General features: G+C 36.0%; 13 protein-coding genes across 42 annotated transcripts; 7 read left to right on the forward strand and 6 right to left on the reverse strand.

The window, feature by feature from the left end:
* Positions 1–10,471: 10,471 nt before the first annotated feature.
* LOC109012334 (probable beta-1,3-galactosyltransferase 14) lies at positions 10,472–14,610 on the reverse strand. Its single transcript, XM_018993914.2, has 7 exons — positions 13,984–14,610; positions 12,788–12,940; positions 12,625–12,707; positions 12,409–12,508; positions 11,836–11,949; positions 11,474–11,616; positions 10,472–10,864 (listed from the first exon to the last, which is right to left on the reverse strand). Exons 1-7 carry the CDS (start codon positions 14,355–14,357, stop codon positions 10,779–10,781), a joined length of 1,053 nt encoding a protein of 350 aa, XP_018849459.1. The 5' UTR covers positions 14,358–14,610; the 3' UTR covers positions 10,472–10,778.
* An 869-nt stretch (positions 14,611–15,479) lies between these two features.
* Positions 15,480–37,736, reverse strand: LOC109012343 (increased DNA methylation 1). Of its 5 annotated transcripts, none has more exons than XM_035687462.1 (12): positions 37,677–37,736; positions 37,412–37,546; positions 28,068–28,110; positions 27,743–27,861; positions 24,315–27,653; positions 21,801–21,924; positions 21,237–21,319; positions 19,549–19,790; positions 18,272–18,358; positions 17,437–17,536; positions 16,398–16,599; positions 15,480–16,300 (listed from the first exon to the last, which is right to left on the reverse strand). In XM_035687462.1, the coding sequence occupies exons 5-12, from the start codon at positions 27,279–27,281 to the stop codon at positions 15,537–15,539; spliced, it is 4,569 nt and encodes a 1,522-aa protein (XP_035543355.1). In that variant the 5' UTR covers positions 27,282–27,653; positions 27,743–27,861; positions 28,068–28,110; positions 37,412–37,546; positions 37,677–37,736; the 3' UTR covers positions 15,480–15,536. The 5 variants fall into 5 exon arrangements, with proteins under 5 accessions (XP_035543355.1, XP_035543358.1, XP_018849488.2 ...); XM_035687465.1 differs by lacking the exon at positions 37,677–37,736 and having other exon boundaries at positions 24,315–26,950; positions 27,122–27,653; positions 37,412–37,640; XM_018993943.2 differs by lacking the exons at positions 28,068–28,110; positions 37,677–37,736 and having other exon boundaries at positions 37,412–37,640.
* Positions 37,737–41,245: 3,509 nt separating this feature from the next.
* LOC109012368 (protein DJ-1 homolog B-like) lies at positions 41,246–46,243 on the forward strand. The gene is made up of 8 exons (XM_018993963.2): positions 41,246–41,417; positions 41,497–41,697; positions 42,984–43,133; positions 43,255–43,437; positions 44,048–44,128; positions 45,127–45,327; positions 45,402–45,542; positions 45,857–46,243. The coding sequence occupies exons 1-8, from the start codon at positions 41,295–41,297 to the stop codon at positions 46,061–46,063; spliced, it is 1,287 nt and encodes a 428-aa protein (XP_018849508.1). The 5' UTR covers positions 41,246–41,294; the 3' UTR covers positions 46,064–46,243.
* A 5,323-nt stretch (positions 46,244–51,566) lies between these two features.
* LOC109012384 (cold-responsive protein kinase 1-like) lies at positions 51,567–62,413 on the forward strand. Of its 6 annotated transcripts, none has more exons than XM_035685521.1 (8): positions 51,567–51,728; positions 51,803–51,896; positions 52,436–52,534; positions 59,167–59,273; positions 59,525–59,735; positions 59,844–60,081; positions 60,196–60,346; positions 61,658–62,413. In XM_035685521.1, the coding sequence occupies exons 2-8, from the start codon at positions 51,866–51,868 to the stop codon at positions 62,048–62,050; spliced, it is 1,230 nt and encodes a 409-aa protein (XP_035541414.1). In that variant the 5' UTR covers positions 51,567–51,728; positions 51,803–51,865; the 3' UTR covers positions 62,051–62,413. The 6 variants fall into 6 exon arrangements, with proteins under 6 accessions (XP_035541414.1, XP_018849531.1, XP_018849539.1 ...); XM_018993986.2 differs by having other exon boundaries at positions 51,568–51,728; positions 59,158–59,273; XM_018993994.2 differs by having other exon boundaries at positions 51,568–51,728; positions 51,825–51,896; positions 59,158–59,273.
* A 348-nt stretch (positions 62,414–62,761) lies between these two features.
* LOC109012373 (ABC transporter G family member 10) lies at positions 62,762–65,026 on the reverse strand. The gene has a single exon (XM_018993975.2). It carries the CDS (start codon positions 64,765–64,767, stop codon positions 62,935–62,937), a length of 1,833 nt encoding a protein of 610 aa, XP_018849520.1. The 5' UTR covers positions 64,768–65,026; the 3' UTR covers positions 62,762–62,934.
* An 8,647-nt stretch (positions 65,027–73,673) lies between these two features.
* LOC109012406 (multiple organellar RNA editing factor 8, chloroplastic/mitochondrial) lies at positions 73,674–76,672 on the forward strand. Its single transcript, XM_018994024.2, has 4 exons — positions 73,674–74,137; positions 74,892–74,989; positions 75,094–75,159; positions 75,568–76,672. The coding sequence occupies exons 1-4, from the start codon at positions 73,752–73,754 to the stop codon at positions 76,353–76,355; spliced, it is 1,338 nt and encodes a 445-aa protein (XP_018849569.1). The 5' UTR covers positions 73,674–73,751; the 3' UTR covers positions 76,356–76,672.
* A 961-nt stretch (positions 76,673–77,633) lies between these two features.
* On the reverse strand, positions 77,634–82,492 carry LOC109012412. Of its 5 annotated transcripts, XR_001999442.2 has the most exons (7): positions 82,261–82,492; positions 81,608–81,999; positions 81,442–81,494; positions 81,032–81,069; positions 79,377–79,950; positions 78,411–78,703; positions 77,634–77,871 (listed from the first exon to the last, which is right to left on the reverse strand). XR_001999442.2 is itself a non-coding variant. In XM_018994053.2 (6 exons), the coding sequence occupies exons 1-6, from the start codon at positions 82,327–82,329 to the stop codon at positions 78,476–78,478; spliced, it is 1,302 nt and encodes a 433-aa protein (XP_018849598.1). In that variant the 5' UTR covers positions 82,330–82,492; the 3' UTR covers positions 78,369–78,475. The 5 variants fall into 5 exon arrangements, 4 of the variants coding, with proteins under 4 accessions (XP_018849598.1, XP_018849590.1, XP_018849579.1 ...); XM_018994053.2 differs by lacking the exon at positions 77,634–77,871 and having other exon boundaries at positions 78,369–78,703; positions 82,313–82,492; XM_018994045.2 differs by lacking the exon at positions 77,634–77,871 and having other exon boundaries at positions 78,369–78,703; positions 82,276–82,492.
* A 10,268-nt stretch (positions 82,493–92,760) lies between these two features.
* LOC118343679 (UBP1-associated protein 2C-like) lies at positions 92,761–98,952 on the forward strand. 4 transcript variants are annotated; one of them, XM_018994164.2, is made up of 3 exons: positions 92,761–94,211; positions 96,318–96,357; positions 96,478–98,952. In XM_018994164.2, exon 1 carries the CDS (start codon positions 92,885–92,887, stop codon positions 94,208–94,210), a length of 1,326 nt encoding a protein of 441 aa, XP_018849709.1. In that variant the 5' UTR covers positions 92,761–92,884; the 3' UTR covers position 94,211; positions 96,318–96,357; positions 96,478–98,952. The 4 variants fall into 4 exon arrangements, with proteins under 4 accessions (XP_018849709.1, XP_018849701.1, XP_018849716.1 ...); XM_018994156.2 differs by having other exon boundaries at positions 96,323–96,357; XM_018994171.2 differs by lacking the exon at positions 96,318–96,357 and having other exon boundaries at positions 96,478–96,794.
* A 1,069-nt stretch (positions 98,953–100,021) lies between these two features.
* LOC109012455 lies at positions 100,022–105,584 on the forward strand. Of its 6 annotated transcripts, none has more exons than XM_035687583.1 (7): positions 100,023–100,203; positions 100,339–100,398; positions 101,256–101,355; positions 101,610–102,549; positions 102,639–102,716; positions 103,024–103,178; positions 105,107–105,584. In XM_035687583.1, exons 3-7 carry the CDS (start codon positions 101,263–101,265, stop codon positions 105,293–105,295), a joined length of 1,455 nt encoding a protein of 484 aa, XP_035543476.1. In that variant the 5' UTR covers positions 100,023–100,203; positions 100,339–100,398; positions 101,256–101,262; the 3' UTR covers positions 105,296–105,584. The 6 variants fall into 6 exon arrangements, with proteins under 6 accessions (XP_018849668.1, XP_035543476.1, XP_018849641.1 ...); XM_018994096.2 differs by having other exon boundaries at positions 100,030–100,222; XM_018994141.2 differs by having other exon boundaries at positions 100,030–100,222; positions 101,256–101,334.
* Positions 105,585–105,647: 63 nt separating this feature from the next.
* Positions 105,648–108,301, reverse strand: LOC109012508 (protein trichome birefringence-like 31). The gene is made up of 5 exons (XM_018994210.2): positions 107,656–108,301; positions 107,351–107,522; positions 107,063–107,262; positions 106,422–106,568; positions 105,648–106,115 (listed from the first exon to the last, which is right to left on the reverse strand). The coding sequence occupies exons 1-5, from the start codon at positions 108,027–108,029 to the stop codon at positions 105,764–105,766; spliced, it is 1,245 nt and encodes a 414-aa protein (XP_018849755.1). The 5' UTR covers positions 108,030–108,301; the 3' UTR covers positions 105,648–105,763.
* Positions 108,302–108,524: 223 nt separating this feature from the next.
* Positions 108,525–114,947, forward strand: LOC109012517 (tRNA dimethylallyltransferase 9). 2 transcript variants are annotated; one of them, XR_004800892.1, is made up of 12 exons: positions 108,525–108,950; positions 109,537–109,590; positions 110,868–110,910; positions 111,219–111,327; positions 111,482–111,680; positions 112,066–112,288; positions 112,637–112,731; positions 113,539–113,633; positions 113,726–113,801; positions 114,228–114,367; positions 114,448–114,591; positions 114,682–114,947. XR_004800892.1 is itself a non-coding variant. In XM_018994225.2 (11 exons), the coding sequence occupies exons 1-11, from the start codon at positions 108,696–108,698 to the stop codon at positions 114,530–114,532; spliced, it is 1,374 nt and encodes a 457-aa protein (XP_018849770.1). In that variant the 5' UTR covers positions 108,525–108,695; the 3' UTR covers positions 114,533–114,947. The 2 variants fall into 2 exon arrangements, 1 of the variants encoding a protein (XP_018849770.1); XM_018994225.2 differs by having other exon boundaries at positions 114,448–114,947.
* Positions 114,948–120,477: 5,530 nt separating this feature from the next.
* On the forward strand, positions 120,478–124,282 carry LOC109012566 (malate dehydrogenase, mitochondrial). The gene is made up of 7 exons (XM_018994273.2): positions 120,478–120,952; positions 121,355–121,528; positions 121,903–122,071; positions 122,414–122,475; positions 122,614–122,735; positions 123,357–123,474; positions 123,855–124,282. The coding sequence occupies exons 1-7, from the start codon at positions 120,710–120,712 to the stop codon at positions 123,993–123,995; spliced, it is 1,029 nt and encodes a 342-aa protein (XP_018849818.1). The 5' UTR covers positions 120,478–120,709; the 3' UTR covers positions 123,996–124,282.
* Positions 124,283–125,119: 837 nt separating this feature from the next.
* On the reverse strand, positions 125,120–129,335 carry LOC109012533 (transcription factor GTE4-like). Of its 8 annotated transcripts, none has more exons than XR_001999471.2 (6): positions 127,422–129,335; positions 127,283–127,328; positions 127,053–127,166; positions 126,852–126,920; positions 126,102–126,673; positions 125,120–125,450 (listed from the first exon to the last, which is right to left on the reverse strand). XR_001999471.2 is itself a non-coding variant. In XM_018994263.2 (5 exons), the coding sequence occupies exons 1-4, from the start codon at positions 128,967–128,969 to the stop codon at positions 126,874–126,876; spliced, it is 1,725 nt and encodes a 574-aa protein (XP_018849808.2). In that variant the 5' UTR covers positions 128,970–129,335; the 3' UTR covers positions 125,120–125,450; positions 126,852–126,873. The 8 variants fall into 8 exon arrangements, 6 of the variants coding, with proteins under 6 accessions (XP_018849808.2, XP_035543372.1, XP_018849782.2 ...); XR_001999469.2 differs by having other exon boundaries at positions 126,847–126,920; XM_018994263.2 differs by lacking the exon at positions 126,102–126,673 and having other exon boundaries at positions 127,053–127,136.
* Between the last annotated feature and the right edge of the window lie 12,432 nt (positions 129,336–141,767).

The following is a 141,767-nucleotide window of genomic DNA, read 5'->3' on the forward strand; positions in this document are numbered from 1 at the left end:
GGAGGGGGGAGGATGGCGACAGTAGAGAAGGAGGGGGAGGCCGCAACGCATGCATTGCAGAGGCAGTATCCAGTGCACAGTGCTCAGAGGCGGCGAGGAGAAGCGGAAGAATGATGACCAGGCCATCCAATCATGCCAGGTAAGCAAAAAATCCCTCTTTTTTTTTTTGTGGGGGAATCCGGTACAGTCTGGTGCACCCTAGGCTAGAAAGAAGTAAGAACAACAGAGCAGTCACCAGCGGTGTGGGGTTGTAGAACGACAAATGTATGTAGGGGGCACGTGTTGGTCTCGTGGAGGTGGGATAAAAAAGGCCAGATAATGTGAATGTGACGTGGCAACACGCAAGGCCAGAATGTGTGTGTATATATGTATTATTATAATATTATTATTATTGAAGAGTGTGGACCACCGATTGTTCCATAAAATGAATACTAAGCTAAAAAACAACCGACACCGCAAGAAAAAATCATAAGAGATAAAAAAGAATCCATAGTTTTTATATCTTTGTCTTCTAAAATATTTATTTTCTATATATATATATATATATATATATATGTGTGTGTGTGTTTCATGTCCCAAGCTAGTCCGAGTCCAAGATCAATGTGTGCCAAATGGTTTCTAATTGCTTGAGCCTAATTTCTTCTATATTTTTTTTTTAAAAAATTGATAAATGAGATATTAAATATCATGGGATAAATTCTATTTTTAATGGAATCAACGAGTTAATTATGTATTTCAATTTTTTTTATATGAGAAAATTATGAAACCGAAACTCGGATAACCGGCCGGATCAGGTCAGGAAAAAATCTAACCCGAATGAAAAGGTCTATTTACACACTCTAAGATTATAAATATAATTTCTTATTTATATTTATTCAATTGGTTATTGTTAACCTATTTGTGCAAAAATAATTACAAATTGTCACGTCACTAGAATGAGATAAGTACTATAAATTATGTTATTATTTATAATCAAGATTCAAGACAAGCACAAACGTGTACATGATCGTGTAAATAATATAACATGCAAGAACAGAGGTATGCATGCATGGTTTCCTAATATGACGGCTCGATCACATGCATATATATTATTTTCGTGAAAATCTCTTTGGTTTCTTTGCATTTGTACATGCAATTAAAGTTTGGTACTTTTTTTTATATATGGTTTCTCTTTGCAATGTCAACATTTGAGTTCCTTTTTTTTATTATTTTTTTTGGATCGTTATGGCAATTAATGCTAGTGAATTTGTCAATGCCTTGGATTAGATGCCTTGTGTGTAACCTTTAATAGTACTATTTTTCTGATCGGCCACCACGCACCTATACTTGCAACTAGTATAATAGTGTTAATTAAATCGGATATAATCATGAATTGTAGGATTTTTTTAAGACAATGAGTAAATATATGATTTATATAAAAAAAAAATGTTAATTGAATAGATAAAAGTAATCGATTGAGTTTTTAATTTTTAATTTTTTTTATTTAATAATTAAAGAAGTAAATATTACTGAATTGATTTGTATTTTTTATTTTTTAAAATATTTAAAATTGTATAAAAATTATTAGAAAAGGAAAAAAAATAAAACATTACATTTGCTTATCGGTACACTTTTTTTGTTAAATATCGATCTGTCTCAAAAAAATTAATTTTTTAATGATAAATCTTACTTTTTAAAAAATATATATAAGAAATTTATACAATTTATAATTATTGTATCTAAGATTATTCTAATTAATTTGACCCATTCATTACTATTATTAATTTTGTGCATTTATGATTTTAAATTAGCTATCAGAATTAGGTGCTTTTACTGCTACTAGTGGTGATAAACGTGCAAAGCACGTTTGCCACATCTATCAAATTAAAAAATAAAATAAAATATAACTTTGAATATTAAAATATTTTAATCTATAAAAATAAAATTATTATTTATTTATGTTCATCATTTATTATGAAATTTAAATTATATTAAAAATTCAAATTAATTAGATAATTTTTTTTCTTAAAAATGTACAGTAAAATTTTATTATTTATTTAATGATAAAAAATTAGTATTTTAATTATCTATTTTATGTTAGTTTAAATCAATATTTAAACTTCTATCGTTAGATTAAATCTGAAAATTAAAGATGAAGAGTTGTAATTTAAAACCTATAAATCAATATTTTTCCCCACCTTTCATTTCTCTCTCTCTTTCATTCCCCACGCACAATTGTGGTATTACGTCGCACATTGACATTCACACAGACGAACCTAAAAAGAAACAAAAAAACAAAACAAACATGAAAAAAAAAAAAAAAACCTCTTTACTGTTCATAACAGTAATGAACAGTATATGAATATGCGAAAAAAAAAACCACACAGCTTATTTACTGTTCATTACTGTTGATTAACAGTAATATGATAGCCTCTTTTAAGATATCGACAATATATATATATATATATAAATTGAAGTTAATTTTAAGTGTATGATAGAATATTTATATTTTAATTATCTATTTTATGTTAGTTTAAATCAATATTTAAACTTCTACCGTTAGATTAAATCTGAAGATTAAAAATGATATATCACTTTTAGTATTACTCTATAAAAGTCTAAATAACTTAAATAAAAATCTAAAAAATACTTATCACACAAATTTGATCCAATCAATTCAATTATATATACTTGCTTTTACAAATTCTAATATAATCACTAAAAATTCAAGAATTATAAATAACAATTACATAACAATTCGACTATAAAGCAAGCATTTGACAGAAGTAATAATTTATTTTACTCTTTAGATAAATACAAAAAAAAGTCTATTTAAAGAGAAAGAGATAATATAAACATTTGCGGAAAAAAACATGCGAAAAAAAAAAAACTTTACACTGTTCATTATTGTTGATGAACGGTAATAAAGGTAATATAAACAATTGTAAAAAAAAAACTCTACACTGTTCATTACTGTTGATGAACAGTAACATCAACAGTAATGAACAGTACCTGCATAGCCACTTTTAAGTTATAGCGCAAGGCGCAGATTTATGACAGTTGTCATCTTTATAGGTATGGAACAGTTAGCCATGAAATGGTTCCGGTGTTAATTAGTAGGCTAGATTTATGATATTTATAAGTCAATTGTGTAAATATATTGGTTTTATCTTTAAATTACTTCGATTGATATAGTATTTCTCATATTTCCATCTAAGAAATATTATTTTATATATTAAACAAATAAAATTCTCCCGAGAAAGCACCTCCTATTATTCTATGATCTATTTGTTCTCTTGAAAAAGGAGAAAAACATATAAGATAATATATGATGCTGCTTTATTGATTTGAAAAATGATTTATATAATTTTAAAGTATGCAAATTATATACACTTCATTTAAAAAAATATGAGACCCACATAAAAGAAATTAAATTTCCTCATAATGATTTCAGTCTTTTTAGACTACATTTCCTAGAGAGAAATTATTTGTACACATCTCAAATAGACATGTCTCATACAAGTCATTGTAAAAAAATATATCCCGTAAAAAAAACACTTCTTTTTTAGTATGACCTATTTTTTTACAAAGTGATTGTATGATATTTGTCTATTTGATATTTGTATCTGCCATTACTTTTTTCTATAACTATTATATCTAATATTACTATCTGTTATCATAATAATACTTTTAGAAATAGGAGTGATAATATAGGTTGGCTTGTTAAGACATGATTTATTAACGGGTCACATACAGGTCAACAAGTTCAACCCGTTAAAGTTTTTACTCAAAATTACAATTATATTCTTTTTAACCTAAAAACAAAAATACCCTAACCCTATTTTGTATTTCATAATTATCTCTCTCTCACTTATCAATTGAGTTAGTTCTCACGAGTCATGACTGCCTTCCACACTTCTTCTGAATTGTAATTTTGATATTTTTATTGTTTAGATTGTAATTTTAGACTTACATAGTTAGTTTTTTATTTTTTAGAAATATTATGATTTTAAATTTTATGTGAAATTATGTTAATCGATCAAATTGATTATTTGGGTCAATTCAATTCATTTACATAAATGGGTTGAAACTAGTTAAACGGATCGTGTTGTGTTGATATATTTTTAATTAATTCATAACGGGTCGGATCATGTCATGTCGATCCATTATTTTAATGTGTCGTGTTAGGGTTGGAAAATCTAACCCGTTAAACTTAACGATTCATGTTCGGATTGATCCATATCGTATAATATTCACGACTTGATACGACACGAATACGATTTATTAACACGATTTGTCTTACCTCATCGTGGGTAGAAGAATTGAAGTATCAACGTCATTAGTCAGGATGGTTAAATAAAACAAAGGAAAAACAAAAAACCACGAGAGGTCAGAACTCATGGTTTATGAAAAATTCAACATTGTTTGGTAGTGGAAATGCTCGGTTCTTCATGATTTTATTCTGGCCTAATCTGACCTCAAAAGTCAAGGCCATGCATGCTTTTCTTGGTCCCTTTCAAACTGTCCAAATTAGTTAATCCAACCCTTAATTCTTGGATAATCTGCTGCCCTTTTTAGTGACCAACTATTTTGTGTAAGTTAACCCTACGAAGCCTTAGAATCCCCATAATTCTCAATCAAATCACTTGGCATCAAAAAATGATGCCATTTCAATGCTTAAACTCACAACCGAATAATAATCATAATAATAAAAGTGTAAAACATCTTTAACTTTTGACCAATCACCTAAACTGATTTCGATTTCTAAAGCATATACATATATATATATATATAGTACTGAAATGAAAATCTCCTCCAAGAGTTTTCTTTTTTCTTTTCTCGAGGAAAAATAAAACACTGTTTGGAGTTATGATTCCTTGGAGTCTTTAGTTCTGAGATCACTCCACAATATTTATCCTCTGATCCATAATTACTAATAATATAAAAAATAGTACTATCTTACCTCTAAGGCTTATTTTATTTTTACAGATGAAATGAGATGATAATTTAAAGATAAATAAAATATCGTTATAATATATTTTTTTAATATTATTTTAATTTTAGTATTTGAAAAAATTGTATTATTTATTTTATTTTATATGAAATTTAGAAAAATTATAATAATTAGATAAGGTGAATAATTTTGTAAAAGTGAATGAGTCCTACGTTAATTATGATTTATTTTCTGCCTCATGGTGTGCTGTAGTTTAAGGGAAGGAAGGTCTAGGAATCAAATCCCTGGGTTTGGATACAAAAACTTCATATTTTATCTTATTTTATCTCATCTCATCATTACAATTTTTTCAAATTCTCATATAAAAATATATTAATCAATTCAATTTTTTTAAATTTTAAAATAAAATAATACTAAAATATAATATCTAATAATATTTTATTCAATTACTATTCAAAATATATCAATTCATCTCATCTTAATTGTATATTCAAACCCAACCAATGTCTTATCTCCTGTTAGAAGCATCTTCTTTTTTATCTGGGTACACGCGTATGCTACCTTTCCAAGCTGCTTCTTTTTTGGTAAAGAAGATAACGAAATGGTAATCAAGTTATCACTGCAAATGGTGTGGGTGCATGGTTGGATGGATGAAATGATCAAGCGAATCAATCGGTAGAAAGGAAGAAAGCAATGTCAATTCCCTGCATGCTTGATTTACACTTGATCACAAACATGCATGTTTATTCAAATATATCCTCGAAAATTAAGCCCTTGTAAAACGCCTGTAAAGAGTAATCTTGCCCACAGATCAAAGACGACCGAGTACCTTAGAAATATGATATAAAATAATATGTCCACCTATGATAGATATTTCGCAATTTCCAATGGTCTAACCTGCCATGTGAGAGTGATGATGAGGAAGTGCGCTGCTTAGAATGTCTCGGACAAGAGTGTTGAGAGTATAGTTGCATATATGTATATTTCCTAGGGAGTTTTATTGCAGACCCTATAATCATGGGGGTCAGAACATGCATGTTCATCACATGAGTGAGAGAGAGAGAGAGAGAGAGAGAGAGAGAGAGAGTAATGTCTTACAATTAAGGGGAAGGAGCGATTGATTTTCCTCATGGGTTCTGGCTATTAAAATTTGTCCTAGTCCGTGGATATAGTCAGTCAAAAGCTTGTTTATCCCTATTTTTCTGTACCTTACTCTCATTGGTCATTTTTGTTTTTTCATTCTTATTGTCAAAATGCAGATCCAACCCCAGAAAGTTTAACCTTGTGTTACAAATTTTGGGTGATTCTTACAGAAACTGTCAGTGCAGAGCCAAAAAGGAGGTCACCTCAGCTGTTGTGGCAGTTGTGCCTCTCTCTCTCTCTCTCTCTCTCTCTCTCAAATGTTTGTGGATAAAGGACTTTGTCCTAGAGCTGCAAGGGCACGTGATGGTCATGTGGTAATGGAAGAGAAACCATGATTTATTTTGGGGGAGGGACTTTAGCAGTGTGGATTTGGAATCCTTTTAATTCTACACCTTTTATATCTGTCTAATCGGCATCTCCATTTCTTGACAGTGTTTTATTTTTGAGAATTTATATCTCACAGGATGAGATAGAGAGAGTTCTAACATCATATCTGCAGTGAAAATACAAACTATTTAGGAGGGTCTGTACAAGGAAACTATTATCATGTAAACAAAGCAACAAAAAAGGAGAAACATGAGTATATTTCCAGCTGGAATTTCCTAAAATACTCTCATCTCCTATCCTTATCTCACAGGACCTGCTTCTCGTATCCACCTTTTATTGAAATTAGGCCTATGCTTATGCTGTTCTGCAAGTTCTGTAATTTCTCCATGGCCCATTTGGCTGCCAACACCAATATTTTGATCTTATTCTTCTTTCAATTATACTGCAGCCAAAGTTTATTGAGCTAAATGTTGCACTTCCGGTGCTACTGCATGCAAAGTTGCAGGCCAGTTCCTATCTTGTCCACTTCATATTCAGTAGGGGAGAGTGCCTATATGGCTTTGAATGTTTTCATCTTGTGCTTTTCTATTGTTTCTGCATATGCAACTGCACCAATGAAGCAAGAATTAGGAACCATAGAAATCTGATTAGATCATCCAATATTTCAAGTAACAATGGCTTTTATTGCCTAGTGTGTACTGCAGAAAACCTCCCTCTGGGATGATAATTTTTGGGGAAATTATCATTTGCAGAGCTGTTTATCGTTTTCACAATAATTGGGCCATCTCGATCATTATTCACCAGGAACATCCAACAGTGGAGGCAAGAATAATTGGCGACTTTAAAAAGCACTCCATAGGCAAAAAAGAGAGTAAGGTACTGAAATTATATAAAGACCAATAATACCTCCAATTTTGCTGTCGCACAGACCATTGAAACCACTAATATCACTAAAGTTATAAATACAAGAACATGTCAATTTCCACGAAAACTAAATCCACGTGAGAGAGATAATGCTAGAGTACTAGAAACTAGAATGTCTGCATGTGATGATCCTCAAATTGTAAGAGCACATTGATTGAAATACCAGACACAGTAATCATAGTGTCAGACAGCAGACCCGCTTGAAGGGTTAGTTTATAGATTGGTGTAGAAAGCAAGACACCAAACATGTAGGTTTTAATGCCTCATCACACGCACCACACACAAGCAAAGGAGGGCATCAATCCAACAAAAAAAAAAAAAAAAAAATCATTATATATGGTTATAAATTATCTGAGTTATTATTGTAACTTGTAAGAATATTGATAGTTGGTAAACCGAAAAAAAAAATCATATGCAGAACATATGAATATGCCAGAATGGTACATTAAACCAAGGGCACCTTGGATTCCTGCTCTAACAGCGAAAGGGTTGAGGAGTTCCTCTCATGCATCGGCTGCTGTTTTTTTGTCCTGAACTTATATGTTTCAGTCACCGTCTATGTCATTTTTTTATTATTATTTCTATACAGATCCTTTCTGAGAAAGTTTTGCTGACTTTGAATTAAAAATTGATTCTGTCTAAGCAAGAGATCAGTGAAAAAAGCATGTCAGGGCACTGCTATTGTCAAACCTTTGTTACAAGGAATAAGACAGAATTTACATCTGTTAAGATAATCAAGGATATCGTAAGAGTCTTTAGTCATTGAGAGGGGAGAAAAAAGAGGAGCTCCAAAGGCATGCGATGCCCATTAAAGTTATTGGGAGGTGAAACAATGATATTGGAGACTTTTTGTAGTTTAAAGTGTGAACAAATTTAGAAAGCTTCTCTCTCTCTCTCTCTCTTTCTCTCATTCTGCAGATGAGGCTTGAAATGGCTCAAAGTTGTAACTTTTTTTCAGACACTTTATTATAAAACGGAGACGGGTAAGATCAGTGGTTCTTTTACAACCACGTCTTTGCCTCATTGGCTCCCATGGGCCATAAGCTGCCCCTGCTTATTTGAAAATAGAAACATCCTTCACCTTGCTTCCGGAATTTTATAGCCAGACTGCATTTATTGCTTTCTGTACACCTTAAGAACTCAATAACATTAGCAAAGAAAATGTAATTTCCATAACAATAAAATCATGAAAAATCATGTGAACCTACTCTGCTAAAGCTAATTAAAGTAGTTCCCACTAACAGAAAGTTTAAAATGGCTCTAATCAATTAAAAAAGCCTACATTTTTTGCTGGCAAGTCCTTTCTCAGAAATATACAGTACGTGAAAGAGGCTACATCTGCATTTATGTCTATCAACAAACCTGGGGCTCTGAAGGCAGTCAAAATATATATATAAGGCATCCGATGACTGCTTTTCTAGTACTCATGATCTTAAGTCGTTTTCATGATCCAGTTTGTTTCTCAAAAACTGAACCCTCCAGTCCTCATGTTAATGGTTCTCTTGGATTTGGGTTCATAATCCGAAAGAGTTTAACCTTAAACAACAGACTTTGCCCCAAATACATACATGGAAAATCTTTAGAGGACCAGAATGGGGTTTAGGTCAAAATTTACCCAAGTTGGTACTCCATAACCCAACATTTTACACCGGCAAGAATGTTTCATGTTCCCCAATGATTGGTTGGAAAAGTATTAGATGGGCCCTGCCTGATTGCTTTTTGTTGGGCAAATCAAAGGGCCTATCATTAAAAAGGCCTTATTGCCCACTTTCTTCCCTTGAGCAGCACTCTTTTCCTCAACTACTACTACTATTCCATGAATGATTTAGGAATAACTAGAATATCATAACCTCATTTGGAGAAGAAAGTTGAAAACTTCACTTCAACTACACTCTTCTCAAACACGCAAATATAATTAGTCATGGATGATTAGATTTTGATTCCAGGGACGTAGGTCCAATCCTTTTTCAAATGTGACGACTCTTTCTAATAAATTTTCATCATGGCGTGTGCGACTTTGTCCGAGATTTCTCACTTGGCCGTCAAACAGTTCAAGAATTTTCATGCTGATCCATCAGTTTCCAACTCTTCCATTTACATGTCTGTTTCAGAAGACGCCAACAACTCTTCAACAGATCTTTTGCAATGCATGAGATGGAATTTTTTTTCCCTTCCCATTATCTAGGTAAAAACATCCAATGATGATTCAATAAAACAACAATTTTTGTACTAAAAAGGAAAAAAATCTGATAAAGCATTTCCTTGTTTTAAATGCATCGTGTATGAAGGGGACCATGAGATGGGGGGGTTGGGATCGACGCAGACATGAATCTTAATAAAAAAAGAACGTCTTTTCTTGTGTTCATCAGGGAATCCAAAGCATGTCAACCACACGCATTTAACATAGCAAGGATCACTAGCAAGCATGTCAACCACATGCATTGACATATCAGGATAGTATGCATGGCACTCATGGACTGGCAGACATTATGGAATTCAAAATGGATAGAGACAAGGACTGGATCACATTCACAATCACAATCACATTGGGCTTTACGATAGGTAAAGGAGACCTAACTTCTTCTTCTTTTTTCTCTTTTGCCTTTTCTGTCTCTTAACTTCTGACGTCCTATTTGAAGATGTAGTTTGATTTAAATGTCCTAATTTTATGTTCAGCCCGGAACCCAGCAAGGTCCTATTGGGCTTAACCTAGCATCAGTATGAGTAGTGGGGTTCATCTACCTGGGCCTGGCAAATATCTTGGTATTTGCATGTCATTATTTAAAAATAAAAAATATATATATATAAAAATTATGGACCATCAAGTCATTAATCTGAATTGTCAATTGAGATTACAGAACCATATATTAAGATGAGGCTAATCCAAAAATGATTTACACAACCTTACCTGGTTCACTGCTAATGTATGTTCAGATGTTCTTAAGAATATAGATAATATGAATCACAGCAAAACAACAGATTGAAACAATATCATTGAAGCATAAAACTGCTGCACGTCTATGTTCAAGAATCAACACCACCACACATACATACACAATTTATATAGTCGCATTGCTGATACACCATTATATCTTCCAGTCTGTAAGGGAAAGCGAATTTGAGGTAATTGATGAGAGCTGCAGAAAATTTAAAAGAATAATATTTGATTAAAGAAATGAGAGTTTATATGTGTTAACACATCTCTAATGACTACCTCTCTTCCTCCACTCTATAACCTTGATCCTCACGGAAGAGAGTCTAAAGCTGTATAGTACCATATTCTATTTTCTTTTATCATCTAGTAAGGGTGGATTACAAAAACAAAACAAAACAAGAAGGCGGAAAGAATAACATCAAGTGGTGGCAGGAACTTATAGGAGAGCAATTCTTCAATGTACCATCTCAATTGATTGGCTTTCAGTGGAAAAAAAAATAAATTCATGCACGAATGCTACTCATCGGATGCCATGGTTGGGCTATTTGAGCAGCTCTCCTTTTGATGAAGTTCTAGTAGTTTCTTTTCTGGATTACAGAGCCCTGCGGGAAGAGCGATGTTATGAAATATATATTCTCCTCCCACAGTAAACATACACTGATAAATTAAGCAATAACCAAGCACTATTCGATAATTTTATCCTATTATTTGTCATAGATTTCATAATGTTTGCTGCAGCATGTGATATATGAAATTGTATAGTCCTGTGACACGTGTACTTGGGCTGTGCCTACTTATATCAATAAAATCCTTGTTTTACTAATAAAAAAAGCATGAATATATGAACAAAATATTGATTTTACAGCATAGACTCGTATATGTGTCATTAATTTATCAAACAAAAGGTTGCCCAAATTTTCCAGCCATTCTTTGCAATGCCTCCTGCTGTTGTTGTTATTATTACTACATTTTTTTTTTTTTTATGGCATGGAACCTCACAGAGGCAAGGCCCTTCGAACACATTCTTCGAAAGTAAACCCCAGATACACGATCCCACCTGCCAGATCTGTGTATTCTTAGTGTGAATTGAACCTATGATGTCCGAGTCTATGGCTGATCCCAATCCCATCTTTTGATCACTAGCCTATATCATTACTACTACCTGCAGTTACTTCTATTGTTTAATTATTTGGGCATGAAGAAACACCAACCTGAACACTTGGGAATATCCCATACAGCAATAGACTTTTCTGTACACTCTGGTTCACACAGTGCTTGATTGTTCTCATGATTGACATTCATTGCAAGCATCCATGCACCAATTGTAACATCCTCATTGCTGAACATCCTAAAACTGTACCGTTGAACAAGATGGGATCCGTTGCATAAAAGATGAAGATTCTGAAATTGGAAAAAGAAAAAAAGAACAATACACTTTCCACCCTCTACCAACATCCGTTTGGGATGCAATTTGTAGAGCACCTGTTAGTTGGAGGGTGAAAAGTGTATTTTCCCCAAGGAAATGAAATGAAAAGAAAGCATGGCAACAACATCAGCAAAGGAAAAAACTTACCTATTGTTTCTAAGAGCAACCAAACTTGCAACAACATCAGCGGAAAGAGCATATATTGGGCCATAAGCATGAAGAAAGTACTCCTTTCCAAGCAAATGGGATAGTGGCTCGTACCTGCATTAGTTTAACTGATTTGATCACATCCTTAATTATCCAAAAGATAGAGAAAAAAGGAAAGGTTCTAATAGATGCAGCATAAAATGTTTTGATAGAAAGATGTAAAATATGAATTATTGACTATTTGGCCTCTGCAATTTAGCTCATAGCATTTCACAGATAGACTGGTACAAACTTAGCAGAGCAAAGTCATAGATTGGCATAATTAAGCTAATATCGTAAGAATGTTTCAACCCTTTTCTTAAACAGAGCAGAATAATCTAGTTGCTATTGCGGCTGATCTCTCTCTCTCTCTCTCTCTCTCTCTCTCTCTCACATGCGTGCATGTTGGGGAGTGGGGTGGGGGGTTTTCCATAACACAACAACAAGATATTAGCAAACGAAAGCAAAAGGGTAGTTAACAATCACCCAGACATAATGAAATCTTGGACCTCAAATGAAGAAAAAAGGACTAACCATTTTAGTTTAGGGTCAGTGAAAACAGGTCCCTTTTTCATGCACCCGATGTAAGTCTGAGAATGAGTGCGCTCTTTTGCCAAGAGCAGTGAGAGGCGATCTGAAAGTTAATGGGAAGTGATTAAAGGAATGCAGAAGAAAATCAGGTAAAGTAAATACCAGAATATATATATATATATATATATATTTTGAGAAAAGCCTTGCCAAGTTTGTCACCTGGCCTCAAATATATGTCATCATCCGCTTTAACATAAAATTCAGAATCAAAAAGTGCATATGCAGCTTTAAAGAAAGCTAACCTGCAATGAAACAAAGAAGAGTTTGACTTCACAGTAACAAACTAAAACTGTGGAAGAGATGTATTATTGTTTGCACTAACGTTTTGTATGGGAGCTTACTATACTCCTCTTCAATATCCAATTGCAAGAAATCATCATATTCTGCTACCTCCTTCTTGAGTTCTAACATTTTCGATTTATCATTGGTTCTACCAATGACAAACCTGAAAGCCAAACCGGTTGCTTCTTCCAAGCTGCAAGCCATATTCCAATCCCATGAATAGAACAATACATGAATAACATTATTAATGCCTGAAGCAGATGACAGGTATTAAGTACTTAACTATAATTTCCAAGCTAATTTATATTCACTCTACAAGAGCTAATAATCAAAATCAATAAATAGGGGGAGAAAAGGCAGCATGTTTGAATGTAAGCCCAGGCTTTGGAATAACAAATATTTCTAGTTAAAAAAGAAATGACCACCGCGTTCCTTTTAAAAATCATAGTCTACATAGATTTCTCTTTTGACGCTTAACTTTCTCCATTACTTATCACTGGCTGATCAGTCCAGATTCTCAATTTAAGCCCCACTTACTTCAGAATGATGTCACCATTCTTTTCTACATGGAACTCACTCCTTTAAACTACCACTACTCCAAAAAATGCTCCTAACTGGGCCAGCGGGAGCTTTCCCAATCTGCTAAAGTGCCCATTGACTTGGCTCACTGTAAGTAAAATATAATGGATCATTGTGAACATCAAACAATTACAGCTACATTACGTGTTGCTTGCTCCAAAATGCTGCTTCTGGAAAGTTTATTTCGATTAATAGATTAAAAAATGGTTTCTAAACTCACCGAAAGATAAAAATACACCAACGTTTTTTGCTCCTTTCCAATAACACTAAAAAAATTTAAACTTTACCTCATAGAACCACACACAAAAATGATCCATTCATTCATTCCAGTTGTTATTGGTTTCTTCATGCTTTGCTGCCTAACCATTTATCCATCATTTCCTCATCAAGCGGGTCTAAATTTTCATTATTTTGATTACAGAGCTCTAGAAAATATCTGTTTTATTACAAAGCGTGTCACAGAAAAAGTTCATAGTAATAATATTTTGAAGTTGAAATAATCAGTGGAATACTAGCTGGAATAACAGCACCTGGGTAACAATCAATAAGGCAGAGTTCCCCTACATATGTACGTACGTGCATGTATTGATGTTTACATATATTTAAATTGAGGAAAGTATCAACGAATAGAGTGAAAAAAAAAAAAGAGATCGATACCGTTGAAGCCCTTGGTGATCGGACGGCATCCAAGTCTGACGCAAGGACCGCCTCCGGCCCACGGATCCGAACCCTGTCTGAATGCCCACGAACCCCATAACCCGATGTCTCTTCGGATCCCCACCACTTGAGGCCCCTCCAAAGCCGTTCCCATTCCCATCGCCTCCGACTCGCTCCCAAACCACTCGGACCGATCTCGGCTCGGCGTTTGAGCATTTGTACGAAACGCGACTCGAGCTGAGGATTGCGGCGAAACCAAATACGAACCCGGAGATTCCGATCAGTAGGCAGGAGGCGAGGATAAGGACCGTAGATCTGCGCGGCGAAGGCGATTGGCGATGCTGAGCGTGGAGGAATTTAGGCGAAGAAGGCATGCTGGTAAAACAATAAAAATGAGCAACAACCCTAGACTATGAGAGGCCTAGGGTTCTGGGGTTCGTACGGAAATATTGTTATGGAGATCTAGATTCATGGCAAAGCAATTCAAAAACCCATCGGTCATCAGCGAGTGGCAGTGTCGGTCGATCGGAGAAGAGGGCTTGGTGTCGTGCTTCAGTTAGTGACAGTTAGCTACTATAATGGGTATGGACCCGGATCTTCCTCGCCCGTATTGTTTTCGGATTGGGTCCGTATTCGAGTTTGTCTCTAAATTAAATTCGCTTTTTAATAACAACACAAACTTCATTTAGCTAATGTGTCATTAGAGTGAGTTGACATTTTAGAGAACTTTTTTTTTTTTTTTTTTTTGAAAATTTAAAGAGTTCAATTGCTCTAAACCTGATTACTGTTGTGCATCTTCTCCTTTTATCTAGTTTTGATTTTATCTTTATTTATTTAAAATTTTCTGTCTAATATCCAAGACCAAAAAAAAAAGAAAAAGGATCTTCTAACATTAGTAGATTGTTAGATGGAATTTTCTGTCTAGTTTTTGGTACTATTTTCTGTCTAATTTTTTATCTAATTTTCTGTCTAATATACTCAGAATATCTCATTATTATTTATTATTTTATTAATATTTTTCACCTATTTTTCACTACTATAAATTACTATTCAATATTCTATCATTACTTTTTCATTATTTTTTTACTTCTATTCATAGAATAACTCACTACCCAAATGCAACCTTTTTTTTTTTTTTGTTTAATTCACCACCTAACTTTCATTGTCTTCTTTTCTTTCTTCTATTTGAAGACTGCGGTTACCTAAATAAGATTTTGATTTTGCACCAAACTTAGCCTCATGATTTTGTTTACTTAATTCATTGTATATTTCCAACTTCTATTCCACAATGGAAAAACTTAATGATTAGATTTAAAACTCCACCTAAAATTAGATTTAAAACTTTGCTTTCATTGCCATTTCCAGATGGCACCTAGACAGACACCTTTTAATTTCTGGGTGTCTTTAAATCTTTGGTTTTCCTTATTTTTTTCCCTGATTTATAGCAGGCTTTTCTAAAGGCCTTTCTCATGCCTCCTCCTCCCCTTATAATTTATTTATTTTTCTGACCCTCAGAGAATCTTTCCAACATATAATTTATTTCAAATTTTCTTTCAACTCATACTTTTCTGCTGCTGCTGCTGCTGCTGTAGGTCCAAATAAATCTGTGTTTCATCATACATTCCTGAGAATACAATACCAGAAACTATTTTAGGCTGGCTATCCTCTAATATTGTTGGGACCCCTCCACAGGACAGCTCTGAAAATTGGTCCTGCAAAGTTCCTACTTGGTTTTCACCCATTTGCATTTTATGGCCTTCTGTATACCTGATACCCCATTCAGCACCACCTTCATCTGCCCAACAGTTTCCATCAGATTGCTTCTCACAGCAAGCGATTTCCATTTCGTGACCATCTTCAGATTCCTGCAGAGTTGCATCCAAAAGTCCAATTTTTATTTCATTGCCAACTTCAATCGCACAGCAGGTTCCATCAGATTGCTGTACCAATTTGACTTCTGCTTTGGCAACAACTTTGAATTCCTGCAAATTGTAGCCTTCCACAAGTTCAATGTCTATTTCAGCACCAACTTGGTTTATGGATTCAATCGTTGCCTCTCCTTTGGAATGGACAACTACTTTGGTTGATTCTTCCATTCCTACTGACAATTTATCTACTTGTACCAAATCACCATCAATGATTGCCACTTGACTGTCACCTTTACATCCTTGTGAATACCTGTCGTCGAGGATTATTGATTCAGCATTAACTAGGTTCGTGCAGGAGTTACCATCAGACTGCTGTAGGGACTCTGTCATGGTCTCTCCTTTGGAACAAGCATCTACTTTATAATCCGAGGGTAAATTGTCACCTGGTCCTTTACAATCCAAAAACTGAATTAAGCTCTCAGAAAATTTAAAAAGCTAGAACATGGACTTATAAATTTTAAAAAAAAAAACAGTGAAAACACTCACCATAATGTCTATCTGCCATACGATTTTCATACAAGTGTTTTTTGAGAAAAATTGTCCCAGGAAAAACCATCAAGTTGATCTTATTCAGATTTTTCTTTTCATTGTCCTCCAAAAGTTTGAAGCCAAAACCCTCAGTCCATGTCTCCACTACATCTGGAATGGCAGCTATCACAAGCTTTTCCACCTTGAAAGATATTAGCATCTGGAGCCACCATGCCATGGTGGGGAAAGAAAACATTGAAGCGATAAGAAAATCTTGATACGAAGAAATGTTGGGGAATGGAGAATTTTAGTGCTGGTGGTCTATAACATGTTGTGCAGAACATTATAGATTGTATGTTCGAGTCATTAATCAACAGACCAAGGCCATATGGAAGATGTTTCCGATTTGCATCACGTGGTGTGTGTGGCAGGAGCGCAATGAACGGACGTTCGAGAACAAAGAGAGATCGATGGAGGAACTTAAAGCTTTCTTCTTTAGAACTCTTTGTACTTGGGCCCTTGCCGTTAATTTTAATGGCCAAGATTTCCATAATTTCCTTGTATCTATTGCTCCCACGTAGTTAGGGCATTCTTTGTACTGAACATGGCTTTGCCTATTCTTTTATTAATATACTTTTACTTATTAAAAAAGAAATGTTCCAGTCATACACACTACCAAAATATGGTGGAATAATGAAACATAGAGTAGCAACAAAGTTCACTGAAACAAGAGAAGGAAGAAAGGAATGCTTTATAATTCACTATGCAGCAAAGCCAAGAAATGAATGCTGCTTAAAAGAAATAGCTCCCTTATGGAAAGAGAAGAAGGAATATAAATTAAGAGAAAAAGATTCATATCTATATTTCTTAACAAAAATAAAATAAAATAAAGAAAAAATGAGCTATAATTCAAGATTCAAACAAATACTAAAAGCATTTTATCCAAACAAAACTCAAGCAAACCTCACTTCAGGTAACTTTTGGCAACAGATAAAAGCTGATTACTTCAAAAACTGACCACATTTTAATTGTCACTCTACAGACTTTTACGGTTTACCTCTTCAATAGCAGCCATAAGGCGTCGGCACATTCCCTGGCGACGGTATTGGCTGCAAGTTGCAATAAGAGGCATCTCTGCAACTGTAGTTCCATGCACCCTGTAACAGATAAAGATCTCAAAAAAGGAACATTAACTAACAGTAAACTGGAAGTACACAGGACGCTCCCAAAAAGTAAGATCTCAAAAGTGGAAACTTCATAATGATATTGACTTTACCTAACTAAAGGGATAAAGGAAAGCTAAAAAGAACACGAGAAGAATCTATATATATCATGCCAAACCATGACAGCGAATCCTCAAGAATTCATCAGGAAAAGGCTATTTTAAACATTCTTTCAGTGGACATTGTAGAAGTGAATAAAATTTTATTAAGAACAGAAAAGATAGTAAATAAATACGTCAGGTGCATTAAAACATTGCTAACCAAAAATTTGATAGCTGTACAGATCTGGCGTAAATAAATAGTAGCTGAATATCCAAATGTTAAAGGGTGTGATTGAAGCATATAAAAGATTCAAATCTAGCAGAGTCAGCCCCCTTTGCTCCAATTTCTTTTCAAAAATGGGATAAAAAAAAAAAAAATTACCCACTAACGTAAACTAATTAAAACCAATGGCACAGTTGGCATCACATAACATGCACGTTTTCTTTGTATCTTAAACAATAGCATATTGTCAGTTAGGATCTTCATTTTGTCATCAATGTTGAAGAGCATAGAGCACTGTCAAATAATAAATCCAAAATCAAACAATATAGAACAACCAAGACTGAGATAAGTATTAGGTATACGATTGAGAAAATATGCTCACAGGCAAATAAATTTCCATACTACCTGATGCATGCTACAGAAATAAGCACATCATCTTTCTCCAAGACCACTGAGTAAAACCCATAAAAATTTAGACGTGCAAAATCTGACCTGAAAATTGCAGAGAAAAAAACATATAATTCAATTGTACCTTCTCTAACACCAGATTTCAGAAAATTTCGAAACATACAAACATTAAATCTTGCTCATAATAGGCTGAATATCATGTCATTAATTTACATAAAGAGACACGCATCTCATATTGATATCCACAACAACCATAACTATTAAGCACCCTCCTGCATTAACATGTCATATCAAATACTTTAATGTTTATACTTTATTATTTATTAGTCACGTCTGTTATCTGGGGTCCTCGACAAAACAATAAGCAATGTAATAACAATTTAGATGTTAATTTGATGGAAACAAAATATACTAAATAACGGCCCAAAAAATGGAAATGTACCTGTGTTAAACACAACGCAAATAAGGACTCAATTTTGTAAAGCAATAATTTGTTGAGCATTTCCCAATATGAAAGATCCTCACAAGTTTCACAATGCCAAATTCCCCAGAGAAAAAAAACACAAAATCAAAATCACAACTGCCTAGGGAAACATCACTATTGATACAAGATGAAAACCCTGGTAAGAAACAAATTAGGAAGCAATTGATTAGAGTCAGCATTCGAGATGCTAAACAGATTGTAGTTGTGCCTTAGAGTCAGTCTTTGAGATGCAAACCAGTTGGCATTCTAGTGCTACCAGTGAGAGAAGAAGTTTAGAGATCTTTTCCTCTGTGTTTATGTTTGTGTTTGTAGGGCAAAATCAACCTCTACTTAATATCAAGAATCTTTCTTCCTCTATCAAGTTTCTTGGATTTCTTGAGATATGGTAGCATTTCCATATATGGAAGTGTTTCTCCTTTGATCAACCTACAATTGGGTTGCAACTACAACCTTTTTCTTCCTCTCTTTCCTTTAGGGAAGCTTTATAAGGAACTAACAATAATGGGGTCACCTTAATTGAAGCAAGTTGCGATATATTTTATTAAAGTGGCACTTAAAAATCAACCAGGAATAAGAATGGAACTAATAACCCAAATAGCTGACATCGATAAAACGTATTCTGTCCCATTTAATGTAATTTTTAGCAAATTGTATATAATTAACGCATCGGCATGAATATTCAATGACACTGCAATAGAAAGAGGGGGGGAAGGGGAAGAGGGGAAGGGAGAAAAATAAGATAAAAGGAGGAGATGGAAAACTGTAAAAAGGAGACTCAGAAGTGGCTTACGCCCAATTGTACAAAACTTGGGGTATCATGTCTATGCCTGTCCTTGGATCCACCATGGACAGAAAGCATTCCTCCACAATTGTAAGAGCAACAGCTAATCTTGAATTGCATTCTGCCTTCAGTGCAAAACGTTGGGTAGAATGAACCTTTTGGTCATCATGAATGCATCTAAGGAGTATCCATGAAAAACCATCAGCAATATGATTGACGAGCCCAACACGAGACTGGAGACCTGAGTAAACCTGCGCATTCCAGTGAACAAAGTTCTTAAATGAGATAATATTAATAAGATTTATAGTAAAAATTTTATGATAGACATACGGTAGATCTAGGCACAGAAGCTTAATTGCCATCCATTTCCAGCAGCCAAACCAATAGTGTTGGTCACTGGTAATCTCAAACCAATTGTTCAGGTGTCAATTGGTTTTTCGGTTAAGGAAGATGTTGGTTTTGAGGGCTGTGAGCCGCACCGCCATGTGAGATCTGAGGTTTGGGGACTTTAGCAGCAGCAATCTAGTGTTTAGGGTGTGAGCAACATTCAAATCACAGATGACACCATCCTTTTCTGCGATGCTGATGCTAGAGATTCTTAACAACAGATCCATACTTCTATGCCTAAAAGTTCTTTAGGATTTGAAGGTGAATTTGGGAAGAGAGACCCATTGGGGGATCTTGACAGTTTGGAAGAGCTGGCTGGTCTTCTGCAATCCATGATGCGCTTCAGTGTACCTTAGGGGATCTTTTTTTAATGCTGCCTCAATTTGGAATTCTAATATTGAAAGGATGGAGAGGCGCTAGGAGGGTTGGAAGAAATTTCTGTATGACTTCAGGAGGTAGGATTACCCTTAATATGCACTCCCTAGTTTAGCCACTTATCTCTAGCCATCATTCACTATCCCCTCACATGTACCAAATCAGCTAAACAAGTTTTGCAGTGAGATTCTTAATGGGGGAGGATAGGTGAAGAATTTAGTTTTCATTTGGTGGTTTGAAATCAGGTATGCTCCGCCTATGATATAGAGGGTTGGAGTGAGAAATAACTAGATTCAACCAAGTCTCCTTGCAAAAGGCTGTGGCATTAGGAAGAAAATCACTTTTTGATAGCTGTAATCAAGAAAGAAATCATGGAGAAGCTTGGGGTGCTTTGGATATAGTAAGGAGACCTCAAGGATGCAGTCTTCGCATTGGATAAGGGTGGATTGGGAGAGGATTTTGGGTTTCATAACACGTGGTTGAAGATGGTAGAATGGGGCATTTCTGCAAAAATGAGGTTTTTTGCGGTGTTAACTTGTAATTCTAGAGAGGAATTATGTGTACTTGTGTGTATAGAGTTCCACCATCTCCAACAAAACTTTTGTTACCTTTCATTTTTTAAAAAAGAAAATAAGACACAACAAGTCTCACTAATTAAAGAAGACTAGTTCATGCTTCAATCTATTATTAAAAAGATTACTTATAAAAAAATATTATTAAATTGATGAGGGTTCAACTAAACAAAACCGAAAGGATTGCACATGAAAGTATCACAAGCTTTTTACGAGAACAATGCATCAAACTCATAGCCAATCCTTACTTCACCAACACGATTAACATACCTGAGAAGATCAATAATTCCTTCATTTGCTAAATTCAACAGATTTTTTTTTTTTAAATCAAAATTTAGAAAGTTCCCAAAAGATGCCAAGTACCTTCTCACAGCTTCCACCACAAAACCAAGTGTCCGCTACTACTCCCTCATATACAAACCTTCCTTTCATGCATGCCTCATGATCTGTTCAGAAAAATTAATCTCCTGTAAATTTGACGTCAAGTTTCACGCGCACGCGCACACACAAGCATATTGGGTAAATAATCATCAGGTATGTCAGGCAACCATATTTCCTGGAAAAGAAACATAAATAAAGCATGGCTGAAAAAAGGATAAAAACCTGCAACTACTCTACAGGCTCCTCACTAACTATAAACCGAGGAATTGATGTAAAACTGAGATTAGCAAAGACAAGGTCCTGGATATAATAAAAGAAATGGGGAGGTTGATAATGATGGCAATTAACCATTGGTTTTTCCCCCCATAATACTATTTAAAACAATTAAACAATATAGCAATCCATATGCTGAACTAAATATTCATATACTGTCATGCTACAAGTTATTGATTCCAAATTAAAAATTTAAACCCTCCACATTATCGAGAAAATGTCTTTTCTCAGTCAAACAAATAAGGGAAGAAAGAACTGGGGCTGGTTGGTTACATTTATGCTCGCACTGTGAGCATTTTAATGCATCAGAAGAACCTGAAGCCTCTTTATCATTAATCAATTCTCCACATATCCGACAGGTGCAACTCGGGCAGTACCAGCTGCCTTCAGGGAGCTCCTGAAGTACAAAGGAAAAATTAGATCATTCATTTACAGACCGAATAGAAACAACCTAGAACTCCTAAAGAATCACACCCAACACAAACCTGTTTAAGGTAAATTGTGAGGTAATGAGATTCAATTATTTCCTTGCAGACATTATACTACTAAGAGCCTAAGACGTCTTATTTAAGGGAGTAAATAAAAAGATATCACCACCTTTCTCCCCAAGCAAGAGAACAATCAGATAGCAGTCAAAATACAGTACGTAAAAATATCACACATTCTAGAGCAACACAAAAGTACTGTAATGATAGGCAAGTTGGTGGAAATAATTTCTTTCCTAAGATCAATTAGCAGGAATTCAAGTTTACATGCACACATGTGCCTCTGTGCGTGTGTGTGAGAGAGAGAGAGAGAGAGAGAGGTCCATACTCCATACATTGAAGAAGAAAGTATTTATCAAAAGCAGGCTGAACTGTTTATTTTTTATGAGGAATCCCAGAGACAGTAAATGCAACATGTCTAGTAGGCTGAATTATTTTAGAAAAGCTATATATTTTTAAAAGGACTAAATAGGACACAAGCATAGGAGATCAGAAGAAGGATACTAACCAAAATATGCCAAAACAGATCGATGTTTGAAAGACCAATTACTCAATTAGATAAATTTGGATAACATGAAGGGCAATGTTTTAGCAAGAATGATCAGGCGAATCCGAAATAATCATGGAACAAGCTGGATGGATTAACAAAGACAAAATAAAAACCACCATAAAATAGGGACCTTTTGGTAGAACATATCTACTACCCACACAACAACCTTCAGCCAAACTAAACAATAGGGACCTCCACAACTCACTCTATCTCATTTCAATCTCTCATTTTTTTCTTATAAGTAATAAGAGATTTTATTGAAAACGAATGTATAGGCGATTTCAATCTCTCTTAACTGACAAAAAAAAAAATTTACTAATTTTGGATGGGAAATAAAAGCCTTTCATTGGCTTGAATGGGTTCTTAGAATCGGTCCCTGTTTTTAGAGAAAAAATTTATCTTCTATTTGAAAAATTTTTGTTTGCATCTTTTGACATTCATTAAGGAAAAAGACTAAAAGAAATATACCTAGCCCTTTCCAAAATGAAAATCATAAACAAAAAGCGTACGAATAATAACAACTAGCAACACATAGCACAATATTATGTAACAAATTTTCCGTGTACTTGGGCTATGCCTATTCATATTAATATATTATAATCGTTTACCTATAAAAAAAAATATTATGTAACAAATTTTAATGGACAACTTTTTCAATGCAACCTCCTATTCTGATGCAAAACAAAGTTAATGAGACAAATTTTCAAACCTTACTTATATAACTTCTAAAATAAACGTTTCATAGAAGAATTTCCTAGTTTGATGAAATAATGCCATTATCTACTGGTTAATCAGATAATGAGAAAAACCTATTCGGATCTGATCAATAATATTTTAACGGTTTTGCTTTTGATTTTCATTATGGGACCATGTATTTTGAGCATGTCCATTATGCATTTGTCCACCACCCCTGCACTCCAACTCTTCACAGGACCTGCCTTACATAACTCTAATTCTCTTTTGATGATATTGCACTACTCTGATCTTACACTTTGTTTGAAGTAAGAGTCAAATCTATTACAGGGTATGCAAACCATGCATAAAGCATCTATACTAACAGCCCATTACTTTGTTAGTAACTAGGCATTTTACACTTTCATTAAAAATACAGTCATCTCCATTTCATACAATAAAATCACAATTTCCAAACATGAACTTAGGATCCTGTGGCAGTTACACGTATCTGGATCAGTGGCTCCTACTCCCTACTTAACTTGGAAAGCAATGCAGATCAAAAGCTGGAGCATTAAGGACTCATGAGCCTATATGTCTATCCCATCTAATTCAAAAACTAATCAATTTGCATATGTCAGCCAGTTTTTCCTGAGGGCAGAAATGTACGTAAAATTCATGCCTATGTTAAAGACTGATCAGAATATACCACTATTGATGGAAATATAATAGCCTCGTCAAGGAAATCTATGCTTCCAGAAGCTCTGAATCCTAGACAAGATAGTCTCCAAACTTTTACTCTTACAACTTAAGGGCATCTAACAAAAACCGTCCTTTATTTGCAGTGAACAAACTGCAAATGATATTTACATAGATGTTGTCAACTAACAGATATCCAACACGGGCAGAAGCATATAGATTTGCCACATTATACTGGAGGCATCTGGAGGCATTAAAAGCATAGAATCGTTCCTGCAATGTTTGCAAATCATTGCATGAAAAAGAAGAGGAACAGAAGAAGCAGATAAAAATGAAGAAAATCAAACCAGTGTAAAACACACAACACTCAAACTGACAAACCTCTGTAGCCAAACAAGCCTGATGAAAAGTAGAGGGGCAGTAATCACAGCATATTAACACGCCTCCATCACCACACAACCCACATGAATCATCATTCTGATCATCCTCATCCCCTTTCACCAACTGAGTGCCATTTTTCCTGATCTTGTATTCAGTGGACCAGGCTTGAAGCTGGCATAATGTGTAGGGCTTACCAGACTTAATGAATAGATTCAAGCAGGGGCGGTTCAGTTTGAAACCTGCATGGATCTTGAACTCAGAGATCGTGAGCACGTTACTGCAACATTTACAAATAATACCATCCCTGGTAACAGGACCATCTTTAATAACAGAATCATCCTTGGAGTTCCGATACTGGATCACATCATTGAGAGATATGACTCCAGCATCGATCAACCATGATAAGACTGTTCTTGCTCCAGAATACGACTTTCCATCTGTAAACTGCTTCCCTCTGCTACCCATGCTTCTTGGAAGCAATCTGCAACAACCCTTTTGGCTTTTAAGCTTTCTTAGAGCTCTTGATTTGCAGGCTTTCTTTTCAGAAGAATGCTGAGCAGTGCTTGGGTAGAAATCCTTGTTTTTTATTATGGCTGAAACCAATAGGTCATCATCTTCAATTTGGCAAGGTTTCTTTTTTCCCGATCTAGAACCATTATGATCACGACACATTTTCTTCACCCTTGAGCATTTTTTCTTGATTTGATGCTGGCAAGAGCCTAAAGATGAGGAGTTATTGCGACTTCCTTTATTTCTTGCATTCGCAGGAGTAACTGCAATGAGGATCTCCTGGACCTCTTTCAACTCTGACCGAGTCCCTTGTTCTTTGATATTCGGCATGCCGACCGCGTCAGTAGAAGTTGTACCTACAATGTCACTTTGGTATAATGTGCTCAGTTTGATTTCTGAGATCTTTCTAGACTTCCTGTGTGTCTTCCTTTTCCTAATAATATCTACTGAAGAAAATGTATCCACCATTTTGAACTTTGAAGCTTCAGAGCACTTCTCGCGTTCACGTTCACTATGTTCAGATTGCTGATCTGCCTCCAAATCCTGTGAGTGATACAGATGATCATTTGTGCAGTTTGGATGGTCAACCAATGATCCCTGCAGATGACTTTCCAGCTTATCAGTATTTTTGCCTACTAGACATTTATTTTTCTCCTCCAAAGAGTCCCTTGGCACATACTCTGCAACTTCTTTAGGTGTGTCCACATTGTGGTCAGAAGCCTGTTTATCAGAGCTTGGCAAATTTGTATTACTATCCGGATAAGGGGTAATGGCTCCAGACCCTCTGAGCTCATCACTACTGTTTGTGGAAGTAACAAAAACATTGCAAAGACAACAACCCAAATGGAAAAATGTGCTATCAGACGCACAACCTTGTAAAGAAGTTAAACCCAGACTGCTTATTTTGTTCCCAGATATTCCACTACATTGATTTTCCATCCCCTTAATGGTATCCACTAAACACGTACTATCAGCCCCATAAGCAGATACGCCTGTCAGAAATTCCACTGCCCCGTTATTTTTCTGCCCGGAGACTTTTTTATGGCAGGCATGGTAGTTCCCCTTAAACTCTGTCAATGCATCTTCAGCTGACACCTGTCTCTGTGGAAAATGATGTTCAACACTGCTTGTCAAGACCAAAACAGCATCAGTTTTCTCCTTCTTATCAATCACTAAACGTTTAGTCACTTTAACTACCTCTCCCTTTCTCAATGCACCAATCTTTCTATCAATAAACACAACAGTCACGAAGGGATTTAAAAGCCTCCACCTCTGAACCAATGTGCTAGTAGTTTCTGAATGATTCGTCTCTCGTTCTATATTCATCAATACATCAGAAAGATCCGAATAGAAGTGACTAAAATCAACCCATTCCTTACCATCATCTTCCTGCATAAAAATACACCTATCTTCGAATAAAAGCTCGCCACATAACCTCCAAACTTTAGGGAATTCACGAATCAGCTTTCCCTTTGGTGTTAGATAGACTGACTCCATATATCGCCTACTAGGTCTTTTACGCCTCTCAATACGCCATCCTGCTGCCCCAAGCAGGTGAATGACATAGTACTGGAGAAGAGGACGAGGATCCTTTACAGGGTCAGTCTTCAGATACAAATTCGATCCATCCATTTTTGGAGATTCCAATAGCTTTGTTCTTTCCACAGTAAGTTGCGATCCAGACTGCTCTGCAACGGTGACAGATGGGCTTGAAAACAATAAACTGGTCACAAAGCTTTCCTGGGAAACAGGTGAAGCGATGGCTTCACTAGAAACCACTTCTTTTCCATCATTCCCATTTATGCCCAGAATTTTACACTTTAGAACGTCTTTGTTGCTCGCAACACCCAGTCTGTCAATTTCTAAATGTTGCCTCAACAGATGGCAACTAGATGTGACACCATGACTTGATGATTCAACAACACAGACTGTTATTGTTTCGCCAACAGAGTCTCTAGATGGGCAGAACATGTTTGTAACAATTTCTCTTGGAACCACTGATGAATTCTGAATCTTTCCTGAACCAGGTATATGTTTAGGCTGTTCATTCACTGAAAACTTCATTCGCTTAGCACTCACATCCTCATCATTCCACTTGACCAAAGTAAATCCGTCCACAGGACACCCTGGAGCAAAGTTGTCTCTACAATCTTCAGATACATTATTTTTTTTTTGATAAGTGAAATGGTTTTCAGATACATTATAAATATCCTCTGAGTGTATATTTTTGGTGGAAGAATGCCTCGTTACAGCTGATTTTTCACTGTTAGAAGAAAGTGATGTGTCTGTGTTCATACCAGATTCACACTCAAAGTTAGTAGCTCCAGCAACAAGGCACCTCGTACTAGTGTGGTCAGTGTCACTACCAATGACGGCCTCTCTGAAAACAGGGCACTCATCATCTGATCCCTCAAAGTCATCATTACACAACTCCTCAATTTCTTGGCAAAGTGACATCTCTACCAATTGATTGAATTCCACTTCATCTACTCTAAAGTCTAAATACAAGTAACATCACAAAAGGAAAGTCTTCCACATTGTAAATTAATGTTGTAAAAAATTACAAGAGCTCTTCACTAATAAATTGATTTAAAAGAAATCAATGAAGTCCATCTCCTTGATTGTTGATCAAACTCCCAGTCAATCCATATGAAATCATTTCAACCAGCTTTTGGCAAGCTGAATCCAGTAATTGCAACTAAGTCTGCATGAAGAAAGAAAAGAATTAATAAAAAATTTAAAAAATGCAGCTAGTGTGACAAAACAGTAAATCTATAGCTTGCATTGAATGTCCGTCTTAATAACAGCATCGGAAAATCATTACAGAATCTGCAAGAAGAACAAGTACCACAGGAATTAGAACGAAACAGGTCCGGTGTAATCAAACTCTTATGCAAACTTTAAATCTTTAAACTTACAGCAGCAGAGAGACAAACAGACTAAAATCATCCACAAAATTACATAAGAACTCTTATCGTTGCAGCAAAAATTTAGAGACCAAAAGCACAAGACATGAGTCCCTTGAAACTGCCAAAACCTGCATTACATGCAACACAATAGAGTCCAAAATGTCTTGTTAAAAGACAACAAAACCAAGAATACAAGTGATCTAGTGATAATGAATGAGTCTCCCTCGGCCAAAACTGGAAATAACCCTCAGATTAGCTTCCTAACAGTGCATACTTTGATATATGGCAAGAAATATAAGAAACTCTACTTCTGGTGTCAGCATGAAATATATACCTATCAGACTGAAACTTTGCTGCCAAGAAATCACTTCATACTTCTGCCAATGACATCAATAAACACCAATGCAAACAAAGCAGGTATTCAATAAATTTATGTGTCGAGTAATGATTTCCTATGCTTATACCACACCAGATTCTGAAATCACCAACAAAGTTCAAGCATGAATGAAATTTGTACCGTAAATCAACACCAGACAAAAAACACAAAAAAAAAAAAACAATAATCTTCTGCAAAAAATAATGGCAGATTAACAACCACCACTATTTAACTTACCGTCTTTGCAGATGAAAACCCACCAAATCAATACAGGAATTAAACACTTCTGATTCCAAATGATCCAAAATATACTACATACAACAATTTTACATAAAAAACAAAATCATTAAAATTTAAAAATAATGCTAACCTTCACATCCATGTTCTGATCAACATTTAAAGGACACAAGAGCACACATTTAGAATAAGGGTCAAAGCGTTCAAGCTTAATGGGTTTTGCTGATGTGTGTGCATAAGTGTGTGCGAGAGAGAGAGAGAGAGAGAGAGACAATCAGCCAGCGTCCACGAGTCAAGAGAGATGTGGAAACCCCAGTAAGGCTTGCTCCTAAGTACAACAGCACCATTTTGACTCTCTCTCTCTCTCTCTCTAGAACCCACGCCCTCTTGTCTACCTCCATCTGACTCTCCCCATGTGTGTGTGTGTGTGTGTCATCTTATTTGTACTCTCTTCCCTCTATCTCCACTTGGCATTCTCTTTTAGCATTATTCTGTAGCACTTCAGTGTTTTTGGGTATTTGGAAATTGATTTTTGCTAAGAAATAAAGTAAAATTGAAGGGAAAAGATTTTAAAAAGAAAGAAGAATTTTGCAGACTAAGTTCAAGGATTAGTCAAACTCCACTACTAATACTTTACTGAATGACTTTATAGAGTGCGCCTTTTTAGAAAAGCATCGCTTCAGTTCTTCTTGTTTTGGGTGTTGGGTGCAGAGGCAGAATAGAGAGAGACAGATTTCTCATTTACCATATGGAGACAACAAACAGTAACGTCTAGAAAGAAAAGGTAGCTGCCAATTCATGGTTTTAATGGTATGGTTGTAAACCATGATACATGTTTCCTCCTCAACTACCCCATATTATTGGATTACAAAATACTGGAATAAACTTATAAGGACATGCTTATTACTTTTTAAAGATTCGCATGCTACAACCACCATTTATTGTACATTAAAAAATTCCAAAAATATGAGTAGTAACAAGAAACAACTACAATAAATCTACTCCCTGTGAATTTTATATCCAGATCTACTAAACAAATTAAGTTACTTGTATTCAGCAAAATTAGGAGGCAATGGGGGGTGACCGTATGTTGTGGATTCCCATGGGGAGAAAAAAGTTCTGTTAAATCTTTTTACAAGTCCTTGACAGTTCAACAGCCCACATTATTTCCGTGGAAGAGCATTTGGAAGGTTTTAGTCCTGTCTAAAGTTGCGTTTTTTACTTGGACAGCTGCACTTGGGAAGATTTTAACAGTTGATAATCTAAGGAAGTGCAGTATGGTGGTCACGGAGTGGTGTTACATGTGTAAAAGGAATGGGGAATCAATAGATCATTTGCTCTTACATTGTGAGATGGCTGGGGAGTTATGGGCTGGTATCCTTAGTAGAGCCGGGCTGAGTTAGGTAATGCCTAAGAGTGTGGTGGAACTACTAGCGTGCTGGAATAGGAGACATAATAGCGCTCAACTGGCAGCAATGTGGCAAATGATACCTTTGTGCTTAATGTGGTGTTTATGGTCGGAAAGGAATGATGGGTGCTTTAACAACAAGAAGCGTGCAGTGGGGAAATCTGGAATTTATTTGTTTTCTCTCTTTTACAGTGGTTTTCTGCTATTGTATTGAAGGGTGGGAAGGTTCATGAGTTTCTTTCTTCTTTCCAACTTACTAGATTGTAATTAGGTGTCTCATTTTGTATACTTCTTGCGTACTTCGACATTGCCTAGTTTCAATCTATTCAGTAAAGATTCTTACTTATCAAAAAAAAAAAAAAACAAATTAAGTGTCATAGAGAAGGGAGAAGTATAAAAATGTACAGGCAGTGATAGTGAAATGTTACCAACAGTTAAGGATGACCATCACCTTTCACTCCTCACATGAAAAAGCATACCTCAAACTCAGGAAAAATTTGAAAACATATTTAGTTTGATACATTCTACTAGAGCTGCATTCCCCATATAAACCCATCCATAAAGAGGGATGCAGGAGGCCTGGACGGTGCTCCCAAGCACAATAGCATCATTGGCTCCCTCTCTCTCTCCCCACTATCTCCCCTCCCCCCTTCTCTCTCTAATAACTCTTCATTTATGTTCTTCCCTCTAACTCTACGCATATTTACATGACTTTTGTGAACTCTTTTCCTCTTTCTCTATCTCCACTTATTTCTCCTCAAGTCTCTGTCTCTTCCACCCTTTCGTTCAATGGACATAAAACAGACTAGAACTCACTACACTTTGCATGAAACGAGGAGATATGTACAGTTGTAAGGTTTGAAGTAAACAAGAATTCAAAGACACCATAGCTGTCACAATGCCTCGTATGCGCCACGTATGATTGAGAGAGGAAGTTACCCGATGAACTAAGCACACACTATTTTCTCTCACATTTTTAATAGTATGGCTCACTTTTATTTTTGTGGGGAGATAGTGAACTAAAAAGAAGATTTGAAATGGTAAAAAGAATGATGGAAAGTATAATTTACTTTTAAGCATGTAGCGACAAAAACTAATAACAAACACAATCAGTAATTCTGCCAATTTATCGGTTTCAACTGTATTGTCGCAATATGCAAGACATGTCACTCTATTAATGGTTTCTACTGGTTCCTCTTCACCTTGCACTTGTAACAGGATTATTTATAGGAGAACAGAGTTTTTGGAAAAGCTTATCACACTTTCCATTTCTGTTATCTACAACTACCATCCATATGTAACAATATATACGATTGAGAAGAATATTTGTATAATGGATAGTATTTTGTATTGAATCAGATCTGTAAAATGACAGGGATAATGCTCTCTTCGAGGGGAAGCTCCTCCAAACAGCGTGAACAGTAAAATCTTCTAGAATAGTCTCTCTACTCCCCACAACAGACTCATATACTAATAAAATGAAAGTACTATAATGTCCTTAATATAATTGGGCCCAAGGCCACTTGAAAACTAACTAAATGTCTAATAAGGCCTACGGCCTCATGGTCCACAACCCAGGTGCTTTCTTTACTCTTCCAACTACAAGGCCCATGGCTCCCAAAGCCTTCACACTATGCCTCAGACATGAAGATACGAAGATATAAGCAACTTAGGGTTCACTTCAACAACAACACAGTTTTGTCTTCTCATTTTGTCGGCGCCGTGTGACAACTCCCCTCCCCTTCACAAAACCTTGCCCACAAGGTGGGGAAAATTTGAACAAAGGACATGGTAAGGCTCCCACGAAGCATCTTCCGTCGTTCCTCCATGCCATCGGATCAACAGTTCCACGAGAGGTTTGTTGTTCACTTTTCTCATCCTTCGGTTTAATATTTCTTCCAGTTCTAGCTTCAAGCTTCCATTTTTATCAACTGGAGGTGGTGTAGTGATGGGCTAATGTGCTGACCCACTTTCGATTTTAGTTGAGAAACATGAAACACGTTATGGATCTGTGAGGAAGGGGGTAATTTCAGTCGATATGCAACCTTACCGATTTTTTTCTCTATTTGATAGGGCCCATAAAAACGTGGTGACAGTTTGAGATTTTTTCTTTGGATGAGTGATGACTGTCGATATGGCTGCAGCCTCAAGAAGACCCAGTCCCCTTCACGGTAGTGTCTCTCCTTTCTTTTCTTGTCAGCGTATTTTTTCATCCTATCTTGAGGCTTGACTAAATTTTGCTTCAATAGGTGCCATAGTTGCTCTCGGTTTTGCAAGGTCAGCTCCACTTCTTCTACTCTTGCTGTGCCTTTAATGTAATTGCATAGCTTAGGGGGTGCATAACCATATAGCGCTTCAAAATGAGAAATCTTTAGAGATGCATGTTGACTGGAATTATAACACCATTCTACAAGTTCGACCCATAGTGCCCACTATTTAGGTCTGTCTAATACATAGCTTCTCAAATAATTCTCCACCCACTTATTAACAGCCTCGGTTTGCCCATCCGTTTGAGGATGATAGGCAGTACTAAAGGCTAGTTGAACCCCCTGTAAGGTAAAGAGTTCAGTCTAGAATTTGCTTGTAAACGTGAGATCTCTATCCGATACAATAGAGGTAGGCATGCCATGTAACTTAAAAATGTGCTTCATGAAAAGTTGGGCCACCCCCTTAGCTGTATAAGGATGGGACAAGGGCACAAATTGGGCGTATTTTGTAAACCTGTCAACAACGACCCACAATGTATTGAATCTCCCTGAGGTTGGTAAGCCTTCCACGAAGTCCATGGTAATTTCAGCCCATGGTCGAGATGGTACGGGTAAGGGCTGTAAAAGCCCACTTGGAAGGGTATTATCCACTTTTTACCACCTGACACACATCACAAGCTTTCAAAAAACTTTTCACATCATTTTTCATGCCTGGCCAATAAAACTCTCTTTGTATGCGGTGAATGGTCTTGTCAAAGCCCAAGTGCCCCCCCATGGGGCTGTTATGCAACAAGCCCAACAGCTTGTTAATAAATGAGTTGTCCGTTGGAATATACATCTTGCTTTTGTAAAAAATGATTCCATTTCTAACTGCATAGGGGCTGTTCAAGTCATCACCTTGGTACTTCCGCAACAGCTCCTGTGTCGTTGGATCGGCCCCATATAAACCCTGAATTTCTGTGACCCAATCCCAACTTGGTAGTGATAACATAGCCACTGTCACTTCCTCAAAGCTTTCTTGTCGGGAAAGGGCATCGACCACAACATTCTCCTTACCCTTCTTATACTGGATTAGGAAGCCGTACCCCATCAACTTAGAAATCCATTTTTGCTGCATATTAGTGCTTACTCTTTGATCCAGCAGAAACTTTAGACTTTGGTGGTCAGTTTTGACCACAAAAGTCTGCCCTAACAGATAAGGTCGCCATTTTTGCACAGCTGAAACTAGTGCAAACAACTCTTTCTCGTATGTCGACATTGTTAAAGCCCTTCCTTTTAAGGCTTTGCTGAAAAAAGCTATCGGCCTTCCTCCTTGCATTAACACTGCTCCAATGGCCTCTCTTGAGGCATCACACTCTATAACAAAAGGAGACTAAAAATTAGGCAGGGCTAGCACTGGTGGCTGTGTAACAGCCTTCTTTAATGCTTCAAAGGCATATTGGGCTTCATTTCCCCATGTGAAACTGTCATTTTTTAACAAATCTGTTAAACAGGCAGCAATGGCTCCATACCCCTTAATGAATTTACGATAATACCCCGTCAACCCAAAGAACCCTCTTAGGGCCTTAACGGACTTTGGAATGGGCCAATCCAACATGGCCCTCAATTTTTCTGGGTCGGCACGTACCCCCTGTCCAGAAATGAGGTATCCCAAATACGACACTTCTTCACAACAAAAACTGCACTTGCTCATCTTGACATAAAGTTGATTACCCCTTAGGGTGTCAAAAGTGGCTTTTAAATGATCCAAGTGAGCTGACTCATCTTTGCTGTAAATAAGAATATCATCAAAAAAAACTAAAATGAGCTTTCTTAAGTAAGGTTTAAAAACCTGATTCATTAAGCTCTGAAATGTGGATGGGGCATTTGTTAGGCCAAACGGCATCACTAGGAACTCGTAGTGTCCCTCATGTGTGCGGAATGCCGTCTTAGGAATATCTTCTGGTTTGACCCGTATTTGATGATAGTCCGACCTTAAGTCAAGCTTGGAAAACACCGTAGCTCCATGTAATTCGTCAAGCAGCTCTTCCACCACCGGAATAGGATATTTATCCTTCACTGTGGCTTTTTTTAAGGCCCTGTAATCCACACAAAGTCGCCAAGTTCCATCAGCCTTTCTCACCAAAATAACGGGTGAGGAGTAAGGGCTTTGGCTTGGGCGAATAACCCCTGAGTCCAGCAACTCCTTGACAATCTTTTCAAACTCGTCTTTTTGAAAATATGGATAACGATAGGGACGCACAGAAACTGGTTGAGTTCCGGGTTGGAGGGTAATGGTATGGTCATGGGAACGAGTAGGGGGTAAGCCTTTTGGTGTGGAAAAAATTTCTGGGTATTGATGAAGTATTTGCTGAATGTTTGGTGGTATGTTAGGCTGGCTGATTTGTGGGTCTATTAAGTGTAGCAACACCCCTTTGTTTTCCATTTTATTGTGTTTTTGAATTGGTCCTTCTTCGATCCATGTATTCATAGTGAGCCCTTTTAACTGTACAACTTGATTTTGGAGAGTAAATTGCATAGTAAGCTCCTGGAAATTCCATAAGATGTAGCCCAATCCTTGTAGCCATTGTATACCAAGTACCATGTCACATCCCGCCAATGGTAATACATACATATCCAGCTGAAACATTTGCCCTTGAATAGCCACCTTCACCGCCTTTACTTTCCCTTCACTATCTAACAAGTCACCATTAGCAACCTTAACTCTCACATTTTCATCATAAACAGGGAGTGTAATGCGGTCCAAAACTGTTGGGTCAAGGAAATTGTGGGTGCTTCCGGAGTCTATGAGAATGGTAACCCATTGACTTCCCAACTTTCCCTTTACTCGCATTGTTTTTGGACTCAAGGATCCAATAATTGCATGTAATGATATCTCTGGTGATTTTTCAGGATTCAAGCTGTCCAACAACTCCTGTGGATCCCCTATTGGTGCAGCAACCTGTGCTTGTTCCTCGATGTCTTCTTCCACCTCTTCAATCAGATAAAGCCGTGGTGTTTGGCAACGATGGCCAGGATGCCACTTGGCCTCACAATGGTAACATAAGCCTTTTTCTCTCCTTATTTTCATTTGGCTTTGGCTGATTTTGTGGACTGGAACTACAGCATTACCTTGGTAACTATTTGGGGCAGTAGGATGATGGTTGGTGTGTGTTTGGCTCGGTCTTGACTGGTATGGATTGGGTAACAGTTTAAGAGATGGTGGATCATTGTAGTGGGGCTGTTGGTGTCGTGGGGTTAATTTCTTATGGAGAGAAACTTTCTCCTCCTGAATTCTGGCCAGCCCATAAGCTTCCATTAAACTATTTGGATTAAACATCCTAACAGTTAATCTGATTTCATCCTTTAAGCCACTGAGGAAGCAGCTTAGCTTATAAGACTCTGATAATCGCCGTAGCCAATTAGATAATGCTTCAAAATTAGCCTTATATTCCTCCACCGTACCCACTTGCCTTAGCCTAGTTAATTGTTCCATAGGACCATCATAACTAAAAGGCCCAAATCTGAGCAATAAAGCTGTCACAAACTCCTCCCAACCAATCAACAAACCTGATTCATCTAAATCTTGAAACCAAACTAGTGCCTTACCCTCCACATGAAAGGACACTAACCGTAAACGATGTTGTGGAAGTGTATTGTGGAAGGTAACAAACTGATTCACCTTATAGAGCCATCCATGGGGATCATCCCCATTGAAAACAGGAAAAGCTAACCTTACAGCTCGAGGTTGAACATCTCCTGGGTGATTTACCAACTGTTGATTTATGGAATTATCTCCAGTGTTGCTTGGTCCAGCTAATAATATTGTGTTAACTTTACACAGATCTGATGCCATTGTAGAAAATTGCTACATCATAGCTTCCATTTGTTGTCTCATTGCTTGCATCTCCACGCTGATTGTAGTAAACTGGGAATCGGTCTGTTGGATGTGAACTTCTGTCGAGTGCTTGAAGGATTGAAAGCCTTCATTGAGATCTTTGAGTCTTGTGCCTTCAGCCATGATTTCAAAAGCAGGAAAGGGGCTCTTGATACCACTTGTAACAATATATACGATTGAGAAGAATATTTGTATAATGGATAGTATTTTGTATTGAATCAGATCTGTAAAATGACAGGGATAATGCTCTCTTCGAGGGGAAGCTCCTCCAAACAGCGTGAAGAGTAAAATCTTCTAGAATAGTCTCTCTACTCCCCACAACAGACTCATATACTAATAAAATGAAAATACTATAATGTCCTTAATATAACTGGGCCCAAGGCCACTTGAAAACTAACTAAATGTCTAATAAGGCCTACGGCCTCATGGTCCACGGCCCAAAGCCTTCACACTACGCCTCAGACATGAAGATACGAAGACATAAGCAACTTAGGGTTCACTTCAACAACAACACAGTTTTGTCTTCTCATTTTGTCGGCGCCGTGTGACACCATATAATCCCATATTCCAACACATAAGAAAATATTGTTAGGAAACTAGCATAAAAACTTTATTTTTCTAGGATATTTCACTTCAAACCAGCCAATCGCAAATGGAGGGTACAGGTCCCTTTTATTAATGTTTCAATAATCCGATATGAATTCTAACCCTTGTTTATTATATGTTACGTTAATCGCCTCGTGCCATCATAACTTAACTTAGCTTCATCAAGCAATGGACCTTCATTATGTATTAAAGCATGCATTCTAATAAACGCATGTAGCCAGCAAGCATAAATAAACACCACATTCATATGCATGCAAAGGCAAAAATGAACAAATGAAAACAAAAGGCTGGAAGAAGAAGTTTGATTCATTCTCACATTACTAAATTCCTCATTTAAGAGAGCAGCATCTAAAAATTCTAATGATGAGGATTTATGATGACAAGAAAGAAAATTTCCTAGGTTTGCATGATTACGGTTCCCACGAATGTTCTCCAAGAAAACTGATCGATTTTTAGCTGCAAAATACAAGATCTCCTCCATTGTAAAAAATTCAAATTTCCAAAACTGGAAAACTAGACAATGCGTGAGCTAAGGTCAGAGAAACAGTGAGCATAAGAGACCGAATACACATTGATAATGACAATACCGTGAGAATTCTAATGCCCATAGAAAAGGTTGGGCCTTTAAAAAATAGATGCATATATTAGAAAGGAATAGCACATATTAGAAAGGAATAGGGAAAGTGTGAGAAGGAAACGTGAATTGCCTTACGAAGCACTGGCAGAAACAACCCATGCATTAAATCAAGTGAGCATTAAACCACGAAAACACCGAACAGAACCAAAAGTCCATGAACAATTCGCCTAACTGATTAACAATCAAAACCACAACAGAGCAAAGCCCCCCCCCCCCCAAAAAAAAAAAAAAACCTCTTTTGTATATCACATTTAACCTCTCCATAACCACGTCCAATGATCCTTCACGCAAAAGAAGTAAACTAAAAAATACCTAAAAAAAGAAGCTCACCTTTGCAATGCATTTTCCCGAGCAAGGAAAAAAAAGGTATTAGAGTTTTAAATTTGAAGAAGCTTAATGAGTTTTGCTGACAGCTTAGAATCTTGGGGCAGAGCAGATAAAGGAGGTTTCCTTTGGCCTCGTCACCTGCATTTGACCAAACCCAAATAGTAAAGAGAGCTTTGGGAAACCCGAGCAGTGCTCCAAAGTGACACGTACTCTCTCTCTCTCTCTCTCCAAGTCTCTCTCCCATGTGAGTTATACGGCATCTTCTTACCTGTAAGTCTGAAGACTCTGGACCGCTTTTCTTTGTCTATTTGTGTGGGAGGCTTAAAAAAATGTTTCATTCACTGCGCAACAGCTAAAATGGAGTTTTATGGAGTATATCATCTTGCTGCTTTTAAGGTACTGGAATTATACATTTACTTTTTGATGGAATTATTTTTGCCATTTTGGCCAGTATATGGTGAAGAAAGAGGCCATAGCTGTAAGTAGCAGATGTCATAAAATTTACGTCTTTGGATAGAAATATAGAATGGGGATTTCCAAATAGGCCGTCCTTCATATGGGCAAAGAGAGTTGGAGAGGACATCTTGAATTACTTCTGAATCGGCTCTTACATATCTTGGGTTTTGATTTTCGGATGAGATTGGGAAGGCAAGAAGAAGACAAATGGAAGATGCGTTTTTAAGATAACAGTGACTGACTGATGGCATAATAAAAAGATAAAAGTGTAACTGATTTTGCGCATTAATATTAACATTCATTTAATATAATTGGTCAATATTTAATATAATTTATCAAAAAGTATATTTTATTAAAAATAATATTAATTTAAATTTAAAATACGAAGACAACAATATTAATATATAGATTGATACGTAAATTTATTTGTAGCGGCAAATCTCTTAAAAAAAAAAAAAGAGTAATAATCTTCTTATAAAATTGACAGCTTTTAGAGATTTTGGACAGCACTTTCTTTTCTTTTATTTTTTCCTGATGTTTAATACACACAACGAAGATGAAAAATGACAACCAAATATTAAGCAAGACACTTGATAAAATAGCACCTGGTCGTGTTTTCAGGGATGAAAAATTATATTCCTAAATCTCATACACCACACATCAATATTTTTATGATTTTTTTAATTTTATTCTCTTATTAAATATGTGGTATATAGATTATGAGTAGAATAATTTAATTATTTTAAAAATAATAAAACCAAAAAAACTTTAAAAAATTTTTAAAAGAATAAAAAAATTTTGATATGTAGTGTATGAACTTATGAATAGCAATGCTCTTTCGGGGATTGGTACACTGAAATATGTCAAGCGGTTCAGATTCTATCTACTACACCATCCACCATTTGTGTATATTATTAAAAAATAGTACTGTTTGACATTTTTTTTATAAAAAAATAATTATAAATTAACGTAATTTGATATACTATAATAAATTATAAGATTAATACGTATCGTAATTTCTAACATATCATATTAAATCTATTAATTAATAAATTTAATATTTACTTATTTATATACAGATTATTTCTAATTTATACAAATGAGTAGTGATATCTATATAATATATTTTATAATATATTTCACAATGAATAATATTACGTACAGTCTCTAAATGAAAATTGTATTGCAAGTTTAATTAATTTTATCTTTAAATTTTTTTAAAATTACAATAACATTTTTATCAAAATTATACTTTTTTATATTTAATGAAATATTTGTACATGTAATCTTTATTTAGAGTCAATAAATAAAATTTTTCTTTTACGATATATATTTTAAAATAAATATATTTTTATAAAGTTATGATACTTTTATCAAATATTTTAGTAAATTATTTTTTATTTTAAAATATAATTATATAATATATTATAAAAAGTGACATGTATTTATTATTCTATAAAAGTTGCCAAATCATTCATCCAGCACGGTCAGTACATTCCGGTAGATGCTGTCCAGTTGATTTTAAAGACCGAGTACAGTATTTGGTCAAAACATTTTGACGGCTGTTATGATATATATCAACAATTCCATGCGGCATCGTTTATGTAATAATGATAATTGTTGTTCGAGAAGTGATAGTTCAAGACTGACCTTCACAACTCTCCACGGTGAGAGAAGATAATAAAAGCATTAAAAAGATAGTGATAGGTTTATTATTCTATTATTATTTATTTATTATTAAAAAATATTTTAAGTTTTTTTATCATTTTTTTAAATATTTTTTTAATATTCTTAATTATTAAAAAAAATTAAAAAAATATATATATTTACTAATACACACTTTCTTAATTATTAAGTAAAATTAAAAAATTAAAAAAAATCAAATATAAAAAAAGTAGTAAATAGATAGTAGTATGGTAGTAATCTTATCATTATTCACATTAAAATATAGTTATTTATAGTGAATTTTATAATATTTTTTAAATTGTTAATAAATATTATAAACTTATTTCATATGTCATCTCTCTAAACATTCATATTTAGATCTAATTTCTAAGGTCTTGTTTAGTTTCAAAAAAGAAATAATATTTGAAGAGATTAAAGTTTAAAATTAAATAAAATATTATTAAAATATAATTTTTATTTTAAAATTTAAAAAAATTAAATTATTTATTATATTTTATATATAAATTTTAAAAAAATTATAATAATTATATAAAATAAAATAATTTCATCTGTATAATCAAGCAATATATCTTCGATTTTGACATGTTTTCCTGCCTCGGGTTAGACCGTTACAGCAGACGTAGTGTCTTACTTTTGTTTTTGTTGCATGTTCTGTAAAAAAAATTATGAAGAAAGAGTAATGAGATAGGAAGTATTTGTATTGCAGCCGCACATTTATTTTAAAGAAGGATAGAGAATAATTTTATTATTAAAAAATTAATTTTTATATAATTTTTATATTTATTAAATATGTTTTAAAAAATTGTACACTCTATAATTATAAATACTTATTGTTAAAAATGATATACAGTGCTTTCTGAATTGCTTAATAATTATAAAATCAATATCGGGCACGTGGTAAAATAATAAATAATTAATATTTTTAAAATTTTAAAATAAAAATAATATTTTATTTAATTTTTAGTAAAATATTTTTATCTAATTTTATTTAAATTGCATAAGCAAACTAATCAGTATTTGATTCTTAAATTCAGCTGAGTTTAATTTAATTTTAAGCTGAATCTGACATTCAATTATTAAATTCATTCTAATTCAAAACATTTTTACACGTAAGATCCACAATCTTTTTTGATTTAAAGCATCTTTATATGTGAGATCTAAAACCTTTTTTAATTTTTTATAAAAAATATGAAATTCATCTTAATATTTAAACACATTTTAAATTTAATTTAGATAAATCCTTTATAAATTTTTTTATTACTTAATTCATTATTATTTATAAAAAATTCAATTCAATTTACTTGTTCATCCAAACGCAGCTTAAGGTATCGTTTGAATTCAAATATGAGTTGAAATAGATTATAAATAATAATGAGATGAGTTGTGAATAATAATAAATTTTATAAATTAAAATTATTAAATAATAATAAAATAAATTGAAATAAATTATAAATACAAACAAGAACTTAAACCTCGTTTCTAAAGTCTAAACTTTGCCAGACGGTTCAAGAACAAAGCCCATAGCAAAGTTCCTGTACACGGGGCCACGCCCATCAACAAGGGGGTCGAACTTGAAATCCGACCCGAATGTTTGATCTACGACCGATAGACGACGTGGCAAAATCGCAACGCGAAACGATCCTGAAGCGGACAAACATCCACCGTAGAAAAAAACTCGAGACCCATTTCCGCCATATCCGCACAGTACACTAGCTCTCCCGACCTTTCCCAACTTTAAAAAGAAATGGCGTTGCGTCATTTGGCCCCTCACTCAACTCTCTTGCGCATTTCTCACTTGAACGGTATCCTTTCTGCCAAGAAGCGCTTCTTCTCCGTCTCGGCATCAATGGCTTCTCCTGCTCGGAAGGTTAGCGTAAAAGATGATATAGCGAAGAAAGCTCTCGGTTTATTTAGTTTCACTCAAGGCTGATTTTGATTCTTTTCAGGTTTTGGTTCCGATTGCCAACGGCACTGAGCCAATGGAAGCGGTGATTACGATCGACGTTCTGCGAAGATCCGGGGCTGACGTTACGGTGGCTTCAGTAGAAAAGCAGCTTCCCGTCGATGCTGGCCATGGCGTGAAGATTGTTGCCGATGCTTTGATTTCTGATTGCGGCGATGGCGGCTTCGATCTCATCACTCTACCTGTAAACCTCTATCTTTCTCTCTCTCTGCGCGTGTTTATGTTGCTTCTTGCTTCCATAGTCTAGCTCTGCTGAGTGCTTAAGTTCCTTAACCTTTTAATATGTATCTTGTGTGTACTTATAAAAAAAAAATATTTATTTTGTGTCGGTTTGCCACAGTTAAATTGAGTGAATGCCGCACCTCTTTGCACGTGAAGCTCTGCTACTTTACCGGTATGCTCGTGGAGAAGCCTAAGGAAAAAAACAAAATTGAAGTTTTTGAGCATGATGAAGTACTTTCTGATTATGATAGGAGAAATCACAATAATATGATTTCGTTAATGGTGTGGTTTATAGACTACTCGTGCTAATGTAGCAGATGAATGAATAAGAGCGGGTTAGGCCATTCGCCTCCTTTAGCCCCCCACCAATCTATAAAACCCAGTTTTATTTCTCAAAATTCGAAAAAAATATGCATACTTAGGATTTTGCTAGAGCTTGAAATTTGAACCGAAGTCTTATTATTTTTGTTGGCGTTTTCCTTAAATTTCAGATTATTATTATTATTATTTATTTATTCAAGAACAGCTTCCGACTAATCCAGGCGCTCGACAAGGAGTTTGCGCAAAATGGATTTTTAAAAAGCCAAAAGATTCTTTTTATAAAACTAATCACGCCTGACTTTTCTTTATCCAGTTATCCTCTAACAAGCCCCCTTCAACCAATTCCCTTCTCATTGCTTTCCCTCTTAGGAAACCATGGAATATAAGATGTATTCGTTTGAAGAGGGAAACCGTTATTTAAAATTCATATATTATTTTATTACCATGAGCATGCGCTATATATCGATAGGTCGATGAACATGTTAATAATAGCCTTTTTTCTGGATTACAATCATAATATTGTACAGCAAATAAACATTAGGTGAGAGAGAGAGAGAGAGAGAGAGAGAGAGAGATTTAATAATTGTAAAGCAGATCGGCCCCCTAAATATAAGTTTCTGGTTCCATCATTAGCCATTTCACAGAAAAAAATTATTTATGTTTACTGCAACTTCGGTTTGGAGCCACTAACCAACTTAAAAACAAACTCATTTTCGTTTCATCTTTTTCAGTTTCCAAGAAGTATTTTTTGCCCTTTTTGGCTACCGTAAGCCTTATTATATTGACACGTGAAAGTGATTTCATGTCTCTCTATCTCATTCTGTATTTTTCATGTACTCTCTACAAGATTCTACAAGTAATGTTAATTTATCTGAGTTCTATTGGGGGTTAAAATAATTTTCAAGTATTCACTTTATTAAACTATAGGGAGGCATGCCGGGGGCTAGCAACCTTAGAGATTGTGCCATTCTGGAAAGCTTGGTAAAGAAGCAGGCGGCTGATGGGCGGCTTTACTCAGCGGTATGTGCTTCACCTGCTGTGGCGCTTGGGCCATGGGGTGTTTTGAAGGGCTTGAAAGTAAGTTAGCTATTTGTTTGTTTTTAAGCAGTCATAGATATTTGAACTCTTATCAATGTTCCTAGATGTTCTTGATAATAGACGCTCAAGTCCAAAGGTTTTGGTATATTGGTTTTGATAGGCAACCTGTTATCCATCGTTTATGGAACAATTAGCCCCCTGTGCGACTGCTGTTGAATCAAGAGTGCAATTGGATGGCATGGTTGTGACAAGTCGTGGACCTGGAACTACTATGGAATTTGCTGTTGCACTGATAGAGCAATTGTATGGGAAAGAGAAAGCAAATGAAGTTTCCGGGCCACTGGTATCTACATTCTCCAGCACATGTCTTTTTCTTCATGATATTGTCTTTAACACCACAACTTTAATATGAGAGGATGGTGAATGGATCCCATGTTGCCTAGGAATGAGAAGTTCTTGCAATTTATAATAATTTCAAAGAACTTCGCATTAGCTATTCCTTTGGAATATGGTCCAAATATGACTTGGACTTTCCTTGAGTTGTTATAAATTATGTGAGTGGTTACAAATGCTATCAAAGTTAATCCCCATTCAGAAGTGCGAGTCCTGAGTGTGCCCTTTTGTGCCACAATCCTAATCTGTTACTTATTGTCTGGATTACCCTATCAAAAAATGTATTGCCTGGATTATAATGTTACCTTCACTCTATTCTCATAAAAACAAAAAAGAGTCTCCTGCACTCTATAGATCAAGAATCAACCCAAAATACTGCCTCTTTGGGATGGAAATGCTTAGTTTTTAAAGCTGTAGCTGCCTCTTTAGCCAGTTTAAATGCTCTTGTATTTGGTTATCTTTTTAGACTGGGATTACCTCCTCCCCCCCCCAAAAAAAAAAAAAAAGAAAACCTTTCTCTCTTTCTCTGAGCTTGTGCATCACTGTTGTCTCATATTTAGGTTATGCGTTCAAACCATGGGGATGAATATACTGTAAGGGAGCTAAATCCGGTGGAGTGGACATTTAATGATTGCCCCAAGGTGAGGCTTTGGTTGTTATTTATATTTCTTGCTGTCTTCATAGTTCAGCCCATGTTAATTTTTATTTTTGTCTCTCTTTTTTTCTCTAGAAATAAATTTCTACATATTTGTAAAACCTAGGTTACAACCATTCAATGAATTGCACTGTATGAATTGCTTGGTTCCAGTAATGCGTTAGACAATATTTTATAGGGTCCTATGGGCTAAGAAGTTTATTTCTTGATAATTGTAGCCTTCAATAACTTAAAAAAAAGGTTGCATTCAATAGACATTTATATTGATTTACATTATCCCGGTTGTGTCTAATAAAATTGTAGGTGTCACAGTCTTTGCCTCGGTACAAAACTACAAATTACACATGTATTGCTATTTTGAGGAAGAAAATACATAGGGAGTTGGAGCCTGTGCAAATATGTCTGGAACTGTGTTTGATTCCATACAAACTACGTAGCTGCTTAATGTAGCCTTAACACTTAAGTTGTGTTATACTCCTAGTGATTTTTTAAAATTAATTTTAAGTATCCTTTAGAATTATAGTGTCATTCGAATATAAATTTTATCAGACTAACAATTGATAAAAATAGAAGAACAAATTCAATATTTTGATACAATACTCAGTATCCTCGTCCTCCCATGTACAATCGACTTAGAATGCAATCAGCTATTGTGGATGTGCTCCCTTCTTTGATTGTTTGACGTTTTTCTGTTGTCAAAATCAAACTTGGACAAGTATTTATGTGGCTAGTAGTTTAATATATATTTTAGGGATGCTCCTGTCCTTGTTCGGTTGCCGGATATGTATGTCCCTCACCATTAAAATGAAGATAATTTAGTTGGGATATTTTCTTATTATAAGTTTCACTGCACTGACATCTGATCTCCTGAATCCCCCCGTCCTTTATGAAAAGTTATGGTGTGGCTTATTACTTGCACTTACACACATACACACAGGTTACTAAATCAGGGAATCATGGATATCTGCATTTGCTTCCTTTCAGATTCTTGTACCTATTGCCAATGGCACTGAGGAAATGGAAGCTGTTATGATCATTGATATTCTACGCCGAGCAAAAGCAAATGTTGTGGTGGCCTCTGTTGAGGATAAACTAGAAATTTTGGCTTCTCGTAAAGTTAAACTTGTGGCAGATGTGCTCCTTGATGATGCTACTAATCATTCGTTTGACCTAATAGTATTGCCCGTAAGTTGGGGATCTAGCTTGATATTTATCCATAAAACATTTTCCAGCATAACCACATTCTGGAAATTTTTCAGGGTGGACTTGGTGGTGCCCAAGCATTCGCAAACTCTGAAAAACTAGTGAACCTGCTCAAGAAGCAGAGGGAAATAAATAGACCTTATGGAGCAATATGTGCATCCCCAGCTTTAGTCTTGGAGCCCCATGGCTTACTCAAGGTATTGCCTTTTACAACCTGATATTATCTCATGGAATTCTATTGGGAGTGACATACTTTTTAATTGCAATATTTGGAAGCATATCACTTGAATCAGTGCTGCCTTGTAGACTGGAAAGCCCAAATTCATGAGACTTCACTCCCCATACAATTATTGAATTTCTTCTGATCTATGTCCAATGCTATGTAATATCATTACCAAAATCTATACTCCCGTTGCATCAATAGTTTCTTGAAATTTATAATGTAAGCGTTTTGACCATTTATATTCTTTGCATTGTTGTGGCTTCGGTTGACATGCATTCTCTGATCCAGGGTAAAAAGGCTACAGCTTTTCCTGCACTTTGCAACAAGCTGTCGGATCAGAGTGAAGTTGAAAACAGGGTTGTGGTCGATGGTACACTCATCACCAGCCGAGGGCCGGGAACTTCGATGGATTTTGCACTTGCAATTGTGGAGAAGCTGTTTGGGCGCCAGAAAGCACTAGAGCTCGCCAAGACGATGCTTTTCGTACACCCATAAACCTTATAAATTGTATATCGACCGTTATAGAGCTTATAAATTGAAATTGTGTAGGACTATCTACCGAGATGAGCGTGGTGGTTTGAGTTCATGTTTGAGTATGAATCCACTTTGCACTTGTGTTCAACGATTTTGTGTATAAATAAATGAGTTTCGTAAGAAGTAGCAGTAGTTTCACTATTCTCTTATGGGTAGTGGTTTGGATTTGGATTTGGATTTAGATTGAGATGGTTTGTGAATAGTAGAATAAAAATTAAATTATTTATTATATTTTATGTGAGAAATTGAGAAAGTTATTTTAAAATTTAAAAAAATTAAATTACTTATTATATTTTATGTGAGAATTTAAAAAAATTATAATAAAGAGATGAGTTAAAAGTGAATTTTGAATATAAACGAATCCTAAATGTTTACCATTCTCAAATTTCTAATACACCGATTGAAGGAGCAAGTTGATGTGCCTTGAGTCAACGACTTGTCAAGTCAGTATGTAACTTTTTTTTATATTTTTGCGCTGTAATTTTAGTTAGTTTTATTATTTTTGAATAATTTTATTCGAAGATATAAGGAGATGTAATCCTCCCACTCCACTTATCTTCGAAATGACTTCAAATGAGGCAGGAGAGAATATTTCAGTACCACTCAAGATTTGTCAAAAAAATAAAATAAAAAATCATATTTAAGATTTGTTTGGATATAGAAATACTCTTAACCTATATTATCTTATCTCGTCTCATTATTACAATTTTTTCAAATTTTCATACGAAATATAATAAATAATTTAACTTTTTAAAATCTCAAAATAATAATAATATTAAAAAATAATATGTTAACAATATTTTATTCAACTCATCTAAAATCATCTCATCTTACTATTCAAATGAGTCATTAATTGTATTTGCAAAATATTTTGCCTGGATAGAAAAGCTAACGAGCCTTGTTATGTACAAACAGTTTAGTGTAGCAAATCACATATCGATGCTGACATGACTTTTTTTATTGAAAATAAAAATTTTGAAATAAGAAAAGGTCATCTGTCTCATAAAAATTATTTTTATCTTTAATTCACATTATTTTATTAAATGAATATTTTATATGTCAGCATTAGTGCGCGATTTGATTCACAAACTCGCTTACAATAAGACTTTCCAAAACTAATTAGCGCTAGAAGAGCTTGACCGACCTAAATATATTAGTGAGATTTTTATAATTTTCTTTCGCTTGCCAAAGGCCCAAAACTGAACATTTTTCCATGGTCTAAAATGTCGGCTTTTATGATTCAATTTAGCCACATATGCGTTCACACAGAAAATTATAAAGTCCAATTTGTCCAATTAAAATGACCAAATAAATGAAAATGAAAATAATTATATATATATATATATTTCTCAGATTAGGATATCCTATAATTTCTACTCGAATCACAAGACATAGAATGAGAGTAAATGCACTTAATTATGAAATTAATTTTAAATAATTTATTATTTTTCCTGTTAATTTTAAGAGCGCTTCAATCAAATTGATCTTAATTCCTAATTTCACTCACGCCACTGACAATTATCATCACTTCATAGCATTGGTAGTGTGAATTTAAGATTATATTCTGATCAGGCGATCCGGCTTTTAAAGACTTTCTCAAGCTACTATAACTTGCATTTAAACTTTCAAATATGTTCATTATTTGCTCGTAAATCAAAGATCTTCAAGTTCTAATTGTGTGTGTGTGTGTTTTTTTCATCTATTTCGTTGATTTTGAATAAACGAAGTGTGTTCGTTAGATTAAGGATTTTTTGTGGATTTGAATAATCTATTAAAAGTATTAGTTCTAACATAGAAAATGCTATTTGTACTTACATAACAATAAGTGTTGATGAGTGTCAACTTAATATGTTGAAAATTATGAAATTTAAAATTTAAATTTAAAAACAAAATTGATGAAATTAGGGGTGAAAATCAACTATAGTGGTTTGATTTTTTGTCAAAAATCGAAACCGACTGATATGGAAGCTTTTGAGAGGAAGACTGATCGAACCAGTCGATGGGTAGGAGGAATACTGCCTTATTGATTCTAGGGACTTTTCAGTCGGCGGTGGAGCGTGAACTTGGTTTTGAGAGAAGAGAAAGAGAGACTCTAAAGAGGAGAGAGTGAGAGTAAGAGTGAGAGAGAGTGTGTGTCTATGGGGAATAAGAGAGGAGGTCGAAGACGATGGGATAAAGCGAAATGACGCCGTTGTTTCACTTATATATATATATATATTTATACGTTAAGTGTAAAACGACATTGTTTGATTTAAAATATAACAACGTAGTTTCACTTAAATTTAAGTAAAATTGTGTCGTTTTACCTTGTGTGTGTATATATATATATATATTTCTACCACCGGCTGGTTCTGGTAGGTGACAATCGGTTCTATCAATTCCTGTACACCCCTAGATAAAATGAATATTATACTTAAAATTATAGATAAATACATATAGTATTGCTATTCTAATATAACGTATCTAGTGTCTCCTCTTAATGGGTTGAGAATGACGCATGCAAAAGAGGTTCTATCATCTATGGCTAAATATCTTAATTAACATATACAAAGTAATTAGACTCCAATGTTTTCTTAGTTTATAAAATTTATTTATGTCTACTTTTTTTTTTTTCCTTCAAAGCATTTGAAGTTTTTTTTTTATTATCACATAAAATTAGACAATTTAATACATAAAAATAAATACAACATCCATAAGAGAGTTTTTTTTTTTTTTTTTTTTTAAGGAAAGTATTAAATATTGACCTAATATATTTATTATATGAAAAATAATAATATGACTCATAAATATGTTGAGCAAATATGCCTATTCATATATATATATATATTTGATAAATTCTATTTGCAGTTTCCATTTAGGGACAGTATATGCAAGTCATTTATTAAATAGAAAAAATATCATTTTGATAAAGATATTATTGTAATTTTAAAAAAATTTAAAGATAAAATTAATTAGACTTACAATGCAGTCCTTATTTGGGGACTATACGTAGCATTGTTCTATATATTTAATAATTAAGAAAGTAACAATTAATGAATTTTTTTTTATTTTATTTTTTTAATGATTGAAGAGGTTTAAAAAATACTTAAAAAAAAGAAAACAAAAACAAAAAAATTCATTTAACTAATGTAGATATTTGAAGTGGACGTTTTTCCACGCTAACATTATCCTTATTCTATTGTGAAGAAAAAATTTATTTATTTATTTATTATATATGATATTAGATAATAAATTTATAAATAAAATATAATAAATAATTTATAATTATTTAATATTATATCATAAAACTATGAGAAGGTACTGATAATTAAAAAAGTTATATTAGCTCTATAATTTTATAGATTACTTAAAAATATATGAAATATAAAAGATAAAAAAGTAAAATTATATATTTTTTAATGATATATAAAATGTGGAATTTATATTTAAAATTTTTTAGATTAAAATGATGAGAAAATGTCAACTTCAGCCTTCGGCCCTTCAGCTTGTAGACGGGGACAGAAACGTTGACTTGACTTGTCGCCAGCTGGCCGCGGCGATACCTTCCGCGAAAATCGCCTGATTTAGTGATTTCATAAATTAGAAGAAGAACAAAAAAAAAAAAAAAAAAGAGAGAGAGATAGATAACATGAGAAGTCCACTGTCCGGGGAGGTCCCCGTTAGTTTCCTACGCCTTAGAGCATTGGTAATGGTCTAATCATTGCCAAGTCTAAAATTTGACTAGAATCTTAATTTTTGACTATAATATCAATTTTTGATTAGGTGAGTCCACATTAGACTAGCCATTATAAAGTTAAAATAATAATAGAAAAATGCTCTTTACAATCGCTTCATGTAAACGGCTCGCAAACGGCTGCTGACTTGGAAAATAAAAAACGATGCCGTTTAAATATATATCTAACTTAATAACGCCACTACATTCCCTCTAAAACAAAACCCACAGTGGTTTCAAAAAAGCAGCTGCTACTGCGAATACTCCGACGCCCAGAGATCCAGCGAACCCGACTCTACTCAAAATCGCGCTGTTCTCTGCCAGCCTAGGAGCTTTCGAAGGTGTAGCAACAATTGACGCAGGAGGGCTCTCCGAAGCCTCAAGAGAAACAGGGGAAGGCGATGGCAGAGAGGTCACCACTGTCGGGGACGGAGCACTCGTCGGCGGAGTCTTCACAGGAGACAGTGCAGATGCTGGAGTCGTAGCTGCCAAAGACTGCGCAGGAGCATGGACTTTCGTTGGTGGACTCGCTAGTGGGGATTTTGAGGGAGACGACGTCGGGGGCTATGCCATGGTGGAGGCCATAGAAAATGCTACCAGCATTGCCATTAATGAAGGAAAGCTTAAGCGAGCCAATACAGAAATTTGAGAGTGAGATGACTGACTATAAGAGTGTGAGTGAGACGAAGAGAACGAGTGCATCTATAAATATATATACACGGGTAGCCATGGTCATTTAGGCATTATACACTTGTTAAGTTAGGGATTATACTTTGCCCGTCGTCACCTGTGTGGAGCAGAGGGAAGAGACCTCTAAAGAAAGCAAACTGATTCTTCGTGATCTCTTAAATTACAGAAAATAGTTAAAAATACAAATTACTCAGATATTTTTCCTCAGAAACTGAGGAAAAATACAACATGTTTGCACAATTAGCCGAACAACGAAAAAGAAAGGAATCGCCTAAAGAGCAAAACCGAGCACCTAAAAGGGAATTGAAGTAACAGAATTGTCTCCGGTCTCTCCAGGAGTCAACGAATTGTATTCGATTCCCTCATTGACAGATTCTTGCAGCGTCGATCTCGTCGTAGCAGTAGAAGTATCCTGCGGAAGAATTGAAAAGGTGAAATACTTTCCACTGAATACAAAAAAATAAAAGAAAATAACAAAAAATAGGAGAGAATCAGAACAAAGCTACCTGAAGAGAAAGGAGGGTGGAGGCGAAGAAGCCGGAGAGGAAGAAGAATGAGCAGAGGAGGAAGACAGCCGGTAACCCTAGCTTCTTCGTCTTCGCAAAGCACCAATTCCAATATCCTTTCCCGCTTTTGCCTTTTTTTTATATTTATTTATTTACTGCCGACGTGGCATTAAAAAAATGCCGTTTACTCACCGTTTACATTCGGCAACTGTGCGTAGAAGAACTGATAATAATATAATATAATATTTTTTATTTATTTTTATTTTTTTTTGCAAATACAATTTATATATTTCTTAGATCTTCATGCTTTGTAGAAATAATGTGTCTACTCTATCAATCAATAGAAATAATGTGCATGCTATGCATGTTTTACCATTTAAAGAGAGAGAAAAGTGATGAAATAATTAAATATTACTTTCTATTGTGAATAGTAACTAGTTATATTTGAAGAGGACTTAAGATTTACTATTCATCAAGTCTTAAGCTTTGGACCATTGGCTAGTCCAATGTAGAGATTTTTTCTCACATCTAACTAAAGTTTAGACTTGCATTGATATTTGACTAGTCCATTGCCATCCCGTCCTCCAACGACGTACCGGACCGGAAACTGCAAGAAGTATTCAAGCTCTAAAATTACAACAGACCCGACGCTCTCTCTCTCTCTCTCTCTCTCTCTCTCAAATACATTGTTGGCAGGAGCCGCAGGACAATTATAAAGGTAGGCTTCTTCAATGTTCGTATCTGGACTTTCTACGAATTCTCAGTAATTTAGGATCTCATCTGTTGATTTAGGGAGAAAATTGCCTTCTATCAGTTTGTTTTCTCAGAAACTGGGGTGGGACGGGACTATTCAAGATGAAAGACCGAGTTTTCTTTCCAGAAAACGGTGAGCCCAAACCAAAGATTTAAAACCTGGGTTTCCTTCTTTCCATCGTTCTTTCTTTAATCTTCCCAGGAACTCATTTTTTTATGCTTGTTGACACCTCCTTGTACATCATTTTCTCTGCCTGCTTATTTGTTTGTGTAGTAACTTTCATTAGAGAACAAAATTTTAAAGCCAATCATACATGATACCGAAGTTATAGTCATTAAGGATGATATCTTTAGATTGATGAGCATCGCAATCCCAACATTATTTAACCAGTATTTAGGATGCGGCCAATTGCAATGTTGTGGGCAGCTATGCTTTACTTCACTCTGCTAGTTAGATATGCAGATCAAAGAAGTTAATTGGGGCCACCTAACTATAAATTCTGGGCATCACACGAGTGTAGTTGTTCTGTATAAGCAACCGACTATTACAGTTCCTACCTGTTCATCCTTGTAGCAGAGTTCATGACTAAGATTTTGGGTAGTTAAAATTACGTGATGATGGATTTATGTTCAATGGTTTAACTTGACAGGCAGGGGCTTGATTGATTGCAGGTATTGATAAACATAAGAAGCTGGCGATGCCTTGTTTCTCTTTCTTTGTTAGAAAAAAAAGAGCTTCCTCAGATAAACAAACGATTAGTGATGATGAAGGTACACATTAAAATAACTTTATTCTTTTATTCTTTTGTATAATTAATTTATCAGCTGATAAGGGCTGATGCTCAATTGGTCCGTGCCGACTGCCGACAACACTTATCAGGAAAAGAAAATCCTTACCTTAGATTGGCTGCTCTCTACCATGAAAGTCACAGACTCATTAAATTTTTAGATCCTTCTTGTCTCAACAGATAACATTGGGAAGATGCTATCTTCTTATAAATATCACTTTTCTGAACCAGTTCATATTTGAAAACAACTCAAATGGCTGCTATTTTACAATGCAGATACTCAATTGGCTATTCTCAAATTCTTTCTAGATAACTAGGCCTCTTTTGAACATCTCGAAAAGCCCTAACCGTCTCAACTAGATCGACTGTCAGAATATTGTGTGAATGGCCGAATCAATTGGCCTTTTTGTGATTTGTATATTATATATCAACTTTACAAGATAGCTATACATGGAAAGAAAGTAATTTATGAATGATTCTAGCAATCTAGCCCTATATGGAAACTATACTTTGTCAATATGCTAATCGTACAAGTCTAAGTAAATTAAGGACAAGTGAAATAAGGAAAGAAGAATAGAAGAAGGATCATTGACAGCCCCCCTCAAATTGATGCGGGTTGATTAACAGGCATCAATTTGCTACTTAAGAAGCAATGTCGATGGTGAGTGAGAGCTTTGGTGAAGATATCAACAATTTGTAGTTCAGTGGAAACATGTGGAAGAGTGATAACACGAGCTTCAAATGCTTCATGGATAGAGTGACAATCGAATTCAATATGCTTTGTGCGCTCATGATAGACAGGATTGGCCGTGATCTGAATAAATAGCACTCGTATTATCAACATGTAGATGTGTATGATCGGTCTCAGAAAAATCTAGCTCAGCAAGCAAACCTCGAAGCCAAATAATTTTGGAACAAGCAAGAGACATCGCCCGGTACTTAGATTCTGTAGATGACTTAGAGACTCTGTTTTGCTTCTTATTCTTCCAGGAGATCAACGCATCACTTAAGAACACACACCAACCAGTGATGGAGCAACTTGTATCCGCACAACCAGCCCAATCAGCGTCGCTATAAGCAGTAAGATGAGGAAAAGTGCCTACAGGAAAGAATAAGCCATTGGCAGAAGTGCCTTGAACATAGCATATGATCCTACAGAAAACAGCCAAATGAAGATGACGAGGAGTCTGAAGAAATTGACTGACTTGTTGTACTGCAAAGGAAATGTCCGGTCTAGTAATGGTGAGATAGACAAGGCTACCCACCAACTTCCGGTATAAATTGGGATCAACAAATAAGTCACCTTCCTCTTTGCAAAACTTGACATTTAATTCCATGTGAGTATCAATAGAGGTAGCCCCTGCAAGCCGGCTATAGCCACCAGGTCACTAGCATACTTCTGTTGGTTGAGGGAAATACCAGATGGACTACGATGCACCTCAAGACCAAGAAAATATGTGAAAGGCCCAAGATCTTTCATATAAAAGGATTAAGAGAGATGAGTCTTGAGCTGGCCAAGTAAAGCAGAATCGGAATCAGTGATCACAATATCATCAACATAAACCAAAAGAACAACAATACCCAAGTCTGATTTTCGAAGAAACAAGGAAGTGTCATATTTGCTCTGCTTGAAGGAAAATTATAATAAAGTAGTTCTAAATTTATCAAACCAGGTCCTTTGAGCTTGTTTGAGATCATAAAGGGAGCGAAGAAGCTTACACACATGCAAAGTTGCAGAAGAAAACAATCCTGGGGGTGGTTCATATAAATACACTCTTTAAGATCCTCGTGAAAATAAGAGATCGATGGAGGAGCTAAAAGTTTTCTTTTTTAGAACTCTTTGTACTTGGGCCATTGTTGTAGACTTTAATGGCATGGACCTTTATGATTTCCTTGTTTCTAATGCGCCTACTTAGATAGGGCATATGTATTTTGTAATTGACATTTTTGCCCATTCTTTGATCAATAATACAAAAGAACCTCTTAAAGAAAAGCACTTTTGACATCCATCTGATGTAGTGGCCAATTATTGGAAGCAGCAAGAGCGAGGATGGTATGAACAATAGTCATCTTAGTCACAGGTGCAAATATCTCTTCATAATTGACACCATATTCTTGATTATTCCCAAATGCAACAAGCCGAGCTTTGCACCGATCTAAACTCTCATCAGATCGGATCTTGACTAAGTCAACCCATTTGCAACCTAGAGGAATTATGGTGGGAGGATAGGACTCAACGTCCTAGGCATGATTGGCTTCTAGAGCAGTGATTTCTTCCTGCATGGCTTGTCGCCAACATTCGTGTTTGGCAACTTGTGAGAATATCAAAATTGGACAATGCAGCAGTAAGAGCTGAAATGAAATTGCCAGAGCTAGAAGAAGGAAACCCATACCTATCCGGGGGTATAGACACTCGAGGAGAGTGACGTACCAAAGGCTCTAAAGATGCTGTAATTGACTGAATCTGGAGCGTGGAGGGATCAGAAATCGGAGGAGCCACCGGAAGAGACTGTGGGCGAGGACGTCTCGTATACACAATACCTGGTTTAAAATGAGAGCTGATAGGATGAGGATCCGAGAATTGCTGCTCAAAGGAGGGGAAAATCATAGTAGAAGCTGCGGGCAAAGAAGATACAGGAAAGAAACGTCGATTTTTAAAGAAAATAACATTCTTAGAAATACGTGTACGATGTAATGTAGGATCATAACAAACAAAGCCCTTTTGTCACATATTATATCCCAAGAACGCACATCGAACAACTTGAGTAGATAATTTATGTCGCTCATGAGGATTTAAATGAACAAAGCATACACAACCAAAGGTACAAAGATTATCATAACTAGGTTGCTTAGCAAACAAGCGAAAATAGGGAGACTTCATGTGTAAGACTTGGGAAGGTAAACGATTAATCAAGTGAGTACCAGTTTTCATAGCCTCGACCCAAAACGTAGAGGGAATAGAGGATTCTAACAAGAGAGTACGTACCACATCCAGAAGATGACGATTTTGCGTTTGGCTACTCCATTTTGTTATGGAGTAACTGTACACGAACGTTGATGAATAATAACTTTAGAAGCCAAGAATTCCTGAAACTCATTAGACAAATATTTGCCATTGGAATCTGTACGTAATATCTTGATAGAAGCAGAAAATTGATTTTCAACATGTGCTAAAAACATAGTGAAAGTATGAAAACCCTCATATTTAGAGCAAAGAAAATATACTCAAGTAAATATGCTATGATCATCAATGAAGTTCACATAATATTTAAATTTTTCATGTGAACTAACTGGGGAAGGTCCCCAAACATCACTGTGGATAAGATCAAAACAGTGAGAAGCTCGACTAGCATGCAAAGGAAAGGGAAGAGTTTTGCTTTTACCAAGTTTGCAAGAAGCACACTCAAGAGAGGAAGAACAACGTTCTTTATTACCAAGTAAACCAAAGTTCAATACATGAGATAAGATGAGTATTGGGATGACCTAAACGAAGATGCCACACCATATTAAGATCTGGAATATTATTACAAGCAAAAGACAAAATAGGAGAAACTGAAGAAAATGCTGGAAAATGCAAAAATAGTGGAAACAAGCGCCCCACTTTAGGTCCCTTCACGATCGGCTTCCCCGTTACTTGGTCCTGCACAACACAACCATCACCAGAAAAATTAACAGCATAATTGTTATCAACTAACTGACCAACAGAAATAAGATTTGTGGAAAGCTGAGGAGCAAGAAATACATCAGTGAACTTAGAAGAGACATCTCCGACAGCAGTGATTGGCAAGGAACTGTCATTGGCAGTTTGAATTGCAGATTGGCCAGCGTAGGGCCGAACATGACATAGAGTTGTGGCATTATGCGTCATGTGATCTGAGGCACCCGGTCCACATATCAGAGTTTAGTAGAATGGTTACCTTGGAATCTCATTGCTAATAATGCCAAAATTAGCATCTGTTGCACCATTTCAGGTGTGCAATAATTCTCTGTGGGAGGTGCAGGAACAAAAGAGTCTGGAGAAGAGCCATGGTCTGCAGAAGTCACTGTTGAAGGTACAATAACGAAAGTCTGAAATGCTTGGGCCTGACGATTTTGGGGGCGGATACGACATTCTTTGATAATGTGACATTTTTATTGCAATAAGAGTAGTATTTATTGGGACAATTAGCAGCGATATGCCCAAATTCCTTGCAGCAAAAAACACTGTAAGTTGGTAGACTATAGAGGCAGTCCTCGTCGTTGAGCAGCATAAGCCACAGGGACTGACCTTGAACTACCATGAGATTGCTCCAGAGTAACATGAGTACTAAAATGTTGTTCTTCACGAAATAACTCACCAAAACAAACATAAAGAGAAGGAACATGAGAGCAATTCAGCAGAGAGGGGCGAACAGATTCATATTCAGGGCAGAGTTTCATAAGAATAATAGAAAGATTTTGAATAATAGAAAGAGAGGCAACAGGAACATCCGTGGTAACCATATCAAAATATTTGTTCCAAAGAGTCAGAAACGCCGAATAATAGTCTTGGATGGAACGATTGTCATGTTGAAACGTGGCAATCGCATGTTCTAATTGAAAACAACGAGCATTGTTATCTTGATGATACACTTTCTTTAAGTAATTCCACATGGATTGAGCGGTGCGTTGAGGCCTCAAGTTGGTGACAATATGTGGCTCAACCGAGCCAAGACATAATCCGAGCATCAAGCACAGCCCATGAAGGAGAAGATGCTGAATCCTTGGATTTATCAGGATTGGGTGCACAATCCCTGCCATCAATATGACCCCAAAGATCTTTTCCCTTGAGGAAAAGTTCAAATTGAAAAGCCCACGTAGAGTAATTTTTGCCTGTAAACTTGGCACACACAGGTGTAGAGTCCATAGTAAATAAAGTAAAAAAACAAGACAAGAAATAACCAAAAAGGAAACTGCCTAGAAGCAAACAGCACCAGAAAATACCCACAAAGCCGAAACCCAGAAAATAACTGCAGACTACTGTTCCGAGACTACTGTTCCAAGAGTAACCAGCACAGAGAGATGCCGGAACCACCAAGGGAAGGCTGTGCCGACAGCCACCAAGCCACAGAATTGCCGATAAACCCAAAACAGAAACAAAACAACGAAAAACCGAGAAGAAGAAATTGTGGGTGCACCACAGGACAACACAGACCTGACCGAAACACACGAGAGGCACCTCCGAAACCGAGAAGGAAAAAAAATTCGAGGAAAAACAATAATTAGCAGTTGGCTCTTGATACCATGTCAGAATATTGTGTGAATGGTCGAATCAATTGGCCTTTTTGTGATCTGTACATTATATATCAACTTTACAAGATTATACATGGAAAGAAAGTAATTTAGGAATGATTCTAGCAGTCTAGCCCTATATGGAAACTATACTCTGTCAATATGCTAACTGTACAGGCCTAAGTAAAATAAGGAAAGGTGAAATAAGGAAAGAAGAATAGAAGAAGGATTATGGACAGCAATTGACACAGACAAGATAGACTAATTTCCTTATTGGATGGGGAGTTTGGCTCTCTAGTTGGGTGTGGAATAGAAGTTGTGGTTTTTACTTCAAATATTTCTTGCTGGGATACTGGACGAGTTGGATTATATTTGTTTAGTTTGTTCTAGTTTTATGCCTTAATATAGATTCTTAAGGGAGATTTTTTGTGTGTAATTTGTTAAAATCACCTGCCTCTCAATTGGCGTTGATAGGTCTTTTGGATAACTTCATATTTGACTTCAGTTTTTCCCAGGGCGAAGTTAAGGCTTTTCTTTTGAATGTTTAAAAATCAAAATTTCTTATTACCTGTAATGAATCCCACTGGAAGAGTAGATAAGAACCCAAAAATGGTTATATGAAATGCTTGTAATGAGGAATGCAGTGAATGTAAATGACTACTGGGTGAATGAGTGAATAAGAATGCACATAGGATGTTTGATAAAAAGCTCAGTAGAGCCTTGGTATATTGCTACGGGTTCTTCGAGGGACCCAACCTCCATTACAACATTCTCTAAGTAAAATCTTCCAGAATATTCATCAATACCTCCTCAGTGTTATGCTTCCCTTCATATCCACGCAGGGATAACTAACTGATCTAATAAACTTGCAACATGTGTAAAGTAAAGTAACTGACTGCTTACTTAAAAGGAAATATTACAATGACTCAACAACAAGAATTAGAAATAACGACAAGCATAAACGACAGACTCCATACTTAGACGGCAGCAACTGAAAATACTTCCAAAACACTGTGTTTAGAGTTTCCCTCCATTTCCTGCCTTTTCCAAACCCTTCTCTAGAAGAGGTCATAACAATCTCTTCCCCTTAAAAAACCTTGTCCTCAAGGTTGAGAACACTGATGCAACTTCTTATGACCAGACCCTACTGTCGGTGTAAGCTGGACTTAGTCTTGTAAGCTGGACTGTGACATTACCACGGCAGGGAGACTGTGACTGCCTTTTGTGTATCTTGAGCATGAGCATAGATTTTCTCAAAACTGAACCCGTTGGACATCCTGCCAATTCTTTGCATACATTTGGAACGTTTTTTTTTTTTTTTTGATGTTAAAGCTTTAATTGGTTCCATGTCTATAGATATTTCAGGCATCAAGAATGTTAATCTGTACACTTTCAAGGAATTGCGGGTTGCAACTAATAATTTCAGTCCAGCCAATAAAATTGGGGAGGGAGGATTTGGTTCTGTCTATAAGGTGATTCCACATTGCATATGATTATGTTTCTATATTTTTTATTAAGGAATACTTCCTCGTAACTGGGTGTAAACTCTTGTATACCCCGTGTACTTGGGTTATACCTATTCTCATTAATGAAATTTGTTACTTATAAAAAAAAATATTTTTATTAAGAAATACTTGTATCACCATTTTATTATGTACAAAATGTTTCTGGTTTTTTCATTTAATGAGTGGTTTCCTTTTCCAAAACTTTTGTAATTGAACAGGGAAAGCTAAGAGATGGTAGTGTGGCTGCTATAAAGGTATTGTCAACTGACTCCAGGCAAGGGGTGCGGGAGTTTTTGACAGAAATAAATGTGATCTCAGAAGTTGAACATGACAACCTGGTTAAGTTGTACGGTTGCTGTGCGGAAGGAAACCAAAGGATTTTGGTATATGGCTATCTTGAAAACAATAGCCTTGCGCAAACACTTCTTGGTAATTCAATTGCTTATTATTCATTGGAATTTATTAATATTCCTGGTACTTACAAAAAAAAATCATTAATATTCCAGGTAATGACTTAGTCTCTGTTTCTATTTTTAGGCGGAGGCCACAATAGTATCCAATTCAACTGGCAAACACGGCATAAAATTTGCATTGGTGTTGCACAGGGGCTTGCATTCCTTCATGAAGACGTCCAACCACATATCATTCATAGGGACATCAAAGCGAGCAATATTCTCCTTGATAAAGACCTAACACCCAAAATTTCAGATTTTGGTCTTGCAAAGTTTATTTCACCCAACCTGACCCATATTAGTACCCGTGTAGCTGGAACAGCGTAAGTTTGTAGAGGTTATATTCATTTTGATTTTTCACTTCATTTCTCGCCAAATTGATCCATTTTTGGTATATTATATTCATAAGATCAAGTGTCCTTGTTTGGTTCCTGAAGAGGTTATTTGGCACCTGAATACGCAATACGAGGTCAAGTGACAAGGAAAGCAGATATTTATAGTTTTGGTGTTCTGCTCATAGAAATTGTTAGTGGGAGGAACAACACAAACAAGCGATTACCGGCTGAAGAACAATATCTACTTCAAAGGGTAAGGAATTTGGAGTTTTTTTTTTTTTAATTTGATTAAATAGAAAGAATTCTTAAAGGAGTCATACACCTCCATTTAGGACTTCTACACCTGAGTAAAACAATATATGCCTACCAAAGAGTAAGCTCACTCTTAAAAAATCCAAATGTATAGTTTTCCCAGGAAAAAGAAGATATCTTTTCCCAATAAAACATAACAAGTTAAGGCTATCAAGTTATTTCCCAAAATAAATCCTTTTGATTTTTTACCAGTTGGTTTAGAGAAATAATCAAAATTAAGTTTGAGTCATATGCGGAATACTAGGCTTTTTAATATGGGCTCCCCAAAGTTCTCAAAGTCTCGTGGAAGCTTGAACATGTATGTCTCAAAACAAACACAAAACAGCAAAAAGAAAAAATCTAATGACTGCACAAATCCTTCCCCATCCCACCGGCTTTCTTTTCTCTCTCTTTATTTTCAGTTAGTGTTTGTCATTGTTAGGTTTAGTTGTGCAGTTCTGATACCTACAATGCTAAAATGAAAAGGCTTTAGCTACAATAAACAAGTCAGACTTGTTTAACTTTTCGTTTTTGCCTTAAAAACAAGTCTGACGACTTACTACTGAAAAACTTGAAAACTTATGCATTCAAAAGGAAAGTTCTCTTCTAAGATGATTTTATAGATATATAACCTTTGTATGGTAACTTAACTGATCATGGAATTAATTTAAGACTTTTTGTTTTTGTTTTATAGAATTGTGCATGCACACACATGCACCCATAGAGAGAGAGACTATCAGTATCTACGTGCTTATGTACTTTCGTGGATTGCCCCCTCCACACATAAAAAAATAATCTTCTTAATTTTGCCCCTGCTTTTGTGCAATAAAAAGATTTTTCAAAACTAAAGGAAATATTATTTCTGAGCTCTCCATGAGACTGCTAAATGGGTGTGTTGGTCGTTTAGTTGCTCTCAGTTAATCAGGAAATGGGCACCATGATGAAGTGTTAGCTCGTTGTGTCGTTGTTAAGAGAACAAATCAGGCAGGGCAATTTTTGTTGCTAAGTGGGGAAGAGCGACCAGTGGTTTAATATCTTTGAAGTCCTATTATTAAAGAATTGCAAATCAGGAAGGGCAATTTTTGTTGCTAAGTGAGGAAGAGCAACCAATGGTTTAAGTGGTTTAATATCTTCTGAGTCCTATTGTAAAGAATTATTTTGATTAATAAAATTTGGAAACATAATAGACAAATGAGGAAAGCAATAGAAAAAGAAAACATGGAAGTGTCCAGAACATGCCAAACTTATCACTTGAGAGACATCTGTATTGCAGGCATGGGAACTACATGAGAAAGGGGAATTGCTGAGATTGGTGGACGCATCATTGAGTGATGATTTCAATGTTGAGGAGGCTTGCAGATTTCTAAAGATTGGCCTTCTTTGCACTCAAGACAACCCAAAGCTACGACCATCCATGTCCACGGTAGTTAAAATGCTACTGGGTGAAATGAATTTGATTGATGAGGAGATATCAAAACCAGGCCTGATTGCTCAGTTCATGGATTCAAAAGATGGCAGAGGCCAGGAAGATGATGCCAAAATGAAGAATACATCTTACGCAGAATCTTCAGGATTAGGAAAGCCAGATACATCATCATCATATGGAAACATAACCTCCTCTGTTGCTACCATGACCTTCAATTCAATATACGACCGAACCGAGTGAGTAGGGTAAACCAGTTTCTTAGATCTTGTTTGGACAGCGCTTTCAAGGTTCTAATCTTGATTTCTTTTGAGCAAATATCAAAGCAATTAAAGTACCTTCAAAGAGGTAAAACTGAACAACAATGTAAATTCTTTTGTGGGTGTTCCAATTTGGTAAATCTTTTTGTCATCAATCAGATTATTTTCCCTTTTTATTGTTGAACACGTATTATTTTTTCTGGTCTACAAAGAGAGAGTTCTGAGCATTCAACAGCCTCCCCCTCTGCCATTCCTTCTCTCTTGTAGAACCAGGGATACTTTGTTGTTAATACCTTCAATGAAATGTGATATATTACCTGTCAGATGAATTCGACAAGGTGCTATAAGTGTGATCCATAATTATTGTTCTAAGAAATGTTCTTCTCTTTTAATTTCCCATATTTACCTATCAAAAAAAAAAAAGAGAGAGAGAATGCTCCTCTTTAACCTTATGCCAATTTGGGCTCTAACTGTTGCGAGCACTGTGATTCTCTAAACTTCATTAATTTGCAAGTTGGGAAATACATTTCTCAATTTGGCACTTACCCAGAAGGGGAAAGCATGAACAATAAACTGAGATATTTTTTTCCTTATCTAAAGACTCTTCCTTGTAAATCCGTATCCACCGTGATTCGAACCTCGAATCTCGAATTTAAGAGAAGTAGTATTACTAGGCTACACGATCATCAGTAGAAATAGAAAGTTGATTGATATGGTAACATTGGCATTCAAGTGCAAAGTGAGGTACAAATCATTATTTACTTAGTAGCTTATAAGAAAATAAACGTACAATACATGTAAAGATAATACATTATTTGGATAATATAAATAAATAAAATACTGAAACGATTTGTAAAGTTCATCTTGTTAGTTTCTGGTTTTGTAACATCTGCACCACAAAATGATAAAAGATAGCACTCTATACCCAATGATGAATCCCAACATCACGATTAAATTGCTCCATTTCTGTGACTCCTTAAGACCTTGCTGTCCTAGAAACCCGTTTGCGTTCAAATTGCATTGTCCCTCCACAAATGTCACGCACCTGCTCCTCCCTTGCTCTCCTCCATACTCATTTACCATGAAACACTCAAACGGGTACTTGAACAAACTCAAATAATGCATGAAAATCCAGTAACTAGGTATGTTTTCCTTTGATATGAAATACCCAGAAAAGAGAAAGAAAGAACCCATTAACCCTGAAATCACAGAGTTGCCCATGATGAAGTTTGGAACTAAGGCACTGAAACATGCTACAAAAGAATTGGACATCAAGAGAACCATCCAAACCACCAGAGAAAAGTAAAGGAATCCATTGATTTCCCTCCTTAAACCGACTAGCCAATACACTGGGATTGTGTAGAGAAGACCAACCATTAAAAGGAAAGGAAGAAAGACTAGGGTGTTTGCGATCACATAAGAAGATACTCTGTATGCTCCTCTTGAAGTCTCATTCATCAAAATTCTTTTCTCTTGCAAGAAAATTGGCAGTCCTTCAGTTGTGGAAGATAGCAAGAAGGTGAGGCTGAAGGCGAAAAACCCAATTCTGGCTTGCAAGGCTACTCGCCCTTGCTCATTGCCAACCTTCAGGAATATTGTCCCGAGTACAAATCCAGCTACTATAGCTTGTATGACTCTCGTGGCAAAGAGTTGCTTGGTTCTGAATATGTTGTTGCAAAATCTCTGTCCTAGTATCAGAACCTCCTCAAATCTAGCATTTCTAGAGTATTCACTCTTCCGCATTTGATGATCTTCATCCTTGTTTTCTTCAAAATCTTTCTGATCTTCGAATATATTTCTGTTGCTGGGAGTGTCTGAAGTTTGAATAGCTAAGCTTTCTATGACATCAATAGCGAATTCAAGCACATTAACATGCGGGGGAAGGAAATGGCCAGAAAACCTAAGCCTTTCTTCAAGAAGGTTCAGTGATCCATTATGCATGACAAATCCATTTGCAAGCAAAACAATGCGATCAATCAGCTCAAGGATTCGAAAACCAGGTTGATGGATGGTTAAAACAATTGTCTTACCGTGACTTACTACCATTGTTCTAAGCAATGAGACCACATGAAGGGCTGAGGCTGAATCCAATCCAGATGTTGGTTCATCAATCAAAATAACAGCTGGGTCATGAACTAAATCGACTCCAATAGAAACTCTCCGCCTTTCCCCACCCGAAATGCCTCGATTTGATCCACCACCGATCCTTGAACCTGCAACATGATCCAACCCCAGCTCCTTCATTAGCTCTTTTACTCTAATGGCAGCCTCCTTTTTCCCATCCTTTAGCCTCAGCAAAGCACTGTACATGAGTGTTTCTTCTACTGTAAGTAGGGGAAACAAAGCATCATCTTGAGTGACATATCCTGATATTCTCATAAAACGTTTAGCGTCCATAGCCCAACCATTCACCAATACCTGACCTGACACTTTCCTCGGTGATATCTTTCCAGCAAGGGTCTCTAGCAGAGTGGTTTTTCCAGCTCCGCTAGGACCAGCTATCGCGGTGATTTCCCCGGGCCTTGCTTCACAATTTACTTCCTTCAAAATGAATTTAGGAGGTCTCTTTGGAGTTCCACAACAACACACTCCACTCAACTCATCAAGGCGACCGCATATTTTGTAGGACAGATTTTTGGTTTCTATTCCATATGGAACTCTCCGGCTCCCGGAAACCGGCCCCTTCACTGGCAATTCCATCGAGAGAAACACAGTGAAAGAAAGGAAATATAAAATATTAGGTTGGAATGTGAAGAAGAAGAAGACGACGAAGAAGAAGAAGAAGAAGATGAAGAAGAAGATGAAGAAGAAGAAGAAGAGAAGATGAGCTAACACACCAAACTAGGTGTTACAAAGTTGGAAGTTAAAAAACTTGAGAAGCCAATATAGATATTTGGCATGCATGGGCTTAGACAGCACATGAGCACAGGCTTGAGTTGATTTTACTTTCCAAAATGGGACTTCTGATGGGGTTTGGAACGTCATTTGGAAGACTGCTTCAAGAAAGCTGAAGAAAGAAAGGAGGGGCTAATTACTTGGGAAGCCTTTTCCACTTTTCCAGGTAAACCTAACGTTGACTGAGCAGGGTTGGTGTTGGTTGCCACACCATCTTCCCCCACCATAACCCACAACTAAGCAGGCAGTTAGGTTGGAAACTGCAAAGAGGAGAGAGGTAGGAGATTTCTTGCTCCAAATTAATCCAAGGGCAGATTTTACTAACAATAGGACCTTATGAGTAAAGGTTCAAGGGTCCTTAAATCTTGTAGTTAGACAAATGATATATATTTTTATTTGCATTTGGTGTTTAGGAACAATGTCCTGACTAACCTCAGGTGCGCATAAGCTCTCGATAAGGAGTTTTCCGCAAGCGCATCTTGATTACTTCAAAGGGAAAATCTTAGGAGAAGCATACCTCCAAGTCTAAGACCTTTACCACTTGAGCCAACTCCTAGGGGTTCAAATCTCATCTAAAGATTTCGGCTTCGTTTGTTTTTGCAGATGAGATGAGATGAGATGAGATGAGAGTTGAAAGTTCAATAAAATATTGTTAGAATATATTTTTTAATATTATTTTTATTTTAAAATTTGAAAAAATTTAATTGATTATTTTATTTCGTGTAAAAATTTTAAAAAATTCTAATAATTAGATAAAATAAAATAAAATAAAATAAAAATAAAATGATTATAAAAACAAACGCCATGAAATTGATCTCCTGCCCCTTGCATTGAAGAAAGCAGATCGAAGTGGCTCAACAATCAACATTATGCAACTAGAAGGCAGGCCGCTATGTTTAGCCCAGCTCAGCTTGGATGACCTGGATTTTGTAAGTTGATCCATGGTTATAAGAAGGGGACCAAGTTTAGGGTTTGAAAAAATTGCCAGTCAAATATCAATCATCCTTTTTAGTGTATACAATATAATATTAAATGAGTTGACGCATAATTAAAAAATATTAAGTAATTTTTAATTATTTAATGCTAAGTTAATAACAAATAACATATCCTAACATATATTCATACATTTTCTTTATAAATAAAGGTAAAATAGAAAAAGAGAAGAATAAAATAAAGACAGGTCGTAAAGACGAGTGCATCCTCGTTTGTTTTTGCATATGAAATGAGTTGAGATTAAAATTAAAAGTTGAATAAAATATTATTAGAATATATTTTTTTAATATTATTTTTATTTTGAGATTTAAAAAAGTTGCATTGTTTATTTTATTTTGTGTGAAAATTTAAGAAAGTTGTAATAAGAGAAATTATATTTGGAGTTCTAAAATATGTAAGCTTCGTGCACTCCTTTTGAAAAAAGTGGATATTTCATATTATGAAATTCACATGAAAAAATTAATTTTTTAATAGTAAACCCTATTTTTTTTCAAAGAGAGTGGGTGAGATTTGCACACCCTATGACTGTATCTAACATTATTCTTATAATAATTAAATGAGATGAGATGGATTGAGAACGGTTATGAAAACAAACAATATAAACAAGTTAGGAGTAATGCTTCCTATTATATCCCAAATAGCATCCCAACTAGCGAGATTGCATACTACAAAATTAGAGGAGAATCTTATACATATATTGGATGAGAATTTTCACATTTTATAAATACAGAGAGTTTTTAAAACATTTTGCTTAGTTATCTTTTAGTCAATTTATTAAAATAAGTATAATTCTATCGAATAATGTTAAGTATAAGTTTCAAATAAACAAGAATAATACTAATATGTTACCTCATTTTATTCTCTCATTTTGACTGCTTATGCATTTAATTTTTTTTTCTTTTACTTATTGATTAAAAAAGTGACTATTTATGTATTGATATATATATTTTTTATTTTTTTAAATATTTAAATATGATAAAAAAATGTAAATAAAAAAATAAAAAAGTGAAATTTGTACTAATGGGCATGTCCATCAATCAAAACTAGGTGGCACAATAGCACTATCCAATAAACAAATCTTATGCATGTCTTTTATAAAAGAAAAAACCTTCATGCAGGTGTCTCCTACATCCTGCATATATCGGAACCCAATGGCAAGTTGCCACGTGTGCGGTACATGAAGACAAGATAGAGACGCGCAAATAAGGGAGTAAACACTCTCGAAACGAAAACACCCCCTCTCTCTCTGCTCTCTCGATCCCGAAAGGCGATAACCCTCCCTCGCTCAATGAAAACACTCCCTCTCTTTGTGCTCTCTCTGCTCTCGAGTTCTCTCGATCCCGAAAGGCGAAAACCCTCCCTCGCTCAATGGAACTTCACTCTCTCATAATCTCTGATTTTGAAGGTTATGCTCTGCTCTCTCACTCCATCTCCGTCACTCTCCTTCCCTCTCATGACTCGGGAATGACCTCTGAGGTAATGCCGCCATGAAACCTGCAAGAAAGACGTTGAGGTAGTGCCATTTGGATTTTGATTGAAAATTTTCTTCTCCTGATAGTAGATTAGGGCTTTATTTTTTCTAATCCCTAATTTTCGGTTGTTTATTTTTGTAAGTTTTTTTACAAATATATTTCCCACAAAATCCTAACCCTCCCTAGACTACACCAAAGAATGAAGGTAATTTTCGCCACGTTTCAATCTGCAACCCAATTCATAGTGTACTCAATTTTTTTTTTTTTGGATAGATTGCCCTTCACCAAGCAAATTTGTAGTATTAATATATATGGTTATAGGTGTAAAACTACATGTTCCACTCTGTTTAGAGGTCGGTCTCATGTTCCTTTTGTTGGATAGCATATATTTTGAGATGTTATTGTCTAATAATGACGTGGAATAGGCTTATATGCACTTCCCACAACTTGCTATTTTTTTATTTATTTTAGAAGGTATTGATCCCTCCACCTTTCATGAATCCTATCCACCCAGAATTATTATGCTCAATTCTAAACTTCGTCAGGCCAGGGGTCCAACCCCACAAATGTAGTTTTGATGTTTCCTTATTCATCTAAATGTTGTTTTTATTCGGTATTTGCCACCATTACCAAAACCATATTTGTAATGTAGTACCCAGCCCATCTGTAATGTGAAATATCCTGCCTAAAATTGAATCTAAATACATTTATTATATACTTTAGTATTTTTTTTTATATTTAATGGTGGCCATAATTTGAATATTAATGGCCATGAAACCAAAGCTAGTATAACTTATGTGTAAAATGCAGTATAACAACGATGCTAGTTCTAGTTCAAGTTCTTTGAGTTCAAGAGCAAAAGATGAAGATGGGTTGGATAGACCACTTTGCTACTGTGAGATTCCATCAAAGCTAAGGATTTTTTTCAAAGATACTAGTTTTGGCAGACGGTTTTTCAATTGTCCAAAGTATAAGATAGATAAACAATGCGGGTTTTTCAATAGATTGATTTTGAAATGGAATAAAACAGTTGTTGCAAAATGACATTAGAATTAACTCAAAGAAGGAACAACATGATCAATCAAGCACTTGAAATGGAATAAAACAGTTGTTGCAAAATGACATTAGAGTTAACTCAAAGAAGGAACAACATGATCAATCAAGCACATGTAATGTCTGAAGAAGCAAAATTCAAAGCTATGGAAAAGAAGTACAAGTAAACATTACAAGTTTTATTGTTGTCATGGTTTTGTATAGTTTTGCTTTTTGTTGTTATTTTTGTGATGGTTTGAACGATAGTCATGTATGTCATGGTTTGAACGATAATCATGTATCTCATGGGTTTGTATTGTTTTGTATCAATTCTTATCCTACAATTGTGGTGTTCTTGATACTCCACCTAAATCGTGATATAAATTCTGAATTTCATTTTAGTTCCTATTAAAGCTTTACTTGAATCATACAAACAAGAATTAGTTTTAGAAGTGACTCATACAAATAGGATTTGGGCTGGAGATAGCTTCGGAACTTGAAACATTACAAGTTCTATTGTTACAGCTCTGTTTTGCTTCTGCAATTGATTTGTTGTGTCACCTGGTTGTGAAGCTTCCTAGGAGCTGCCTGTCGTATCCATTGTGAATGTTATTGGTGTCGGTTTCTACTCGGCACTGCTACCTTTGTTGTGCTGTCTTATCCCATCTTTGTTCAAAACGAATGAGGGGGCAACATGTTGCATCGTCATGACTTGTGTTGAGGAATAAAACTAACCACTTATCTCAAATTTCAGTTGTGCAACTTCCGGTTATTTAGTTTGAATACTCCCCTATGTACACTCACTTTGAAGGATTTATGGTCACGTTCTCATCAATAGCCCAAGGTTGAAGTGAAGGTTACAAGGGCGAATACATGGATTTAATATACCTAGAAAAACATCAAGGCCATAATTTTCTAAATCAAAATTAATCCTTAATACAGAAGAGCTGGATCTGAGTGAACCAGATTGATTACAGCATCTAATCTTCAACAATCTACTACGGTCCAGGAACATTTGATTTTCATCAAACACAAAAAGATAAAGAAAAGAAAGTTACATAATCTAAACTTCCCAAACTACAATATTAATCAACCTTGTGCGACAGAAGAATCTCTACAACCTGCTTCATGGTGGGTCTATCATCCTTGTATTCAGCCACGCACTGTAAAGCCACTTTAACCAGAAGTTCCATCGTAGCCATGTCATATTTTTCAGCCATGTTGGGTTCTACAATTTCTTCAATCAATGACTCCATCAACATATACTATTGTGGCTTGCAAATTGATGATTGCCAGATTCAACCTCATAGTAATAACCATACACAAAAGCCAACAAATAACTATGGACTTTGCACGCCTAACACAAATACAAATACAAATATTCAAAATAGGCAAAATACAAATACATTAGATGCTCCAAATATATTAAGCCCAAAAATTCAACATCTCCAAATTATGATCACAAACTCCATGGAAACAATGCCTTTATCTCCATAGGCATTTCCTGTAACATTAAAAAAAAATCAAATAACTGCCCACAATAAGAGTACCATCATGATTCATATACAGAACTGCCAACAAACAAAAGAACACCAACCTCATGTTTCTTCTTCAAGGTCCACCCTTTGTGACATGTTGTCATTTACATTCCCAACATCCCTACCTGAAAGACAAAAAAAGTATAAAAATAAAGTTATTAGATTAAAATACAAACAAAAATTCAAATATTTGTACTATACCCCATTAAAGGACAGTTGTTCTTGGTATGACTCTCACTCTTACAAATGCTACAATGCATTTTCTTCACTGATTGAGTCTCTCTCGGTTCTTTGCTCTCAAAGATTTTGGACTTCTTTTCGTTGGCACCCGTTGAGGATATTGTATAGTTTGTGAAAAATTTGATATTACTTATGATCTTAACACAGGGGAATCGTTACATGACATGTCTCCGCCTTCTAAATTTTATTTTTCAATACTATCCATGAGAAGCAACTCATTGTGTACCTTGTCCAAGGTAAGAGAAATGTGGTCTATTTTAAACCTTGATTGTGACCTAAGTTCTGCAATATCGTAAAACTATATCATCAAATGACTTTTTCACATTATCGGATCTTCTTGTGTTGAAACATGCCCCTCGGGATTTGGTATTTCATGGATAGCTCGACCCCTAGCATTGATGGTCCATCGCTCTAGAACATACTGTTGTGACAAACTATCTAAGTTTGATTTCTTCATGAATACACATAGGATATGCCTACAAAGAATATTCAGAAACTCAAACATATGGCATATATATATTGCCTTTGTTTCTTTACAGTCCAAAGTCACATAATAGATATGTTTGTCCTTGCCCTTATGTGCCACCTCATACATTTTACTCTCACCCTCTTGCTGAACCTTTGTTGCTTTGTATCGTTGGCAATTGAATAACTTGTCTTGAAAGATATTGAAGGACCTCCTTGTATACACTTTGGCTGCCTCTTCTTCAATTTTTCAACATGTTTTCAAAACTGGCCTACTCGATTTCGTTCTCACATCCTTCTACTTCCCCTTAAAATAGTGTGCATCTAATGCTTTTTCGTACTGATGCACAAAATCACTCACCATCGTGCTCGATCGCACATAATCCTTGAAAGATTTATTTATGCTCTCGCTCATTTGCGTGGTTGACATACCGACACAAAATGTGGTTCACAAGTAAGCCGGGACCCACTTCTCCCTTTAGTTGTAAAGATTTTGGAGCCAATCATTGCCTACTAGACCATACTTCACTAGTATTGAAACTTATTCATCTTCGAGCTCATTAGATGTTATAGTATCATTGATACAATAATGAAAATCTTTTTGAAAGTCTAGAAACTTGTTATAGACATGTGCCAAATGTTCTGAAATTTTTTGTAAAATATGCTACAAGCACAACCGGTGAGTTGTATTTGGGAGTACTTCTGTAATGGTTTTGGCCATTGCTTTGTCATCATCAGTAATAATAGTTGAATGGGCACGCCCAAGCATTGCTTCTTGTCATGTTCTCAATAACCATATATAAGATTCAGCTGTCTCATTGACTAACAATGCACAACCAAACATTATGGATTGGTGATGATGATTAACTCTTAAGAACGACACAAATGACATCTTATAAACATTTGTGAGGTACATCGCATCAAATGTGACAACATCTCCGAAATATTGATATGCAGACATTAATCTTGCATCTGCCCAAAAACAGCTTCCCATACACCCATTCTCATCTACTTGCATTGAGTACACAAATTCAAGTTCTTTACACCATCGTTCAAGAAAGTATGCATACAACCTTTGAGCATCTCCCTCTTCACAAAATTTTCTTCTTTATTTCTCAAATAATTTTTAACGTCCTTTCCAATACAACCAATATTAAAATCAATACCTACTTCTTCGCTTAATACCGACATTATCTTTTTTGTCGGTACACCAGACTCATTCAAAATCTGAATGAGATTTTTTTGTACGTGTGTTACTCCTCTATGTCCACAGAGCATAGTGGTACTTCTTGATGTGAGTAGCTCATGATTGTGTTGAGGTAAGAACTTGCATATTACCCACCTTTCATTATCCTTTTTTATACACATGGTAGCTTTACACCTAATCTTTGTTTTAGTTGGTTCATAAATTTGTCTTTCTTTTTGTTTAAGACTTTCAGGCCTAAATTCTTCCTTTATACTAACATAGTGTATTCCAATTAATTTTTTGTCTCCTCTCGATAATTGCGTATGGTTGGTCCTAATTGCAAAACATTTTCGTCTTGCATACGCCTTTTAAAATGCTTGAGCGTTCTCAACTTCATCAAATTCCTTCCCAACGAACAGTTCAAAAAGTCCACTACTAGAAATGGAAATAGCATTGACTCCATCTCCCATATTCACTCAATCTCCATCACCATCTCCCAAATTCACGCCATCTCTCATATTCAATCCATCTCCCACATTCACATCATATTGATTATCTACAGTTTCATCTTCAATAGTTTCATTTACAACTTGTGGACAGTTTCTAGTCGTTAGTATCTCAACGTCATCACTATCCGAACTCTACCCAAAATCATTCATCCCAACATAAAACAATGTAATCAATATTAAATCAATCCCTAAAAAACTAGAGAGTATAAAACAATGTAATCAATCAACTTGTGGCCGAGAGTGTTATTGAAGTAGTTTTACATCTTATTTTTTGATAATTGGAGCTCTAACATGGATAATACTATATACTTGAGGTAGTGTCAGTTTAATCTGATGGTTTCTTGGGATGCATTTTCTGTGTGTGACAAAGTGTATAGAAACTGGAATGAAGTGATAGATATAGGCATAACACAGATTTTTCATTCTAGATTACAATTGAAAACTAGAGAAAACTAGAGAATAACAAAACACAGATCATGATTTTGACTGGTTTGTCGTTGTGCAGACAGTGAGAAATCAAAGCCAAAAACCTTACAACAAAACGCAGACTATTAAAAATTAGGGATTACAAAAAATTAGGAATATGAGAAAATCGGAGATTAGAGAAATTGTACCTAAGATCCTCTGACGGTGAAGTTGCAATACAGAGTTTCGGGGTTTTAATTCCGGATTCTTAATCGAAGTAGATAGAGGGAATGAGAGAGAGAGAGATTCTGAACTTCGTCTTAGGGTTTTCATGAGGGGGATCGAAAGAGAGAGAGGGAAGGAGAGAGAGAGAGAGAGATTCACTGTTTCGATTATGGTGTTTGGAGAGGGAAGGGGAGAGATCGAGTACAGAGAGAGAGAGAGAGAGAGAGGTCGGTTATGGTGTTCAACTTGGAAAGGAGAGTCATTTAGTTCAAGTGGGAAGGGGAGAGAGTAGTGCTCCCCTGCTATGCGTGTTACATGGTATAAGATAGAACACCCTCGTAATTCGTCTTCGATAAATGTCGTTTATAGGTGTCATCGACTTGAAGAGGATCTGTTTATAAAAATATAGGTTCCATTGGAAAATAATTTTTTTTTACACTTTTTTTTACGATGAGATATACTTTTTTTATATAAAATATAATAAGACTTGTCTATTAACATTTTTATAAATCACTCAATCGATCTGTTCGAAGGTTTAAAATAATTTTATTAAAAAAAAAATGGCCAAAAAGGCATTTCCTAAAAATCTAGGGGCATTTCCGAACCTCCGAATATCCATCTTCGAACAAAATTAAAACCCCCCAAAGGGCCAAAACCCTCATTTCCGTCACTCACTCTAGGGTTTTTCTCCCCTCTCAGAGAATCTCTCTCGCTCTTTACAGCCATGGCGATACACTCTTTTTCTCGCTCTCTCCCCAAAACCATAACCCTAGCCTCCTTCCTCTCCCGCTCTTTCTACTCCTCGGCCCCCACCGCCTCTCGCTACTCTATCTGCTCCCTCTCGCTATTCCGTCCCCTCGCTACGGTTTGCGTGTCCCTGCGCCGAGTTTCTCAGGCGACTCCATTGAGAGGGTTCGCGACGCGTGCGACGTCGTCCTCGCTTAACGATCCAAACCCCAACTGGTCGAACCGGCCCCCCAAGGAGACAATCATGCTTGATGGGTGCGATTTCGAGCACTGGCTTGTCGTGATGGAGAAGCCCGAGGGTGACCCTCCAAGGGACGATATAATCGATAGCTACATCAAAACTCTGGCCAAGGTCGTCGGAAGGTGATGGTTATTTCTTTAATTCACCTTTATTTGATTTCGTCTCTGTTCTTTTCAGAAAACGAAGGGGAATGAGAGAAAAGGACCGATATGAAAAACTGTATTATTTGGAAGCGTGAGAAGTAGACTTTATTTTATTGACATGGCAAGACTTGATTTGCCAGAAAATTTTAAAATGAATTTTTTTTTTTAAATTAAGTCAATAAAATGGCGGGTGTAATTTTCATCTGCGATATAGTTTATTTTTTTGCTAATATGATTTCAGAAGTGGGATCTTTTGTGTATATTCGGTTGAAATGAGGTTTTATTTTAATTCAAACCTTCTAGATAGTATGAATGTAATGGTTTTACATCTATGTATTTGGCCACCAAGAGCACCGCTAGTTAGGGAAGGGAAAAATAGAGAGGGTGAGTGCAATCTGGATTTAGCGGAAATTTATACCACTCTCAATTTACTGGAGAAATCCGCATGGGCAGATTGTTTTACTAGAACATTATATAAGTGTGTTCTTCGGCAGTCTGTTTCCTATTAACACGGTGAGAGTACAATGTCACTAGGCTGAAGAATAACACTGCGTTGTATTGTATGTGAAAGGACCATGGTTGATTTTTGGCTTTAAGTTTGGTGAAAATGCTCATAAGATATGAATCATTATCAAATTATGCCTATAGGTTGGCTTAAATTAATAGCATCTGTGGAAATGCCTTTAGTTCTCCATGTGCTATTTAAAGGAAAATTCTTTACTGAATTTTTCAGTGAGGAAGAAGCAAGGATGAAGATCTACTCAGTTTCAACTAGATGTTACTTTGCATTTGGGGCTCTTGTGTCTGAAGAACTTTCGTACAAGATCAAAGGTTTATCCTCTTTCAAGTGATCTGCTTCTGCCTTATTAGTGTTAATATTCGTGGAGATTTTTGGTAGATGGAAGTTCTCATTGATTTTGTTTTTAATGTTGCAGAATTGCCCGGAGTCAGATGGGTTCTTCCTGATTCCTTTTTGGATGTGAAGAACAAAGATTATGGAGGTAATTTAGTGCCAGTTTTATCTCATATTCACATGGCATTGGAAGTTGCTAAAAAGAAGGTCATGCTATTGTATATGTTATCATATATAGGAGTGCTAGTTTATTGTTTCTTTTTTTTTTCCTTGTTGTGAGAATCAAATTTCCTGAAGTTGATCGGTTTTCTAGATTAATTTTTCTCCATTGTCTTCTGAGTGCACGTATGCTGTTGAAGGACAGATGTTAAATGTGTTGACTGCCATCATTAGGGCTTAGGGTACCAAAGTATGGAATTGGGACATTTGAATTGCTGGAGTTTGGCAAGTAAAATAATCAGAAAGAGAAAGCCGTAAAATGAGGGGAAAAATTTGTTGTCAAGCAGAATCTTGCATTTGATTTTCTACCTTCTGATCTTTGCTTTGCTTTTTGCAGGTGAACCTTTCATTAATGGTGAAGCAGTTCCTTATGACCCCAAGTACCATGAGGAATGGATAAGAAACAATGCTCGAGCAAATGAGAGAAATAGGCGCAATGACCGACCTCGCAACTTTGATAGATCAAGAAATTTTGAGAGGAGGAGAGAAAACATGCAGAACCGAGATTTTCCGAATAGGACTCCTCTGCCTAATCAGACTACACAGAATCCTGGGCCCAATATGGCTGGTACGCCTGATTATCAAAATAGGCCTCCTATGCCGAATCAGACCATGCAGAATCCTGGCCCAAATATGGCTGGTACGCCTGATTATCAAAATAGGCCTCCTATGCCGAATCAGACCATGCAGAATCCTGGCCCGAATATGGCTGGAATTCCTCCCAACATGTCTGGAGTACCCCCAAACAACATGGGTGGAAGCCCCCCCAGCAACTTCAGTGGTTTCCCACCCAATAACAATATGGGTGGTAACAACTATAGCGGGTTCCCACCAAACAACAACGTGCAGCCCAACAACTATAGGCCACCCAACTACAATGTGCCACCCAACTACAATGTGCCACCAAACAACAACATGGGAGGGGTGCCGCCGAACAACATGGGCAGCATGCCGCCGAATATGAGAGGCGTTCCACCAAACAACATGGGAGGCGTGCAACCAAACAACATGGGTGGAGGGCCACCTAATCCTGGATGGGGTAATAACATGCCAAACAGAGAGCACCCGAATAGCTACCCTCCAAATAGGGACATGGGGCCTGGTGGATACCCTTACTCAGGTTGAAGTGTGCCCCTAAGAGAGAGATGCTGCTCATGCCCCAAAGGCATGCTGTAGATAAGTAAGGAGGTCCAAAGCTTTCTAGTGGTTGTGGTATTATGTTCATCGTTTTATTAAGATACTGGGTAGTATTAATGTTACTTGTGGCATACTGCTGCTGCTTAAAGACCTGGTTGTATGTTCAACTGAATATTTCTACAATTACAACGGTAGATCAGATGTATCACTTTTTGTTTTGATGACCTTCTTGTTCTTGTGAGGTTGACAGAAACGGCTCCAGATTTAAATTTTATGCACTTGGCATTGCCTTTGTTTGCTTTGTATGAATGTATCCGTCTTGTTATTTATGCTGCTCTGTTGTTTCGTACAGTTTCTTGTATTGCAGATTTTCAGTGTTGCCCATTTGGTTGTTCTCTAACAGAAGCTTGGATGTCGAAGTAATGGCCTTCCTTGCAGCACTGTTCTGATCTATTACAAATCTCATTTTTCTGGTATTAGTGTTCTTCCGTTTAAATGTGAGAGACACAGTAAACAAAGATTTTTTATTTTTTATTTCTCCGGGATCATTCGGTGTAGTTGTTGACACTTGACGCGCATATAATTTTATGACCAATTTTAGCAGATAGAAACATCCTCCCATATCAGTGATAGGAAGGCTAAGGCTTTGTTTGTTCATATCAGTGATAGGAAGGCTAAGGCTTTGTTTGTTTTTGTATATGAGATGAATTGAGATTAAAGTTAAAAAGTTAAAAAAAAATATTATTAGAATATATTCTTTTAATTGTTTATTTTATTTTATATAAGAATTTAAAAAAATTATAATGATTAAATGAAATGAATTAAGAAATTTTCTGAAAATAAACTATGCCTAAAATAAGTTTTCAGGGGCCAGGGACTGCTGTGGGCGCAATTGCTCGAACAAGGGCGTGAATCCTAATAGACAACGAAGTACTGAGCGCAAGTGACCATGAACAAGTCCGTTTTACATGGGCGAGCTCTGAGTATTTACAAACGGCTTTCTAAGTATGTTTTGAAAGCCCAATGGGATAAAAAAAAAAGGAAGTATAATTGGAAGTTCCAAAAAGCATGTTGAATAGGGAAATTTTCAACAGGGGGGCAATAGAGAACTTCAAAATCCCACTGTTAGTCCTTTGTTCAATGATTCACAAAAAAGGTAAAAGACAGTATGAAATTTCAAACACCCAAATCCAATTTCCAATCATCATCTTCATTCTCAGTGTAGTTGCCACCACTTTTTTTGGGCCATTACCGACACCATTATCGTCATCTCTAAACCACCATTATTACTTTATATTAATTATGGTTTCCATACCACCAATCTTTGTCTTTGTTGAATTGTTGTCCTCGCTGTCACATTAATTACAGTAATTAATGTCATGACAATAGACCATAAGTAAAGCAAAAAAGAATATGGTTCTGTCATTTCCTCCAAGCCATGGCCCTTCACCACAATAGAACATGCAGAATCTTGATATTTGGAGCTCGAAAGCTGTCTTCTGGTCTGATTTAATAAAGCATGCAAAGAGAATCGCATGTGAAAAAAAATTGTTAACCATACAGCATCCTAATATGAAAATTCATTGTTTATTAAAGCCCTCGAAACTAATCAGATAAAACTGGTCCGGGGAATTAAAAGATTTGGTACAATTATGGAAATCTTATAATGCAACATATAGATGAACACATCGGGTATTTCATCGTTCCATGCAGATATTTTCCTATGAAGTACTTACTACCAGAAATTTAGCTCCTGAAGGGCCAGCTAAACATTTTCCAATGCAACCAGAAACTCAGTCCATGTCTCAAATGGAAACCTGAATCAAATGGTTGCAGAACAATTGACCTTGCTTAGGCATCGATGAAATTCAGCTATGATGACAATGATTCACGGGAGAAGAAATGAGAATTGGGTCTTAAAACTATTAAAATGGGGGTGGCTGTCGCACGATATCAACATTTCTACTGAGTAGATTGTGAACAATTGAACAAAGCACGAGCTATTGCAAAAACAAGAAAATTATCAAAATTAGGAGTGGTTACCTCGTTACCTTGTCTTCATACATTCTAGATTTACTGTTTGTTAAACGGTGGAAACCAAAGCTTACTCATATTTCTATTGGATCAGTGATCAGAGTATGAGCTGCCACAACTTCCCTAGCCAGGGATTCCTTTTTCTTCCTGGCAGCTTGGATCTGATCAGCGAGTGAAACTTCCCTCCGTGTCTTTTCTCTCTTTATGTGTTCTAGATTCAATTTCTCCAAGGCTCCAAAATGCGAAGCCACTGTGTCCCCTCGATCAGCTAGTTGATCATTTATGGACTTCTTTTTGTGAATCTAAAGGTCAGACAAAAAATAGGTTCATTACATAATACAACACTGGAACAGCATTATAGAATCCCGTTGTAAAGATACAAACATGGATGCATGGAGCCCAAACAAGTTAGCCATGATATAATTTGAATCAAATTAGCAATTTCCTTCCAATGGTCAAGAGAAAACTAAAGAGAAAGCACAATGGCCCTCGTTTCCTGTAAACTGGATAGAAGCCCATATTGTCAAGTCCCACTCGTTCCATGCATAGACATTAAGCTATAATGTGCACTGAGAGTCGGGCATAAAGTGAAACTCAACCAAGGCAAGGCTCTTTAGACCACCCCTCCTTAGGAGTAAACTTTGCATACACAACCTCACCTGCCAAAAGTGTGTATCAGGTATCCAGCAGAACTCCTACTGGGGAATCGAACCCAGGATGTCTGAGTCTACAGCCCATCCCAAGCTCACCCTTTGATCACTAGGCTGCACCCTAACAGATAATTACTAGTCTGCTTCTAGAAACAGTTCCCTCATCTATCTGCTTATCCATATGCAACGATGACAAGCTTAATGGAATCATATTTATTATAGGCCCTAAATACTAAATAGTGAAATAAATTTCTTTTCTGATTCAAATAGTGAAATAAATTATTCTTCCATCATTTAAACCCATGAACTCCCTTGGGCAAATTACCTTTGTCAGTCTCTGCTTAAGATTTGACTCTTGGAAAACAGCCAAGTCATCTTTGTCTTCCTTTGACTTTCTGTGTGTCTTTACCTCAATCTCTCCTCTCGCTCTTGCCTTCTCTTGCAGTTCTTTTCTCTTCTGAGCAAGCCTTGCCCTTATATTTTTCCTCTCCTTTGCCTTCGCCTTTTCTGCAGTCCGCTGAAGCTGTCGGAAGACATCCTCTTGTTTTATCTTATCATAGCTATCCCAATCTAGCTCTTGCTGGTTTTTCCCTCCTTTCTTAGCTGCTTTTGCTATGCTTTCTGCCCACGAAAGAATGATTTTCTCTGCTCTTGTCTTTGCCACCTGCTTTGCCTTTGCCTTTTCTACTACCCACTGATGCTGTTGGAGGACCATTTCTTGTTTTATCTTATCGTAGCTATCCCATTCTAGCTCTAGCTGGTCGGTCTCACCTTTCTTAGCTGCTTCTGCTATACTTTCTTGCCATGAACAGAAGAACCTTTCTCTTGACCATTTCAATTTTAAGCGCTCTTGCCAAATACTTCGAAGTGAAGAGCTTATTTTTGCCTTGATATGATCGCTGTAAAAAGGTAGATAGTGTCCATGTTAATAAGTCTACTAGTCAAGGTTGAGGTCAAGAAAACTAAAATGGTAAGACACCTATCAAGCATACATAGATCCGCCAATGAGTCAAAAGTTGACCTCAATTTCATGCTTACCTTTAAGCCTAAGGTGAATCTAGAACAGAGGAAGGTCAAATTCTACCAGCCACAGGAAGATTCTTGTTGAGTGATCACCGTAACTTACTTAACAACACTAAGTTGTGTTTGGATGTTGAAGTGAGTTGAGTTGAGTTGAGTTGAGATAATAAAATATTGTTAGAATATTATTTTTTAATATTATTATTATTTTGAGATTTGAAAAAATTGAATTGTTTATTATATTTTATATTGGGATTTAAAAAAGTTGTAATGATGAGTTGAGATGAGTTGAGAGGAGTTAAAGAACCAAATGCAGCCTAAGAAAATCCTACAACATTTTTTTTTTCTTTTCTTCTTTCTTTTTGATCAATGGAACACTTAAAAAGGAAAATATTTACAGTGTAGAAAATGTCTTGGAAGCCCATATAAGAGGTACATTGCAGGACTCTTTAGTATGTACTTCCTTCTCCTAAATTATTTTTCACATGAATGATAGGAAATAAATAAAAAGGGAATGTTTAATTCCATCATACACATACTTGGTTGTAAGTTTTTAAGAATTTATCTGTTTTGCACCCCACACAACCATATCCTAATGTCAAAATGATGTCGATAATTTAGAGTTTTTTCATAAGTAAAAATAGAAAAAAAAAAAAAAGAAAAAAAGAAGTGATATGCCAGCATGAAAAGGGCCTGAAAAATCAAAGAGAGATTAGCGTGAAGTTCAGGCGAGTGATGTTAGCAAATTCAATCTCGCAAGGTTGTAAAAGGACAATTTTACTGGAACCGTAGGCAGTGCCAATCAAGAAGCTGCCCTTGCTTTTTTCACTAGCAATAAGCAGAATAATAGAAGATAGATAGGCAAAAAGAACTTAAAAAACAAAAAACAAAACTAACTTGGGAGAAGGAACTGAAACATAGAGGCTGGCGGAGGACAGATAATAGGCATACCAAGATTACCTGTGAGGACGTGGATGTTCAGACATCTTCTTCCTTACCTGAAATTGTTAAGGAAGAAAAGCAGAAAGAAGTGTCAGGAATAAAAAACAACTATCTATAAAAAATAAAAAAAAAATAAAAAAAGGTTTTTGCAAGGTATATACTATCTTTCAACGAATACATAATAAAGAATAAAGAAAGCACTAAAATGAGACAACAAGGATTTCCTTTCAATATAATGGAAAGGATAGTAAGTTTGCTCTTTACAATGAAATATACTGCAAAAGAAAAATGAACAAAATGAAGATCCAAAAATCTGCAGAAACAATTCTATGGTTCTGCCTTTCAAAACGAATATGACCTGCAAGCTAGACAACATCCCGTGGAAACAAAAAAGATCCTAAAGTCAACTGAATCTTACATGACTTCACCTTGGGGTCTCTCAAAGCTTCTATTGTTCTTTGCTTGATACGCTGACAAGTCTCTACATTGTATAGTACATAAGGACTTCAGATCCGATGATAATTTCGCGTTTACAGAAAGAGTTACAATCAGGGAGACTAAAATTTGATAGGGATACATCCTAAATGCAGTTACCTGCACTATGTTTCTTGCCCTTGTTCCACGGCACTCTCCCCATGTTTGCTAACCCTATCTTTCTTCGTCTTTGCCTTTCCTTATCATCTTCAATACCTTCTACAGAGTCAATGTAGCCAATAACCTTATCCTCGCCCAAAATCAGGTTCTCAGAAACTTTTGACTGGTGACACTTGCTAGAATTAAATGCATCTCCCACACCGACATTGATTTGTAAGGTTGCAAAAGGATTATATCTTGGAAAAGAACGATTGAAGGCCAATGAGGAAGACATGTTCTTCACCACAGCTACATGATTATTCAAGTTCACTGCGTTTGCACTGCATTGCGCGTACCTGACCACAAACAGCGGCATTGAAAAATGATTGGGATGATGGAGAAAAGACGATCCCCTGATAGAAAGCAAATGAGTGATTAGAAATAAATCTATCAAGCTATAACATTGAGAATCCAAGCTCAACCCATGAAAGTAAAGAAACTAAACCTCAAAGCTCGTCAAACAGAACTTATGTGTTAATTAGGCTCACTACTGATCAGAAAAATTATAAATTGGGCTCACTGAGCGTGGGTTTTTCCGTTTCTGCTTGTTTCTTGGCAATGGAACAAAATAACATGAGAACAATTCAGAGAAGAAAGGGGGAAAAATACTAAACTTAAAAAGAACAGACCGACTTCCAGAAATGGGTAAGGTAGTGGGAGACTGACGACTGATAATATGGCATCTCATTTCAGAGAGGATGATACAGTCGCACCCACTAGCAAGGAATCATGGAGGAGTGCTTCGCCGTCAGGATACTTTGTCTTGGGTACCCACTTCACCTGCAAATGTGCATCAGTCTTACTTGGAACGAAAAAGGGCAGCGCGCATTTACGAATTAGGATTAAACGGACCATCCAGACCACAAAAAATTTAGGCCCGTTTGTTAAACTATAATGTTGAAAAATAAGAGATAAAAAATAGAATAAAACTATTATTGTTGATGTCATATTTTACAGCCTGGGCAACTCCACGTTGTTGAGCTCGGGACTTAGTTCCTGTTGAGATAGAGAATGGGAGGCTCGGGGCCGTTATACCTTCAATATTTAAATTAGTAGTTGAGAACAAGAGAAATAAATAAATATTCAGATAAGGAGAATGATAGTTAAAGTATGAAAGTATCTGAAACCCCTCCCTGGTTGAGGGAGGGGGTATTTATACCTGGCTGGGTTGGTCCCCTGGGTAGAAGTAGTGGTGTTCAGTCCTGTATAAGGGTTGGGTGTCTCTGTCACTTATCTGTCGTGCTACAGACTTGTCAAACCTGATTGCGGCTGTCACTAACACCTCAGGAGGTACGTCGTGGCGTGCCGAGCCTTGAGATGCATTAAATGCGGCGTGGCTCCCTGTCATGGCGTGCTCGCCTCCGTCCCATTAATGCGCCGTGATTTAGGTCAAACACGTCCATCTCTTTGACCTATCCGGATGCCAGGATTTAGGGACAATGGATGTTCCTGAAAGTCGACCAGTAGTGGTGTCAAATTGTCCTACCTTTTGTCAACGTGCTTTGCTTGATTACTCCTCTTCTTGGGCCAACTTGGCCCAGCCTAGACCTTAACCTCGGGCCCTGTGGACCAGGCCTACTCCTCGAGTCCGGCCTTGGAGATTACTCCCTCACAATTATAAAATTAAGAAATTATTTGAATATAAATTTTATTTTAAAACTTAAAAAAGTATTATTTTTTGTATTTTATTTAAGAATTTGAAAATTTTGTAATGATTATACGATAATTGAATAAAAAAATTAAAATTTTGAAATTGGAAGTGTTTTGTGTTTGAATGATCTTTGAAAATGGAATATTTTAGAATATTTGAGAACAATTGTATTGCTAAATAGGCCCTAAATATAAATTAAAATAAAATAAAATTCCAATAGATTTGTTGAAACTTGAAAAGTTTCACAATTGATTAAGCTGTATTAGATCTTTTTTTATTTTGAAAGTAATTTATTTAATATATTATGGTAAATTAAATCAGTTTATAAATTTTATTGTCGTAAACCCATTTTATAAACTAAATATTTGTCAATTTTTAAAATTTAAAATCTATCTCATAGTAGCATTTAAAAAAAAAAAAAACGGAATGTCACATATCTAATAGTGACCCCCTATCATATTTATTAATAAAACTCTAATTTATGGCGAATGAATACCGTGATAACAAAATAAGATCTATGGGTAACCCCAAAAAACCACAACTAGAAAAAAAAAACCATATATAACAAGCCTTTAGGACAACACGTAAAAGAAAACCACCACAAAAAAATTAGACCTAATACCGCAAAGAGGAAAGACCCAAAGAATCCAAACAAATAAGGCCTCGAAGAACCCGAGGCATAGTATAATTATTAAAAAAATCAAAATCAATACCTGAAGCCCTTTTCTTGGCTAACCAATCCGCCACCCAATTATCTTCACGAAAAATATGTTTTAAATGACAATGAATTATGCTTGTTAAACCAATCCGCCACCCTATCTCATAGTAGCATTCCATAGAAATATGTGAACTCAATAGCTTCATTAACTATTTTCTCGCTAGTATTTTTCTTCGCATTTGATAAGTAAAAGAAAAATATTGAGATCAGAATATTTAATTTAATTTCACTCTTTTATTCATGTTGTGATAACAGTTATTATGTGATTTTTCTTGGGCACCTAAGTATCTAATAAATATTAAACGCAGGCTGATCTGTTTTATTAAAAAATTATCCAATCTTAATGTTAAATGTATGGTTTTTTTTAAGTAAAGGGAAATGTTAGTTGCATTCATATCATTTTTAAGTTTCTAAATGATATGTATTTTTAATTAAATTTATAAATACAGTGTGAAGCCAGCAACTTTAGAAATGCACCATTATTTATGTACCCCTCTTGAATTGTAACCTCTTCTACTTTTTTTTTTTTTTTAAATGCCAAGGTTAGAATTAATTTATATGTAATCACTCATCAAATGATAAATTAAAATTATTATTATTATTATTATTAGATTTGTGACATTGTCATAACCAATGGGATTATTTTATTATTTATAAACCACTAAGTCAACAATTGGTTAACTACTATTATAACAAGTCATGACCACATTGCCTTTTAAAAAAAATGAAAGTGATCTTACTTGGTATTACGATATTTGAATTCAGATAAAAAATAAAAATAAAAGTATTAAAAGATATTTTTTTGCTTACATCTTATTAAAATTTCACTGGATCTAGAAAAATAAATAGATAAGATTAGAAGATTGATGGAAAATCTATTTATTTTTTCATTTTAATAGCAAGATCTCATTTGGTTAAACAGTTTAGATGGGATGAGATGTTTTGTTGAAAATTAAATAAAATAATTTTTTTATATTATTTTTATTTTAATATTTAAAAAAATTAAATTATTTATTATATTTTGAATAAAAATTTAAAAAAATTATAATAATTATATAAGATGAGACGAGACGAGATATAAATAATTTATTTTTGTGTAACCAGCCCAAGTCAAACTCGATAATTCATGCATCTTACACTTTGAACGAAGATTTTTTTATTTTTTTATTTTAATAGTTGCTTAACGCGGTCACCTTTATAGTTTTAAAATTCTCTAGTCTGGTTATAAAATCAAGATTAAATTTGTACACGCATCAGGATATGTAAAACAAATAAAAACCATTGCCAAACCAAGAAAAACTTTGATCTAAAAATAAATCAATACGCGTAGAGAGTTTTGGTTCTATGTGCGTGCGTATTGCATTGACTAGTACTTGCTCATGAAGCAAACCAAAACTCTATTTATGAACCACTCCATGCTTATCATTTGAAAGCATTAATATTCACTCTCATCCCATCCCATCCCATCTTATCATGGGTTACGATGCAATTCCAACTGAAGATGATTATTCCGATCATTCAAAAATGCCCTCCGACCATCATGTATTAGTGCTCACACAAACGAAGAGTAAGCAGAAAAAGAGATGTGGGTTTTTCTCCAAGAAGTCTTTCTGGCTTTGTTGCTCAAGCGTGGAGGTCAGTGCTGGAGCTCATGATCAGGAGGAGAAGGAGAAGGAGAAGGAGAAGCTTGACCTGAACCATAACAATATCTACAAGAAGAAGAAGATGAAGATGAAGAAGAAGAAGGTGTTCTTGTGCTGCTCAAACGTGGAGTTTGAGACCGAGGGAGAGAGAGAGAAAGTTCTTTCGTATTTGGAGAAGAATACTAAGAATTATAGTCTGATGATGTGTTGCAGCAATATTGATGTGGGTCCAAAGACTGATCTTGGACATCAAACTTCCAAATAAAGTTACTTTGTGTTTTTTCTTGCTTTCCCAAAGCAAGATTGAAGTCGTGTATCTGGGTATGCATGTGTTTGAATTTGTAATAAAGTTGCCTTTTTTTATTTTGTAGTATTGGAATAAAGTTTTGTACAAATGGTGAGTATGGGGTTCTGATGATGGTTAGTTTCTTCTGTGTTTTCTGATTATTGGAATAAAGTTGTGTACAAATATTTTGGAAGCATCGAATCGATCTTTGAGGCATATATAGATTTCAACACTTGGTTTATGTTTGGTCTGTAGGGGTTTGATTCGCAGTAAGCATAATCAATCCCCTTTTGGGTGCTGAGAAGACAAGAAAAAGGGTAGGATTCTTTCCTGGTGGCACGAGAATGAGATTGTTGTTCGAATTGAATGCCTTGTTCCAAAACAGGGCAGCTATGTTTTTGTGTATCATAGACTTTATTATGTGCATGCTGTATTGATTTGGAAGGGCCTCAACAATTTGCCATCAGTAACTTAGCCTTCAACAGTTTGTTCTTTGTTTTGTTGTGAAAACGATGCAATAAAAGTAAAGTAAAACAAAAAATAATCATACGATACAAAGATTTATATAGTTCAACAACGTGCTTACATTCACAGAACTGTAGATGATTTTATTATTTTGGGGAATGATAAAATATATTTTGGAGTGAAATACATTGTTCTAGATGGCCAAATTGTTCATAATAAACATATATATAAGGTTACACGGCGGAAGTCCTAATTCTTCAATTATCATGTTATTCGCTCGAGCGAACTCTCTGTTTGAAATTTGCTCGAGTAATATGTCGAGCGAGTGTTAACCGAACTCTCTATCTAAGCTTCGAAACACAAGCCTCATTAACAATCCACTAACAAATTGTAATGAATCCTTATCGGATTGGGTCATAAAATTTGGCCCCTATAAAAATAAAATAGGCTTCACAAACCCAACATGTCTCTCTTAGAGCATGTGAACAAACATATATCATTCTAAGAGAGTTCGAGAGTAAAATATAATTAACCCCAAATTTAAGGATATGTTTGAATACTGAGGTGATCTTAAAAGATATGTGAATAGTAGTAGTAAATAATAATAAACAAGTAGCGAATAGTAATGAACTGTTTGTAAATAGTAATGAATAGTAGTGAAATAATATGATACAATTTCACTTATGAAACACACCATAAATCTAATCACCAATCCTTGTTTAGAAAGAGAAAAAAATGGCAAACCCCTATTAGAGATAGGTGGATGGGTTTGGGTTGCGAGGGTCATTTCCTAACCATCGTCAATCGGATGTTTGGAAATAATTTTAATCTCATCTTATCTTATTTATTTCACAAACATCATTGAAGCACAAATACTTTCAAACCAATCATTACAATTTTTTCCAACTAATCATTTCAACTTTTTCAAAATTTCAAACAAAAAATAAAAATAATTCACTTTTTCAAATCTAAAAAAAAAAATATATTCTAATAATATTTTAACTTTATAATATTTTTATTCAATTTTTTTCTCTTATTTCCCAAAACTCAACAAAACATCACAATTCAAACTATTTCACTACTATTCACATATTTCTCATCTCATCTCTAGGAATGTTACATGCATCCTATGGGGCGGGATAGCCCATTCCCCGCCCCCCACATGGGATGGGGTTGGTGGTTTCCCCCCAGAACTCGCCCTCGCAAACGGGGGGTGGGTACCTTGTCTGGGTACCCGGGTGTGGGAGCGAACCCTCCCTCCTCGACGCATAAATGAGTCGTTGGCTTAGAACACGATTCTAGGGATATAATCAATTCGGTCTGGTTTTGGATAAAGTTTAGGAACAAACCGGTATGCATCGATTTTGCATTTTCAAAAACCAATATATGCATCGATTACCCTCCTAAATCGGTACCTCTGGTTTTACCGATTTCAGTCCGGTTTTAATAATATTAGTATTAGGGCATAAAATGTAATTAATATACTAATATACATTAGTATACTAATGTATACTATTTAATTAAAACGAAATGTAATTAATATACTAATATATATTAGTATTACAAATATATTATGTATTTATCAAAAATGAATATATTGAGAATTTATGAGGCCATAAAATGTTATTAATATATATTTTATGTTTAAAGCATATGATCAAATCAATTTTCATGTTTAAAATTAAAATTTTATGTTATAAATTATAATAACATTATATATGAAAATTATATATAATATAAAAATATAATATATAATATTAAAAAAATTATTTTAAAATATATAATATAGTGAACCGATCCGATCCAATCCTAAAAAGCATAGAACCGGAACCAAACCGGTACTGGCTAGTTTTGAAACTAAGGGAACTGATTCCACTGATTCGGGCCTGTCTGGTTTGGTTTTCCAGTTAATTTTTACACCCCTACACGTTTTTGGTGTAATGGGCAAAAATTGGGCGAAAACTGGCCCAAAATGTGTTTTTAGACCATTTTGGGCCCATAATTTAACTAAAAAATACAATATTAAAAATAACAAAAAGTAATTTACAATAATAGAAATTATTAATTATATACTTCTAAGTTGCAACTATTAACTAATAATCTTAATTAAGTTATTACAACGATACAAATTAAGAGAAACTATTACAAAATTATAAATTCATCTAAAAATATTATAGATTTTACTATTGTAGCAACACTACAATTAACTAATTAAGTAAATTAACAAAAGAATAATATTTCAATGGAATTTGGGATGGCCATGGTGGTAGAAAAGTCAGTGAGCTGTGCTGACTACTGTGAGACTATGAGAATCGAGATCATAAAACCTGAAACATTAATAATTTAAAAGGAAAAAAAATTAGAATTATAAACATGAAACAAAAAATAAAAATAAAAATATATATTAGAATTGTAAAAATTACAAACATTAAAAATACTAACCAAGATGAGATTGGGTCATCGGGATCAAGATGAGACTCGATCATTGGGATTTGGGTCCTTAGGATTAGGATTAAGCATATGACGTTGAGATTATAAAAGATAAAAAAAAAAAAAAAAAAAAAAGAAGAAGAAGAAGAAGAAGAAGAAGACAAGCAAAATAATTAGATACCAAAAATTATATAAATACAAAAAAAAAGTGACAAATAATGCAAATCAATGACAAATGGTAATGGTGGGCCCAATACACACAGATTTATACTACAACGGAGGTATTCGTAGACGTCATCTCATGTATCGCTACAATAATTGAATATGAAATTATTACGAATTAAATGAATATAAATAAATTAAGATAATAAAATGAAATCCGCGATTACCAGATCCAAGTTGATCACTGCCTTTCTACTCGTCGGCCTACTCAAAGTCAAGAATATCTGGAACATGAATTGGAATCATCTTGATTCAATTTTGCATGCAAATCAATTTCTACATAGTGGTAGCGGATAATGAACTTCGGAATGGATTCAATATGTGCCTTCTTGTGCTAAAGGCCGACTTTGTGGCTACGATGCTAATAGGGATTGCCAAAATAATGTGGGCTATCTCTCCAAGGACATGATAATTCACGGCATTGGTCTTTCGCCAAGCTAATATATCAAAATCTTGTGCAAATGGTTGAAGATCCACTGCCAAGTATCTATCTACCTCCGACTAAGCCTCTATAAAATGACGGACTATGGGGGTTGTGCGCCAACCTTTCACCCTAGTCCAACCTACGTCTTTTCTTAACCCCGACTTTTAGAGGAGGTGAGGGTAGGTGTATGTGCTGGAATATTACCACCCCTTTATTGCGGCCTCCAAGGTCTTCTCAACCGTCTCACCCTTGTAATCGAAAATTTGATAAAATTTAATTTTTTTTTTTGTGTAATGTCCAATCACAATCAACAAAATGTACAGTAAAAAAACATATAATTAAAATTTTGGATGGATGTCCAAGTATCGATGGCGAGACAAATTATTTGACCCTTTAATTGGCCCTTAACAATTCTTTTTCTAAGATATAATATATTTTTTATATCCTTTACCACTGTGTGGCGAGAAAAAAGATTAAACATAGGTTCTAAGTACTTAGAATATGCTTTGAATCATTTCCTCTTCACAAACTAAAAATGTAGCTTGTCCATATGACCATACGAGTTAGGTGTCTTTTACACTCCTCGAGATCATACTTAGTATATCCCTTCAACGTTGCACCCCCCACGACTCCCATCCACAATTTCTGTAAGTCCAATCTCTAGTTTAGATTGACTCTTCTCTTGTAAAGATTTTAATATTAGACTTTTTTTTTTGTATTGTTTTTTTAAATGTACCTTTAATTAGAATATACTATGTCTCCTATAGTGACATTCATACATTTTACCATAATGATTACACTTAGTTTGAGGGTTATTGGGGTCACTACCCTCTAATTTGATAAAGTGAGTCCAAACTATTAAGACAAGTTTCTTGTTTTGTGGGGGCAAGGGTCCATAAGGGTAGCTTCTGTAGGGGTAGGGGCAGAGTCTGTAGATTCGGTAGGGTTAGGTGTTGGGGTGGGGTAGGAGAGTTAGTACTAAAATCTAATGAATTTTCCATTCTCCAAACCTGACAAAAATATGAAATGAAGAAAACATCAGACCAACAAACAATTAAAACCATGCAACATCACTCAAAACAGATCGGTGTTTCCATATCGAAACACCAAAACGAAGAACATAGACTAATTTATTATAATTACACACCTCATCTGAATCAGATGAGGTGTGTACTTGCAAAGAAAAAGTTTAAGAAACAATTATGTAATGGATAAGAAGTAAAAATGTATAATTATTCCAACATGCAGCAGTACTAATCACTATTTAGATATAAATGAAGATCGATTAGAATATTTCAATTTATTGAAGCAAATTAAGAAGTTAATTACCTTAATTATAAATTCCAGACTCCCTTGACCAGTTGATAAAAAATATATTGCAATGAAAAAGTAAAAGTGAAAACATTATTGGGCATTTGATTCAAGAAATCTAACATTTCTTTCTATATCTACATTTTTAAAAATTATGATACCTGAGAATTTGGATATATGTAGAATTATGACTGGATTCACGTCTAGAATCTGAATCCTGATAGATTTTTAAATTAGATTCTCATATTTAGTTTATCCCTATACTTTATGTTATCTCTCTCAAATTATATTTATGTTAATCCTCTCAAAATGCATAAGATTATTTGATACAAATTGGTTAAAAGTTATTTAAAATGATAGGAAATAAGCAAAAACTTTAATTTGGGGGAAATTTATAAAAGGAAATTTTATGGTGCCAGAAAATAATATTTTCTTATAATCTACCTTGTACAACCTTTAAAAATTAAAATTTTAATGAGATATTAAAATTGTAGTTTTTATTTTTCACACACATGATTCCATCTTTTCCAACCTTAATTTTCCTAAACACTCTATAATAGTAGCTGATTTGAGCTTGTGCTAATAATACAAAACCTATATAATATGAAAGAAATATAACAACAATAAGCTTAGTTAAGTGCAAGATTTGTAAATTTTAAGTTAATTTAGGAGTTTTAATCTTGAAATCCCTAACATAATTAAGGGTTTCGGATTGGAACTTTGAACTAATTTAGGTTCCAACCCGAAACCCTAAAGAATTTCAAATTCACAATTTAAAAATTTCAAACATAAAAACACATGCACAATTCAATCCCCCATAACACACAATTCACAATCTCATCCTCAGCCTCTTCAATTTAATCCCATCCTCCATAACCTAACAAAAAAAAAAAAAAACATACGTGCATTGGTGCATGTGAATCGAGAACGGGAAACTTACCTTCGACGACAAAGAATGGCCTGAATCCTGAGGGTGTACGACAGACGGACTACAAAATGGGAGAGAGAGCGGCGATTGCCAGGGTTAGAGAGAGAGAGAGAGGAGATTCCGAGATTGAAAGGAAGTGGGGGTAGTGGGAAGGGGGCAGGAGTTAACAACCTATATAAAAACAACACCGTTACAAAATGACATTTTGATGACTGTGGTATTTTTTTAATTATAAATTTATAATATATGTATATCATATATATAAATATATATTATTTATTTATATATATGCTAGAGTGGGGCAGGGGTTGAGCCCATTGCGCCCCTCACCCACGTTGGGGGCACCAGATGCAGATGGGCCCCCCCGCCCTTGCATCTGGTGGATGCGGTTCCGTTCTACCCATACGGGGCCAGGGCAGACGGGTGAGGAGCCCCGCTGTCCACCTCTACTCATCTTATTCCCCTATACAATAATCAAGTTTTAAATTTTATTTAATCTGAAAGGATTAACATATTAATATTATTTTTTAAAAAAATTATATTCTCAGACTGGTATGTAGAACACATATAGTAAAATATTTATTTGACATAATTTTATTTTAAAAATAAATTTTAAAATTTTAAAATTTAAATCTTACAAATCAAATCTTATCATTTAAGCCATATAAATAATATTCTCTACACATCAACTTTAGATTCTAAAAATAAAATAGTTATATATTTTTTAACCCTTATTCGATTTTTGTGAGAAAATCCAATCGCATCATAGGTTCAAGTTTGTGTATATCATTATAAATTAATGTGAAAAATACACATTTCATATTATTGATATATCATAATTTGATTTGAATGAAAATTTATTCCAAATTAAATCCAATATCTCTAAATAATAATAAAATATAATTTTCTAACCAAATTTGACGAGAGTCATGGATTGGATTGGACCAAACCCAGTTTTACGGCACCGGCTTTCACAACGGCCCAACCCAATCTCAAAACCCTATAAAAGGAGGGAAGTCACTAATTCCACATCGAAACACTGTTGTGTGTACCTCACGGTCCTCACTCCTCAGTCCTCAAGCCTACGGTTGTTAGGGTTAGGGTTTGGGTTTAGCCTCTTAACTCCGGAGATTCTACTTCTCCTCCTTCACTCTCTTCCAATGGACCCAACAAAGAAGCGTAAGCTCGAAGAGAACGGTGTCGTCCCCTCCACAGAAAACGACTCCTCCCACCCGAAACTCACCCCCGAAGACGTCCGCAAAATAGTCGACCGCATCGACAAGGACAAGCTCATCGATATCGTGGCGGCCGCTGCTTCCCGCCACGCCGACGTTCTGGACGGCGTCAGATCCCTCGCAGACTCCGATGCCTCCCAGCGCAAGCTCTTCATCCGCGGCCTCGGCTGGGATACCACCATGGATGGCCTCCGCAGCCTCTTCTCCTCCTACGGCGAGCTCGAGGAGGCCGTCGTTATCCTCGACAAGCAGACCGGTAAGTCTAAGGGATACGGCTTCGTCACCTTCAAGCACGTAGACGGCGCGTTCCTCGCTCTCAAGGAGCCCAGCAAGCGGATTGACGGTCGCGTGACCGTTACGCAGCTCGCCGCCGCAGGGAACTCTGGTAACAACGTAAACGCGAACTCAGCAGACGTGTCTATGCGGAAGATCTACGTCTGGGAGGTTCCGCACGACATGTCTCCGGATAAGCTGTTATCCCACTTCTCGTCGTACGGGGAGATCGAAGAGGGGCCTTTGGGGTTCGACAGGTTCACTGGGAAGTCGAAGGGTTTCGCGCTCTTCGTGTATAAGACCGCCGAGGGAGCACAGATGGCGTTGGCTAATCCGGTGAAGTCGATCGACGGGAGGCAGTTGAATTGTAAATTGGCGAACGCAGATGGGAAGAAAGGAAAGCAAGGAGGGCCGCCCGGACAAGTCGGGCCAGATGGTGTTCCGGGCCAACTTTCGGGTACTGGGAATGACGGGATGGGTATGGGTATGGGTATGGGTATGGGAATGGGAATGGGAATGGCGCAGGGTCCGATTCCAGGGTCGCAGTACGGCGGGCCAGGCTCAATCGGCACGTATGGAGCGTTTCCTGGTGCACCGCCGATGGGGAATCATTCAATGAACTCGTCCTCGTTGGGTGGGCCGGGGTTGTCTTCAGTTAATAGCCAGGCGCCATCGTCTTTGGGTGGGACTGCTGGCTATGGTACTGGGCTAGCTGGGCCGTATGGTGGGTATGGGGGCATTGGTGGGACTAGTGGGGGTTTGGGCGCTGGTGCTGCTGCGGGTGGGTCCTCTTCGTTGTATAGATTTCCGCCAGGTTCGGTGGGAATGCCCTCTGGTGGGTATCCGGACAGTGCGCATTATAGCTTGACGTCATCGGCGGGGTATCCGACTCAGCACCACCAGCCAGCCGGAACCTCGCCGGTGCCAAGGGTTCCACCTGGTGGAGGAATGTACCCTAACGTACCGCATTATTTTTGAGGTAATTTGTTCTTTGCTGCCTTTTGCTTTATATCTGCCGAGATTGTGTTCATATTTGCTTTCATTTGGCGCTTGATTCGTCCGACTTGGTATGCTATGGATTTGCTTGTTGATGCATCTTGTCTTGTTGCATGTTGGCATGGCTGTATGTTCTGGTTTGTTCCTTGGGATTTCATTTTGTTGTGTACGTACTTCTGTTGCTTTGCCTGTCTCCGTGCGTTAGTTTTTTTTTTTTTGTATACTTTTTGTGAAAGTTTGAAGTCTTAAAAGTCACTAGTGTTAAGTGGTAATGGGGTGAGCATGTGTATTTGTAGTAATGAAGTCTGCGATTCTGTTGGCAGTGATCGTCTCTGACTTTGTATTTATTTTTTGTGATCGTTTTGGTTTATATGGAGTTGTTTTATATGTGCAAACTAATCTGCTTGTTTAAAATAGTATGCTGGCACTGATAAAAGAAAATAGTATGCTCGGAGTTTATTGGGCTTCTGGATAACAAAATTATGGAAAATAAAGTTTTCTATGGTTTTTTGCGTGGCAATCAACCTGTGAAACGACTTTTTATGTCCCTTATGACAAAGTATAATGATTAATGACTTTTTTAACTTGAACCTGGATGCTGATTTCTGACTACCAAATTGTGCCAGCAACTGGAATGGTATAAGATTTAAACTCGTAGCCCCTTTGTTTGGCTTATATTCAAATGACTTATTGCTTGATACTAATGACTAGTTTGGTGACGAGCATCATACCTTTTTGTTATATATATTTGAGATTATATACTTCTGTAGGTCCAAAGTGATGATATTTGATATGGGCCTTGTTTGCCTACAGGAGCGAATTGATTTTGAGGTCTAGCATTGATTTTGATAAATCTTGATAGACCTTCTCCACGTTTTTTTTGTTGGCTTAATAGATCACATTGCGTGATGCATTTACATTACTTGATATGGTCATCTGTTTTAGAACTCCTGGTAGTCGAATCTGGTAGTCGAATCTTGATAGACCAGGAGCTTGTTTGTTATGACATCTTAGCTCTAATTGGATTGTGACAAATAAAATATGGAAACACATATGTTGCTTTTGCTTTGTTAATGCTGTAATTCAGTTCATTCTTTTTTCTTGAGTTTAGCTGGACACTTGTCTACATCAGATTTTCTTCAGAGCCGGTTGGGCTGAAAGCCTGCTAATTATTAATTTGAGTTGAACCCATAAGGTTTGGCTCAAGTGGTAAGGGCCTTGGTCTTGTTACTATGCTCCTCCCTCCAAGTCTAAGGTTCAAATCCTCTTGAGTGCAAATAATTTTTAGGGGCTATCGAACTATGAGAAATTCCCCTTGAATTACCTTAGGTGCACTTGCAGGAAACTCCTTGTCGTGAGCTTGTGCACCCCTGGAGACACACACACGGTGCCAATAAAAAAAATTATTAATTTGAATTGTCTTGTTTTTTCATATAATTTGGCATTAAGATTATTCGCTTATTGCAAATTGCATGGAGGGTTGAGTTTTCACTTTATTTAGCATATGTTGATCTTTGATGCTTCTCCTCGGAGAGTATCTTTGTGATGCTTGTATGTGGGTTTTTTCCTGTTAAAATAATTATACCTGTCACTCTGCAATTGTAGCAATTTAACAAAAAATGGATCAAGTAAAGGCTTGGAAGATTGAAGCTGATGTTACTTCCAGTATGATACTCATATGCTCTGTTTAATGCAACCTTCATATTTGTCGTTGCCCATGTGCAAATGTGGAAGGCTTGTTATTAGTTTATCTTGGAATATTTAATTAACATTTTCAATACAAAGTCCGGTTCTAGTTATGCATCCTCCCAAATGAAACTTATTTCTTTGTTTGTTACTGACTTGGTGCTACCTTCTCATGTTTATTGCTTTTCCAGTTGTATCTTTCACATAGAGGGAATATGGAAGTTGCCTACTGATGTGCTTCCAATATTTTTTCTTACATCATGATCCGTTTTGTTTTATTATAAGTTTTCTTTCTGTGTTCTGATGTTCTGATTCTTGCTACATTGTTTGCCCAGTAATTCTATTTAAGATTCCCTGAATTCTGTGTCACACAATCTCTGTTTTTGTTTTTGTTCGTGGCTAGGAAAGACATGAGCCGTTTCTTTTAGTGGTGCCCAAAGAAGGTATACTTTTGTTTGTTTGTTTGTTTGGTTTGATTATCACTGAGTTAGAATGAAATGAACTCTGTTTTGCGTGATGAATGTGGAATGATATATTGAGTTGTGAATGGATGTTTGATTCAGGTGTATGAGAGCTTATTCGGCGCTGATGCTTTATGTGGTTCTGGTGATTGCGTTATTGCAGAGTTTGATGAATGCATTAGCTGTTCCTTTTCAGCCTCTCCGTCTTCACCTTTTGTATTGTGGTTCTTTTGAGTGCTTGTAGTCAAGGCAACTGAGTTAGACTAGTTATGTACTTCAATCAGGAACCATTGTGTCCATCTTGGTTTTTTTAGTCAATAATATAGTTTTAGTAACACAAGTAATGAAACTATGTTTTGCCTTCGTTATTTGAGTGGATGTTTGGTTTCATATATTTCAGGTCAAGTTTTCCTGTCTTTTATATGGCTTCTCCTTGGTATATTTACTTCTTCAACCACTCTCTACATAACTTATAAATGCAAGAAAATATTTTTTTAATAGATGCAATTATAAAAAAATAAATGTATGGTATGTTTGGTGGTGAAGAAGTCTGCAGGGGAAGGTTTATTTACTTGCTTGATGAAAGAGAATATGTTGTATGGTGCAATCAACCTCCTAGTGGGGATTTCAGTGCTCCTTATACATGCTGTTTTGGCAGTTGTATATTTAAGATGGTGTGCACTATCTATGTCGGATTTTCTTTTATCCCAGCTGTTATGTTTTGTAGGTGATTTTATTTTTTAGGTTAGTTGTGTGGTACATACACTGTTTCTATTTCTGTCTAAGTTTGTCATGTTCGTGCACAATATGGTTTGTTCGAGTTTATATTTGAATTGTCCCACAATTGTCTTGTGGGATCAGAGAGCTCATTTTGTATGCCAGTGGTTAATTAAATTCTTTGCTTTTTGTGTTGGTTATTGTGGAAGTTGTACTGTGCTAAATGAAGGTGCCTGCTTTCGTGACCTTTTCATTTGACTTTCTTGCATTGGCTGTGGAACACCATGCGATCTGTAGTTGACACTTGTTAAGGGGATGTTGTGAACTGATCAAGATGTGTTCCAGTCTCACAGATTTTGTTCTGTGATGACCTGGGTTCCTTGAGTGGCAGTTGGAGATGTGTCGTGGTTACCATTATGTTTTTTTTTTCTTTTTTTCCACTCAATATTTTGATCCTTCTACATATTACATCAGAAAAAGGCTGCATTGTGTTTTCAACCCAGATCTTCACCACCTTCCAAAATAATCTGCGCTCTTGAAGGCATGCTTTTCAATTTGTGGTGTGAGCAGTGGCTGATTGTTTTTATTTAGCTTTGTAACTTGCTAGACCTGTCTGCTCCGTGATTTTTTTTCATTTTTCGTTGTAATTTTCATGAATCCTTCTCTCTCTCACATGTAGTTTGCCTTCCGACTAAGATGCATTTCGGAGATGGTCTATTTCCGTTTATCTTGAATTTCAATAGTTACCAAGTTTAAATTTACCATTTTCGCTGAACTTCGAAATCTATTTCACAACTTCGTGAAGTTAGTCATTGACTCAAGCCGTTTTGGCTGCTTTTCATAAAAGATTGTCTAAGTATTGCAGCCTGGATCACACTAGGATTGTAATAAGTTGGGTTGCCAAATTGGGGGGCATTTCTGTCCTGAATTGTGTCGAGCATGCTTAAAATTAAGGTATGGTATTGAGGTACCTCTTAGGGTTTTGTTTACGAGCATGCCAAATTAGGAGATTTCTTTGTCACGAGTATGGAGAATTTTGGAGACTGAAATAGACCCCACTATACCCTTTTTAGAGTTTTGGTACGATTTGCACCCTCCAATTAAGTGTGGTCTTGGAAGTAACTGTTATTATAAGGGAAATACTCTAACCACAAAGAGATTACACAAAAGTAATCTCACAAATTGACGTGACTTGATGTGGTTTGTCAGATTATAAAGTTATTTTTATTGTAAAGTAGATCTAACGGATTAAATAAAGTCACGTCAGTTTGTGGGATTGTTTTTGTGTGATTCTTTTGTGAATGTAGCTGTACTCTGCATATTTCTTGCAAGAAGGTTGTTGACACCTCATCAGTAATCCTTGTTTATTTTTATAGAATGCATATGAAACTGAACTTGCCTGGTATTTAATGGTATGTATATGCAAATGGATATAAACCTTCTAGGAAGTTGGCTGGACTAGACCATGGGAATTGTGTGACATGGAACTGGTTGAGATTAAATTAGTGGCTGACTTCGTCTTTTGTTTCTTGGTTTCTTTTCCCCATCCTGTCGACTTGTTTGGTGTGTATGTGTTGCTTTTGTGTTTGGCTGGTATGAGGCCGAAACTGGGGGGCCCGAGATAATTGTTGGAGCATGGCTGGCCGAGATGAGGCTGGATGGATGTGCAACCCTTGCCGCTGCATAATTACTGGAACCTGCGGCCGTTGCCATTTTGTGTACGGTGGACTACAATGTATTTAATAGCTACAATTTTTTCCCATTTCAATTGAAAAAGAAAACCATATTAGATACGGTTTACATGTAAGTAGGCAATGAAGTTGAATCCGTGTAGATACGGTTGCATGTGTGATTTCTCAACAGTAATTATCCCTCAAAAAAGCCCATCACCAAAAAATGTTTGCATGCCCAATGATGGGTTCCATTTTAGAGCTTTCTTGTCATAGCGATTTCACGAATGACAGGCAGCAACCTATGGTGTTCTTTCTCTCTCTCTCTATCGCTCTCTTATGGTGCTTGAAAGTTTGATCTATCACTGCTGCTGTCAGAGTGTCCCAACTTTTCTTCTGTTTTTTTTTATGAAAACGGTGCCTTTTTCTTTTTAGAAAGTGTCTTCGTCTTTCTACCCTATCTGGTATGTAGAGAGGTATATAGAGAATGAGTATTATAAATTTTCAACCATCGATTCAATAGTGCATATCTTCCTGCTGTGTTTTACCTACAATAAATATTTTGAAGTAATCTAACCTATAGATTGCTCTAAAATTTCTTTACGAGCAGTCAATTATGGGACTAAAATAAGTAAAATTCTTATTACAAGCGATTTCGTATCAATGTTAAATATAAGACATTTATTTATTTATTTTTGTAATAAAAAAAGTTACGTGAGTGTTGGACCGCTGTTTGATGTCCCAAACTATTTGTATCTAGCAAATCACCTAAAATAGTTATCTTTTCAATGTGTATTAATTTTTTATGTGGTATCTATTGCTATGTTGGGTCTGTCTTCAATTGTATTTCCTTTTCTTTTAGTAATGAGATTATATTTACTAATAATAAAGAATCTTGATTAAAAAAAAAATGCTGAAACAAAAGAGGAGACTGGAAGGGAAGATTGATCGCTAGATAAGGAAATATGTACACTACAATTAAAAGTAGGAATTAAAATTGACTATGGGGGAGTAATAGCAAAGAGGGAAAAGCAACTTTGTAGTTCCACTAAAAATGTGGTACAAATTATTATTGCATTATTTTGATAAAGTCGTGCAATGTATTTTTTCATCTTATATTTTCAACATAAAATAAGGAAAGGAAAAAAAATAGGAAAAAAAAAAAATAACGGGAACGACGCCGTCTTGATCTTGGTACTTCCAAGTTCGGTGTTTACTTTTCGCGGAGTTTTAAAACCAACTCTCTAACTAATAAAGTTGAAAGAAAAACTCTTCTGGCCCTGCGAAACTCACCACTCACCAGCCAGCAGCCACCACTATAAAAAGCTGTGCTAAGCTCACCGGTAGCACTCAACGCCGATCACCGGCTGCTACAGATTCCCGTTAATCCACCCTTAGTTCCTCTTCATCCTCTTCTTCTTTACGTTTTCTGCGTATAACGGTTTTTCTCTCCTCTCTCGGTTCGTAGGGTTTATGCTTTAATGTATATTGTTAAATTATTATACCTGTCTGTGGAAACTCCGAGTTATATCTTGCTTTGTTTCTTGCTCACGTTAATGTTCCTCTGGAAACACAGTGAAAACTTGGGTACAAGCTCGGGGCCTCGAGTTCAAGTTCTCTGTTTGACATAAATCATGTATGTGTGTATGCTTGCGCGAATACGCTAGCATGTGTTTTGTGTATGGGTGTGTTTGTGTTTTGTATGGCGTATTTTTTTAATTCTTTATTTTCTAGGTCTGTATGACGACGGGATTATAGGCTATAAGGCGTTGGGATTAGTTTGACTTGATTATGAGGGAAGACATGGTTAAATTAAATTAAGTGCTTTGCTTGCGAAATCCCATGCTTTGTGAATGAGTAACGATTGGCAAGAGAAACACATGATGTGTTTTTGTGCTGCCAAAAGTACACATGAATTATACAAGAGAAACACCTAACTAGAAACATAAATATATACAAGGAAATCATGAAAAGACAGCCCATTAAAATCTTTGTAATATTGGAACTCAACCATCATAATGGTACAATAAATTCTTTGATTTCTTCTGGAAGCATATCAATATTACACTTAAGTCGATTAAGCTATTCTCTCACTGTGATGATTGGCAGTACACACTCTATCATTAGCTGGCCTTTCCATGACTTCTTTCTTCCTAATCATGATTTTGAACATATCGACTAGATTAATTTATTTTAAATGTGGTTAGGTTGCCTGGCTCTATATCTTGAGGGATTAGGAATTTTTTCTTGTTTTTCATGTCTCTTTTCAGTTTTTTAAATGTTTTACCTAACCCTGTTGATGTATGGGAAACTAGCTTCTATACAGTTTCTCTGAGCTGAGATATTGGTTTTAGAATTAGCATTATGATGATACGTGTCTTGTGATTCTTGACAAAAGTTCATTTTAAAGTTTTCCGGTAAAGTTTATCATCATGGAATAAGAATAATTTGTTGTACCAAGAGCTTTAACATATCTACAACATTTTGTTCCAGCAATATTATGGATCTGAAACATAAAGGTATAACCTGGGTCGGGAATTTTTTCCAGAAGCTTGAAGCTGTGTGCCAAGAGGTAGATGATATTGTCAACAAGGTATCTTTTATTTTATTTTTTCGATCAAATCTTCCGCTCTTTTTGGTGCCTTGACTGAACCTATCTTTTGGGTATTATTGGGCAGTCATCTTTGTGTGAAGTAAATCTTCGTTAGTGGTATAAGCTGAATCAACCCATCTGAACAAAAAAAAAAAAAAGAAGAAGATTGAATTGAGGGCTATCTTCCAGTTTAATTGCTGTTAAGCTTTTTACTGCAGCTGACATTTCCCCTCATAATTTGAATTAATCCACAGGATACAGTAAAATATGTTGAAAACCAGTTGCAAACCATGGGTGGAAGTGTGAAAAAGTTCTGTTCTGATGTTGTTCAGGATGTACTTCCTCCTTTAGTGGATCCTGTTAAGTCTCAAGCACAAGTTGTGGCTCTGAAAAGCAATGATGCAATTAACACCTATTTGAAGGCAATGATGGGTGATGAGGAAAATCATGTAGATGTCATCAAGCAGTCACATGTGGAACCCAATGCAGATGATCATTTGAAGAAGCAGCTGCCAGACACATCAAGTGAGCTTTGCCTTGTAAATCAAAATGTACCTCCAACTTCTGTTGACTGCCTTGAAGTGGAAGAGACTGTCTCATCTCTGCAAGAGATTGATGATATTATGACAGATGAAAACCCAAATGTGAGTGCTGAAGAAAATGCCACAGAGGACTCTATGACTGAGGTGTTGGAGTTATTTTCTCTGAATGATAAAGAGCCCTTTGGAGCATCATTTTCTTGTGAGTTCAGTGAAAGTAATCATCAAAATGCATTTGGAGTTGTGGCTGAGGTTCCACCAGCATCCTCATTTCATTTTGTGGAGTTCCAATCCCCTCCAAAAATGGGAACAGTTACTGACTGCCGTGAAGAAGTCAGTCAGAGTGTGTGTGATGTCTCAAGTATGAATACTTCTTCTGAATCAGTTTTTTCAGTTATATCTGATGAGAAAACTATAGTGGAGATGAAGCTTGTGTGCTCTAGCAGTTCCCTACCAGTAGAGTCTTGTAGCCTGTCTGGAAAATCACCTGACAACTCCCTGTATGCAGCATCTTGTAATAATCATGGGGATTGTATTTGTCATAGTTACAGCAAACTCCCCTCTTCTGCACCTGCCCCAGTTATCCTCTGTAAGGAAAATGCAGACAAATTAGGACATGATTCTTCCAGCAGTATCCTACTATCGGAATCCATCGGTTGGTATATTTTTTTCTTATAATGTTATTATATTATAAAATATTTTTTTTATTCCCTATTGCGGCGTCACTAACTTATATTTTGGCAGAGGAAGACACTTCCAGCATCAAGGAAATTCAAGAATCATCTGGAAATAGGCGTATTCATTTCTGGGAATCTGCTCAAGGTGAGACTTAGATGCAGTCTTTTCCTTACCTCATCCCTTCCTGTCAGTTGGCTTTCCTTTTTCTGTACTTTTTTTATTATTAACTCGGTGGGTCTCAGACCCTAGCCTTCATCCCTGTCTTTTGGGAGCAGGAGGAGCTAGCTGAGCAAGAGCTCATTAGCCTTTTGCTGATTTTTTTGGTAGTTAGAAATTATAAATGTAATGATGGCGATGATGATACTGAAGGGATTGTTAATTGGGGAAATATAGCTGGTCATCCATGGATCTGTGATATTGTAGTTACCTGATCAGAATAAAACTTTTACAGGACCTTCATATGACTTGAACAATGATATTAATGATTCTAGCATGGAAACTGTCAAATTGTGTGATGAGGTGAAGCTTGATGAAAGCTGTGTCATTGTAGAACCTAGTGAACTTTATGCCGTCTCTCGCAGAGTCCGAAAGCTCAGATCATACAGGGTACTCTCTTTCTCTCTCTGCTATTGTGTTAGGCCCAGTGGAAAAGTATGTTTGTAAAGGACTTTATAACATTACCGTATCTCATTGAATGCTAATGAATAAAAATGGATTGGAAATTAGTTTTAGCCATGCAATTAGAAATGTATTTCTCTCTTCATACCCTTGATTACACTTTATATTGAAAGAAGAAAATATGCATCAAAGGTTGGGTTTAGCATACTTGATTTGCCAAAATGGACCCAGCACATGGTGAGGCACATTCCTTTTTGTCGTGTGGGAAGGACCTGTTTATGGGATTTCAGCAAATACATGAAATTTCCTTTAGTCACACTCATTGGGAACATGTTTCTTGGAATCACTGATCAAGTTTAGCTTTCGAAAACAATTACTTTCTTTGGAAAATTATATTTTTCTTCCTCTGTACTAATACCCATTCTGAAATGTGCACCCTAAACTACCACTTGTTTTTTTTTTCATTCATCTTAATGGTTAGGTTTTTTTTCCATTCATCTTAATGGTTAGATCCTAATTAAACGGGCACCATGGAAAGGGAGGCATTATGGCATTCAGTGATGGAAGTTAAGTATGGTAGTATGTGGGTTAGATGGTGCTCTCATGAGGTTGGAGGTTTATGGGGCTGGGGTGTGTAATTCATAAAAAAGGGGTGGGGGAAGTTTTCTTATCACACTAAGGTTTGTGGTGGAAGGCGAACCATGATTAGATTTTGGCATGATTTGGGGTGTGGAGATAGGGCTCTTAAGGAAACTTTCCCTAATGCATACAACATTGCATGTTCTAAGGATGGCTTATGTGGTGGACCATATGGAGAATTATATCTAGTACTTCTGACAAGTGGAATGTCAGTTCTGCTGGAGTGACCCATGATTGGGAGATAGATGCCTTCACTGCATTATTAAATCTACTATATTTCTGTAGTTCGAGAGGAGGTGGAGTTGACATGCTTTATTGGGCTCCTGCCAAGATAGGGATGTTTAATGTCCGTTCTTTCTATAATATCCTTACTTGACATATATAACTTCTATCCTTGGAAGAGCATATGGAGGACTAAGTTTCCCATAGGGGTTGTGTTTTTTGCTTGGACATCCTCTCTAAGAAAGATTCTCACCATCGAAAACCTAGGGAAAAGACAAATTGTAGTGGTTGATTGGTCTTGTATGTGTAAGAGTGGAGACTGAGAGTCCCTGGATTATCTGTTACTTTATTGCAAGATTGCTAGTACTCCATGGAGTGGTTTTTTAGGACTACTAGTTGGCTGGGGTCATGACCAGAAGAATGGTAAACCTATTTTATTCTTGGAGAGGGCTAGGTGATAGCCCTCAAAATGCAGCAGTGTGGGAAATGGTTTCTACCTGTCTCATATGATGTATTTGGAGGGAATGGAACGAAAAAAGTTTTGAAAATTGTGAACGGATGCTGGAGGAGTTCAAAACTATCTTCTTCAACAGTCTCCTCTTGGACAGCTTCCATAGATTTTAACTTGCATTATTTTCATGATTCCCGTGTATCCTTTTCTTTTTCTAAATGAGTGTCTTATTGTATATTTCCTGTGTACTTGGATTGTGTCTTTTGCACCTTTTATTGAAGTCCTTTTACTCAAAAATAAATAAATAAATAAAAGTGCACTGCTAGACAGACCCCTTGGTAGTTTGAGTTGCACATTACAACTTTTAATAGTTTATGGTGCATATTGCAAAAGATAGTAGTTCGAGGATGTAAGGTATAATTATCCCATTTTCTTTCTTTTATATACTTCATTGCTGGTTATGCCTCTCGAAAAATATATTAGAATCTTTGGTATTTTTTCTTGATTCAATCAGTTTTTAAATTATTATCTGGAGAGTTGTGCAACTGACTCTCTCTCTCTCTCTCTCTCTCTCTCTGTGTTACCGTCTTTCCCCCCACATCAGAAAAAGATTCAAGATGCGTTTACTTCAAAAAAGAGATTGGCAGAGGAATATGAACAGCTAGCTGTTTGGTATGGAGATGTTGATATGGGGTCTAGCAAAGACAGCTTGCAATCCATCCCTGCCGCACCTTTAGATTTGAAGAATTTGCCAATACAGCAGGCTTGCGACTCCGACTGGGAGTTTCTGTAGGTTAACAAAAAGCCCGTGTATAGCTGCAGTTGGACTTGTTGAAGAGCCCTCTTGCCTTTGCAGATGAACATGTCGGATATATGCCAATTTGTGTGAATAATCATGGTTGAGGTTCTCAATTTTAGTTGTACACATAATAATAAGGCTGTATTGATGAGTGCTGTAAATTCTAGTAGATCGAATGGTATTATTGTCTGGTCTAGTAGCCGGACATGGCACCAACTTTGAGATACAATTTCATCAAGTAATTATATATACCCTTTTGCTAATAAAGTATAACATTAGTACTGGTGGACGAGGTCATTGATTTTCCTCTCAAATTTTTCTGACATTTTTAAATGAAAAACTCCGCTCTTCAAAAAAAAAAAAAAAAAAGATTGCAATTTTCTTCCTCAGTATCATTATGTGATGAGGCCCTCCAAATTTTTGTAGGGTCAAATCGCATTTTTTTGGTCAAGGTTGAAGTTACTAAAAGTTGCGATGATTTTTCAACAAATATGCATACAAAATTGCGTTCCAAGTATCAGGGACTCCTGGTAAACACCAGTGTATGCAATCGGCAAAATGTTTCGGATCAGATCTCTGTTCCTTGGTCAAGAGCTTCCCCTTGCGTTCCCCATAAATTGATGTATGAGCATCCTTTCGAAACTCAGACAACTGTGTAATATTCAGAAGTGTTACGTTGCGTTTTAATTGTTGCAATGTGTTATGTACGATCTCCATGATCTGGAGGCTTGAACCACTGCCCCAATATGGACCTTGGATTGGGTATGACTCATTGAAGCAGTTTCCATCACTTCCAGGCTTCCATTCCCAGCTCCTACAATGTTATGAAAAACAAAAAAAAAGAGAGGATGTTTTAAACAAGAAGTAGAAACTCAAAACAGCAGGGGACTCTTCGAGTTTATTTGGTCGAATTCGGGTGTGAAAACTGGTTTTGGAGAAAGCATGGTCTATTAAAAGATCAAATCCCAGGTCCTTTGCTAGTGTTAGGGAATTGTAGGGAGCAAGTGAGATGGGGGAGGGAGTTAAAAGGAGTAAAAGAGTTATCTATGCTTGTGTAGTCTTCATGTCTAATAAGTAACACTCACCCCTACGCAGGACAAAAGAAAGAAGTAAAACTCACCACAGGTGTGTTGGAGACATACTCATGAAGAACACCGTTTGAGTTTGAGGATTGATCGTGGAATCTATCCAACTTGCCCAAGTTTCTAAAGCCAATCTGTACGCCTTGGTCACATTATATTCTTTAACATGATTTGGAGATCCAAAACTGACATCATAAAACCAAGAGTCAGTCTCCACTCAAAAGTTTATTCCACAGAATAAGCTGAAATGTAAGCAGTACTGGGTGTTTGCATGTCTCATAGTCATGAATTTGGACCATTCCCCTTCTCTTTTACCATGAATTTAGGCCCAAAGTATTCTTCTAGCTTTTGATTTTTAACCCCGGGGGGACTCTTTCATGGCCTGTCATCATTATTCTATTTCTCCCTCTTCAATTTTTTCTTGTCTGCCCAGGAGATGAGAAATGCCAGTTCTCTCATTTTGACAACCTTGATCATATCCCTTGATTCCAAAACGGTCTAAAAGTTTTGGGCACTTAAATGTTTGCAGAATACACACAACGAACTCAATCTCCATGAAACATACAGAAACTTTGAGAAAATAAACAGTGTTATGCTTCAACTGCACTCTACCTATCTTTAATGCAAAATGATATATGGAAACCCAAACTGATTTTGATTAATAGAATCCAGTACTCACGTTGCATTGATCAGAGGCTTGTACATCCACCATACATAGCTCTCAAATACCAGCACATCAACTCCTTCCCACTGTTTGCCATGCTTAGCTATGGAATCAAGCTTGACCGACCGTTTTAGTACAGTATGATTCGTTGCATGATCCGAGTTGGACTCAACGATAAATGGGGCCCAGTAATACTCAATGGACGCATCAAATTCCTGGAAACATATCCAGATTTTGATAGGATGCTCCTAAGTTTTATCATATTAATCATAGTTCAGAAGTGACAGTAGCAAATTGGGGTACCTCAACTCTGAAGATCTTCATGGGGGGAACTCTTCGAAGGGACTTCTTTCCTTCAGGAATTACAGACTGTACCAAACAGACCATTGATTCAAACTGAGCTCTCTGTACAGAGTCTCCAACAAACATCAGTCTTTTACCCCTCAAGATCTGCAACAACTTCAATGCATTGAACCTGAGACGTGCAAAGTGCAAAAACATTTTCACCAAACATTTTCATTACTTAGGACAGTGCTATAGGAATGCTGACCAGATGACTATTTAAATGATAAAATCCGCGCCCTTAGTAGGTCTAAAAGAAAGTTTACCTTGGGAGATCACATCCATTAGGCTGCCACCTCCAATTCTTATAGAAGGAATCAGGTCTCCCATTCCTCCGGCAAGTCACCTGTTTAACCAAGTAGGGGCAGCTCTCTTCTGTATAAAGAGGATATGACTCATTGTCCCACACCCATTCCCCTTCAAAGACATTGCATCCTTCTTGAATACGATCCTCGGGAGAAATAACAAGTGGTATCCTATGCTTTTCTGCCCTTGCCCTGCCATATAACCGGAAAGCCTGGCTGTGGTTGCTCTTCAAGTTGTCAAGGACTAGCCGCGCAGTTCCTACGACTAGAAGAGAAACCAATGCAACAGGGAAGAGGGATTGGATCCGGCGATCAATCCAGAGCTGCTTCATCATCTAGGATAGCTTGTTGAGCTGATGAAGATGAAGTGGTTGTCTTTCTCACAGTTGAGAGTCATGTTCCCTTGGTTACTTGAAGAAATTTCTTCAGTTCTAAGCATCTGAGCTATGCTACATCCAACCACCAGTTGGTAGATTCGAGTTTAGGTAGACTGTTGAGTATCATCAACATGGGCCATCCATATTGCACAGACATCCATTGGAAGTCTGTCCTTAATGAAATCATTTCCATTCCGTAAGTAAGGAATTTCCTCCTTGTTTCTTTTTGTTTTCATGCCATAAGAAAGGTGGGTTGTCAAGTTCCCAGCCTATAAGCTTCAGTGTAGGTCTTGAAGACTTGAACTGTGTAGTCTGTCGCGTTTGTTTTTCACTGTACTCGGCCTTCTTTAATTATTCTCTTGACAAAATAATAATCTTTTAAAATATTATAACGGGAAACTAGACTTAAATATATAAAATATCGTTCAGAAAATATTATTTTTATGGGAAGAAAAAAAGTGGAAAAGAAAAGAAAAATGGACTAGGTGACCTCAAAACCTTATCCCGCTTCCAAAAACCGGCCAGAAATCTCTCTCCAGACTCCAGTGGGACTGTAAGAGGCAGTAGCACAAAACGCAAAGTAATCCCCTGTGGTCTCCCTCTCTCTCTCTCTGGGGGACCAAAATGCTGAGTGGAACGTGTGGCCTCCGCGCCTGTTGCTTACGCCTTTCGTTCTCGCCTGAGACGCCCCTCATCAGGGCCGCTTCTTTCCGGTTAACGAGTCGCCGCCGCGTGTTCTCGGTCGCGTGCCCTGTTTCCGGCGCGAAGAAGGAGAAGGTGATTGTGATATCTGGGCCCACCGGTGCTGGGAAGAGCCGGCTTGCATTGGAGCTCGCCAAGCGGCTCAATGGCGAAATTATCAGCGCCGACTCTGTCCAGGTTTGAAAAAAAGAAAACAAATTTTCCTTTTATTTTTTATTATTAAAAAAAAGAAACTAGTTCTTCCATTCTTTGTTTTCCCGAGAAATCGGAAGCAAGGTAAAAGTAGCTTCATTTATTTGTTAATAAAAAATGAGAAAGACAATTGTAATTTTCTGCTGGGAACTGCTGAGAACGAGAGCTTGTTTTGGATTAATTTAAACCGAAACTTTTTGTCTTCTGGGTTTTCCCAGCATTGAAATTCACTAAGTGCCATTTCAAATCTTGAGTGTTGTCCATTTGAGAGTTAAATAATCTTTTGCATTATCAGTTGTAGCTATGGTAGAAATAATCTGACAATTATGGATAATTTTGGACAAAAGATTGATTGTTAGTGGCACGCTGAAGCTATTTTGGCTGCCAAGAACTTGTACCGAAAGAAAGAAGTTGACATCGTGTTATTGATAGGATATATTGATAGAATTCTTCTTACTTATATAAAAGGAAAATATTGATAGAATTGCCTTCACTTTCTGCCTAAAATTGGCACTAAAATTTCTTTCCTACCAAACTCATACTCACCCATTAAATATTGTTCATATCTCAGGTATATCAGGGTCTTGATGTTGGGTCTGCAAAGCCTTCTCCGAGTGATAGAAAGGTGCCTGATTAAGATAAGAAAGATGCTTATTATTTCCTTCTTCTATCATGTTTTCCTTTTGATGAATAATGAGTTGTGGGTTACCATATATTTCATGTTATCATGGTATAGCACATGTCATGTTACAGGTAATTCGAAGCCACTAAGAATTGAATTTTATTGGTTATGATTTTTTGAGTGATGTTGATACCATGACTCAAGTATACATGTGGAGATCTATTTTATTGTGGAAGAATTTATCCCTCTAAACTTCAAGATTATCTGTTTACTGTTTCAATGTAATTGCATCTGATGTATGGGTGTTTGATGTGCCATAATGTATTTTAAAGTCCCTGAATGTACATGTCTGGGATTATCATCCGGAAACAGATTATCTTGACTTGTATATACCACGAGATTTTCTGCTATGGTGTCTCTGGCTACTGTTTTGCCATATCTGTCATTTCACATTAGGCCTAGGCCTCATGTTTTAATTTCAGTTCCTAAAGAAGGTTTAGAAATTTCTCTGCCGAATTAGATTGAGGTAACATGGAAAGATTATAAAGCACAGATATTTAAAGTGAAATTATCTCATGTGCATGTCAATTTTTTTTTATCAGTAAACAAAATTTGATCGAAAATAATAGGCAAGAGCCCAAGTACACGGGATATATACAAGAGCGTCACTTATTCATGATAATCTAGTGATACAAGAATCATGTGCACGTCATTTCTTTTGAGCAATGGAATGATTGCTCTACTTTTGCTTTCAAATATCGATATGTTGCATTGGAATGCATAACTAGTCATGTATTCCCAAATATTCATCAAATTTTATTTGAAAATTCAAATTGGAAACCATTACCATTATTATTTTTTACGGGTAGAATCCAATATGTGTTGCTTGTTTGTCATGCACGACACAAGAAGTTAGACCATACATACCCATTGTTTTTTTCTATCACGGGCAGAGACCAATTTGTACACTCGTCTGCCATTCACAACGCAACAAACTAAACCATGCCGATTGTTTCTTTTAATTCTTGAGTCCACTATGCTTCTATCAGCTTTATTTTTTATTTTTTTTTGGGAGGTGGCTACTTGGTTGCCTGTGTTATTTAACCTTGCTTGTTATTTGTTAACTGGATTTGACCAAATCTTTCCATTTTTGTTGCATAGTTTTACAATTTTTATGCCGTATGTACTTGGATTTTCTCCACTTTCTTGATAAATTTATTCCTTATCAAGAAAATGATAATTAGACAACTTTTTAATTTTTGCTTTTTACCTTTTCTAAGGAGGTACCACATCATCTTGTTGACATACTGCATCCCTCTGAAGGTATGTTACCCAGGGGACTGGCTTTTTTCAACTAGGCAATAATGTTTATATTGTGCTAAATTTTGAAGCTATGATTAAAAAATTGCTTCTTCTAATACCGTTGATTCCTCAATTGTCAGGTATTTGAACATTTCTTTTATCCGACTTTAATATTATTTTTTTTATAAGTAATAAGAAAATTTTATTGACAAGTAAATAGGCATAGCCCAAGTACACAGGAAGTATACAAGAGAAAACATCTAGATACAAGCTGCGGGGAACTAGACTGGGCTAATCCAACTTTAATATTTACTATTATATTCTTTCAGAGTATTCTGTTGGGCAATTCTTTGAGGATGCAAGGCAGGCTACAAGATGTATTCTTGACAGTGGACGTGTTCCCATAGTTACCGGTGGGACTGGATTGTACTTGCGATGGTATGTTACCATAAATCCTTTTGTAGTTTGTAGTTACTGTTGATCTGATGTCTTCAGTTGTGGCTAGTATGCCCAGGTATATCGTATCATGCATTATAAATAAATACAAACTTTTATGGCATGTAAATGCAATTTGTTTTTTTTCAAATATAAGGTTCATGTATGGAAAGCCAGACGTCCCAAAAGCGTCTCCCGAAATTGCCTCTGAAGTATGTTCAGAGCTAGCAGATTTGCAGAGAAATGAAGACTGGGATGCAGCTGTGCAGTTGGTGGTCAAAGCAGGTGACCCAAAGGCCCAGTTTTTAGCTGCCAATGATTGGTATCGGTTACGGCGTAGCCTTGAGATTATCAAGGTTAGTTTATGATGTTTTCTGATTTCTTTATGAACATTGGACTCCCCCTCTCTATCAGCACCCCCACGCACAAATCAGCACCCTCACGCACACACAAAGCTACAAAATACTCGATATGAATATTCAAATGCTTTGCCATAACAGCTACAGAAGTATGGTTTTGTTTAAAAGGCTTATTTCCTTTTATCACCTAGACTTTGGATTAGTTGGCTTTATTAGTAATATATTCTACGAGGAGAACCCCACACACAATAGTGTCTAATAAGGACATTTTTTGGGAGATAGTTTACTAAAAATTTGCTTTCAGCACATTAATTAAATACATTGGGACATATTTATAACTACAAGTGTTCTCTATTTATCAAGATTTCCTTTGGAATGACAGTCTACTGGATCACCTCCATCTGCTTTTCGGGTACCATATGATTCTTTCAGGGATCAATGTGATGGTGTAATGGTCAGCTCTCATGATGTGAACACTTCTGCTGATGTCCTGGAGGAGAATAACTCGAAGGATTTGGACTATGATTTTATTTGTTTTTTCCTCTCTAGCCGGAGAGTTGACCTCTATAAGCTAATTGACTATCGTTGTGAAGATATGCTTTCAGGTAGATCATGCTGTGGAAACATAACTATGTTTTTTTGTTTTCTGACACTAAAAGTTCTCAAATTCTTTGGAGTACACACCTATTTATCTACATAGTTTATCAATTACCACTTCCGATGATAGTGTTGATTATTTCTTGTTAAAGGGATTTTATTATATGTTTATTGTCAGTGTGCGCAAACACACAGAGGCATAGTACTTTCTGAGATGAATTTTTATGCAACGGACGATAAACTGATATTAAGGGATATTTTCTTATGAATAAGTCGGTATATTTTCTTTCTTGACATATTAGCTTTGTTATACTCGTTACTTTTTATTCATTTTAAACAGTTGTTTTTGCCTGTAGGAAGTGACGGGATTTTGTCCGAGGCCAGATGGCTTCTTGATACAGGTCTTCTACCCAATTCAAATTCTGCAACTCGAGCAATCGGTTACAGACAAGTATGCCTTTGATATTTCTTCTTCTGTTCTTTCTGTTTATTTTAGTGTTTAGTTTGCAAGAAATAGTGATGATAGTCCGTATAATTTGTTTCTGGAATTGGGTTATCCAACCAATCTTTGTTTTCAAAAGCTGATACGATTCATTAAGGAAGGCCCATCATTCGATCCTTAAGCTAGATTCTTCATTCTTGCTCGTACTATGCTTGGTGATCTCCAGACACCTTGTCAAAGCCTGTTTGGGTATTTCCTGCAATGCATGATTCTCTTAATTATACTTTCTAGTATCTGTGGATTCATTTGTCAGCACTCTTTTTCTATGGGCCACAGCTGTGGATTTTCGTGGCCTCAATTTTCATGAATTTCTAGTTTCTATTTCCTCTTCCTAAATAGGTGTTACCTTTTGTATACCATCTTGTGTACTTTGGCTATGCCTATTCATATCAATATAATAGTTTACTTATCCAAAAAAAAAAAAAAAAATCTGTGGATTCACTGAATTTTTGTTACTTCCAAGCTTTAGAAATTTGTTTCCTGTTGACCTATGCTGTATTGAATGTTGTTATGTTTTCTAAATTTACAACTATGACTTCTTAAATGCCATTCTGTATAAAGTAGTAAATATTTGAACCTCAACATGATGCTATCTTGCCTCCTCTCTACTTGACTTTGCCTAATAATTGTATGTTCAACTGATTTGGGCTCGTTTTGGTCTTAAGTGGTTATTCTATGTTAGGCAGTTATGCTAAAGTTCATTTAGTTTGTGTCATTCAATAATCTTTTTTTTTTGGTGTCATTCAATAATTTCAGGCAATGGAGTACTTATTATACTGTAGGCAGCAAGGAGGTAGGAGTTCTCCTGGAGATTTTTTTGCCTTTTTATCTGACTTCCAGAAAGCATCTAGGTAATGGAAGTATGTAATAAAATTACTACTTTTTTGGTGTTTTTGCTCTATCCATTATATATCAATCCAGCAACTGTAAATTTGTTTTGCAGAAATTTTGCGAAAAGGCAATTGACTTGGTTTCGTAACGAGCAAATGTATCATTGGCTTGATGCTTCTAAGCCCCTGGTATGTGTATGCATTCTTTCCTTTGTTCATGAATCTGTCTGAACTACTTTTCTTTCATCTTGGAGTGCTTTAAGTGGTTCAAATGTCTTCATTATTTCAGCAAATGCTTATTTATTAAATCTTAATTAATAGAAGCTCATAAAGGAGTGTTAAATCCTATTAGAACAGAACTGTGAATTCATTATTTATTGTAACACTGAGGTTTTAACCTTATTGTAGGTTTTAACTTGTTCTGTTTTCAACTCAGTAGTCTTTGCGCTGCAATTACAGTTGTGAAATCATTTTAACATTAAGCAACTTCAGATTTTTTGGGACTGGTTGATATGAGCTTCTTGATGTATTGGCACCAAAGGAATAATGATTAATCATATCAGGTGCTGCTTAAACTATTTTCTAATGTTATCCTCTCTTGAGAAAATTTTGCAGGAACAGGTGATGAATTTCATTTATGATGCGTACCACGAAAATAGTGGAGCTTTGGTGGTGCCTGAATCACTAAGGATGAAGAAAGATATTTCAAACCGCCGAGAAACTTCTGAACTTAAGGCCTACCGCACAAGAAATAGGTATATTATGGTTAATACTTAATATTATGTTGTTCTGTTGTTTGTTGCAGATAGCTAAACGGTTTTCTTTATATGTGAAGGCATTTTGTGAGCCGTCAAGATTGTTCTCATATCTTGGACTGGATAAGGAGAACCCAACCCACGGGTGAAGCAACGAACGCATGAACTAAGCTCATCTCAACTTCATGGAATCAGAAATGAAATAATTTTGTTTTATGGGTTAGGTTAGTTTTTGAGGCCCTTGCTTTTATTATGGCATATTTCTATCCTCATCAGCTTTGATCAAGGCCTTCAAGCATTCATCTTCTTGGCAGTGACTCTCGGACTCCAGCTAATCTTCATTTGAGTATCCATCTTCTTGAAGCCACATTGTGCATTTCCAGAAAAGCAGGATTTTGACAATGGAATCAGTGTATATCTTAGTAATCAGTAGGGTCTAGTGTCATTTTTTGTTGTTGTTACATGTAATAACTTAAAATTTTCAACACAGGCAAATCAGGCCTGGACTTGATGTTTCACCAACTTTGGTATCGATTTTGGTACACATTTTTTTCAGAGAAAGATCCTCAGCATTTTTCTATGTTTTTTCCTTTTCTTGTTCCTTTAATTGAAGAGGAGAAAAGGCTTTAGCCCTGAACGGTTTTGGAGTAATGCTAATGTTTTCTCATGCAACTTGATCTACTAAATTGCTGCATGCCTTTCTTTGTCTGGACATTTGAAAAACAATTTGTTGCTTAAAGACATCGATAAGACGATGACCGTATTAGCCCTTTGCTCATAACAAGCTTGCTCTCTCGCTCATGGACTTCTGGGTGACTCCATCTCTTGAACATCAATAGTTCACCAAAGTAATATCTTGGTGAATTCCAATGCTGCATCACTTGCTGCCGTCACACGTGACTTGGTCTATGCTATTGAATCTGCCGTCTCAGCAGTGACATGTTGAGTAAATTGCTGGTGTCAGCTGTGCCTAGCTTCACAATACCTGCACCATCTTCTTCATTTCAAGTTTAATAAGAATGTCTGTACACCCACCCCCCACATGACTTAGATTTTTGTTATACTTTGCGCAATTTTTGTTAAGGTTGCATTGTCTATACAATGTTCAGATTTCATTTTTTTCATGAAGCGTTGCACTAGCTGTAATTTGCTGTTCTTTTTCCTTTATTGTATATTTAAAAAATAAAATAAAATTTCAAAGCCTAATGGGGATTTCAAGCTTGTTATTTATTACTTGTTTATTTTTTTTGGCTCTCTCTCTTTGCATCTTTGTTCCAAATGGTCAGCTAAACAACATCGATCACTATGATTCATCTAAGTACTTATTACTTGTATAGCTAAGAACCTTTTCCGGTCATCAGCATCCATAGATGCCTTTGGTACACAGAATATGCTGTAGCATTCATTGGATCATATGATATAACCTGATCTGCACCCACCAGGCACCCACCCCAATAGAAAAAGGCATCATTGTGCTTGGTTTGGCTAACTTTTTCCAACGTCTCACCATCATCTTATCTTCTTCTTCTTCTTCTTTCTTTCTTTCTTTCTTTCTTTCTTTTTTTTTTTTTTTTTTTTTTAAATTTTTTTTTTTAAAGTTTTATTTAGCAGTTGGTTTTTTCTTTTTTAATGGACGGAGTGCATATGCATAGGGATTTAAATGTAACTATAGATAATCATCATTAATAGTGCGGGTCTATTATTATTTGAGGTACAATAAGTAGTTGGAAGATTTTTAATAATTTTATCAAAGCTATTTAATAATTCAAATTAATATTTAGCCCGTTTGAATAGTAAAAGTATTTCATATCATCTCATCATTATAACTTTTTCAAATTCTCACACAAAATATAATAAATAATTCAATATTTTCAAATCTTAAAATAATAATAATATTAAAAAATAATATTTTAACAATATTTTATTTAACTTGTATCTAAAACTATCACATTTCATTTTACTATCCAAACCACACCTTATCTTATAGGTTTCAAGTCAACGATTAAGTTTAATAATTCAATTTTGTTAAAGCTTTTTAATAATTGAATCTTAACGGAAAAAATTACATTATAGCTTTGTGATTGAGAATAGTGTGTTAAGGACATGTTTTACACTACTTACGACAGTCTCAACCAACTTGCATCACAAGAAACGTGAGGGCTCGGCGGATAGGCGATACCTCCAATACCTAACTTAGTATATCTCTTGGAGGGAGTTATTTATTTATTTATTAAAACCTAAGTTTGAGTTCTACCTTTATTTAGGCTTTATATCCCTCTCTCTAAGTTGGGCCTCTATTTTCTTTGTGCTTAAGGTGTCCACCGATTGCTCTGGATGCCATGCCGTCGTATTTAATTTGATTGCTCTTGTTAGTTCCTTGGATCATGTCTTTCACGGTAGGTGGTGAGTCGCGACCTTTCTCATGGTACCTTGTCAGGGACAAAATCTTACATCGGGATTTCCTGCTTGCGAATTATCCGGGCAAAGGCGTGTCCGTGTGAACGCTATCTCATCTTCTATGCCGACTTGGACCTTATTCTCTCTTACTATTTGTTGGGCTAGTAGTGTTTGGTCCTTGGGCCTTCACGAGGTGGACCAGCCCAGCCCATGGGGAATGAACGTGCCCCTCCAATGTGATAGCCTTGAATCTTGATGATTTGAGGTGAAAAGTATAAAATGGTAAATAATGTATTATTTTCCTTAGACATTTTATTCATTCTTGCTTTTGTTACTTTTTCAAATAATTTTTAATTAATTAAAATTTAATAGACATGTTATGCAAATCTAGCAATATTGAGTGGAATTATGTTATTTATAAGTCAATGAGAAAACACCCTATTTTTTTTTTTTTTCTAAGCAAGTTTCATTCATAATATAAGAGTCTAAACAGCTTAAAAGTATCCAAATTATACAATGTTAGAAGGGGGTCCTTGCCACTATGGAAATCTAGTATATATTGTGGGATCCAAATTAGGGCAGTGCTTCCATAGGCTTGATTGGAAGCTACCCATTGCGTTAAGTTGTGCGCACATCGATTTTGAAATCGATGGATTTTTTTTGCTCTCCATTCTTCAAAGTTGCGTAGCAAAAACTGGATGTCTCTGGTGATTGAGTGCATTGTCCAGTCTGTTGCTGACTATGCTTTTGTGATTGCTTGTACTACCTGTTTGGAATCTCCTTCAATGATGATGTTTGTTAACTTTTTGCTTTCGGCCTCTTGGACTGCTAGTAGTGCAGCTGATGCTTCTCCAACATTTGAATTGGTGCTATGGATGAGGTCTGTTTGAACAAAGATTGGAGTTCCTTTGTCATTTCTGCATATGGTAGCTATGGTACTCCCCTTGTTTCTGACTGCCACATCAAATGAGAGTGAATGGAAACCAATTGGAGGGGCTGCCATTTGAGTTATTGTTGGCAGAATTTCTCACTCCATGCTTTGCTATGTTCTACGAAAATTTTGGAGACTTTTGTCACGAACCAGTTTGGGGTGGGGCAGGGAGTATTATGAATTACCCAATTTCGAAGAAACCAGATGTTATCCATGGCAAGTATAGAAAAGAGTTGAAAAGAATGGATGTCTTCTTTGGTATTTGTAAACTAGAGGATGGATTGAGAATGATTGAGACCTTGTTTGAGATAGGCTGACTTGCAAAGTTCATTTTGTTGATGGGCCATCTAGAATTTCTCCACATGATTTTGGAGAAGATGCAGTTGAGAAACAGGTTGGAGAGATTTTCTTCTTCTGTATTGCATAGGAGACAAAGTATATGTTCCTCTTCTAGAGGGATAAATCTTTTAAGAATGGATCTTGTAGGAAGAATATTATGCATTACCTTCCAAAGAAAAAGTTTTAATATGTCACGTATCTTTAGCTTCCACAGTTTTTTCTAACTATTATCAGTGTGTTGCATTGGTGTGGGGACTTGAGTTTTGTTGATTAGTGCTACATAGGCAGATTTGATAGAGAAAATACTAAATGAATGGTGGATCCAATTAATTGTGTCCCCTATTGATGAGTAGTTATAAGAGGAGAGGAGAATTTTTTGAATGGCATCAACAGATTGAAGAGTAAAGAGGGTCTGAAGAAAAATGGTGTTCCATCTTCTTGGCTCTTCAAGTGTTAGCTCTGCCACTTTCATGTTAGGCTCAATATTTGGATTGTTCAGGTTAGGAAGAGTTTTTAGGGAATGTAGACCAGGGACCCAAGGATCCACCCAAACTCTAGTGGAAGCACCATTATTGATTTGAAAACAGAAGCTTTCTTTGACAAAATCTCTTTGCTTAATAAGACATTTCCAGAACCAGGAATCCATGGGTTTACCACTCACTTCAAAGAAAGAGGAGTTTTTCAAATACTTGCTCATTAGAAAATTCTTCCAAAGACTAGTGGTGTCATTTAAAATGGATCAATCAAACTTTGATATGAGGGTTCTGTTGAACAAAGAAAGTTTTTTTAGACCCAGACCACCTAAGGATTTTGGCATACAGATTGACTCCAAGATTTTGGGTTAAGTTTATGGAGATTATTGTTATCAATACCCCACCAAAATCTACGAAAGGAATCGTCCAGTTGTTTTGTTATTATGGTTGGCATGCAAATGGTGGATATGATGTAAGAGGGAATTGAGATGGCCATTGATCTAATAAGAGTAGTTTTTCCTGCCTGTGATAAGACTTTTGCTTTCCAGCCTTGCAATCTATTTTGAATTTTTTCCTTCATCTCTTGGAACATGTTTTTATTTGCTGCACCTATGTAGAGAGGAAGTCCTAGGTATATGAGTTTTGGGGGTGCAACTTTAAAGTTCAGGGATTCTCTTATATCTCTTATGGTGCTGTTGGAAGTGTTCTTGCTGAAGTGGATAAAAGATTTTTCAAGGTTAATTTTCTGACCAGAACAGGATGTATAGGTGTCTAGGCATTGGGCAAATGTTTGTGCATTTCGAGAAGAGGCTGTCCCTAAGAGAATTAGGTCATCAACAAAAAGAAGGTGCGAAAGAGAGGGACCTCTTCTAGAAAATATGACCCCCATCTATGTCATTATTCAATTCTATTATGTGGATTAATTTGGATATTACTTTGCTTCCCATAATAAACAGAAAAGGGGGACAATGAGTCTCATTGTCTTATACCACGTAAATGATGAAAGAAGCCAGTAGGGGAGCCATTAAAGATGATGAAATAGGTAACAGAAGTAATACATTTTTGAATCCAATTAAACCAACTTTGGTTGAACCACATAATTTGGAAAATAGAAAGAAGAAAGGACGGTCCATGTAATCAAAGGCTTGAGAAAACACCATACTTAATATAAAATCCATTATAATTATATAAAAAAATAACATGTGACTATTTAATGTAGTTATTGTAAAAATCTTCTCATAAATAAAATAATAGTTATAGAGTATAAATAGTGAGTCTTTAAATTTGAAGATGAAGAGAAATGTATTGTAACTAAAAGCTTGGCATTTGAGAATATGGTGAATCTAATGCCAGAATTTTAAAGCTAAACTCATCAAATTTTGAAGATTTGACTTATTTGATGAGTCCAATACTAGTGCTCTTAGAAATAATAAAAGAATTAAGTTATAATCTTATCATTTTACCACCAAAGGTGGTGGATCAATGGTCATTTAGGTTACATTTGGATGTTGAACTGAATTGAATTAAGTTGAGTTGAGATGATAAAATATTGTTAGAATATTATTTTTTAATATTATTATTATTTTGAGATTTGAAAAAATTGAATTGTTTATTATATTTTATATTAAAATTTAAAAAAAATTGTAATAATGAGTTGAGAGAGATTTAGTGTGTGTTTGGATGTTGAAGTGAGTTGAGTTAAGATGATAAAATATTGTTAAAATATTATTTTTTAATATTATTATTATTTTAAAATTTGAAAAAGTTGAATTGTTTATTATATTTTGTATTGGGATTTGAAAAAGTTGTAATGATGAGTTGAGATGAGTTGAGATGAGTTTGGCAACCAAACTCACCCTTAATAACCAAACAAGTTTAATTTAAGTAGATTGATAAGTACTATAATAAATTTGAATTCGGATATGGATTCTCTTTTAAGCTATTAGTATATCATTTTTCTTAAAAGAAATAGATAGTTACCTTCAATTTTTTCATCTGCCCTTTTTACTCATTAAAAACAAGTTTTTTCTTTTCAATTTTTTTTTTTAAGTGAAAATGGAATCTAATAGATTCCAATAAAATAGTAGAAGCACGGACTCGTCGTGAGAAACTACTCCACACCAGTAACGCCACTTCCCAAAAGGCCAAAACCCTCATTTCCTCAACCTTGTCTCTCTCAATTTCTCTGAGTGTTTGTGAAAAATGAGGCCGTCTATCTTCAGATCTGTACAATCCGCGGTTGCGAGAAACAGTCCTCGCCGTTCCTACTCCACCGACTCCGTTCCGGAGCGCAAGGTCGCTGTTCTCGGCGCCGCCGGTGGGATCGGCCAGCCCCTGGCTTTGCTGATGAAGCTCAACCCTCTCGTCTCCAAGCTTGCCCTTTATGATATCGCCGGAACCCCCGGTGTGGCTGCCGATGTTGGCCACATCAACACCAGATCTGAGGTCCGCTCACACGCACCTCTCCCCCCCCTCTCTCTCTCTCGGGTTTTCATCTATGTTTTTCTTTTCTGTTCTGTTCTTTTCTTTTCCGAGGCTCCCTGTTATACTGGGTTTGATCATGCCCGCGTGAGTGAATGTTTCGGAATCCCTATTCCTTGTACATGCGATTGTGCGGTTTTCATTCTTTTTTTCCCAAGTCAATAAACTGGTTTTATTTGTTAGCGAAAAATTGAAGGGAAAATAAAGTCTAATACTTGAATAATTCACTGTTTCTAATTTTCTTTTGCTTTTATGAATATATGTTTTTTAGTAAATTCCTTTTCCTTTCAAAAGCTGTCTACTTTATGGTCTATATTTACTGGGTTTAATTGAATGGGTTGTTTTATGTGTCTGCCTTTTGTATAGGTGGCTGGTTACATGGGTGAAGACCAGCTGGGTAAAGCTTTAGAGGGATCCGATGTTGTTATCATCCCAGCCGGCGTGCCCAGAAAGCCCGGTATGACCCGTGATGATCTCTTCAATATTAATGCAGGGATCGTCAAATCTCTGTGCACTGCCATCGCCAAGTACTGCCCTAATGTGAGTCTCTGTATATAATTTTCTGTCCTTTTTTTTTTTCATTTTTAAACTTGCTACTTTACTTTGAAAATGATCGCATTGAATTGGTCATTTAACACCTTTCATATTTTCCACTCAAGTTCTTTTCAATTTTTATGTTTATTTTATTTTTTTGTATAATGCGGACTTGAGCAATTTTTTTTATAAGTAATGAAGGATATTATTGATGAACAATAATAGGCATATCCAATGTACACAGGAAGTAAAATATTATGTAGAACATGGTTGGACCTTTGCATTCTAGAAGGCATCGAGTGATTTGAGCTATTTGTTATTTTGGTTCTTTTGATGATATATTTTTATATGGTTGTATGGCAAACGTTTTGTGGGGTCAGGCTCTTGTTAACATGATAAGCAACCCTGTGAACTCAACGGTTCCCATTGCTGCTGAGGTTTTCAAGAAAGCAGGAACATACAATGAGAAGAGGTTGTTTGGTGTGACTACCCTTGATGTGGTTAGAGCTAAGACATTCTATGCTGGGAAGGCAAACGTGAATGTTGCAGGTATGTAATGGCCTACTACTGGAAACTAGTTCTTTTACTCTGTTATTGCTAAAATAATAAATTTTAATTAATTAACGAAAATTTTTTAGTATATTCCTGTCTGATTGGTAAAAAACTAGAACTCAGCTGAACTAGGCAAGATCCTATTTTAAGGTTCAGATGAATTGAGGATTTCATCTTCCATTGGGTCTGATGCATGATATGTTGCTTAAGAGTTGGATTGCAGCTAGTATTTTCTTATCTTTATATTCTTGCTACTCGAAAATGTGCATTCATGTTCAAGGAAAAGTTATCCTGGATGGTTTTCAGGCTGAACTGAGTTTTGTGCATTTGTTCACACAGAGGTCAATGTACCAGTTGTTGGCGGCCATGCTGGCATAACCATTCTCCCGCTATTTTCTCAAGTAATTCCTTTGCTCCTTAACCTCCATCGTGTTCTATCATATCGAGCTATATCTCCATTGAATATAAGCTGGTAAAATCTGGTTTGCTTCCCTCTTGTTGAAGGAGACATGGCTAATTCTGAGTTGTTTGTTTGATAGGCCACACCAAAAGCCAATTTTTCAGATGAAGATATCAAGGCTCTTACAAAGAGAACTCAAGATGGAGGCACAGAAGTTGTAGAAGCAAAGGCTGGAAAGGGGTCTGCAACATTGTCAATGGCGTAAGTCTCAATTGATACTTATCACAAATATATTTTCTGTTGATATGTAGATACTCCGGTTTGTTTCTCAAAGACCATGACATTGTTTCTTGGAGATGAAAAAAATGTATTTATGTATATTTGATGCACTCGTAGTTTCAGAAATAGTTGGGTATTTCCTTGTATCAGTGGTCAGTTTTTCCATCTGTGAATTGGTTTCACATTTAGGAACATGTGTAAAATAAATGGATAAAACTTTAGACAAATGCTTTGTTAGTTTCAACTTTCAGATGAAATTGCTATGGATGCACTATAATTATCAATGCTACTTTTGAAATGCATTCGGTTAAATATTTTTCATGGATGAATGAATGCAAGAATTTGGATTTTGCTTTTGAGAATTTTTATGATCTTTTGAGAATTTTTGCTTTAAAGCTCATTTGGCCTGATTATATGTATTTTGTCCCACTTATCTTGCCCAGTCTTTTATTTTATTTTTATAAGTAAGCTTATCTTGCACAATCTTTCCATTGTTTTCCCATTTTGTAACTCCATCTCTTATAACTGTTCTTTTTGTAGTGCTGGGGGATAGAAGGAAACCTTTATGTATGATTATGTATTAAATGCCTGTGTTTCTTGTAGCTATGCTGGAGCCATGTTTGCTGATGCTTGCCTGAAGGGACTCAATGGGGTTCCAGATGTAGTGGAATGTTCATTTGTTCAATCAACTGTCACTGAGCTTCCTTTCTTTGCTTCTAAGGTGATTGACCTTGAACTCGTTTGATGATTTCTATAGAAAGGTCTTTGCTTATTGCAGTCCACATCCACACTTGTCAATTACCACGAGTTCTTTTGACCTTTTATTTCTAGCTCATGCTGTTGGTGCAAATGTGCAATGGTACCCTGCATTGCACTATTAATGCTTTGACTTGAAACTGGTTCATTTTACTTGAGAATTTTACAAAGGCCACCATTTCGAATGTTCCCTGCTTATGTGTGCCACTTACGTGAATGGTGGATAAACTTATTCATATGGTCAGCCTGATTTTCATATTCAGCCAGATGATAATGGAAACGGTGTGGGTATATTTTGCCTCTGTTGGTCATCAGTATTAAAACACGTTTCCTATATTTTTGCAGGTGCGGCTTGGAAAGAATGGGGTGGAGGAGGTTCTGGAGTTGGGCCCCCTCTCTGACTATGAAAAGGAAAACTTGGAAAGTCTGAAGTCCGAACTCCTGGCATCCATTGAAAAGGGAATCAAGTTTGCCAACCAGAGTTAGATAACACACTATTATTTATGGCTGGGGTGGTATATGCCTACTCCTGAGAGAGACGCCCAAATTTTGCCTTTTGTTTTCTTTTACCAATGTTGTATTTGTTGCTGCAAGTGGCACCGGCTTTTTGCTGTTTTGTCAGGCCTTTTGAAAAAGCAAAGATTCCATCAATAATTCCCAGTGGCATGTTAGGTTGAACAGTACACATTTAGGTTGGGATGATCTATTCATCGAACCCTACTGATAAAATCATTGACGTGACTTGCATCGGATTTATGTGTTGTAGATTGTTAGCTCTTTTGGCTTCCGGAGGATGTTGGAAATGTAGTGGATGCTTGGACTTGACCAGGCTGGAATGTGAAATTAACTTAATTCTTTTCTAAAACGGACAAAAAAGAAAAAGAAAAGAAGGGCTGGAGACAAATTGCTTCCCATTCCCGAGTTTTCACCATAAAATCTAGAACAATTGTGGCCAGGGAGTGCTAATGTTTTGGGAATATCTTGTATCATTGGGTACACACGGTTATTGGCTCATTGCCCACAAAACTTAGCCCCCCCTCGTTTATGAATGAGTCTACTACATCCTGTCCATCTGGTACAGAGATAGAAACCAATAAAAATAGATGCGGAAGGACGTCCAGTCAAGAACTCATTCTTGAGGTTGTCATTGCCAATCTGCAAGGTATCAGAGGCTTTTCTATCTGGTTTGAAACCCAAGGACATGTTACAATACATAACATAAGGTCCCAAGTGTTATCAATACACGGAAGATACAAAAACACATTCCATCCGACTAAAAATTGGTCCCTCCAATCCGTCTAGCCCATTATCATGGTAAACGGCCGCCATGTTTTTTTGATGACAAGTAAATGGCCATCATGTTGATGCAGTGTTGAAAGGAAACGCAGGAAAACCTAGCATCAGGGGCCTGAAATCAGGGATGACTACGGGCTCGTTTGTTTTTAGAGATGAGATGAGATGAAATTAAAGTTAAAAAATTGAATAAAATATTGTTAAAATATATTTTTTAATATTATTTTTATTTTGAAATTTGAAAAGTTGAATTTTTTATTTTATTTTGTATTGGAAGTTGGGAAAGTTGTAATGATGAGATGAGATGAGATGAGATGTTTTCTAAAAACAAACGAAGCCTAAGAGTTGGCAATGAACATTTGCTACACGAAAAGGTTCTGTCATTATAATATCTAACATTATTATACAAAATGCTTCCAGAATAAAGGATCACCATAGAAGGCCAAAAAACACAAAAAAGGATTACAATGAGCCACCTATATAAATAAAGGTTATAAGTCATACTCCTTAAGTACTCCATTTCATAATGCAGCCATAAAGCAAAAGCACCTTGAATGGTTCTACACAACCATATGCTATGCAAAATCAGTTGCTTAAGATTGTCAGCTGTATCGATTGCAGATCAACTTATTTCTGCCATCTTGAAAACTGCACCAAAATTATTGAGCTTGTCAACTTCGGATTTTATTATCATACTGGTACCCAGCACAGTCCCGCATGCACATGCATGCGCCACACATGAACACGGACACAAGCACAAAGAGACATATATACAATATCAGTCATCTTTCTATAACATGAACGGAATCTGAAAACCAAATTCATGTTAAAGCACATTTTGAAAGGCTATTTGGCGTAGGTTGGGACAGATATATGGAAAGAAGTTTCCTGAAACATCTGGCATATCTTTTGAAAATGCAACTTTCAATTCCCAAAGCGAAATGAGAAGAAACTTTAGTATGTCATGCAGATAGCTTCGACGGCTTTACTTACAAATATATAAAGATGGCTTTGACAACTTATAAAGTAAAGTACTACCGATACATTAAAAAAAAAAAAAAAAACTTATGAAGTACAAAACAGAGGTGCAATGTACCATCCCCCATCCTTATTTCTATTTTTTTTTTCTAAACTTGCACTATATATCCTTGGTTTTATTCCTACTTGACCTAAAACCTTTCAATCCTAAATTATCATTCCAAACTCCAACTAGGAGTTAATTTCTGCCATTGTCTCATCAACATGATATTATCTTTAACAGATACACAGCCTTAATTTTGATCCATGATGTAAACTTACCATATTAGGAAGCTCGCGTGTGATATCTCCACTTGATCATACACATCCTTGACCATGTCAACATACCTTAGAGAAGCTTCTGTTCCAAAATGCACCACATTAATGAAAAGATTTATCCAATTTTATCTCCTCAAAGCATCCTTCACCTAAACCATCCTGGGATTTTGTATGAATCCAACAATTTCCATCCTAAATAAAGCCCTCCCTAATCTGCTATATTACTTCTATAAAGAAGATTATAAAAAAGCTCCATCATTCTTTAATCTCTACCTCACTTGCTAAAACTCTTTGACCTTCATCTTTGACACATTTATAGTGACTCAACTCTCATGTTGTCCTTTTCCTTGACTTCACTAGCTACCCGTTTTGGATTCTTCTTCATCGCACCATAATTTTCACAAACCTCATTGTTTGTCCATTATCTTTCTTTAACCTAACTGCTGTCTGAACCCCTTCGTTCCACCATCAAGTGTTCTCAGACGATGACAGGTCTTTTGATTCTCCAAGCACCTCTTTGGCCTCTATTGTTATGCAACTAGCCATTCATCCCATGAGCCGGGCAGCCTGTTGGGCTGTGTGTATGGTACAAACCAGAATGGCAAAGCTTAAACGACAATATCATTACAAGTCATGCAAACAACAGGAGACCAATAGTTTTCAATAACTACGATGATTTTACACCTGTACATGCATAAACACAAAAATAACAGGAGACCTGTGTATAAACACACATAATGATTCCTACCTCACCTGGATCCTCTGACGTTCAAGGTCAATGTGCATCTGACCCAGTTGCAGAGGAACCATCACTGTGGGAATCTGCATGCAGAATAGCAGACTAAATTGATCAATCTACAGCAGGGCTTAGATGGAACAGGAATAATGGCATGCAATCCTACTATTACAACTTTACAAGAGATAGCAGCCAACTGTGAACTTTTAATCTTTTACCGTTTGAAGAGGATCCAGAGTCACTGCCAGAACTGCTGGAACTACCCGAACCACTCACGTTATCACCTTGCTTTTCTCCTTGAACTGGGGTGAATTTGGTAACATTGTTTTCAACTGGTTAAAATTCAACAGGTTTCCAATGACAACAGCGCATAACAATTAAATTTTCCTCAAATACCAATGGTGAGCTCAAACCAAAGAACCACCAATCCTCAGGTCAAGAATTTTACCTGCTTCAGTTTCTTTAGGAGCCTCAGCGACGGCTGGTGCTAAATTCTGAAATTATAATATAATCAATTTTTTATTAGCCAACAGCAGTTTCATATAGTAAATAGAGAGACTGAACGAATAAGTAATTTATAGTCTTACCGTCTCCTGGGTAGCATTGTCGGTTTCTGCCTCTGACTGAAGAGCAATTTCAGTTTTTCTCTTATTCTTGCTCAAACTCTTTTTATAATTGGTCACAAACCTATCCAATTCCCAAAGTGTTTCTGGATCAACACTGGCTATGTCCACTTCAATTTCATCATCTTGTTGAAAGAGACCTGGATTCCTCCTCTTAATTATCTGGACAATATTATCTAGCTTCTCTGAAGGCAAACTCTGAAGGTTTAAGCTGAGCCTCTGCTTCTCCTCATAAGTCATATCCCTTTTGTCAGGATCCTTAGCTTTAGGTTTCTTCGGAACCGGGCTCCTAACAAGCTGACTGTGACTGGCGGGTTTCAACTTAGGTTCCACAGGCATGGTTTTAGATTCTACTATCTCTGAAGTCCTCGTTTCCACTGGTGGTGGAGCAGGCACGGGAGGTAGAGCTGGAGCTGGAGCCAGCATGGGAGCCTTTCTTGAAGTGGGTGTTGGCAAACCTGCATCATGACCCATTTCAATTCTCCTACTACGAATGAACTCAGACTCTATAGGTTTCCATTGCTCCTCAAATATTTTGGAAAGCTGCTCAGCCATGAAGTGAACATCCTGCCCTTTCGGGTTATACAACATGGCATTATTAAATGCGAGTCTTACATCCTCTGCAAACTCCCTGGGGGACTTATACCAATTCTTATTCAGCCTATTCTTCACCGTTCCCAAATCCATTGGGTGCTTGACAATAGTATGATAATCACGAAGCCCGAGACCCTTCACATCCACCGGCTTATTGAACACCCAACCAAACTTGTGCTTCATCAACTTGGAGAGTAAATCGGCGCAACTCTTAAACACCGGACTCAAATACCAATCTTTACCAAACCCCAATCCCATTTCACCCCCACCATCCCTCTTCCCTCCATTGGATTTCAACTTCTTTTTGCTCTCCTTCCCCGAGACGAGATCCAAATTCTGATTATGCTGATTCGCCTTGGGCGTCTTCTTCTCTTTCACCGCTGATTCACCAATTCGTTGCTCATTCTTCTCCGCCGCAGACACGGTCAAACTCCGAAACGGTTTTGAATTCGAACCCGCCTCTGAATTGACCCTCATTGCAGTTCCAACTTTATCAACCACAACTTCAAGCTTCTTCATTAAGCTTCTCACATGGTCAAGCTCACTCGCTAGCTTCCTCCTAAGCTCTCTAACCTCACTCTTCGACCTTGATTTCACGCTAATCCTAACCCGGTTCTCGAATCTGGCATAATCCGGCAAGCCATTCCCCTTGGCGAGCTCACGGCAGCTCTGTGAAACCGGTTCATGCAGATTCTGGCTTGAAGAGTCGTCTGACGCCACCGAATCGAACGTCCACGGCGGCTGAGAGGAGTTGTTATCTTCGGTAGTGGTGGCTAGGGGTTGAGAGGGGGACAGCTGGGTGGCATTACCGTAATTCTTGGGTTTCTTGTGGTTCTTTCGGCTATAGACCTTGCTGCTCTCCTCCCACCTGCGCTTCTTCTCTCTCGCTTCGTCATCCCGTAATAACCCCGAAGCCATACATGTAAATAAGCTTAAAAAACCCTGATTTGAACACAAAACCAGCAGTCTGAATCTGATTAAAGCTTTGGTTTCGGATCTTTTACGTAGGGGAAGTTAACCAAAAAAAAAACCCAAATTGACGGGTGATATGAAAACCCTACGATTTAGAGGTTTGGGTGGATTTGGAAAAGGACGGAGTAAGAGTTTCGGAGGGGAATATACCCAAAAGTTAGGGTTTTGAGCTGCGGAGAAAGAAGATGACCGAATCAGGGTTCGAATTAGTTGCAGAAAAGCCCTAGAATGCGACTGCTGCGAAACCAATCCCAGGCTTCCTGCTCCCAGGCTCGGTAGCGAGTCAGAGTTTACACTTGGGGAGTGAGGTTGGGCGAACACGCGCTGGAGAGCGAGTGAAGGTAATAAGTGCCACGTCAGATAAGACCCGTGCGTTGGAATATACCGGGACGTGCAACTAAATATGTTGATACACACGTGTGATAGTTATTTGCGGAATAATTGATAGTGTTGTTGGTATGTGTTGATTAGGCAGCAGAAAACAAGGAATGAACAAACATTTTAACAATTGCGTCGTTAATGTTTTTTTATTTGAAACAGACTTTATTTCATTCAATGAATCTAAATTACAGCTATAATTTATTAATACAAAAAAAATTTGAATTATAAACCAAATTATGCATCTGCTCTAGAGCACTCCGACACACAAATTTTTTTGTGATGGATATTGTCTTAACTTTTATAAAACTTTCTCCTAATAAAGAAAGCGTTCTGTAAAAATAGAACTAAACGATTCATCTTCTAAAAAAGAGAAGTATTGGCCCCTTCCGTTTTCTCAAAAAGGAGAAGTACGGAACTCTGTTGGACACCAAGTCCAATAGCCTATTTCTTTTTATTTATTTATTAATAACTAAAGACAAAAACTATCAACAGATACATAAAAAATAAAAACTCAATAAAAAAAAACTACAAGTGAGACTTAGGGTTACATCTCATCCAAACCTCCCGCCTCCCCCTTCCACTTTTTATTTTTATTTTTTATTTTTCTCTATTCTTTCTTTCTTCTTATTCTTCCTATGGTTTCTGCATTGCCACCTCCCCCATATGTTGCTCTCTCCCTAACCCATCCACTTCGCTGCTACCATCACCCACCACAAGCACCGGCGTGAGTCTAGATGGCATGTCCACCAAAAGCAACGGCATCACGAGTCCAAGCGGCACGAGCACCCAACTCTCGCACGGACACCAACCTCCACTACGCATGTGGCTCCTACGCACGAGCACTAGCCGCGCGACCATCGACTGTAGCATCCCCCACCCCTCTCAACTAGCACCTACCCCAATAGCGACCATCCTGGTGGCTCAACCTCACTTGGGTCAAAGGGGAAAAAGAAAAAAAAAAAAAAAAGTTCTCCAAAAGTGAAGAAGATGAAAAAATAACTCTGAATTGAAGAAGAGGAACAAAAGCTATATATGAAAAACACACAAAAATACCTGAGAGTGCTCACCTATATCAGATCTGAAAAAAACATAAACAAAAATAAACATACTGAAAATATGGACAGAGGGAAGTGAGGGGGGAGAAGCCAAAGCTCCCACCCCCTCAAAACAAGATTCGGATTGGAAGAAGTTTTTTTTCTAGAGAGAAATTAAAGTATCTCTCTCCAACAAAAAGTCATTTGAGTTGTTATTATTAAGTCGGTGTAAAATATATTATTTATAATATTTAAGGTAAGATTTTGTTTGTTCTCAAACTCAGGAGTTCAGTTCACTCTAACTTTAAGGTAAGTTTAATATTCAAACACTTAACTTTCAAATTATTAAATTCAACAAAACTCAAAATCTTCTTACATGTGAGACTTATAATTTTTTTAACTTAAAACATCTTTATACATGTGACTCACAACCTTTTTTAATTTTTTATAAAAAATATTAAACTCATCTTAACATCAAAACACACTTTAAACTCAATTTAGATGGCCCCACATAACTTCCTCAATTACTCAATTAACTACTATTCATAAAGAACTCAACTCAGCTGAACTCAGCTTAACATCTAAACACAACCTTAATTTATAAAACTCATATTTTATAATTTATTTTTTAAATAAAATTATATGACGTAAATATTTTATTAAATATATTTTTATACAAAATATTTGTTTATTTTAAAATATAATTATATAAAAATTATAAAAAATAATTTTATCTATCATTACTTAATAGATTTTAACACCGCCCATTGTAAGTCAACTTCTTGTTCTAGCTTCTCTCTCTAGCTTTCGGGAATGGTTTGGATTCGTAGATGAATTGAGATATATTGAGATAGTTTATAAATAATAGAATAAAAATTAAATTATTTATTATATTTTATGTAAAATTTAAAAAAATTTATTGTAAGATTTAAAAAAATTAAATTATTTATTATATTTTATATTAAAATTTAAAAAAATTATAATGACAAGATGAAATGAGTTGGCGCTTTGAATACAAGGAAGTTAAAATGCATGGAAGGCAAACGAAAATGGGGCGTTTGATTACGTGCGCACACAGATTGTTTGGTTGGCATATTTGCTAGCCAAAACGGTGCCGGAAACGTGGCATGGCATTTGGTACGAAATTTTGCACTCAAAGTCGTTCAAAAAGCTTCTTTCAAATCCAAATGGAGCTTTGCCAAAAAGGCCCCATGACAGAGTTTCAAGAAGCTATAAACAACATAGATGTGTCAGCATCAATATCAATGCCAGTGAAGTTCTAGCGATCAACAGTATCTAGCTATCAACTGCTGCGGAGAAATGTTGGATCCAGAAGCAGGTGCAGGGCCTAGAAGAAAACATGAGGTCGACTGGCCTGCCATTAATGCAAGCCTTTTCATCGATAGTCAAACGACATCTCCCGGCCGGTACTGTATTCTCCCTCATGTGTTTGTGAACCCAACACTGAGACCTCAGGGCCTTGATCTTACATTGACTGAATTAATGCGTAGCGGGAAGCCAGTTTTGACCCCAAATTAACTATCCTAGGTAGCATAGTTGGGCCAGTACATAAGATGGACCTTTTCGCCAAATGTGAAGTCTTTTAGTGGATAGACCTTGGAGTCAGCGATATAAGATCATGGACTACTGAAAGTGTTGCAGAACAAAAACATGGCTTGCAAGGAATTACATGCTTTCAATATTCACATAGAATAAAATAAAAATGGCCTCGATCGGCTTATGAAAGGTGTAAGTTGAAAAGGTTGTTTTGGATTCAATATCAAAATAGTGATCTTGTATTCCCGTTATATAATTAACGTAAAAATTCTGTTTTGAGTTTATAATCTGTTTATCTAGCAGGATCCATTTAGCTTGAACTAGTGGATGTAAAAAGATGCTATAGTTTCTAGTACTTCATGTGTAAGAAAAGCAATCTTCCTAATCAGAGACGTTTCAACATTGTTACTGAAGTGACACCCAGCTAGCTTAAGGAACACCATGCATGCATGCTAATATTGCAGCACCTGAGTAAGCTGGTGCCCCACTTATACATTGCTGTCCAAGGAGGTGAAAACTGCATAGCATGATCAGATCATCTTATTTCATCAGTGCTAATTAAGGCTAAGTACTATTTATCTGCCGGCTTTCCATGATCATTTATGTACTTTTTGGGCACTTGATATTGTTAGCTCTTAGCATTATTGAAAAATTAATGGGTTTGAAGAGTGGAGTGAATTCGTTATATATATGCCATAATCTCTCTATTTCAATTTCTCAATCTCTCTTTGCCTAAACCTCTGTTTCCTCTCTCTTTTGGTATTAGGAAATTTGGTGCATGATCCGTTTGTCCACCACCGTCATGCCCGTCACCCTCTGACATTACCGGTATCTCCGTCCCACCGGCGTGTAAGATTCATGCGCCGCCATATTTCACGGATTCCTTTACTTCCTCTAAGATCCAATTCCCACATTGTACGAACGTTCCTCCTGCTGCCCGAGACTCGACATCTTTTTTTGTTAAGAGTTACGGTTGCTGTATGCTCTCTCTTATCAATGGATGCGAGAGAAAGAGATCATTAACAAACAACAGCTGCCTCATTTTAGGACATCTCTGTGCTCATTCTACTATTGTTTTGAATTTTCCTTCAAAGTCGGAAATGCATTCAATGCGGTTTTTTTTCTTGACCACGGATCTAAAAAATATAGGATTGGACTTGTCTGTCTGTCTGTCTCCATTTTTCCTTTCCTTGTGGCCCCGTCCCTACTTTTTGTATTTTCATTTTTAATTGATATAATCTGCCAAAAAAAGAACCAACTCTGTCTGCGTTTGTGGTGGACTCCATGCGAAAAGTAAAGCCAGTATCGATATATCTATGCAAAGTAGTAGAGATTTGTTTTCTTTGGGGATGCTCGTTGTGTCATCTATCGATCCCTACTATATAAACAAGTAGTAGAGATGCAAAAAATACAAAAGTGGAGCAAATAGGTTTGAACGCCAAGTGATCGTGACAGTTTAATAATAAACATGAACGCCATTGCTAGCTATCAAATACATTTTCTTAATTACCAGACAATGCAACTAAAAAAAAAAACACAGCAATGACAGTACCACAATTGGTACAAGGTAGTAGGCCATGTTGTAGCTTCATGACAAGTACTATATATATTTAGTTTAACTACTACTTTAAAGACACCAAGATAATGCGTTTCACACTAAAGCAATGCTATATAATATTCATCTATCCTAATTAAAATACGACTAAAGATAATACAAATTATGATGAAAGACGAGCATTTCTCTTAGTGATCATAAAGAAACTTCTTTATTCCTTACTCTTATATATCTTGGGAGTATCCGACAATTAAAGAGCTCTGCATACCGTAGAATTATGCGAAGTAATTAAAGTGGCTAGTGATGCTGAGAGTCTGGTCCTCCAGGTGCAACTCTCTGTGTTTCTGCACCTTGAATCAACCTTCTTTGGAAGTACTGGATTTGTAACTCCAGTTCATGTAAGATAATGTGGTTGTCATTCTTTTTTGGCATGGTTAAGAAAACAGGAGAAATACGTGCCTGGGAACTCCCTACAATCATGATTAGCACAATGAATATCATGGGCAGCATCCCAGCCAACCTATAAGAACCGGCCTTCAACAAAGTAGCCATGTACGTAGCGTTTAAAAGGTTATGATCTTACAATGAAGATGCATGCAATGTGTGTTAATACTTAGCAGCTTCGAGTAGCATAGCAAGAGTGTCCTATATATATATATATGAGCGTGACAGTACTAGTCAATCCAAGGAACGAACAACCACCTTATGGAAGCTTTGATAATTAAACTGTATTGAATTGAAGACAGATTGATATTGCGACTCTGAATAAGCAGATAACATCAGGGAGAAAAATGCTTGTCGTGTTTCTAATGCGGAGTTGTGTTTCTAGTCATCCCCATTACCTCTACATACACACATATGATGTTCTGTCCTTATTGGCTAAACCCAATTTGGGTCTTCTCGTCTTAGCACTAAAAGCCAAGCCGATGAATCCCCTTCATTGTCCTATAGTATTTTTGGTTTTTTTTTTTTTTTTAATGTAAGAGGCCAGACGACATGATCATGATCTATAGCGCCCAACTAACTTTTGTTTACTTGAACCAATTCGAAGTATATATTTCACGAGTAATTCTAAGGCTATATACAAGATAAAGACGAAAGCATATACATGATGATAGGGAAGTCAAAAGAACATCATCTTGGGGTTGATCGAGATTTGTAGATAGACGTTGACGTAGAGATCATCGATCGAGGATCCAAATTATTTTCTAAAACTAGTTATCGATTTGGTATTTTGTGGAGCTGGATTTCTACAAGAAAAAGAGTCAAAGACGCATGCATATACATTCATGATAGCTAGGGAGGTCAAAAGAACATCATTTTAGCGTTGAGACTCAGAGTTTGATTTGGAGTAGATGGAAGAAAATTATACATAGCTAAATAGTAATCTTTAGTACTTGTCAAATCAGGATGGTAATTCTCATACCCGATATATATAAGATCATCTTATCTACTAATTATTGGTAGAGGATAGGCATGAGAGCATCATGAATCATACAATTCCTCGAATCAAATCTCTTTAACTTTTTCAATTCAATCCAAATCATGATTTTCCTTGACAACTTCAAACTAATTGCTTATAACTAAATTGTGAATTTACTTTTATTAAATGATCTCTTAATTAATTGTATATCAAATATTTCTAATATCACCAAGCTGGCGGCCAGCTCGACGTCGACAGTGACATTCATTCACATCCAAATTAGTTTCTGTCTTTTGCTTAACATCAAAAGCTTTCACACTTTAATTTGGACCGGATCAATTAGAATCTTACAAAAGCTTTCACATGTATGCACCGGTCCAGAATCACAAATCTTGCATCCACGTAAGGAAAGGCTTGTGAAAATTGGCCACGCACGAGCTCAAGTCTTAAAGGAAAAAAAAGTTTATCTTTTATATCCAAAATTGCAAGCTTGGCTCAGAAGTAAGAACGCAAAGAGAGAAAGATCAGGGATAGAGACAAAAGAGATCTAGCTAGCTTGCAGCTTTCCACTAGATCAAAATAAATAAAAGTAGGAGGAAAACCAAAGCACCACCGCGTCCTCCGGCCTACAGATCATATTGTCCTTAATTTACGCGGCTAGTGAGTGGTTGGTTAATTAATTATATTAATATTATAGCTGGGTCAACTTGGGATTGTTTTAATTTTTTACATATATATATATATATATATATATATGTATGTAATATATGCAGAATCCGCATTAATTTGTCATGTCCGGTCCCTTAATTTCAGCTTTTGATCTATTGGACATGATCATTAATGTGTTAATAGAGATAGATCATGATCTTAAGCCACGAGAGATGGACTGATCATCAGTTTGTGGTGATTAATCCCATATAAATATATTTTATATATATATATATATATATATATATATATATTCAGAGCCTTTCATCATGAGATAGCTAGCATCATTACGTACACGTACATGATCATGATATTCAAGCTGTATTAATATTTATACCAATATATATTATAGAAAAATAGAATTAAGGATCAGATTCAACTGAAATTTACTTCGAGTCGTATATAATATATATGGACGTATTCCTATATATATTATTGAAAATTTATTCAGAATATATATATATATATATGTAGCTAGTCTGACATAAACGTACGGAATAGGACTGCATGTATAATATTATTACGCATGCATGCATGCATGTCCCATGGTATGAGAGAATTTGAATTAAAAGGTCATTTCGTAAGATCATTATTTTATCCATAATTAGAAAATCAAAGCATTTAGTTTTTCTGCATCATTTTTTGTACTGACCTGATCATGTATCTCTCTTTACACTACTTTTACAGTATTCTCTTATAATATTTTAGATTTAATTGCGAAGGATAAAACAAAAACCTTTGGATTTAACGTGTATATAATATCATTTTGTAATAAAGATTAAACTAGCTAGCTAGAGGGCGGCTCCCAAACGACAGTTAATTAAATCATTCGATGGGGTGGGGGGCACACAGATCAACATCATGGTATATTCTTGAAAACAAAATATATACATATATACCATGCATGCACACATTCTCATCATACTATATATAATAAAGGCATTAATATCCATCAACTTTGAAATTTTTTTTTTTTAAATAATAATAATGATCAAATAGTGATAACGTGTCACATTTTACATGACGTGATGAGTGTGATACGTAGCATTATTCTTTTTAAGATATATGAAAAAATACTGATCATCAATTTATATATTAGAAATGAATATATATCATCATGATCAATTAAAAAGGGAGGACTCTTTTTAATTATCGTAACACGTTGTCTCGTGGAATAGTCCAATAGGGATAAAATGGCTGTTAGTAAGGAAAAGATCATCATGCATGGACAATAATATTACTTCACCATGCACTTTATAATATATGTACTGATCATGACTTTTCCTGTGGCAATGATTTGCTGATTCATTGAATCCAATGGGAACCGAAATGGTTACAATAGGCAGACAAAAAAAAAATCGTACGTTAGAAACACAAAATAATTAGCAAGAAACCCTTGTCATGAGCAGCTTGTTGCATGCCTACGCTAGCTGATCTGTGTATTATATATACAAGTCATGTACGACGTACGTAAGTGACTACGTCTGGATCACGACCCTCCGGCTTTTATTATATACATATGGTACGTACGGCCATGCATGCACAATATTCATGAATTCGATCGGTACTGAAACTTGGCCGAATCGTTTGTTTTCCAAAAGCGTCGACGTACGCGGTACGTACGTACGTAGACTGCAGTTATATTCGGCCGACTGTCATGAGTTATAGATTTGAATCGAACAATAATATATTATACGTACGAACGGTCAATGAATGATCGCCCATGATCATGATCATCGATCAGTTATATGGTTCGAACTTTAGAAGATTTCGTGCAATATCTCCCTCATCATGTTTAAATATTATTGTAAAGGATAGAAATTTATTAAGTACCGATATTATTGCATATATATATATATATATATATATATATATATATAAAGCATGCAGGCTTACATGCATGCTACAATATCATCATGCAAATTATTATATCTCATACAAGCTAGATGGCTAATTAAAACAGCTTTAACCCTAGCTAGGTAGGTAAGCTTTTGCATATATGGATGATCACAGGCATTATCTTGCTTATAAATTTGACGGAGCTAGGTGTGATCGATGATGAGTAACAGATCATTAGAGAGAGTAGTGATGGTGCGGATCAGGTCCTCCAGGACTAAGTCGCTCCGACGTCTCGAAAGGGCTTAATCCAGCTGCATGCCTTTGATCAATGGTACTAGCCTTAAACACCTGTTTGGCACTCTCGATCAGTGCCGCCCGGGGGTTGCCGCCCTTGTTTGGAAATGCACCAGCTGCTACAGAACGGCTAGTACTTTTGGAACCCCCAATTAATGAAAACAAAAGTACTACTAGAGAAAGGCATAACCAGAATTTGGGGGCAGCCATTAATGCTAGAGATTCCAAGTAATTAATGGCTTCGAAACTGCTCGATAATTTAGTATGAAGAGGTACATAGCACATAGCTTGGGAATTGGATATATATAGCCCTTAATCCATGATTTTTTTTTTTTTCCTTCGAAGGATACTTTATAATTAACTTGATGATGCAACAATATATATATCTCACTTTTATGTTCGAGTAATTATATATTAATTACTAGTACTCTTTGCTCTCTCTCTGATCTCTCGATGTATCTTCATCCAAAGTTCATGTAATTGGCCCAGATATTTGAGTTTAATTAGTTTAAAATTTGAAAGAATATGCATGAGATCTATTTAATTTGTTGATACGTAAAAGTTAATTATTATTGTATAATGTTATTTTACTTTCATCTCACTATACTATATTTATTAATAATATTATATATATATATCGTTCTCCGCCAATATTAATATTTGAATTTATTTGTAAAAATTAAGAATTGTTCTAACGATTATGGACAGGAACACGTAATTAATTAGTATAGGTACGATGAAAGACGTGGGATATATAAATCCCACTTGGCAATTAAAAAACTCAAAATCAGATACTGTACATTAATTTAACAAAAGCAGATAATTTTGTCTTCATGTTATGGTTTCATAACAGAGGTATAAATCTATATTTTTTCTTGTAATTTTTGTTAGTTCCCCAGAAGTGTTTGGGGTCTACATCATGTTATTGTAGTGGAAAAGTAATTTCTAAATAATAATCAATACGTTTTCTCATTATATTTTAGTATATATCAATTTTGTGAAAAAAATGACTATAATTTGTAAAAAATCACGTCTTCCCCAGTTTTATCCTTTAGAAGCAAGCTTGTGCTTTGTGATGTTGGAATCAGCAAGTATAGTTTTTTCTTTGGAACACATGCAAGTTGTCAAATAAAGTGCGTAACACTAATTTTGATTACGAAGGAAAACCCTTTGAAGAACTTCTCAAAAGTAAAATCCTATGGGGCAACCAAATCTAGGAAAATCAATCTTATTATTTAAAAATCAATTACAATTAAATCACAATTACAAAACCTTTATAAATTAACTCTTTTATTTGACCAGACAAATGACTCATTTGTCTTCTATCGCAGTAGCAGCCAGAACCTCTAACGATCTTCAAACTATTGACTTCCCTCTTGGAATTCTAGTGGCTGAACTCGATCACCCCAACTCCAACACGGAGTATGCACGCACTCAACAAGAGAAATAAAACACTAGATCTCACACTCAAGTACAACTCTCTGAAAGAAACAATATGAAAATTCTCTAAGAAATTTTCTCACCAAAATATGCACTGGAAAGTGCACTAGAAATTATGCAGTGGAAAGTGCACTAGAAAATATGCAGATCCGAATCTCTATAGATCCTAACCAATAGGATCTCTTAAATAAACAATCTGAAAATCAATTTCAATTGCAGTAGGATTCTGCTGACGGAACAAATCTGATACAAGTTTGATCTGCAATAGAACTCTGCTGATGGAATGAGTCTAGTAGGAATTTGATTTGCAGTAGGACTCTACTGACAGAAGGACTCTGCTAGTTCACCAAGCTTAAGGCTTATGAAGGTTATTTTATGACTCAACTCTTCAACCTTATTTTCTAAATTCCTTTCCTGCCTTGTAATTTTTTTTTCCTTCTTTTTCTTGTACTTTTCTTAAATTAAAGCAATGTAGTCTTATATGACCAAGCATACCACAAAAATGACAAATATGAATAATTTCTAAGTTACATCTCATCTAGAGTTGAGTAGTCAAATAACCTCAATAAGCCTTAAACTTGATGAACTAGCAGAATTTTGTCTTCTCAATAAAAGAAAAAGTGTGCAAATTAAGTAATATGGATAAGTCAAAAATTAAAACAAAATGGGTAGTCAAAGAAGATAGTGAGTGGACCTTATATTATTGCATTAGTCTAGGACATGCATTTTTGTTTTTATTTTGTTTTATGTTTATGTTTCTTAGTTTAAAATACATTAATTTTTTTTTCTGGTTTGTTTTTTAGTTTATTTTTTGAAGTAAAGTGCATACTTAGTGTGTCAAGGTTTGAGCACTTGAGCTCTCACATAGTAAATTCTTGAACTCGATCACTTCCACTTTGACACGGAGTAAGCACGCACTCAAGGAGAGAGACGACACGGAGTAAGCACGCACTCAAGAAGAGAGAAAAATACTAGAAAATTCTTCACAAGAAATTTCTCACACTCAAGCTCTTGGATCTCTCTTAGATCTCTAAGCTCTTTCAAAATTAGTTCATGGAGAAAGCGGAAGCTAAAAGCATATCTGCAAGACCTACCAACACTGTTGCAATGCCTGCCCACACTGCAGCAATGCCTGCCAACACAGTTGCATTCACTCAGGTTAAACATTCATTTTTAACTTATTTAATTTGTTTATGTATTCAAATGTAGGCAACCGCAAGCTCGAAAAATGTATTAAACCAGCCAACAGATGAGGTAGTATTGTCTGGCACATAACAAAGCATTGTTTCGTAGGTATACGTTGTTACTATTTCCTTTTGTTTCTATGCTGAACAAATAATAAGATTTTTAGTCATAATTTTTACACAATTTTTCAAACTACTTGCAGGTGGATTTCCAATTTCATGGCCCTCTCGAGGATTGATGATCGCAATTTGCATGATAGTCGCTGTTTTTAAGGAGATTTGCATGATGGTTGCTAGTGTTTGTAAGGAGATTTGCATTTGCATGATGGTGGCTTAATGAGATTTGACTGATGGATGAGAGATGAAAAGACTGTTTAAGCTGCTGTATTTTGACTATCATGTTAAAAGAATTGGTTCATGTATTTTGTAACTTCATCTGTGTAACTCAATGGAATCATGGCACGTTCTGTGTATTGTTATAACTCGGTGTATTGTTGATGACGTTGGGTATTTTGAATATATTTTAATCATTTTATGAGTATGGATTTGTATAAGTTTTGGTGGACATGAGATGGATTCATATATGAAAATGATTACAGGATTGGTATAAATTTTGGTGGCAAACTAGATTGGTCATTATCATTTTCTAAATCATGGTAGTACACGCTGTCATCATTTTTCTCATGTTCAATTTGCCACCATTGATATTCTAAGAGTATTGAAAACATATCAATACAAACTGTCTGAAAACATAACAACACTTAATAATATATTGGATAAATATTACAGGTTCTGAGAGTTTCATACATGTACAAATGGTTCTTGAAGAGTATACTGTCAATAGTCAATATAAAAAGAGGAAGCAAGCTGAACTAGAATGTTTCAATTATAAGATTCAAAAGACACAGCAAAATTGATAATTATCAAGCTGCATTACAAGACTCTATATTTAGTGTTTACAATGGTGTAGCCCTTACAATACTGGAATAGTTCATTTACCAATGACAGAGACATATGAATCGATAATTATTAAAGTCCAAAATGTCAATATGTACCCAATACAATGACAACATATGCTACTACATGAAATTACATAAAAACAAAAAAAATGCTTACCAAAAGACATTCTTCAGAATAAGACTTAATAGACATCCTTGGGAAAGGTTAAAGATGTAAAATCTGCCAAGTTTGAACATGTAACAGTTTCCTTGATGCAAATTGTTTATTTTTGTAAAATACCTCTTCAAAATGAAACATCACTAGAACTGGTACAAAGGTACACATGAGAAATTATCTGGGAGTCCTGAAGTTATGTACCAAACTTTATCA

The sequence above is a fragment of the Juglans regia genome, chromosome 2, assembly GCF_001411555.2.
Source record: "Juglans regia cultivar Chandler chromosome 2, Walnut 2.0, whole genome shotgun sequence".
Classification (NCBI taxonomy): Eukaryota; Viridiplantae; Streptophyta; class Magnoliopsida; order Fagales; family Juglandaceae; genus Juglans; species Juglans regia.

Bases quoted from the DNA above. Each gene is read 5' to 3' on its own strand.
- LOC109012334 (XM_018993914.2), bottom strand. From the start codon at position 14,357: ATGCCTTCTTCGCCTAAATTCCTCCACGCTCAGCATCGCCAATCGCCT. The intron at 12,941-13,983 runs GTATCGATCTCT...TATGGCTTGCAG, and splicing joins GATCACCAAGGGCTTCAACG to CTTGGAAGAAGCAACCGGTT. The intron at 10,865-11,473 runs GTTGGTGTTTCT...CTCTTCCCGCAG, and splicing joins GGATATTCCCAAGTGTTCAG to GGCTCTGTAATCCAGAAAAG.
- LOC109012343 (XM_035687462.1), bottom strand. From the start codon at position 27,281: ATGTCACTTTGCCAAGAAATTGAGGAGTTGTGTAATGATGACTTTGAG. The intron at 21,320-21,800 runs GTAACCAACCAG...TTTTCTGAACAG, and splicing joins CTCACAGTGCGAGCATAAAT to ATCATGAGGCATGCATGAAA. The intron at 18,359-19,548 runs GTAAGCCACTTC...TGCAATTTTCAG, and splicing joins CAAGTTTTGTACAATTGGGC to GTCAGATTTTGCACGTCTAA.
- LOC109012368 (XM_018993963.2), top strand. From the start codon at position 41,295: ATGGCGTTGCGTCATTTGGCCCCTCACTCAACTCTCTTGCGCATTTCT. The intron at 43,438-44,047 runs GTATCTACATTC...TCTCATATTTAG, and splicing joins ATGAAGTTTCCGGGCCACTG to GTTATGCGTTCAAACCATGG. The intron at 45,328-45,401 runs GTAAGTTGGGGA...GAAATTTTTCAG, and splicing joins TTGACCTAATAGTATTGCCC to GGTGGACTTGGTGGTGCCCA.
- LOC109012384 (XM_018993986.2), top strand. From the start codon at position 51,866: ATGAAAGACCGAGTTTTCTTTCCAGAAAACG. The intron at 59,736-59,843 runs GTAATTCAATTG...TTCTATTTTTAG, and splicing joins CCTTGCGCAAACACTTCTTG to GCGGAGGCCACAATAGTATC. The intron at 60,347-61,657 runs GTAAGGAATTTG...TCTGTATTGCAG, and splicing joins AACAATATCTACTTCAAAGG to GCATGGGAACTACATGAGAA.
- LOC109012373 (XM_018993975.2), bottom strand. From the start codon at position 64,767: ATGGAATTGCCAGTGAAGGGGCCGGTTTCCGGGAGCCGGAGAGTTCCA.
- LOC109012406 (XM_018994024.2), top strand. From the start codon at position 73,752: ATGGCGATACACTCTTTTTCTCGCTCTCTCCCCAAAACCATAACCCTA. The intron at 74,138-74,891 runs GTGATGGTTATT...TGAATTTTTCAG, and splicing joins CTGGCCAAGGTCGTCGGAAG to TGAGGAAGAAGCAAGGATGA. The intron at 74,990-75,093 runs GTTTATCCTCTT...TTAATGTTGCAG, and splicing joins ACTTTCGTACAAGATCAAAG to AATTGCCCGGAGTCAGATGG.
- LOC109012412 (XM_018994034.2), bottom strand. From the start codon at position 82,334: ATGAGATGCCATATTATCAGTCGTCAGTCTCCCACTACCTTACCCATT. The intron at 81,495-81,607 runs GTAACTGCATTT...TATACAATGTAG, and splicing joins GGGCAAGAAACATAGTGCAG to AGACTTGTCAGCGTATCAAG. The intron at 78,704-79,376 runs GTAATTTGCCCA...TCTGACCTTTAG, and splicing joins TTAAGCAGAGACTGACAAAG to ATTCACAAAAAGAAGTCCAT.
- LOC118343679 (XM_018994164.2), top strand. From the start codon at position 92,885: ATGGACCCAACAAAGAAGCGTAAGCTCGAAGAGAACGGTGTCGTCCCC.
- LOC109012455 (XM_018994123.2), top strand. From the start codon at position 101,263: ATGGATCTGAAACATAAAGGTATAACCTGGGTCGGGAATTTTTTCCAG. The intron at 102,550-102,638 runs GTTGGTATATTT...ATATTTTGGCAG, and splicing joins CCTACTATCGGAATCCATCG to AGGAAGACACTTCCAGCATC. The intron at 102,717-103,023 runs GTGAGACTTAGA...AAACTTTTACAG, and splicing joins TTTCTGGGAATCTGCTCAAG to GACCTTCATATGACTTGAAC.
- LOC109012508 (XM_018994210.2), bottom strand. From the start codon at position 108,029: ATGATGAAGCAGCTCTGGATTGATCGCCGGATCCAATCCCTCTTCCCT. The intron at 106,569-107,062 runs GTGAGTACTGGA...TTATGATGTCAG, and splicing joins AAGCCTCTGATCAATGCAAC to TTTTGGATCTCCAAATCATG. The intron at 106,116-106,421 runs GTGAGTTTTACT...ATAACATTGTAG, and splicing joins ATGTCTCCAACACACCTGTG to GAGCTGGGAATGGAAGCCTG.
- LOC109012517 (XM_018994225.2), top strand. From the start codon at position 108,696: ATGCTGAGTGGAACGTGTGGCCTCCGCGCCTGTTGCTTACGCCTTTCG. The intron at 112,732-113,538 runs GTATGCCTTTGA...CAATAATTTCAG, and splicing joins GAGCAATCGGTTACAGACAA to GCAATGGAGTACTTATTATA. The intron at 113,634-113,725 runs GTAATGGAAGTA...TTTGTTTTGCAG, and splicing joins GACTTCCAGAAAGCATCTAG to AAATTTTGCGAAAAGGCAAT.
- LOC109012566 (XM_018994273.2), top strand. From the start codon at position 120,710: ATGAGGCCGTCTATCTTCAGATCTGTACAATCCGCGGTTGCGAGAAAC. The intron at 120,953-121,354 runs GTCCGCTCACAC...CCTTTTGTATAG, and splicing joins ACATCAACACCAGATCTGAG to GTGGCTGGTTACATGGGTGA. The intron at 122,072-122,413 runs GTATGTAATGGC...TTGTTCACACAG, and splicing joins GGCAAACGTGAATGTTGCAG to AGGTCAATGTACCAGTTGTT.
- LOC109012533 (XM_018994237.2), bottom strand. From the start codon at position 128,969: ATGGCTTCGGGGTTATTACGGGATGACGAAGCGAGAGAGAAGAAGCGC. The intron at 127,167-127,282 runs GTAAAATTCTTG...AATTTTAACCAG, and splicing joins TCCTAAAGAAACTGAAGCAG to TTGAAAACAATGTTACCAAA. The intron at 126,921-127,052 runs GTAAAAGATTAA...TTCTGCATGCAG, and splicing joins CTCTGGATCCTCTTCAAACG to ATTCCCACAGTGATGGTTCC.